Genomic DNA, 111530 nt, shown 5'->3' with positions numbered 1-111530 from the left:
AAAAGTGCAGAGGCAGAGCTGAAGTGCCGAATGTTGTCTGATGGCCTCAGAGAATTAACCCGATTGAAATACAGATATAATACTATTTCGTCACGGAAGGTAGGGTTTTGGCTATTCAGGGAAAGACAGTCATACTTTGAGTCAGGGGATAAAGCATGGAAGCTTTTGGCTAGATATATAAAGCAGAGAGAGTCTTTTTCTGCCATTCTCTCAGTGAAATCTGCTGGTCGTGAAAAGTTTACCTCAGCCATAGATGTTAATAATGCTTTTAAAGAATTCTATCTTGATCTCTATAGTTCCACATCTTCTTCTACCGATGAAGATATTAGTAACTTTGTGGAATCATGAGAACTCCCTAAAATGATGACTAAGCAAAAAAATTATCTTGATTCTGAGATAAACTTGGAGGAGCTTGACGAGTTAATAAAGGCCTTGCTTACTGGCAAGGCTCATTTGCTGCTGAATTTTTTAGATCTTATGCTTCAGAACTGGCCCTACTTTTGTTAGAAGTTTATACAGAATCATTAAAGAATGGAAAGCTTCCACCTACCATGACACAAGCCCGGATAAGTCTGATTCTTAAAAAGAACAAAGATGCAAGTGAGTGTAAGGGTTACTGTCCAGTTTCCCTGATCCTAGACATAAAAATATTGTCAAAATTTCTGGCTAACAGATTAAGTAAAGTTATGACAACTCTATATATGGTAGAATGGGATTATCTTTTTGTTTGGGATTCGTTTATTGGATGGATTAAGTTGTAGACACCCGGAAGCGGAGTTACAAGCAAATGGATTAATTTCAGATTATTTTACTCTGGATAGGGGCACCCGGCTGGGTTGCCCTCTTTCCCCATTATTTTTCTGTCTTGCCCTGGAACCAGTAGCAGCCTTGATAAGTATGGAGGATGATTTTCCAGGGTGGGAGGTGTGGCGCATAAGCTTCTGTTTTATGATACGTCTCTGACCCTACTAGATCTATGCCTTGCCTCCACAGAATTATTAATTCATTTTCTAAATTCTTAGGAAACAGAGATAATTGGTCTAAATCTGAAGCTTTGCCTCTGTCAGCGTACTGCCCGATAATGACTTTTCAGCATGGCTTATTCCAGTGCCCATAGGCCAATTGTGATGAGCTCGCTGTACCGCACACAACAATAAGCCCAGTGCGAGAGAGTCGTAAACAAAAGACTCTTTTGAACTGGGTCTTTTTATGAATCACCCGAAAAGAACTGAGGGTTTGAACTCAGGAGCTCAGGAGCTCAGGTTAGCAGTTTGAATCAGACTCACATTCTCAGCGTATCAGCTGTCAGTGTCCTCACATCTGGGAGTGCAGATATTTCAAAATAAGAGTCCCAAGTGTATTTTGGGCTTCTTTATAATTAAAAGTCCTGTATTGTGTACTACTTTTTTTCTTCTGGTAATTATTGATTGGGATTGGAGTAGCACAATAAACTGCATCAGGGATTTCATTCAATTTGCACTTAGTTTCTGTGTCTGGGCCATCCGGTAACAGTAAAAAAAAGACTAAGGCAATATTTAAAACAAATACAAAAAATATGTAAATCTAGCAAACTTTTTTTATATGATTTTTTTAAATATTGAGTGTCAGTTTATAACATTATGCTTACTGTTATATTACCCTGGAATTAGTTTTAAAAAATGAATTACCACAGCTGCAAGTGGGTTTCTATGACAGCTGCTGAGAGAGTGACAGTAAATGTGTCATTTCCTCCCATCTGACTGTCTTAATCCACCGCTCTCTATTTTTTTTTCTTCTTCTTCTTCTGGAAAGTCATTCAAATGTAATAGTGGATTTTTTCTTTTGCTCTTGGAGCAAATTATTAAGTTAAATAATATTTGCTGTGATCTCCATTCACTCCCATTCACCGCTGTCGAAGTTTATCCAGCAACCGTTTACTTCAACTTTCCAAAACCTGAAGTGTGAAAAAAGTCTATCGAGGGACTCATACACAACTATTACACAAGGTGCAAATATTCATTGATGCTATGTAAATATCTGTAATGTAGATTCTGAAGAGCTTTACTAAATAAATGTTTTTTTTTGTCTCTATATTTATATAAATTATGAAAGGGTCATGAACATTTATTAGGCAAAAGGGAATGCAAATTATATATTGCAAAACTATATATGCAAAACTATATATACTGTTTATTAAACCTTGGATGAATGTGTTCTCAGCTGACTTCCTTTCCTTTTGTTTTTTTTTTTGTTTCCTTTATGCCCCAGACCCGGCATCTTAGGCGCTTTTTGATTTATTTTTATTTATTAAATTTTTCTCCCCTTTTTCTCCCAATTTGGAATGCCCAGTTCCCAATGTGCTCTAAGTCCTTATTGTGGCATAGTGACTCACCTCAATCCGGGTGGTGGAGGGCGAATCTCAGCTACCTCCGTGTCTGAGACCGTCAACCCGCTCATCTTATCACGTGGCTTGTTGAGCGTGTTACCACACAGATATAGCGCGTGTGGAGGCTTCACGCAATCCACTGCGGCATCCACGCACAACTCACCATGCGCACCACCAAGAGCTAACCACATTATAACGATCATGAGGAGGTTATCCTGTGTGACTCTAACCTCCCTAGCAACAGGACCAATTTGGTTGCTCAGGAGACCTGGCTGGAGTCACCCAGCACGCCCTGGGATTCAAACTAGAGAACTCCAGGGGTGGTAGCCAGCGTCTTTACCACTGAGCAACCCAGGCGCGATGGGACGTTTATTAATATTGGGGATAGTTTCTTAAAAATGTGGGTCCTAGCCGGAGTTCGGGGGGAGGGGTTTAATGGTTATAATTGATTCCATATTTTATGTTTTTTGTCTTGTGAATGGAATCAATAAAAATTGTTAATAAATAATAAATAAAAAAAACACTTTATTCAAGAACTGCACACATTGGTCACTGTGTTGGTGGCGTGTTCCCACCCCACCCACAGCCAGTGATAATTTCAAGCAAGCTGGATGTGTGTGCCCATGCCCACTGATATTTACACACTGCAATAAATACAATATAGCAAAATCTCTACCGGTTGACACTTTATACTGTCACCACGATATATACTGTATAGACATTAGGGGTGTAAATCACATGGTAACTAATGACATTATATCATATTGATATTTATGTCATGATACGATATTATTGCAATTCTTTATTTTTGGTGTACTGAAAATTATGATATTTTGTGATATTTTACCCATTGTTTTTCATTCATCTTCATTGGACAGAACTGTTACCAAATCACCAAATGCATTGTTAAATTAATATAAAAGTGCCAGTTTACAAAACAAGGCCAGTTTATTTCTTAATATCTATGTACATTGCAAAGCCATAAGCATAAACAGTAAGACCATAATGGGCCCTTATTTCTGCAGTTAGGTCAATGAAGCTAGTCTCTCTAAAAATGTTTTATGGTATTTATGAACAATAGTAGCCTAAACACTTTAAAAGCATTATTTATTACAACACAGTTTCAATACACAAAAGTTAAATAGATTTCACCTAAAAGGTTAGTACACTCAAAAATATTTTAGCTTATTTTTAAAATGTATCCATTTCCATCTAATTGAATTGAATAGTCTTGAAGAAAATGTAATTAATAGAACTTGCATTTTGTAAGATTTTTACATTTTATTTGGTTAAAGATTAGGCAATTCAATTAGATGGAAATTTGTTATTCAATTGAAATGGATACATCTTGAAAATAATATGATACTAACATTTTGTCAAAATACCTCAGATAATGTTACTGCTGTAAAATTGTAATACATTTTGATAACAGTGAGTGATTATCTGTAAAGCATGATAACTGTACCTTCTGAGGGACTGTTGTTGATTTCCTAGATCACATTGGCAAAGAGAAAAAACAAAATCCCATCACCATAATGTGAAAAAATGTCAATAATAATATAAATATTGATACAATATCACGATAGATCGATATTTAGAATTTTTTGCCCACCTCTAATCGACATACAACCCAGCACCATTGGGCAACATAGGATGCACGTGTTATGGTTTCACCACCAGGCTTCCTTGTTTGACGGCTTCTTTAGAATTGCCATGCTGACTGACCAGCTTCACCAGCTGGTTTATGTTTTGCCAGTAAACACAGTGTCTATGCTGGTCCACCAACAAGACCAGCACCAAATCAGCACTAAACAGTTTGGATCAGCATGGACATTTTTCAGCAGGGCAGCTGTATGAGTAGATAAAGAAGAAACCTCAGGAGGAACCAAGACTCATCTGGGGAAGCCCTCCTATTTAACCTAGCATATATATATATTTTATGTTATATTTATTTGGCATTTTTCATTAAATTGGAATGTGAAGAGGAAGAAATGAAATTTGATGAGGAATGGAAACCTGAACTCAGGCCAGGCGTGATGTTACTGCATCATATATCAGAACACTGCATACAAGGCAATGGCTCCAAAAGGGTTTGGCACAACTTTAAGCAATTTATAAACTTGACCCAAAGATCCCATGTGAGAGTATTGAATTTCTTGTAGCTCCCCTCAAGACATTCTAACTTTGTTAAATGGTGCATTTTTTCAGTTCTACCATGTCATTTGCCCTTCTCAGTCTGGATGGAAAAGCAAGATGATGCTGGAATATTCGTGGTGAGCAGTGCTTGTATATAGATGATTCAGTCTTTGAGTGGGTTGGAGCTTGGTGCTGTTCTTGTTGAGAAAACAAAGAAAAAAAAGAAAACCCTTTACATCTTTACACCTTTACAAACCCTTTACCTTTTCATAGTTAAATTTTGCACATAAAACATAACCTTTTTTGAAATGCTCGAGCACATGTTAGTTTACTGGTAATAAATGAGCCAAGATTACCTACAGTATAAGCTTACCAAATTGTTTGTGTGTTCCTTTAAAGATCCTATGCTTTGCCACTGCCTCAAGGAGAAGAGCAGGCGCAATCGTTTCTATTTCTTGAGTCAGTGCAGATTTTAGTGTGTAGGAGTGCCCTACATACAGGTTCCCTAGTGTTTCTATCGGATATCTCTCTTTCTAGCAATCCAACCCCATGAGAGCCGAACCCCGCGATTGAATTAACCAATGCGGGGACCGTCAGAGGGCCATACAGCGGAAGTGAGTCTTTCTCTGAGCCTAGAAATAGGGCTTGGCCCAACAAGCCAGCTCACTGGGAATTTATTTAGCTTCAAAATTCCCACCGTGATCCTATTAAGTGCGTCAGTTAGGTAGTGCTGGACCATTTCTCCATCACTGCATACGCACAACCCACATTAAAGTTTACTATAGACAACCGTAGGTTTGAGTTGGCCGCAGGCAAAATATCCCAGGTAATCACAGCAGTTCTGATTTTCATTCTAACAACACAATTGCAAGTGTGATATTGATTTTATACTGCAGTTCTATAAACAAGAAGTTCATATTGAGAAATTTATGTTTATGTTTTTTCTCCACCAAAATAGTTTTAACAGAAGCCAAAGCATAATGCTTAGTAACAGACTTAAAGACTGGAACAGAGTGAAATAGAGGAGTGTACTGTCAGCAATGTCCCCTAACCCTTCAAAGTACAGTATTCTATAATCACTCTGCTTAAGCTCCACTCCCACTTTTATATTTCTTGCTCTCTTCTCTGGAGAATAAAGATAATCTGAGTTTTCTTGTAGCGAGAGATAATGGAGAAGCTCTGACTTTCAATGTCATATTCAATGTCCCAGTACTGTTTTACTAAATGTTCTACTAAATATCAATACTCTTGGAATGCTCCTTATAGCCAATCAAATTAGAGGACCAGAACTAACTGTTGTTCAATGTAAAGTGGACAAACTCTTTTTAGTATGAATAGATGATGGATTATAGACCTGTATAATGCATCTTTCAACTTTTCATATGGATTTATCAACAAGCCCTAATAAGTATTCAGACTAATTCCAAGGTAATCTGGATATAAAATAGTGCGGTTAATAGTGAGGACCAAAAAGCTAATGCGGTTAAAGTTGAAATATGAAAAATTTAATAAAATAAAATGTTCAAATAGTAGGCTGACTATTAAAGTGTCAGACCTTCTGTAACATTTTCTTGTACAAATGTATTTAATCACACTGACTGAAATATACTACACTTACACCAGTATACTGTACTATTACAATGTTTGATTAACCATTTAATCATGTTCTATTTGACAGTCCACAACTTTGTTTACCATAAACACAATCACACATTAGCCGTTGTTAATGCAGTTAGTGTACTCCGTATATAGGAAGTGTACTTCTCTGCTTAAGGTCCTCGCAGAAGGTGCGGAGTGAGGGAGATGTGGGAAATGAGATCAAGGGAGGGGTACAGTATTACATTTACTGCCTTGTTTATTTAGGCCTACGGTCCCATCTAGAACTGCTAACTGCTGTGAGTAAAACTAAATATACTCAAACACCCACACACAGTATAATGACACCAGACTATTAGAGGTCCTAAACTGAGACCCTCTCTAGTGAATTCAAATTAGAGGAGTGGTGGTGTGCTTAACTTTTCCACAGTCCCATCCAAGGCTGTGCTCTCAGGGGCAGTGGAAACACATTACTCTTTAGCCATAAACAAATCATTTGAGGAAGGAAAATCTTTTGAATATGCATTTAGTTAATTTTAACAGCCGGTTTTGTTAGGTATTTTGCTTATTAACATATCACTGACTATATCCATTTGTAATAGTTAGAATTGTTAACATGGTAAGAAGTGGAATAGTGTGAGAATTCCAGTCTAGTCAACTAATTTGTATTTGAATGGTTATTTAATCGGATAGTTGTAAATATTTTCAGTAATGAAATTATGAATATTATTTACTTACTCTCATGTTGTTACAGACCCGTATGACTTTCTTTCTTCTGTGGAATATAGAACAAGATGTTATCCAGAATGACAGCCTCTGTCACCTTTGAACAGTTGCTTTTGTGTTTCACTAAAGAAAGTCTTGTATGTTTGAAACAACGTGAGGTTGAGAAAATAATGAGATCATTTTCATTTTGAAGTGTTTTCTCCCTTTAAGAAGTTAAAAATACAGATCATCCAAGATTTCTCATATACCCAAGCTTTATTATCTGAAGATGTTTTATCTCACAGTAAGAATAGAGTGTTTTTATTTTAATGGAACTTATGTGACTTTAATCGAAAGAAAAGTGGAGAGAGACGGAAAAGCAATGGGAGAAAAAGGGGAAAGGGTTCAGGTAATAAAGCAGGCCGGATTTATACCTGCATCCCTGGGGACACTGCAGCTTCAACATGTCTAAATGCATGCATTAACCTCTGCACTGTGGCTCTGACATAAACAGAGTCTGAACAAAAATATATAAAAAGAAGTCCATCAAAAGATTTGTTGCACATGTACTGTGAACCAGGGACTTTGAAATGTTTTTAATTTAATCTTGATTAGACATGCATGAATACAGTATGTAGTAATTATTCATAGTTATAAAAAAAAGTCTTTTGTGACATCCAGAACTAGCAATTAGGCAAAGAATTGTGTGATGCAGCCGTTTCCTTCAGGATCAATGCACATTTGTTTTATTTTTTTCAGGCAACATGAAGTGGTGTAATTTCTAAAATGTACTGACCCTTTGGCCTTTCATTTCGTTATTATTATCGGAATGAAATTAAACGGATATAATGATTACCAGCATTTCAAAATAAAGTTTTCACTTCGGAACAATTGAAAATCGCATTGATCCCATTTTCTGTTATTTCCTTCAAAAAACAAAATTCTGTTTTTAGTCCCTACTGTGAACATAGTTCATAAGACCATTTAAAGGGATGATTTCCTCATCATCATGTTGTTCCAATCTCATATAGGTTTCTTTCTTCTGTTGAACATAAAGTGAAATGTGGATCCAAATGTTAGTTTCAGTCATCACTCACCTTCGATTTCATCTTTATATATATATATATATATATATATATATATATATATATATATATATATATATATATTGTAGAGAATGTACTGAAAGAGAATGGTGACTGAGGATATCAACTCCTTTTGTGTTACATGGAAGAAATAAATGTATGGGTTTGGAGCAACATTAGAGTGAGAAAATTATGTCAGAAATTTCAGTTTTGGGTGAACTATCGCTGGTTGCAAAAGCCCCCCTTTTTGTTTGCAAGACTACTAGTTATTTACATTAAAAAGCAGTGTCTTCAAAGGCATGTCGTAGCCAGCGTTACTTGTTTTTTGTTGAGGTAAATAGAGCATTTATGTCTCTGCTGATAGTGCTGCACTGCTGTATCAGACTTACTTGCACTGAACCACATCACTCTGTTATGAGGTCATAGCCTCTTGTGAACTCAGACCTATAGGGTAACTTTTAAACACGTCTGCACGTGTGGAAAGTCACAATGTCTTCTGTAATGATGACTCCCGATGAGCAACAATGATTACGGGAGTGACCCAAACTAAAACAACATTCCTGATGCAGAGCGATGGCACAGAATAGCGACGTGCCCATCTGCCCCTCTCCTATGCCTACGTGCTGTTTGCCAAGGAATGCTCTGTAGAAGACAGACAAGGGTTGTCTTTCACACACCCTCATCAACTCACTTCCTGCCCTTCTTGCTGTACAAAAGGAGTTTAGGCTTTTAGAGCATATCATATAATCTCATACCAGCAACATATTCTGAATATCAAATCTAAAGAAAAGGGTCATATGAGATTGGATTATGCTGAGAAACTTAAACTATAACTTTAATACTTTTAAAAGTTGTCAGATTATTTAATATAATTGAGTGACCTACAAATGTATTTTCTTTAGTAGTTCTAACTTTGTCATTATGGATCCAAATGTTTGGAGACGAAAAGTATTTTCAGTATTCCTTTTTTTCTTTGCTTTTGTGCAAATGTGTCCATTGGTTATGCTGTAATGAGTTGTGGAAAATGTAGTCTGATGTAACCATCTCAGCAGTATTGTAAAGCCTGGTGCACATTGTCAAATTTTTGGCTACAAATTTCAGGAATTGTAGAAGAATTCTTTCATCGTAGAGCAAAATTAGCAGTCTTAGTGTCATAAGATCACAGGCGGTTGATTAATTGATTTGCCTCTGTAGAGGTTCTAAAATTTAGCATTCCGTTAAAGTTTATATCTTGTGATTTTGCATTCCCTTCATGTTACGATAATGTACAATGATCTCACCATTTGCACAGGGCTTGCTTGTATTTGTATGGTACCATTTACATTTATTGTGTCATTGAGGGTATCAGAACATGAAATGATTGATTGTTTAGTCAGTGCTGTCAATTGCAGGGTCAGATATGCTGTAGGGGGGGCTCAAGGCAAAAATGCCACTTAAAATGACAAAAATGCTTCTTTAAAATGTTATATAATTCTTAATATTTTATCATGATCCTATTTAAATGTATGGTATAAATATGAGTTGATGTTGATTTAATTATTTAGGGTAAGAGGTCATTAATTCTTCAGAATTTGTATAAATAAACAGATTAAATTAACGGACTTGACATAAACGGATGAGACACAGTTTGTTTTAAATGATTAGAAAACAATTTGCCCTCATAAAAGTAAAAAAGAAAAAAGAAATGCCCCTGAAAATCAAATCCAGGCGCTTCCTTAATGTAAAACTTAATTTCTGACACTGGTCAGTTGTGACCAGTTTTTTGGTTAAGACGGATTAAGACTTTTGCATGCAGGTAGTCTGCCTTTACTTTTATGTTTTCTCTCACCAGGCTCATCTCATAACATCACAAGCAGCAATCATGACAACTAATTTTTCATGAACATTTCAGATTTTTTTGGTATTATTATCTTTTGTTGTCATAATGTGGTTGTTTAAAGTTAGGTTTTGCAATTTCACAATTAGTCTTTTCTAGAGGTGGATTTCTTCATAAAGAAGAATCGTACTCAGTGAAATGGGCGACTGTTGGCAGTTTTTGCCTCAACAGCACTTTTGGGCCCATTATTCGCTCATGCAGCATGACAGAATTGCACGTTTACATGTAGAGCACACCCACCAAAGATCCCCAGATAAGCTGGTATTTACTAGACAATTATGGCAGATCCAGCATACCCAGCACACAGACTCGCCCATTTCTAAATTTGTGTTTGTGGCTGCCAGTGTATGATGTTGTATGTGAGGACTAATGATCCAGATGCCCAGAGCATTTCTGCCATCTATTGAAGACTGAAATATCATTGGAGGAGAAAGTAGGTCAGCAAACATGGAAGAGATATGTTGCTATATGTTGTTTTGTTTTTATCAGTCTCTTTCTTTTGCCTTCTTTATTTTTCCCTCTGCTCTCTCATTTCTATTATGTGGTAGAAAACCCTGTTATGAGAAAATAGTGTCAGCATTACATGAGCCTCTCATGAAAAATTGAGAGATATTCTTCAAAGGATGTGGCTCTCAATAAAAGCTGGGCCTCATCTGACTACAAAAAGCACTTAAAAAAAACGAATTTATATCTGAATAAAACAGCTTTTTAGATCGACATTTGAATCAATACAATAAAAATAATACCAGTTAGTTCCCATATGTCCTAGAATCGTATGTTTCCAAAGGGCAAGTATGGGCATGCAACCGCAGTGTTGTATCTTCAGCATTAAAGGTAACTATCTCCACAGCCACTTATATCCACAGCCACTTATATCATTTACATCTAGACTATATTACAACAGTTTTATGCTTTATAATCTTTTTGCAGTAAATTAAAGATGTATTCGTCCCTGTTTGTGGTGCACAAATTTGTTAATTTTATTGTTAATCCATTGTGAATTAAAATCAGTTAAATTACTGTTAATCCTTCAGGTATAATGTCTGTTCATATATGCATTTCATAGGTATTTCAGGAACAGAATACATTTATTGAACTTTTTCTGGAAACCCAATAGCTGATGCCGCATTTTAACATTCTTTCCAAACAGAAGCAAAAGAATTCCAGGAACAGATACATTTATTTTGATTTAATGTAATTATATGTTCTCAGTTTGGTCTATTTTTAAAGAGAATGTCTCTGTTTTTAATGACAGGCTATCTCCATAATTAAAATATAGCGACACTTAAATGTGCATAATATATTGACGGGCACACGAGGGCAGTATTGCACTTTATTGCTCAAAACTTGTTACATAAACTCTTACAAGACAAGGACTAAGATTGGAATGCAATACTAGTGTACTGTTTACGGTATGCTATTGTCAACCTTAAACGTTTCAGACAGTAGTAGGGCTATGTTACACTGTTGTCTCTAGACCTCATTACATTGGATGTTTAATTCACCAAGTGCTCTCCAGTTATCATCTTGTTATAAATATGGATTTTTAGCATTTTTAATCCAGTTTGTGTTGAAATGTCAATCCAGTCCTATCAAAAAATTAGCCAAGAAATATATTTCTTTATGTGCACCGAGTAATATTTGTGTTTATGCTTAACGGACACTTGGCGCCATAGATGCATCATAATGCAAAAATAGAAATTTTCTTTTACCAATATTATAAAAATGCACTGTTCCCCGTCTGTCGCTCACTTCGACGTTGTGTCGAAGAAGCGACACTAGGGGTCTCACTTGAGCACCAAATATACTATGAAAAAAGGCCAATGAGGAGTTGGCAGACATAATTTGCATGTCCCGCCCCCGGACATACGGTTATAAAGGCGGGGAAATGCATCTGTTTCATTCAGAAATTTTCTTCGGAGCCGATGGTCATGTATGCAGCGAGCTGCGAGTCACACACCTGTTCCTCTACCTCTGAGCGATACTGCTGTTGGATCTACGGCACACTTCAGCAGCTTTCTCCTTCTCTGCACAGTCTGAGTTTGCCCCTGGGCGCTTCGACAGCGCAAAACTAAAAGAGTGTTTTGTTAAAAGAGTGATTTTCTCTAAAAGAGTATGTTCCTCTAAAAGAGCAATACACAGCGGCGTTGATTGTCCTTTTCAGGACGCGTCTTTATAAAGATGCCTTTCCGCTCCTGTGTAGTTCCTGGATGTGGTAGAGTGCTATCCACTTCAGACGGCCACAGGCGCTGTCTCGTGTGTCTGGGCTGCGATCACACCAAGGCAGGGTTTGTGGATGATTCATGTTCTCACTGTGAGAGCATGACCATGGCAACGTTGCGATCGCGGCTTTCCTTCAACCGAAGGAACGCCACTCCAGCCACCCCCCGCATCGCTCATTCTTCCCACGGGATTGTGGATGACGCGGCTTGCGACAAATGCGATCTGGGGATGGCAGTGGGCTAGGTTTCGCCGGGTACACCCCCGCGAACCACCCGGCCCCTGGCATGCTCATTGACTCCCGTCCGGGCTCAAGGCAACAGTGGCTTGCCTCACGGCCAGCCTGCCAATCCTCTGGAGCCCCCCGAGCTGGATGAGCTCGCCGCTGCATCAGAGATCGGTCCAGCATCTGACGCGGGTGACTCGTCTGGGCTGCCGCCTTTGGGCCAGCACGCCCAGGCTGAGGCCGACGCCCAGATGTCCGACATGCTTGCGATCCACCTATGCCCCGAGAATGCAGCCGTCTGGAAGGGTTGCCCTGTGCTCCCCTCCAAGGCCTGTAGGACGATGTCGTCATTGGCCGCCAAAGTGACGACATCGTCACTCCCTAGCACGGAGTTTGAATGCATGGCTTTCACGTCCCAACCCGTCACCATCCGACTTGGTTATGCAATTCAGATTGCCAGCCCCCTTCGGTGGCGTCTGCTTTACCACAGTACACGCCAAACATGCCAAATCCCTGCACGGGGAAATCGCGACCCTATTACTCAAAGATGCGATACAGCCTGTCCCTCCAACCTAGATGAAGAAGGGTTTCTACAGCCCTTACTGCATCGTACCCAAAAAAAGCGGTGGCCTACGACTGATCTTGGACTTGCGAGTTTTCAACCGGGCTTTGCACAAACTCCTGTTCAAAATATTCACGCAAAAACACATCTTAACTTGCGTCTGACAACTAGATTGGTTCAGAGCCTCTCTTTTCTCGGCATGGAGTTAGACTCAGTCTCAATGTCAGCGCACCTCACCAACGAAGTCAGTGCTGGAATGTCTCGCCGCCTTCAGGCCAAAAACTTTTTCAGAGGCTCCAGGGGCATATGGCGTCCTCCGCAGCGGTCGCACCACTGGGGTTGATGCATATGAGACCACTTCAGCACTGGCTCCAGACTTGAGTCCCGAGACGAGCATGGAGCCATGGCACACACCGTGTGATGGTCACCCCCGCCTGCCGCCAAACATTCAAACCCTGGACAGACTTCTGCTTTCTGCGGGCAGGAGTCCCCTTGCAGCAGGTGTCCCGATGCGTCCTGGTCACGACCGCCACCTCCAAATTGGTTTGGGGCGCCGTGTGCAACGGGCACGCAGCCGCAGGCCTTTGGAAAGGGGCCCCGCTGCGCTGGCACATCAACTGCCTAGAGTTGTTGACTGTATTCTTTGCCCTGCGCCACCGCGGAAGCGTGCATAAATCGCCATGGCGGCGAACACTCCCCACCACATGTCACAACTCGCCCGTCGTCTCCTCCTTTGGAGCCAGTGCAACCTCAATGTGCGGACGTGCTATCAAGACAACGCTTGCCCAGTGGAGAGTGGTGGCTTCACCCCCAGTCGGTCCAGCTGATTTGGGAACGGTCCAGCAAGGCTCAGGTAGATCTGTTCGCCTCCCAAGAGAACTCCCACTGCCCATTCTCTTATGCCCGAACAGAGGCTCCCCTCGGGGCAGACGCACTGACACACAGCTGGCCCACGGGGCTGCCCAAGTACGCATTTCCCCCAGTGAGCCTTCTTGCACAGGTGCTGTGCATGGTCAGGGAGGACGAGGAACAAGTTACTTTAGTGGTTCCCTATTGGCCCACCCGGGCTTGGTTCTAGGACCTCGTATTCCTCGCAACAGCCCCACCCTGGAAAATTCCCCTTAGGAAAGACCTTCTTTCTAAGGGATGGGGCACGCTCTGGCATCCGCACCCAGACCTCTGGAACCTCCACGTCTGGCCCCTGGATGGAACGCGGAAGATCTAGCTGATCTACCACCTGCCATCGTAGATACGATCAACCAAGCAAGAGCCCCTTCTACCAGGCAACTTTACGCCCTAATGGGGGTTTGGTCCGGCAGACACACATGTGATCCTAAGACCGCGGCCGGGCTACGTACCCAAGGTTCCTACCACGCCCTTCAGAGACCAGGTAGTGAACCTGCAACCGCTGCCCCGGGAGGAGGCAGACCCAGCCCCTTCGTTGCTGTGTCCGGTACGTGCTTTGCGTACCTATTTGGACCACACACAGAGCTTTGGACGTTCTGAGCAGCTCTTTGTCTGCTTCGGTGGACAGCGGAAAGGGAACGCTGTCTCCAAACAGAGGCTCTCCCACTGGTTTTGGACGCCTTTTCATATGCCTATCGCACCCAGGCTGCCCGAGCACACTCAACAAGGAGTGTTGCGTCCTCATGGGCACTGGCCAGAGGCACCTCCCTGGCAGACATATGCAGAGCAGCTGGTTGGGCAACACCTAATACCTTTGCGAGAATTTACAATCTCAGGGTAGAGTCCCGTGTTTTCTCAGGTCCGAGCCAATAGAACTCGGCAACACGCTGACGGACTGATTGGGTGGATCGCTTGCACCTAGCGCCCTTTCCCTCGGTTGAGGTAAAACCGTGCGCTTTTTCTCCCAGGTGATCCCACTCACTCGGCTCCCTGGATGACTCCTCCTTAACCCTCTGGGTCTGCGATTCATCTGAAGAATTCGCCACCCCAATCCACTGCGGGTACTCAAAGCCAATAAATGTTTTTTCTTCGCAATGAAATAGCAGTAAATAAAAACTTAAGAACTGTCATGTTGTAGATTTTGTTGAAGTTATTTTGTGTATTTTAATACATATTATTTTGTTGAATTTCATTACTATTAAAATAGCAATTAATGCTTATTTTATATTTAATTAATTAAGAAGTTTATTAAATGATACTCGTTTATTTTATTAAACGTATAATTAATAATTAAACTTATTAACTATGATGCATTACTAGGAAGTACATCTTTAAATTAATGATAATCTTTCGAGTTTATCAAACTGGGGATTATCTCACTGTAATGTCAGTGGAAAGTTGTTAGTGCCCCTGGGGTGTCCAGAGAACTATATTACATAACAGAGGTCTTTAATAGACACATCATGAATCTGCCAAAACAGGCCCAGAAGCAAAATTATCTCAGCTGGCTTGCCCTGCTTTCATATGGGATGCAGTGACAATTAGCTTACAGCAGAGGACAGCACCTTTCTCTATTTGCTTATTTAGAAACCAATGTGTTGTAGTATTTCTACCTATCAAAACTTAACAGCTGATTCTGGATTTGCATCATATATTTTTTTTTAACAAGATGTGTTTATGTTGATTCAAATGATTCATTCTCTGTGTTTGTGCTTTATATACTGTATGTGGTTGTAAGTGTATTTGGTTCCTGCTGACAGTGTGTGCTAGTGTTAGTTTTCTACAGAGATAATTGGACTGTTCTCTCCTCCCTGTTCTTTCATATTTCAGATTGCTATCTACTTCCAGGTTCTTTGGCGCTCTCCATCTCAGATCATCACGAGCCATCGCTTTCATCTCTTTATTTAGCACCTAGAGAAGCTGCTGCCTGATTGATACGGAAGACTAAGGAGCCTCTTACTGGATAGTTATCTCAGTTGCATTGGTGAGATAGTTCTCCCAAAAATGAAATTCTAATTTTTTGATTAAGGGTGTCAATTGATTACTGAACAAATAACAGCAGATTAATTGGTCTGCTTTGCCTGTTGCTATCCTTGATACTTTTTAAAATATTATGAACTCATCTTTGCAACAATCTTTTGTATCAAGCCATTAATAATTATTAAAGAGTAGTCAGAGTAGCTTGATATTTAATTTCATCTAGCCCCCCCCCACCCCCTTTTCAAACATTTTAGCTATTTATGTGTGTGTGTGAGTGTGTGTGTGCGTGCGTGCGTGCGTGCGTGCGTGCGTGTGTGTGCGCGTATGTGTGCGTGTGTAATTTCCCCCACAGTTTTATGACTTCACACAAATATTCCCATACAAATATTTTGTTCCCCAGATGGGTTTGGGAGGATGTTGACAGAATTTGGTGGTTTGTAGATGCTTTTTGATTTGGTATGCATTACAGAGATGATTTTAGAAGAGCTTCAGTCCCATTTCCCTTGGCCCCTCCTCTGCTCTCACACATTCACAGTTTAGTACTCAGTGGCCTCTTTATTAAACATGTAGAATTGTGGAGTGACCACATTGAATTCATTTCTGTACCATTTATTTACATTGTCATGTATTTAGCATAGATGGATGGATGAATGGATAGATAGATAGATAGATAGATAGATAGATAGATAGATAGATAGATAGATAGATAGATAGATAGATAGATAGATAGATAGATAGATAGATAGATAGATAGATAGATTTTATTTATTTGATCTCTGCTTATAAATAGCGTATTTGTCCATGTAACTTGTTTTCCTGCACTGTTTTGTCAAAGTGAGTTAAAGAAGAATTAACCAACTGTGCTTTTACAATTTAGTGCTTTAACAAGAGGGTTAGACCTTCAGACTTTATTTAACTCCCTTTCCACTACTACACACAAACACATACAGTAAACACATATAAGCATGCATGCAAGCATGCACATGTTTAAACACACAGACTCATATGCACCTGCACACTGGCAAAGTCAGGCCCTTGTTGGAGGTGAAGGAGGTTATAGATGTGGGGTAACATGGACAGTGTGGGGGATGGGAGGAATCCTCAGACAGCATCTGTTGTGATAGGGTGGGTTGTGTTTGTTTTGTTGTAGGGCAGACTGTGTTGGTCAGCCAGTAATACCAAGGATATATAGTGTTAGGGGGATCATATGTAAGAATTTAAGAATCAGCTATTGAAAAACCCATACTAGTCCACCACCATTGTTGGGGAGTAACGGAATACATGTGTAAATTATTAAGTATTTAAAATACAAAATATAAGTAACTATTCCACTACAGTTACAATTTAAATAATTGGTAATTAGAATACAGTTAAATTCAAAAGTACTTTGATTACTGAAGAGATTACTTTGCATTTTAGTGTCATTTGTTTCATTTAATATTTAGTCCTTTCAGATTAAAAAAATGTATTCATATTAATGATGCAATCCAATTTGCATCAAGACCTTTAAAATTAGGGCAAAAGTCATATTCTTGATAATAATTTTTGTATTGTTTTCCTGTAAAAATATCTAAAAATCCTTAAAAAAAAGATCAGTTTAATTTATGTTGTTTTAGAAAGTAAGATATTTAGGTTTTTCAGAGAATGTATTTTTAACATGTGTATTTTGTCTTAATGTGCAGGCAGATATTTTATAGTCAAAACAAGTGAAAAACTACCAGTGCTGAAGAAGTAATCCAAAGTATTTAGAATATGTTACTGACATTGAGTAATCTTACAGAATACATTACAAATGACATTTTCCAGGATGTATTCTGTAATCTGTAGTGTAATACATTTCAAAAGTAACCCTCCCAACCACTAATCTGAATATTGGGAGGAGAAATGTCTGCATCCATGCTTATGGATAGTAGTAATGCTCTGAGACAAACTCGTTTTGTGTGAATGTTGAGTGTTAATGATTAGACATTTATGGCAGGTGGCTGACGACAGACAGAGGGTGCTAGAAACATAGGTAGAGAGATAGAGATAAGGGGGAAAGATTCTCACATGGACTAGAGCATGACTGAGGTGAACACAGACTCGATGATGAAACGTCGCGTGGCTTAGGTGTAACCATGACTGACATTGAGAAAAGAGGTATCGAGGGGCACACAAGGCCATTAAATGCATAAACAGTGTTATAGTCCTTATGTGGACAATATTACTCTTTAAATGCGCAGTTGATGCGTTTGTGAAAGAAAAAGCACACGCACACACACACACATATGTCTGCTCCCCTCCCCTATCACTAGTCTGTATTGAGAGTTGGCTCCTCCCTCCGTGGAGCAACTACTGTGTCTGTCAGCTGTAACGCCAGGTTGATTGATTTGTCAGAGAAAGAGAGAAACAGAGCATTGGCTGCAAGCTGAGCTTCAGAAACAGGAAGAGAGGACAGATTTTGTAATTATAGACTGACTCTAGTGGCAGTGTATTTACAAATGTTTCAGCTTCACTGCTTGTGCGTTCTCAACATGGACAGTTTCCCTTACTTGGCTGTGTCGCTACTTGGACAACCAACACACCATTAATCCAGTTTCTGTCTGTTCTGGCAGGATCTGCATGCAACATAACAAGGTAAGCTGTGTGCTTGTGTGCGAGTGCGTGGCGCGCATGTGTGTGTGCGCGCATATATGAATTCCCAGCGAGGACGCTGACAGAAGCGATGAACCGCTTGCATGTGACATGCAGCAGTGCCCGCGGGATTGGCTGAGACGAACGATGAGCTCAGCTAGCCTCCCTCCCTCCCTCGCTCTCTTTCTCTCTCTGTCTCTCTCAACTCTGCTTTTCTCCTTGCCCCCTTTTGAGCATCCTTTGGTGATATTGTAGACTTCAGCCGCAGAGGCTAGCAGCAGCATCCATGGCCTAAACAAGGACCCCTAACCATCCGACGGCCCGTCGTTACAGGGACACGGGGACTTCAAAACTGAGGGTTTTGGAGGCTGGAAGAGTGATCTGTCTTGTTTTATTACATCTCTCCATCTGGTAACCAGGGGCTTCTCTTCTCCCCTCCTCCCGTTTCAGGCTCCTTGGAGATAGAGGAATGCTAATCTGCAGTCATGATGGAAGGTATGGGCTTGGTCTATTTTTATCACATTAGTCTTTGTACCTCCTGATTGCTTCTCATTGTGTGTGTGGCCCTGTTTACTGGCTTTACATGCTATAAGCTTTCCAGCTATTTTGAGTGGCTTGTCATTCCAGTAACTTGCGTATCATTCTTTGTATAGAATTTAAGCTACTGGAGATTTTAGACACATGCACACAGATATAAATTCATCACACACACACACACACAAACACATATATGTACTCTAATTTTCAATAGCGGGCATACAGTATTTGCTGTTTTTTCCATTGTGCTTTTGTTTCACCCCGCTTTAGATGGCTTGTCTTTGTAAAGGATTATTTGGATTTTGCAGTTATGGCTTATGTGCCCAGCTGGCCGCCTCAAAATTCTCTTTACATATAGAGTTAACACACGCACGCACGCACGCACACATGCACATCATACTATAAACAAGTTGGTTTTAATTATTTGTCTGCTCAAGGCCATTAGATCCCTTTTTAAAGGGAGGTGTTCATATGTGTGATTCAGTGTGTGTCAGTGTTGTGGATGGAGAAACAGGGGATGGATTCACATGTGTGACTTTTTTTAAGGTGTTTATGTAACTGTCAGCCTGACGAGAACTGATAATTTATTTATACTGCTGGATCAAATAAACTCAGTGGTATGTCACCGGCTCCCGAGTCCCTAGCACCGTTTTCTATGCTTCTCCATGAGCAGTTGGTGTCATTTCTACCAATCTAATTGCAGAAATCTAAAAGAAAAATTATTTTGACAAATATTTGTCTTTCACCATTTCTTGTACTGGTTGCAAACATTTCATGCTGTGTATTGTGCAATTTATTGAAATGTATTTCTTTAAAGTTGAAAATACTGTAGATATTTTATTGCACAATATGATAAAGCACTTGAGTCTGTAGGTGTGTCTGAAATTCATTGTGTGTTTTACAACTGAGGTCAAGTTTGTCGTGTTTGTTCCTGTGTGTGTGTTTGTGTGAGTGACAGAGCTTAGGTGGTAAGGTGTTAGGTAACAACGCAGCAGCAAAAACTGATTGCAGCAGACACTGTAGCTCCAAATAGCTGTGGAATAGATGTGAATGTGGTGAGCACAGGCTTAGCTTGTTTAGCCAGGTGTGGACTAAAGAAAGAAGTGTAAAAAAAGAAGTAATCTACTTCACATGTTGCTTTCCAATTGATGTTTCCACTCTACAAGGCACAACAAAACTCCCAAGCTTTGAGGCTGCTTTGCCTCAAATTGTAACTGCCTGGCTGGTTGAAGTTGCAAAGTCAACTAGAAGAATTGTGGAAAACAGCTTGAATTTTTTAGGAGAATATATAGGCATTCTAGATGCACTACTTTTATGTAATGAGTCCATATCTCCATCCATCTTTTGACCGCTTATCTGGGACCATGTCACAGTGGCAGTAGACTTAGCAAAGTAGCCCATACATTCTTTTCCCCGGCCACATCCTCCAGCTCATCCTGGGGGATCCCGAGTAGTTTCCAGGCAAGTCGAGAAGAATCTTTTGAAGAAGCCTTTATTTGTATCACATATTATGCATTTGTACATATATAGTGAAATATTTTTTTTCTGCATATCCCAGCTAAGCTGTGGTCAGAGTACAGGGAGAGATACAATCCCTCCAGCATGTTCTGGGTCTTCCCCTGGGCCTTCTTCCAGTTGGACATGCCCGAAACACCTCCACAGGAAGGCATCCAGGAGGCATCCTAATCAGATGCCCAAACCACCCCAACTAGCTCCTTTCATCACGGAGGAGCAGCAGTTCTACCCGAGCCCCTCTTGGATGTTAGAGCTTCGCACCATATCCCTTAGGGTGAACCCTGACACCCTATGTAGAAAGCTCATTTCGATCACTTGTATTTGCAAGCTTATTCTTTCAGTTACTACCCAAAGCTCATGACCAAGGTGAGGGTTGAAACGTACACCAAGTGGTAAATTGAGAGCGTTGCCTTCAGACTCAGCTCCTTCTTCACCACTGATACAGCGACCTCATTACTGCAGATGCTGCACTGATCTGCCTGTCGATCTCCCGCTCCAAATTTCCTTAATTCGTGAACAAGATCCCAAGATACTTGAACTCCTCCACGTGGGTCAGCTGCTCTCTTCCTACCTGAAGAGAGCAATCCACCCTTTTCTGGTAGCAGCATGTGAAGAGTCAAAAAGCTCAAATGGTCTCAGTCAAAGGCCCCATTAGTTATATGTTTAGAATCATTTTTCAGCTTGAGCTGAATTTGTTATATTGTAAAAAAAAAAAGAAAAGCAAAAAAGAAATGGGGTTGAATTACATTTTTCTGTAATGTCTTAAATTTTAATCTGTTCTGTTCTATTCTTTCAAATTATTTACATTTGCATTTAGCATACATTTTACCCAAAGCGACCATTGTGGAATATAGAAAGCAATATGTCATAAAGTCAACAATATCTGCATTATTGCACTGCCAAATTCTCAAAGTGGCTAATTATTTTATTGATTAATTTTACCTTAACAAATGTTTGACAACAAAAAATGTATTCTATGTATTCTCTGTAACATTGAAACCATTTTTCCCACAAATAATCGCTAGATTATGTCCTAAACATGTGAAACTTTCATTCCATGTTTTGTTTTTTTTGCTTTTTGCTTTACAGCTTGAACAGAGAGGGAGACAGGAGCCATCTAACGTTGTGTATATGGCGTTATAGGGTTAATAATTGTCACCCATATTGAAGTTAAACAACAGCTTTTCCATGCCATTACACTGGATATGGCTGTTCTGCTTGGCTGACATGAAAGGTAGTGACCAATGACTGGTTGGATCAGACTCTGCTTTTAAATAGAAGGGTGCTATTCAGACTGCTTTAAATGGTGCTAGTGGTAGATAGTATTTCCTGTGTGCAGTGGGGTGGAAGCTTGTCCCACCCAATCCCATTCAGGAATGAGGAAACGTACAAATAATTTCTCCATGAAGAAGAAATTGGCCTTAAAAGCGTTTAAGTACATTGTAAAGAGCTGCAAATGTCTGACCTAATATCAATATTATTAGAGAATAACTAGTGTAGAAGGTTTTTGCCTATTGATGTGTATTAGCCATCTTAACATTACATTTTATGTCTTTTTTTTATCATTGTTACCTGTTGCTTAATTGTTGATATTCTATATTGCCACAGACAATTGGTAAGAAATGCAGTATCACAAGTGAAATCATTTTCTGCAGTCTATTAAATTAGTTATTAGTTCTGTCTGTGTGCCATGTGGGAGTCACAAAAGAAAGAATAATTCCATTATGTCTTGCTCACCTTTTAATGAATATATTACATTGAATTAAGACTAGCATGTGTACTTATTTGTTACTTTGTGCAGGAGGCTAACAGAATTACCATTGAGGGTGGAAGAAATGTACATACAGTAGGCTTTCTTCGAGTAATTGGAAATAGTTCTGCTTCTGTGATATATTAAACAATATGATGTTTCAAGATTTATTTGTCATACATAATAATACACAGTATGACATGTAGTGAAATTCTTGATATGACTTTTCTCCCCACAGTTTACAATAAAGAGTGTATATATATATATATATATATATATATATATATATATATATATATATATATATATATATATATATATATATATATATAGGTTGGTAGATAGGTAGATAAGGAGTAGAAATAGAAGTAAAACCACAATAAAATAGGGGAAAAAGAAATATACTATATGTACAAATTATGCATATGAACATAAAATAGTGCATTGTGACTGGCAATATATATATTGTGCAGGGTAAAGTGAAATTGTGCAGTAATGTTATGAAGTAATGTAGAATATTGCTTCAAGTGTGTGGTGTTGAATAGTTAACCTAGTCCTGGTGTTGTCCTTGTTTCAGGACACGGATGGCCTCGTGAAAAAAGCTCCTCCTCATTCTCTCCATTTTGGCAATCAGGGAGCAGAAGCATTTTCCTGACTGCAACAAAGAGAAGAGTCCATTATTAGGATGGCTTGGCTGAGGTCTTTCATGCTTGGCTTTGGTCCAGCATCGTTTGCTGTAGATGGACTGCAGGTCAGGGAGTTTGATGTGGTTGATGCGCTCAGCTGATCACACTACTCTTTGTAGAGCCAGTCTATACTGTTTTGTCCAGTTTCCAAACCAGGCTGTGATGTTTTCTGTCATGATGCTCTCAGTGGGGAAGGTGTACATTTATTTTTAGTACCATAGAGGGCAGTTTAAAGTCCTTTTAAGTGCCTGAGGTGGTAAAGGCCTTCTTCACTTACAGGCCTTCTTCACTACGGTGTTAATGTGTCAGGACCATGACAGATCATGTGAGATGTTTATACCAAGGTAACGGAAATGGTCCACTCTCTCCACTGTGGCCCCGTTGATCATAATGGGATGGTTGTTCCTCGCCTGCTTTGTGCTGAAGTCCACTATCATCTCCTTTGTCTTGCTGGCATTCAAAAGGAGGTTGTTCTCCTGGCACCATCTACTCCTGTAGATAGGCCGTCTTGTCATTATTAGAGATCAGGCCCACCACAACAGTGTCAGCAGGGGACTTAGACATGTCTGCCCATCCTTACTGCTTGAGGTCTGTCATTCAGGAAGTTGGAGATCCACTGACACAGAGGTGGGCTAAATCCTAGGTCCTCCATCATGGTGGTAAGTTTTGAGGGAATTATAGTATTAAAAGTGGACCACATTTTAACATAATTTCCCTTCCTCTTGTCCAGGTGTTCTAGGACTGTGTGGAGGAGATGTGATGCATCAGTCAGTAAGCAAACTGTAAGGGATCCAGCGTGTCAGGTAGTGAGGAAGTCTCTGACCAGTCTTTCAAAGCACTTGATCACAGTTGATGTCAGTGCTACAGGACGATTGACATTAAGGCAGGTCGGTTGGGGTTTCTTCAGGACGGGAACAATAATGGACTGTTTAAAGCAGGTTGGAATTACTGACTGTTCCAGGGAGAGGTTGAATATCTCTGTGAACACCAGTGCTAGCTGGTCAGCGCAGGCTGAGGATCCAACCTGAGATTCCATCTGTTCCTGCTGCATTCCTGATGTTCACACTCCGGAAAGTCTTTCTGACGTCGCACTCTATGACGGTTAATGTGTTAATGCTCTCTGCAAACAAGCAGCTGTTTTCACTATTGCCGCTGTCAGCACCATTAGCGCAGTAAACTGCAGCCTCGAAGCGGGCGTATAAAGGGTTCAGCTCGTTTGAGAGGCATCAGCATTCACGATTTTGGGGGATGGTGTTTTATAGTCCGCTATTCTTCTCAGTCCCTGCCACATGCTTCTGGAGACACCCTGAAAGAAATTGACTCCAGTTTCTTCCCGTTGCACCGTTTTGCCTCCCTTACCACTCTGCGTGTGTTGTAAGACGCAATTTTGTAGTTGTCCATGTTTTATGCACATGAACGGCTTCAATTTATCCACCCACGTCTTCTGGTTGGGAAACAGACTGTATCATCTACCAGTTTCCCAATCAGTCCCATGACTGCTTCCAAAAGCACGTTGATGTCATCAGAGCTGCACCGAAACATGTCCCAATCTATGTCATCCAGAGCGTCTTGCAGAGTGGCCACTGATTGGTCCGTCCAGCACTTGACCTCCCTCTGAACCGGAGCTTCTCGTTTCAGCCTTAGTTTGTATTTAGGCATGAGGAAGATGGCAACATAGTCCAATTTTCCAAATGGTGGTTGAGTCCTTCTGATTGTCTTCCTGTGTGTGCTTTGTATGTAATTTCAATGTATGGATTCTAAGGCCTTTTTACTGTTACTACCCTGATTGTGTATGTATGTGCACAGCTGAGCTGCATATAAGACTTCTTCCACACTCTGATCCGGGTTACTCCTTAACAGCAATGTCCTCCATCATCCAATCACAGGGCATGGCTCGACATTTTGTTCAATGCAGGGTGGATTACCCTCACAAGGTAGAATTTATCCAACACAAAAAACAATCTACATAAAACAACAACACAATTACACTTCAAATATCACATTATCCTGGCTTATAAAATATCTTCCTTTTTAAATAAATTTTTGCACAACATTAGAATCTTATTTGCAAAAGCACATGGTGATTACATCACTCACGTGTTCATGCACATGTTAATCACACACATCTCTAAGTAATAAATCCACATTTAACTTTTAGAAAAGTTATTTAAACTCGCATATATAATTAGTTTCCCTCCTACTATAGACATGTTAAATAAAATTAAAAGAAACACCCTTTTCCCAATTTAAATCTTAGCAGAAATGAAAATACAAATAAAACACTTTTTTTCTCTCTTATATATATGAATATCTTGAACAATAATCAATTAAACCACATAAATTGAAATTTTCTTTCTTTTGTCAATCTCACCAGAGCTTCTAAGAAAATATCTGTTCCAATACGAACATCAAAAATAATCCATCTCCCAAAGAACAATGATTACTCCAACAATCCACAATAATACTGATTTTCTGACGTAGACAGCCCTGTCTCCTCCTCCCCCGTCAGCGCATTGCACACCCCATACCGTACCACTGTATTACAGGACCTATCCACACACAACCCCTTTAACAATTTGGCAAAAGCTGGCCAATTAATACCCAAAATTAGTAGATGGGTGAGGTGGGAACAAACCACAGCCACAGTGTTATGCTTTTGACCCTGAAATAGAATCGTGACAATCACTGCAGGATAATCATAAATATCCCCATGCACGCACCTCACATTCACCCGATTATTTGCTTCCAATGTCCCATTTTGAACCAAGCATTGAAGAATGGATGTTTGGTTACAACCTGAATCCACCTAGGCTTGGTATGTACCCCCCCATACTCACAGGTATTTGGTACGTACCGGCTCGATCGGGGGTGGCCTGAGGTGTGTCGGAGACCCCGATCAACATCCCACCTCCAACACCGGACACTGTTTGCGGTCATGTCCCGGCTCCCCACAATGCCAACAGACCGGCCTAAACCTCATGCCCACACCAGTGGCGGCAGCTTCCCCCACCTGAGAGGAAGAGTTGGTAGACCCAGAGAAGAGGGAGACAAGAGTGTTGCGACACCCCATAGACCAGGGCACCAAGCTCCACAACGCCCGTCTGTCCTCTTCTTGGCCTCGAAGGAGTGTCTTGAAGCACTGTTGCTGCTCCGCCCGCAGATCTGGCGAGGGATCGGAAACACTTCCTCCAGTGGCGAAGATGACTCCATAGCAGCGTACCTTCCTCCTTATCCCGAGTTTCGGCACCAGTGTCACAGATGTTCGTATTTGGGTCAAAAGGAGGAAGTGGGACACAGCAATTCCAACTCAAGAATGTCACTTCATTAACAGAAAATAAACATGTTTGCTTAAAGCCCAAAGGTGAAGCTTCAATTCAAACACACAAACAGCTTTTACGTTAGCATTTACTATTACATTTTGTCAATTATCAGATGCTTTTATCCAAAACGACATACAAATGAGGAACATAACAAGCAGTTTGCCACACAAAAAGCAACAATATCTGCAGTACCAAACTACAAAGTTCTCAGAGTAGCAGGAGTAGCAGAAAGAGATTATAATAGGTGCGATCCAATATTCCAGATCTTTAGGCTTAGGAAATAATTGTGAGCATCTAAACTACTATACAGTTTAATCGCCTCTGTCGAGTAGATGCTCAGCATCAACAACATATCTGGATAAGTCACTTCACATTTCCTTTTGTTCTTTGAGAAAACTTAAAGCTTTATTTAAAAGATCTGGTAATGCTACTGGAAGTGCTCCAAGGCCTGTAGCGTTCTAATTCCTTTGTTATTGTTTACATCCTTGAAATGGTCTATAACCAATGGAATGTTTTCTGAGATCTGTGATTTACCAGTGATTATTTTCGCTTTTCCGTTTGGCGACACTAGTGGCGTAGTAAGTAAAACATTTCAGCTTTAAGGACATAACTGCACAAGCCATCCTGAGAAGGAGCAAGAGAGAAATAAGGAATAGCGGCATAAATAACCCCAAGCAACTATAAAAATGACATTTCAGTATGTTTGACAGTGCAGTAGAGGAAGTGGGCATAGGCAGCTTGTGAAAGGGCTCCCACTGTACTGCGGTGAGGCCTGGTGTGGTTGTTTTGGCACTAGCTGGAGCCAATGCTGGAGCAGGATTTCCTAGCAAGCTTAAGCAAACAGTGGCTGGGCGTCTGTCTGAAGTGGGTGAAGAAAATGTTTTCACTGTCCCACAAAGTTGGGTGCATCCCTGTGCTATCAAACAGTACTTCAGTAACACGCATGATGACATACATGTTAAGCAGAGGCTGGCCTCCACACATCGAGTGTTTTCCATGGACAACAATATACTTGCAACTGGAAAAAAATAGCTAATTCTAAAAAACAGGCAATGCAAGAAAACCATGTTTACATGAGATTTTAGATATTTTTTTCTTTTCCCAGTTTTAACATCAAAACAAGATGTACACAATGCATGCACACATTGAATAAGCCACTAGATCCCCAGTAAAGGTGTTTACCTGCAGAGTGAAATTGCCAGAATGGGTGACTATATACAGTATCTCACAAAAGTGAGTACACCTCTCACATTTTTGTAAATATTTGATTATATCTTTTCATGTGACAACACTGAAGAAATGACACTTTGCACAGCCATTAATGTCTAAACCGCTGGCAACAAAAGTGAGTACACTCCTAAATGAAAATGTCCAAATACTGTAGATACTGTATGTGTTCTGACCTAGTTTTGCTTTATCTATGAACTTTCCCATAAATTAACCCAGTTTAAGGAATTTACATAACCTTACACTTTGTCAGGTTATTAAACAGAATCAGTTTAAGATCATACATGCAAAGGCAGTAGGAAGGATATATGCATGCATATACTGTATATTGTGGTGTGCCTTAAGAACACATTTTTGTGTGCAATGCTGTGTTTGTTTGAACACAGTGTCTGTGCATCCCTGCAGATCAAAAGTGTTCGTTCAGTTGGCTGTGAAAACAGTCTCCTGCCCCCTACAATAGAAACACTCCATGCTCTAAAGAATGGGTGCCTTTGTTCAACAGGCAACAATAGAATGGTCAAAGAGCTATTATGAGCTTGGCAAAATAAGGAAAAAATCTGGACCTGCATGAATGAGGGTTTTTGAAAGGTTAGAACAAATTATTTGTGCCTGTGTTGAGAAGACCGGTATTAAATGTGGTGGTTGCTAAGACAAGCATCACTATTACTACTGCTCATTCTTGGGCTTGTTGAGCACAAATAGGTTATTACTTTTTAAGAAATTGGACTTTATAACAGGTGAAAAATTCGATAGACTTAGCTCGAGACCAGAATATCATAGAGACTTGTTATGGTTGGCCTTTTTTAATTTGGGCCAGAAAGCATTAATTTAGCAATTCCCTACCAACAACCCCTATCACTATGCTAGGATACACTCAGATCTCCTTAAGCTATGCAATGCCCTGGTATTTAATAGAGGTTCGACCGATGTATGATTTTGGCGATAACGAAATTGGGAAGACAAGCCGATAACCGGCTGATAATTTAAAAAATGTATACTGAATGAAAAAACAACTTTTAAGTTAAAATAATGCTGAACTTTATTACAAAATTAAACAGTACTGACTGAACCAAGAAAATGTTTTGTACTTTTTAAAATAGAATAAAACAAATTTAAATTCTCTGTGAGAAACTCTTCTCACACACACACACACACACACACACACACACACACACACACACACACACACACACACACACACACACACACACACACACACACACACACACACACACAATCAAAATTACAAAAATACATATTACTGTGAGAATATTTTTTTTTAATCAGATGCTTTTCTGATTTATTTATACGTTTCTCTTGACTGGATTAAGATATTTTTCTCATCTCTCACTACCTTTAATTATACAATTTAGCTGGCTAAAGCATAAACTTAGCTGGATATAAACTAATGCAAATATATAGTAATAAATGTTATTTAAACATTTGGGTAGGATTTGGGTGTTGTTCTAACCGCTTGAGGATAACCCTCTGGGGTCTGAGGGTGTTTTGGGCCCTGGAGAAGTTTGACATGCCTTGACATTTGTGCTTTTTTCAGTTGCTTAAAAACACATTAATGGCACATTAAACACATTAATGGCTAAAGTCTGATAACACTGTATTCAGCACAAACTGGGCTACAATAATATGTGAGCAACATGTGTGTACATGTTTGTATTTTTGAGAAAATAATGTTTATGCATGGTTTTTGATAAAACTAAATTTATAAGTCATTGAAATATTGTAGCCTAGAGTTTTTGCTACATAATTATGTGAAAACCATCCTGATCACTTATTCATACAAAACAATATAGTACTTTTAGTGTTGAAATTTCATATGCGAAGAGGTGTGAACTATAATTAATATTGAGGTAATTCATCTGAGGACCCCTCCCCTCAGACTTAATGATCAAAATCAAGTTTTAAGTTAAAAGAAGTTACCTAAAAGTTAAATCTTTACATAAAAAAGACTTTACTTAATTTTATACCTACCATTTAAATGTTTTAGAAGAAGTCTCTTCTGCTCACCAAAACCTGAATTTATTTGATCCAAAATATAGTAAAAACATTGTGTGAACTCATTTTACAATTTAATAGAACAGTTTTCTATTTGAATATATTGTAAATTGCAATTTGTGATCAAAGCTGAATTTTCAGCATCATTACAGCCATTACAGTCTTCAGTGTCACATGATCCTTCAGAAATCATTATAATATGCTGATTTTCTAATATGGGCATATTTAAAGTGTATTTTACTCATTTAACCTGAACACATATTTGCAAGCAGAAACATTGATGATAATGAGGCAGCATAAACACTAGATCAAATATATTCTAAACTTTTATATCATATTACATATCATATTTATTTCATACAGCATACAATTTAAATACCTGCTTTAGCCAAAACAACATTTACATGTAACTAAAACTTGCTTATTAGGACATATTTCAAATGTCAATGTACTCTGAATCCTGGCTGGCAAGTCTGGAAACTGTCCCACTAGTAAAATATGTATATGTTTATATAAAATAGCATGTCAACTAATGAAAACTAAATGGCTTAATCGTCCGAAATTGTATCCTCGGCTGGATCAAGTCTCTCTTCAAAATACAAACGTTCATTGGAGTCCCGCTCTTCTTCTGAGGAAAATGGTAACTCTTCAACACTATCCAGGAGTTTCATCGCCTGTGTACAAATGCGCAGTAAAATGAATGAATTGTTTACATCAAACCTCTGAACACTGTCGGGGGCGTTTACCATTTCCCTTGATCGTCTCAGTACATTAGCGTATGAATGGCGCGCTCTGCTGGTGGGTGGGATCACATTACATTTAATGAGCTAAGCCAGTAAAAACTGTACATCGCTTTGTTTCATACAGATTACATTGCAAGAGAATATTTGTTTTAAATTTTAATTGTTTTATTTAAAAGTAGAAATCTTAAGCTTTCTTTAGACATATGTTTCATGTTTTTGTGATAAGTATTCACAGAGTTTCAGTTCATTTTTGTGATGTGTTTCCGAAATATGCTCGTGAACACAGACTGAGTATTTTAAGTTGTTTCTGCTGTAATGACGAAAATATCCAGCAGGACGCGCCGTCGACCCCAAAGAGTTAATGTTGGCGTCCTCTCAGCCTTGTCTGCAAACATACTGCTGTTCTCTATTAATGCAGCATCTATTCAAGAAACAAATTACTTTATAATGATATGACATTGTGTACTGTATACATACCTTTTAGTTGTTGGTGTTTTAAATCTACATTGTTCAGCTCTGTGCAGTGTTCCGCTGCTTTCACCGTGCAGTCTCTCGTGTCAAAACAACCACCACTAGGCATTAGTGAGTTTTTATTTCACCTCTAGAGGCTGCTCTCATACTATATAACGACAGCGCATCCTTCCCAGCCGCTCCAGCACCGGACACAATGGGGGACAATTATTGGTGTGAATTTTTGCAGATAAACGATAGTTCCGATTAATCGGCAAAACCGATATTATTTACCTCTAGTATTTACCTAGTCAATCTATGTTACACTTTTTGTTTTTACCAGTTTTAACACTTGCCTGGTTGCATTCTGGTGTTTGCAGAGGCAGTTTTATTTATTTGTGTGTGTGTAGGTGTGTTTGTGTCTGCGGTTCTGGAGGCCCCAGATTAAAGAGGTTTGCCTAATATGACCTTGGATTAACAGATCCCTGTTTCCTCATTTGCCACCACAGTCACAGCAAAGCAACATTGGCTAAACAGTTGGAAGAGGAGAAGATGGGAGATATACATGCATTTCATACAGGGAAAGCAAAAAGGAAATCACTGTTGTTTGACAGTGTGGGAAGAAGTACAAAGGGAATGATGGTACACTGTATGAAAAGGATGAGCTAGTTATTCAAAAAAGAGAGAACTTTAGAACACTAAAATGATGAAAGTGCAGAACATCGCTTGAAGTGTGTGAATGTGAATGCATGACCGTTTGTGTGTTTTTATGGTCATGTCCCAGTGTATACTTCCCAAATCTGGAGGCTTTATAAAAAGCAAATCCAAATAAAAAAAGGATTGTTGTGTTACCATTGTAGGATACAGATGATAAAGCTTTGATATATATTTATATACTACTATGGGACAGAATGATTGCTATATATTTATCTACCATGGTATTTAAATAGAAGGTACTTGCAAGAATTCCATTATACTACCATGTTACGTGTCCAAAAACATGGTAGTACTATAAAGTGGAATTTGCTGGTTGGTGTTTATTTGGCTACATGTTTGGTTTCATGATGTTATATTTAGATATGTGTACAATGGCAAACACGTTTTTGTGTTTTTAATACAGCGCTGCTGTTGTGTTGTCATCGTTTTACTTTTCAGTAATGCTGCCAGCATGAGTTACTTGCTAATTTGAGACAAGTTTTGTGCTTCAAATAACTTTAATAAATGTTGGAGTTGGCTAGGGAGATGCTGGTCCAGAGCAGAGAAATACTTTACAAATAATTTCCTGTTTACAGTGTTAGAGTACATTATCTCTTTATTTCCTTCCTCTCTTTCTGCTGGTTTTGCACTTTGAAAAAGTTTCAGCAATTGCATGGACGGGTTGTTCCACACTACATTAAAATCCTGTTTACAAATGAAACACAAGATTGTTTTATATGTCGAATGCTATATAAGGAAGAAGTAGTCATTAAACAAATGTTCCTAACTTGCACTGATTTTTTCATACACCGGCAGGAAGACGATGGCCCCAAAGGAGTTGTGATTTATTTTTATTTATTTACTTTTATTGCTTATTTATTCATATTGAACCATCACCTAGGCTTATTTATAAGAGACTTTTCCTGTTTCCTCCCCAAACAGTCAGTTCAAAGGCATGTGTGAATATTTGATATTCATATTACGATCATGCCATAATATTAAATACTGGGATTCACAGTCATTCTGTTCTTGAGTGTCTTGAGCTCTTTTTTTTTATTATTTTTTTTTTTTAATGATGGTTTTATGAATGTCTGTGTGTATTTCTGTATATAAATCTTCTGGGCCCCATTATGCAAACAGTAGCCTTGCCTTTAAGGTAAAATTATTTAATGCCTTGCCACTGTGCTCTTTGTTGACTGATGATCGAAAGCATTTGTATGGCAGGATGGATAGATTAATTTATCTCTCAACGAAACTTTGCTATGATGTAACAGGAAAGAGCATCTGTCATCAAGATGTGTTTATGACGCATTAGTGTGGAGGGATCTTCTGCCTTCAGTGTGTATTGAGAATTACTGTGACAGGTGTTAGTTTCTCAAATTTGTATCTCTTTTTAAAATGTGATATATTTCACAATATAGTAATATTGGAACTGTCTATAGTTAGAACTAATTAAGTATCTCCTTTAGATGCATGGACTAATGGTGATTAAAGAAGAAAGATTCAAGCTTATCACAGGACAATCAAAGCTCTGTTTTATTTTACCTTATACTATGTTGTTGGTTTTCCCTCTGTTGTTATATTGTTTTCCAACATATTCTGCATATTCTGTTTTGACAGCCTTATACAGTTTGATAGAGATGGGGGTGCCAAAGGGGATGGGGGACTTTTGGAGAGTGTGGGGTGTATGGGGAGCAGTATTTCTTTGGAAACGGTTCTGATTCAGTAATAAACAGTACCATGTTATTGGACATGGTGGCATGAGAATATAATACCATGTTTTTTGGTTGTGTGCATGGGCAATACCTTGGTTTTATTTTAAATAAACCTTTAGATATCATGTAAGTACCATGGTATATAAATATAATAATCAATAACCATCTGATACCATACCAGTGTAGTGCCAGTACTTTATTGAAAGGGTTAATTCTAATTTTTGTTGTAAATTGTGTCTGCTACTGTTGCAGAAACATCATTATGTCTTTTAAATGTAACTTAATACAATTGTGCTTATGTTTCTCTAGCAATATATCACCAATATTTCTGCAAATTAAACTTATGTCAACTGGAGTGACATTCCATATGGAGACCCTTCCTTATGTAATTGGGCTTCCATTGAGTTACAAACTGACAGTGGCTGTGGAACACATGCTGCTCTGTCCCTGTACCATAGATGAGTCATCCTGATTAGGTTTCATTACCTCCCTACTCTAGACAATAGCTGCTCCATTGATTTTATCATCAGCAGGAGTGTGAAAAGAGAAGGGATTTTAGCATCAGCAGAATGTGATCAGAAGGCATTGTGTAGCTGCCTTAAATTGTGTGCTGGAACCAGTTGCTACTGCAGTTTATGTGAGCCCCTCCGATGCTGTAAAAGACAGCACAGTATTAGAGACTGAAAACCAAGAGTTACATCATCCACACATTGTGAGGGGCAAAGAACAATATCATATCCTAAAGTATTGTGAAGGTAAATCCATGGCACTTTAATGTATATAATATGATTACCAAATTTGTGTCCCATGATATTTACATTGTATTACAAGGTATTTCAAAGAATTCCATGATATCGTCATCAAATTACATCATGTGATCTTAAATATACATATATGCATTTGGCAGATGCTTTTTTCCAAAGGGACTTACAGTGAACTTATTAAATAGACTACCCCCCGGAGCAACCTGGAGTTTAGTGCCTTGCTCAAGGACACAATGCTGGTGGCCTTGCGGATCGAACCAGCGACCTTCTGATTACCAGTTATGTGCTTTTAGCCCACTACGCCACCACCACACTTGCTTAATTTTGTACATTACATTATACGTTATATTAGAGTACATTATCTCCCTTTATTTCTGCTGGTTTTGCACTTTGAAAATGTTTAAGCCATTGCATGACACGTTGTTCCACACTACATTAAAATCCTGTTTACAAATGAAACACAAGTTCGTTTTATATGTCGAATGCTATATAAGGAAGAAGTAGTCATTAAACAAATGTTCCTAACTTGCACTGATTTTTTCATACACCGGCAGGAAGACGATGGCCCCAAAGGATTTGTGATTGCAAGTATCTGTCAGGAACGCTTGCATCACTTGATCCGTATCTACCAATCATGCAGTGTGCGATAAGAAATGTGCTTGATTTTGCTTCTTTTAGGCATTTTTTTCACTTTATCTGTGACTGTGTGTGTTTTTATTACCCTAATGGCAAAGAACACTCTGAGCTGATTTTCTCCAGAGTGCCCTTTTGTGCTGAGGACATAAAGAATATTAGTTGGTAAGGCCTGAGGCTAAATCAGCCTTTTAAGAAACCGCACTGCTGCTCTCTCCTGCCTCTACAGACATGTGAATTCTTCATGTGTGCACAACTCGGCCCATATTTCAGCATCAGTAACTCTCTCTTTCAAGGGCACCATTTTTTTTATTTATTATTTAATGTCCTTTTTTGTAGACAGTATTCCATGGAACTGAATGTTTACCACATTCATGTTCCATAATAGTTACATGGCACACCAAGGTCTTCAAAGAATAGCACCATATTACAAAGTCCAAATATCAGTGCTATTACCATGTGCAAGTTATTATGCTAGATCTTTTGGTTAGTGCACACTCACTTTTCAGATCTTCAGTTGTAAATAAGTACTGTCTGTACTGTAACAGTCCATACTGAATTCTTAAATACTCCATGCTTAATCTTGATCCAGGGAAAGCAAGTCTAGAGCAGGGAGGATGTTTTTAGTGAAGTTCCAAACACATTTTCGGGAGGAGCTTGTTCATCTAGGCCTGCCAATCATATCTCAAGGATATATATAAGTGCCTGCTTCCCTCTCTCCTGGGACGATTCTTCCAGCATTCATCCATGCCCACTTGCATGCGTCATGCTTCCATGACTGTCTACACTACATGCAAAGTGTTCCTCATTCGACAAGTTGTTCCTTATCTCAAGTAACATTGCTGTTGAAAAGGAGCTGGTGCAGCAGCTCACAATCCTAATCCTTTCCATTGTAGCCACAGCAATTTTTTACATTTCTATCTTCCTCATCCTCAGCATGAGGCCACCTCACGTACCAACTGCCCTGGGCTTTCTACCTTTGCTATAATTACCTTTCTCTGTTCAGCCCTTCTCCTCATAACTTTTCAAAGAGCAAACTTGAGCGTTGAGGCGGCCTCGATGACGGTATTTGTTCCGGATTGACTCCACGCAAACCGTTTCCTAACACAAGGACATCAATAATTCAGGAATTCTAATTTAGATTTGATTAATTACAAAACCTTATGTTCCTGAGTCTGAACCGGTCCCAATCAAATGCCACTGAGATCTCTATGCAGCTAATTCAACCATACATTGGCACTCTTCCTCCCAACTACTTAATTTCCTCTAAAGATACGAATTAACCTCTCACATCGCAGCTCTGTACAAACCCTTCAAGCACAAGTAGGTGAATCCATTTAAATTCTCTTAATAATTGTTCTTGTACTTATATATAGCTAAATAATATTGGCTTATTGCATACTGTGTTGCCAGAGGAGGACGCGCTCCCCAGCAGATTTATTATCGGCTGACATTTCTGAAAGACGCATTTCTGTTGTAAGTGATATCTAATCAGGACATAACCGTTCTCTCTAATTAAACTCCAATATCTACCTCCGAGCGGCCCGGCCTCGAGCTTGCGCTTCATTCACAGAAACATTTCTTATAATCAAAAGAATGTTGCTGCTGTTGTTCCTCCTTTGCATAAACTTTTTTCCTTGCACAGTTAAATTAATAACTTCACAAACTCACATTTATGTTCTCCATTGCTTCTCGTGTTCCCAGATGTTCCACAATTGCCATTCTTATCTCTTAAGAACTCAGCACTTTATTGTACGTAGATGTTAAACAGCTTTTTTCTCATCTCTTAAACGATTCTAGCCTAACATCCTTCTGCAGTCCTGGAATATGCTATTTTCTTAAGTGCATATAAACTGGGCCAAAGGCTCATCCTGTTGAACACCAATCCGTGTTCAGGTGAGAGAATCTATTATGGCATAAAAAATTTAATGTCCAAACTTTCACACAAAAAATGCATTTAACACTCAAGTGTGTCTATATAAATGTTATTAATATAATTTAGTCACCATACTCTACATGACAGAGGTGATTCAGTATTTCATGAAGATGATTTGGTTTATTCAGTGTCTTCCAAGTTTCCCAGTCTTTTGGATCTGAGTGGGGATTCAGCCCAATCCATCAATCCATCCCCTAAGCAGCGCAAACGTGCTGTACTGGGGCAGCGACTGTGGCGTGACTTAGGCCTCACGACTAAGCGTCCCATGCCGCAGGACTATATGTACCTGCGATCTCGTGAAATTAAGTTCCAAATGTAAGTTCTGGAGGAGCTTGTTCATCTAGGCTTGCCAATCATATCCCAAGGATAAATAAGTGCATGCTCCCATCGGTCCGGCCATGATTCTTCCAGCATCCCTCCACCTCCCTATCTTTACTTTATATTTCATAATGCCCATACCAAGTATTTCAAATTGTCTTTCCATTTCTAGCTTTAGTCTGGTCTAATACATTTACCTTAATATGCTGTAGGACAACATGTACCTGTGAACTTGTGAATTAAAGATGGTTTGGAAGAAAATGTAAAAGAATTGTCTGCACTCTGCAATCTCTATGTGGGTGGTGGTGGAAAAGAGCAGTTTGGACCAAGATGGACCAAACCCATCACAAAAAATAGTTGTGGCCATTCTAAAATCAAGTACAACAAAACTCCCATGTGTCAAGTCAAAATTTAAGATAGTGGTTTCTGTAAGAAACCCACAGACACTCCTTTAGAAGGCCACTTCCAAATGGAGAAAGTCATGAGGAATATGCACAACATCATTTTGTTTCCTTATATTATGATAAATGCCCCAACACATACTATTCAACAGTTGGTTCTAGTGCTCTAATTTGATTGGACAAGTGTCATTACATGAGTACGGAAGTTCATATTGGTCTCGTTTTCTCGTGATCTCGACATAACAAAGGTTGTTTTCTCGTGATCATGACTTAATTTTCTCGTGATCTCAGCATAACAAAGTAGTTTTCTCGTGATCATGACTTCATTTTCTCGTGATCTCGACATAACAAAAAGTTGTTTTCAGTAAGGCTATCTGTTGGTAACAGCTAAACGCACTGTATGAAGGACAATGAGAGATCCTTGGCAGAAAAATAAAATGTATTATATGTAATATGTAAATGTATTGTTATGTTAATTCATTACACTTTTGTTATAAAATATTCACCTGCCCTATCCTAGAGTCTTCTAAACAGTCACCTTTCACATAGGCTAAATCAAACACATTAATAAACACCAGCACGTCACAAACACTTAATAAACACTTTTTTTATCAATATAGTAAGACTCGCTTTCTTCTGCACTCAACAGGGGTCAAGAAGCATGTCTGTCTGTGCTTTCCGCAAAGTACCATCATTACTGCAATATGCGTGCACTCAGATCTAAATCGCGTCTGGTTGACCGGAGTCATGCAGACGTCCCGGTCCCTCAAGTTGGCTGGCAGTGAAATTGACCAAAAGTTCAGGGTCACTGTATTGTCTACGACAAAGTTGTAGACGTGATAGTCTTCTTCTAAAGTGTCTGACACTAATCTGGAAGTTGTCAATGACTGGTGAGACAGACAGCTATTTCAGCTTGAGTGAGTCCTTGATCAAAGTAATGACGTAGCTATTCGGTCATCCATTATGCAACAGTGCGTTTAGCTGTTGCCACCAGATAGACTTATTGAAAACAACTTTTTGTTATGCCGAGATCACGAGAAAATTAAGTCATGATCACAAGAAAACAACCTTTGTTTTGTCGAGATCATGAGAAAACGAGACAAAAAAATTATAATAACGCAAGGCCTTTAAAAATACAAGGAAATAAAAATAGGCAAGAAACAAACAAGGTTGCACTCTCCAACTGAAAGTTGGCATTATCAGTGATCCCATGGAAACAATCAGGGTTCCCATGGAAACGCCAACACGCTTGGAACAAAACATGGAGCATGAGTGTCCAGACCCCGACACAGACCAAAACCAAACCAGACAGGAAGTCAGGACCCAGACACTATGCCGCGGACACGAACAAGACAGCCTGAAGAGCACGTGGCGTTAACTTGCAATCGGACCCATGCATTCACACAAAGATCGTAAACTAAACACAAGACAGAATTTGGGGTGATGATGTCATGGTCCCATCAGAAAAAAAAACCCAACCTGACAAGGTGACAGGTCTGTGACAGAGAATCTGCAATAGGATTATAGAAAACTGACTATATGCTAGGGGTGGGAAGCGCAACCTCCCAATTCGATCTGATTCTGGGAGTCACAATCAGATTCCAAAACGATTCCTGATACCTCACATTTTTTTCTTATTGATTATACTGCTGTACAAAGGCAGAACTTTGCATTTGGACCAATATAGGGTTTCTTAGACTGCAAGTTGTCCTGTGACAGACAGTCCAGATTTTTTGAAAATTGCAGTAAATATAAAATCCACACTAACTGGTAACTGTTCCTGTTCATGTTGTTAAAGTCTTTGTATGGCAGTATTGTCATTTAAAAAAATTCTAAACCATGACTTATTTTAGGTTCTCCATCAAAACATTCAGTTTGGTAGAGTATCACAATTATTCGGTTTCTTTATTTAGAAAATGTTATCAAAGACATACCTTTTTAAAGCACAAGAAAATAAATAGCAAACAATCATTAATCAAATATCAATTAATCAAAACACTCAATACTATTAAATGTAATACTTCAACTGATTATATACAAATTATTTGTGTATGTCTAAATCATCATTATTCATTTTTATTTTTAATTTAATTGAACCATAATCAGATGTTGCTGGTCCAGGATGGCTACGTCTGCTTTTGTGAGAGTGCAGATGTCGGCTTCTCCTTTCCTCACCACAGGTAAAATTAAAGTGGCACAAATAGCGAGATTATGGTTTAAGAAATCTATGAATCTGTTTGTTCCGCGACTATCTTACCTGCTTGAAATTTGTCTGATGAATCATCAATTATGTGCACTCGTCCTGACGAGTAAGAGACTGGCTGAGGAACAGCCAATGAAATATAGGTAGAGTGCAAGAGAAGAGAGAGGCATTGGAAAGCAGGAGAAAAAATATATATAAGAAAATAAAAAAAAGCTCCCACATATCCCGAATCGCTGTCCGGTCATTATATTCAAGTGTTTTTTCCCACTCTGTGCAAATCAGTGCAACAACATGTGCGTGCTCATCCTTCCTTTTTTTTTTTTGTTGACCTGTTATCATGGATAAACTTTGTGAATATATTGGTCATGTAGTTGATTTCCAAAATCCACAACATATGCTGTCCACACATTGAGTAAAGAACAGAACAAGAAGGTCTATCAAAAATCTTTTTTTTTATTTTAGACTTTGTAACCGGTAAAGGATGGGCAAGGAGGAGGCTGGAACAGGCTGAACAATCAACATAATCTTTTAATGCATACATTAACTTTTATTAATAAACAATTAACTTCAACAAACATAAACAGACACACATGCAACGTGGCCGCCTCTCTCTCTCTCGAACAGGTGTCTCCAGCTGCCCCTTATCTCACTCTCCCGCTGATTCAACACTGGCCATGCCACGCCCTCCTCCTTGTTACAATTCTAGCAACCGCAACAATTCTCTCTACCTCACGTGTAGTTGTTAAACACAGTCTGCATTCAGTCATGTAGTGTACGCTTGGCTTCAGTACGCACGCATGTTTCTACCATCTCATTCTGTGCTGCCCTTGTTTAAATTTAACTTTGGAATCAACTCTGAATTTTTGAGAATTGATCCAGAATTGTTGGAGAAAGAATCGATGCAATGGTGAATATTTTTTTCTCCCACCCCTGCTATATATATGTCTTATCAATTGAAACAAAATTTACCTCTAAAAGACAGTTGCAAAATAAGTTGGGGGTTTTTTTGGCATCATAGTAACCAGAGCAGCTGATCTTTTAATGTTCAATGTGTAAGCTTCACTGTGCTTTGACTCTCTCTCCATCTGCTTCTGTGTCTCATGATGCTCCATCTGCTTCTCTAACAAAGAATCTCCATTCACTGCAGTATATTCAATCAGTTCAGTGTGAGATTGTCTTCAATAAACAGTTTTCCCATGTAGCAGAGCTGATGAGAAGAATGTTAAATGTTCAGAGTGTCTGGCAGGAGAAACAGCCAGCTAAAAGATCAAATGTTCCAAGCATGGTTTTGAAAGGCTAGTGTTTAATCAGTTAATCACTGTCATGTTCAATGCTATTATGACTGTCCTTGACTGTGGAAAACAAAAGGAGACTGTTAGGGACAAGGGTAACTTTCTGCATAACATCTCCATCTGGCTAACATGCCTTGTTTGTTCCACAGAAGAAGGAACAACATGAGGGTGAGTAAATGAGGATAGAATTTTCATTTTGGGGAGAATCCCTTTAAATCCTAGTTGGATGACTGTTCAAAATTCAAGTCAAGATGTATTTCTGTTTGATGTATACTATCACCTGCTATGTTTTTATTGCCAAATCTTTTGAATAATTGGCATCAGCACTGACTTGATTGGTTGTTTTGCTAGCAGGCAGCTCAAGGACTTGGTATATGTCAAATATTCTAGCACAAGAGCTCTGCATCACACTTCAATTTTACACAGTGTGCCTAGACGTTGATGTTGTGATTCAACATAATTACTGTAGAGCACTGCAGTCTGGTTTTTATCACTTGTAATTTAAAGAGTTCACTGTAATAGGCAATGATCCATAGTGCTTTTTTGTTGTTGTTTTTTTAAAGCTGCTGTTCTTCAATTTCAGACTGGATTCCCAGACTTCACCTCTAGAAATAGCTCAGATCAATCCAAATATTATTAAGTGCATTCAAGCTGTGCCTTTGTAAACCCATTTAGATTGTAAGGGGTAAATTAGCAAACACTTTTATTCAAAGTGACTTAAAAGACACTTATTTTTAAGACAGTCCCCATGCAGCAAGCTGGGGTAAAGTGTTTTTCTGGAGCAAATGGTGCTAACTCAAGGTTCGCATCTAATTGGCTTAAACCAGCAAACTATCAGATACAGTATTTGCCTTGTCAATAACAAGCCACTACTGTTCCTCTTAAATGACCAAGAGTAGTGTGATGTGGTTTCATTTTGTTATTTGGGATGAATAATAGGATTATCCATAGTCATGGAAAACCTGGAAATATCAGCTGATTTTACATTTGCGATTTCCAGGCCTGGAAAAATCATGGAAATAACATAAGTAAAAAAACTAAGAAAAGTCATGGAGAAATACTATGAGTACATACCTAAAGCTTTTATACAATTATTATTACATATTGAAAAATGCTGAGGACAAACATTTTAATTTAAATGTTAAATAATTCATTTTGTACAATCCTTCCATTAGAAGATATACACATGCACCGTAGCTAGGTGAACAGGTGTTGCATAATTGTTACTGTAGTGTATGTTTTAGCATGGTTGGAATGCTGTATTTACCAATCAGCATCCAGGACTGGAAGTATCCATTTTATTCTAAGAAATATACCAACATCACAGTTTGATTCTATTCTAATTAAAATACAAATCTTCAAAAAGCTCTTGTTAAAACTGTTAAAGTGAGCTCGTGAAATTAAATTTAACAGCTATTTTCTCTGTTGGAGTAAGACTTAATTTAACATTGATATTTACCCCCTGAGTTTCAGTTTGGAAGATTGTCTAAACATTGCCAGAGCAATGCCATTTAACCCATTATATTTCAAGATAAATGTACAAGTGAGATGCCATGGCCTTCTGCTTTCCTCAGAGTGTAGGAACTAATCTTTGGCAACATTTGTGGATGTTCTTTTGTTATTTTACGTGCAGGTGCAGTAAGTGTTTAACGTTAGTTTAGTAAACACTCAATTATTTTGCGTGACTGCGTGATGTAAGCTATTTCCATAAGAATGGAAAGGCCTGCTCCAGAATCTTTTTAACTAAATGAATTAGTCAGGTTTGAGAGTTTGTTAGTCATGGCGCATCCATGCAACGTAACTGGGCACCATGCTTAACTGCAAGTGGAGGAACTCCGCAAAAGCATAATCATTACAACATCTTAGTAAAGGGGGTCGCACACCGAACGAGAAGCGCAGCGCAGCGCCGCGCCGCGCCACGTCTAGAACAACTCACAGGTATCGCACACCGGACGCGCACATTCTATTCGCGCGAGCTCAATTTTGAATCAACTCCTGGTAGAAGTCTAGAAGAGCTGCACGATGGGTGAGTTTTAACTTGATGTATTATTTATTTTTTATGTTAATTTAATAGCTGATGTTTGATCGTTAATCGAGTAAAAGTGTCTATCACGTTGTTAAGTCTGTTATTTTGTTGTAACGTTATCCGTTGTCTTGGCAACTATGTTACATACAATAGTATTTATTTAGCTAGCGTTTAGCTAACCCGAGTGACAACGTTAACCAAACAAGTTATTTGATATATTCTTTTTTATTATATACGTAACTGACGATATGTTATGTAAGAGTGTATGGTTAGTATGGTAGAGTATTGAAAAATGGCACAACAGGGGAAAATGAAAGATTTAAAAGGGCTATGTTTGTTATATATTTTTTCCAATATGACTTTATTCAAGCTGTTAAATTAGAAATGTTAAACTAAATGTATATTGCAGCACTGGGTGAAGTCAGTATGTATATTAACGACGATTTGAGACAAATAAATGTACATTTAATATACAACTATGTAAATGGCGCTCTGTGGCGCGGCAGGGTTTTGAACAAGGTCCTGAGCCGTAACTGGGCGCCGCGGACAGATGCCGAATGGCGCCGCCGTTGTGTGTACACTCATAGAATGTGTTAGAATTTTAAAGACATGGCGCTGCGCGGCGCGGCGCTGCGCTGCGCGTTCGGTGTGCGACCCCCTTAAGCCTCTTTGAGAAACAGCCAAACCAAAGTGGATTTCAAAGAGGAATTCAGATAGCATGAGATTTACATTCCACTGTTGAGTGCTTCATTGGTCTTCTCCAGGGAAATCTCAGCTTCACTTTCCCTGTGCTTCTATGCTGTTTTCATTGTTTAGATGTTGTGATTTTAAAATTGCATTATGTTTAATTGAATGATGACCTGTGTTATAGTTCTGACATGACTGCGCATGGTTGTGTGAGTGATACTGGCTTAAAGTAACATTTAATTTTCTGTTTAGCAATGATCATTCATTTCCTCTTGGCCAGAGATATAGATAAAGATAAACCAGTCCTATCGTGATAAAATAACAAGGAATAAAAGCTACATTATCTCTTCTGTGTAAATCCAAAGTTTTGTTCTAACCAGCCTTGACCAAACATGCATTAGGTTTCTTTCTGTCTAGACGTCGTGCTAAGTAGCCCTGCCTACATTGAAGTCTATTTGTTCCAATATCCCGATCCTCATAATGGTTTATTAAACATCAAATATTCTGATTGGCTGTGACTGTGTCATGTTGCACAGCAGTTTTGCATTCAGTATTGGCAACCAAGTTGCTTGTCCCTGAAGATATTAAAATCCAATTTTATTTATAGAGCACAGTTTAAAACAACAGACGTTGACCAATGTGCTGTACATTCCATACGAAGAAGAACCTATTCATACAGAAAACACACAAAAAAAATACAAAATACAGGTTGGTTAAAAGCCAGGGCTAATATGTTTTTGACAAGATAGGGTCCTATACTGTGAAATAGCAATGGATACCCCTAATTTATAAATTTACAATTTAAAATTCCCAATAATATCAAAGATGTGGCTTGGCGGCTATGTGGGCATTGCGAGTTTGAGTCCGGCTTATGTAATTTCTTGATCTTTTCCATATTGTTTCCTTGAATTTGGATGGCAAAAATTCCCAATAATATAAGAAGGCCGCTCTAATTTTTCTTACAAGATACATCCAGGTAATAAATTATGCCAACAACTTGTCCTCTCTGAAATTAAAATTCGTAATTGTCTAGCCAAAGATTTATATGAGTAGCAGTGATATACTTGTGATCAATTTGATTTAACTTTTTGTTAGAAAATATTTCAAATACTTTATCCATCCTTCATGAAGTGTTGATTAAGTACCTTTCATGAATAACTGAGCACAGACATATCAGTGATGTATGTATGTTTGCAGAGTGATTTATTATTATTTTTTAATACATATCATGAAATTGAGTCTAGAGCCAGGCTTGGCAACCTGATTCTTGCTTGTTAAACAGCTTAATGGGAAGAGCCTTTGGGTAATGGTTTCTCTGGTACCCTGCATTGGCCAAGCTTGGTTTGCTACAAGCTATTATTGGAATATGAGCCAACAGTTTATCTGCCATTTTTTATGTTTTGTACTTTTACTTTATAATAGATACTTTCAGGAGTAGTGTTGTTGAAATATAATAATCAAACGCTGTTTTTAGCATCAGATGTTTGTTTAGAGTAATGCAAAATCAAATACAATTGGCAAACGAAACAATTTACTTTGAGGGCTAAATTTTTTTCTGAATTTCCTGATGTGGACAGAATAATATGTTTTGAAGAATTTGTATTTCTTCAGACTTACATTTGTGTTGGTACACTGAAAAAACAACACTGTAAACCATTAAGTTGTCATTACTGTAAAAATCATATCTTAATTATTACTTGAAATGTCAAGTTTTGGACTCCTAACTCATATTGAAGTTCATTGAACTTATTTTTCTTAAAAATCCACAGACTTGTGGATTTGTGTCTCTTTGGTCAAGTTGGACCTGGTCACATGATTTTATGTAGTTCTCTTTGTGCTTGTGCAGTTGAAGTGGTGGTGGTGTAGTGGGCTAAAGCACATAACTGGTAATCAGAATGTCACTGGTTCGATCCCCCACAACCACCATCATTGTGTCCTTGAGCAAGGCACTTAACTCCAGGTTGCTCCGGGGGGATTGTCCCTGTAATAAGTGCACTGTAAGTCGCTTTGGATTAAAAAATTCAATTAAAATGTACAACAGTAGAAACTACAATATTTAAATTCTTCATGCCTACATGCTTGTAGTTAACTAAAATAGTTAAGTTCACTCTACTTAAAAAAAACTAATTAATTGAACTTAAATACTTGGGAGACCCCATTACGCAATGGAATTGAGGGAATGAGTTTACTTAACCAAATGAGTGCAATTAACTTATTAGGGTTTTCAGTGAATGATTTGTTGGCTCAATAACATAACATATATAAACACATTTTTTAATCAGAAATGCATATTTATAAATTTTTTAGCTTTACTTAGTTTTAATTAATTTTGTATAACACAAAATATAAATTTTAAAGTGAACTCCGTGAGTTACACAGCAAATGAATAATTATGAGTTCCTTGAACTTCTTTGGCTTACAAAAAGATTTTGAGTACTACTAACTCAATCAAATACAGAACTCAGGTTGTGGGGAATACCCATAAACCCTTTCACTTGAATAATTTAAGCATGTTTGTTTGATCAAAAGGAAGTTACATGGGCATTTAATTAGTTGTTATTAAGAATTAATTGAGATTTGATCTATATTTTGTATTATTATTTTACATTTTTCCTGTAAATAGCTGTTTAGTGTAAAGTCATGAGTAAAGTAATGTTTAAAGCCAAGTAAATTTTTTATGTTTTAATTTTAAACCTGCTATTAGTTGCTAAATCTTATTCTTGTGACATACATTTTTAAGAAAATACATTTGAATGAACTGATACATTTGTGCATATCTTACAATAGTTTTTTTTTAGTTCTGCTGACATAAAATAACCAGTTGAATTTACTTAAAATATATACATAGCATTTTTGCATCACATGTTTTAAGTAAATCCAACACATAATTATTAATAAATATAAATATTCAGAATATTCAGTGTTTTACTTGCTGCTTTAAGACCCAAGTCATAGAGGATAACTGCATTTATCTTGATATTGATGATCATGTCCGGATTCCTTGATGTTATTTCCATTTTGTATTGTTTATAAGTTATTCCCAGGAAACTCAAGATGTGATTGGCTATACATTTGGCCATCTGTCTTTGCACAGCAATGTTAATGAATATTCAGAGATTAAGATCAACCCTTGTAACCCCTTACAAGTCCTTGTAACCATGTGGATTGTTATTATAAAGAGACAGTAAGATTATTGCTTGTATTACTCTGATCTCTTCTCCCAGTGTGATGGCTCAACTTGCTCCAGATGAACTAATTGTCACGCTTTAAGTAAATATGTCATGCCAACTCTGGCAGTGATGTATTTGAATTAAGTAACTAAAGATAGGGATGTCCCGATCAGCTTTTTTGGCCCCCGATCCTGATCCTATATTTAAATATTAAATATCTGCCGATACGGAGTCACGATCCGATACTTGTATTTGCTTGGATAATAGAGCTCCAGACTGTTTTTTGTTTGTTTACAAAAATAACAAAGTAACTAAAAGATGTCTTCATCTTAATGCATTTAACTTAAAGCTCACATTTAAGCATTTTTATAAAGCTCACATATAAAATCAACTTCGACTTAGAATGGTGTAATAGCTTATTTTAACTTTAATATTCAGGTACAAAAATAAATCGCAAACCCACAGAGGTCTTTATGGATGAATATAAATCTTACATACACTTACAAATGGTGTAAACAGCTTGACTTAAATAGTCACTACAAAACATTTATTCTATAAAAAAACGTATTAAAAATGTCACAATTCCACTTAAAAGTGGCGTAAACAATTACACTTGAACAGGCCCAAGTTCAACAATAATGAAACAGTTATTAATAGTTCTGTTGTCAATAGCAAAATGCCATTGTGACATAATGACAACCAGTAAAAACCATGAAAGCATCACATACCGATTGATCTGGAAATCTCTAACTATAGATATTTATCTTTGTTTCACTTGTTAGTTTGTTTATACTGTTTATCCTCTGTTGCATACCAGTGAGAATTGAGCCCTGCCCCACCTAATGGTCTTACCTTTGTAGTTTCAGCTGTTTATGAGTTACACTTCTGCTGAAATGTTCTTGTTTGTGATAGTTGCTGTGATAAACCAGCCATTGGAGGCTGATTTAGGCCTAGACAAAGCTCCAAAGCTCTCCGTTATATCAGTGGTTTTCAATGTGCTGTACTTGTTAATGGCATTAAAATCAAAGCTTTTCTGTATGGCATTTTTTGTGTGTGTTTCTATTCAGACAGAATTCACTTATTAACCTGCTCCCTGACTTTTGTGTGAAAACATCGGTCCTCAACATTTAGACTTTACCATAAAGTTGTCTTTTTTGGTGGTACACGTTTGTCCGAGGTTTTTTGTAATATAAAGATAGAAAAGCCTCAGATGAACCTGTTAACTGAAGCCATAAATAATCACTGACAGGGAGAAGTAAATTATTTACGGTGGCCCCAGAATACACTGATATGAAATTTTGTGGCTGTTACGATACCGATTTTAACGAAAAACTATTGGCCGATACTGATATTTTGCCACCTTATTTTGTCAACAGATCACTGTTTTACGTAGGAAATATTCTTTAAAAATGTACAAAGAGGTAGAAAATATTTTTTTTTTACAATTGTTTTTTTTTTGTATGCTATTAAACTTCATTGGATTTCTTGAACACGTGTCAAGTCATAATTTTTAAGAGCGCCAACATTGAAAGATAAATAGAAGATACAGTTTTTTAAAAGATACAAAAAATTATTAAATATAATAACATGATGATTGATTAGAAAAAAAGCATATTTTTTACTTTTATTTTTCTTTATACATGTACTTTATATACAATCCACTTAAAAAATTATGAACTAACAACTTTTCTGAATCATTTTTGCAATTTCTTTTAACCAGTTGTCTCACTGTGATTTTTAGTGGATGTATAAAGTCAGTTATGGCTACGTTTACACTGTTGTTCAGTAGGAGTAACCACAGGTGTAGTTCATTACATTAACTATGAACATGTTTCACCAAGTTTTATAACCATGAAGTGTAACAAGTAATTAAGTTTTTAATGAGTTATTAAATTAATGTGAAAATATACTAAAATACTCAAACCAGCCCATCTGGGCCCAACAATAATGCCACGTCCAAGCCATTGAGATAAAAAAAAAAAATTGCCATTCTGATGGTTGATGTGACCATTAACTGAAGCTCCTGACCCATATCTGCATGATTTTATGCACTGCACTGCTGCCACATGATTGGCTGATTAGATAATTGCATGGATGATTGTTGGTGCCAGATGCGCTGATTTGAGTATTTCTGTAACTGCTAATCTCCTGGGATTTTCACACACAACAGTCTCTAGAATTTACTCCGAATGGTGCCAGAAACAAAAAACATCCAGTGAGGGGCAGTTCTGTGGTCGGAAATGCCTTGTTGATGAGAGAGGGCAACAGAGCATGGCCAGACTGGTTTGAAATTACAAAAGTCTACGGTAACTCGTATAACCGCTCTGTACAATTTTGGTGAGAAGAATAACATCTCAGAATGCTATTCTGAGATGCGGGTTGGCACTGTTTTGGCACGAGGGTGACCAACACAATATTATGGTTTTGATGTTGTCGATTTATGTTGGAGAAGTAAAGAAACTGTTAAATCAGGATATTTTGATAAGAATACATAGGAAGATGATCAAGTATTTGTGATGGCGAGACTCCTCTAAACCGGAAACCAGAAAGCATATTATCAAGTCAAGTAAGTTTACACACTTCTAACTGATAAGAATATAAATGTTCTTCACTCTAAATCACAAGGTCTTAGTATTATCTGCTAGTCTGGTTTCCCAAAATGCCTTGGTCTCACAAAACTTTGAATTGCTTGCTTTCTTTGTCTTAGTGATGAGCACAGGCCGTTCTTTTTCTGACCCAGTTTCACCTGTGGTGAATGATATTCTCAAGGGGGGTGGGGAGTGTGTCTTTTGAATATGTGCAGTCATCTAGCTGGTTCTGTGTGTTTGTGTGTGTGTAAGACCAAATGTCCCCATAAGTATAGTAAAACCTGAAATGTTTTACTTTGTGGGGACATTTTGTCGGTCCCCATGAGAAAAACAGCTTATAAATCACACTAAATTATGCTTTTTGAAAAATTAAAAAATGCAGAAAGTTTTCTGGGGGGTTAGGGGATAGAATATATAGTTTGTACAGTATAAAAACCATTATGTCTATGGAATGTCCCCATAAAACATGGTGTGTGTGTGTGTGTGTGTGTGTGTGTGTGTGTGTGTCTGTCTGTCTGTCTCTCTGTCTGGTTGTCTCTCTGTCTGGTTGTGTGTCTGAGTTGGTCTTTTGAGCTCATAGCGTACAGTGAGCCACCTGGACCCAGCAGAGAACGCCAGCTATAATGTAATCAATTTGGTTCACATTCTGCACCAGAATGGCGCATGGTAGACTTCTTTGGTATGCTTTTTCAACAGTGCTGTTTATGTACACAGATACCATCACAAAACAGATAATAGAGAATATTCTTACCATTCCAGTATTCATGCACACTTAAAACTCTGTCAGCCTCTTACCTTTATTTTATTTTCTTTCTCCACTATATCTTTCTATACTTGCCTTTTTCAAATACAAAATGCTAAAAATGGACACATAACGGGACGTCTTATGTACTCTGTAATCTGCATATTAAGTTTTTGTTTTAAGAGTATTATGTTACTGATGTATTTAGCTTTAGTTGAAGGTAATCTTGAATATTAAAGGCTGGAGCTTTTAAAGAAATGTCTTGCAAATTGAGCACAACACTTTTTCAGCTGTCTTTGTTTTGGAAGTATTTTTGCCATTCATTTTTTTTTCCATAGGTATTCATAAAATTCTATACAAAAGTGCTCTTAAAAGTGCACCGACCAGTGGTAAATCATAAACTATTATTTAAGGCAAACAAGTATTTGAAAATATGACAAAAAGACAAAAGGTGCACAACTGTATACTTATTGTCTTTATTGAGAGAATTAACTCCTATGAATATGATAAAGCTTTGCGAATGATGTAATCAAATTAAAAATGATTTAAAAATACAAAACTCTTTTTAGTAATTTGTTGATAAGAGCATAGGTTTTTTTTTTTTTTTTGTCTGGGGTAAAATATATTTCATTATAATTTTTTTATATTTATACAAATATTTAAGTATCTGAGAGTGTAGGGAGACCAACTAAATGATATCATCCACAACTTCATGGGAGTGGGCTGTCAATGCTCTTTTGCTGTGATTTGTTATCCAAGATTCTCTGATTGGTGGATCTTTCTCTTCAAGATCACAAGTAGTGCAGTTCTTCATCAGGAATTCCTCTATTAAACACGATATTTAAAAAAGTTTAAATAACGCAGACTGATGTCATCTAAAGATGCATATATCATTGATGAATAACATTGGAGCTCACCAACGGTCTGTCTAAAAATCAGTTACTATGTAGAGAAAATGAATGGGATTTTTGCCTCAGGAACGAGACTGTTGAGGTCTATAGAGCATGGTTCAAACAGGGTTTATAAATTAGATACTACAGGTGACAGCTGATCGTCTGCTCTGTGGCATTTAATGTACCATCTCACCAACTTTTTGTTTTACAATTTAGCTTTGTTGCTTTTAACTAGTGTTCTACTCTGTAGTCTCTAAATCCCTAAATGCCATTTGTCTTTATTTTCCCATCTCTCCTTATTCTTTTCCTGTTTGCTTAAGTGGCATCCCCACACTGTTAGCGCTGTCATTTTCTCTGGCCATCACTCCATGAGCTAGCTCCTGGTAATCACGTTACAGCTTCTGTCATCATACTTGCCAACGGAAGCTATTATTTCATAGGCAATAAGTAGTGTTATGCTGTGTTTAGAAATACTTGTAAAAAAGCCTGGACACTTGCCATATCATAGGGGTTAGCTCATATAGAACGTGGGGCCATGTTGGGGTTTGTTTGTTAGCAGATACTGTAATGTGCTTTGAGTGACTAGCTCAACTGTAAAAGGAAGCAGCTGTGTTTCTATAATTGCTTTATAGTTGGATTTTGGCATACTGCATAATGGCTGGATTCCAGTTCAAAGCTTGAAACATCGTCATCCATGTAAACAAAGAATGATGCAGAAATGCATATTAAAAGCTGCTCCACCCAATTTAAACCTTTTTGTGACCCTGCACTGCAAAAAATACAAATTTACATCTTAATAATGTCCCTTGTTTTAACAACATCCTTAAGGCAAGATACAATTATTTGAGAAGCAAAATTGTATAAGATATTAAAACTTGTTTGCAGACAGCATATATTAAATTATGGTAAAAAAAAAAAAAAAAAAAAGTTTTTCTCAGTTTAAGCATACATCTAATAGTTTTTTTTTTTTTTTTTAGGTTTATGCTGATACTGATTAAAAAATGATTATTATTATAGTTTTTTTGCTGTGTGAAAATATTAATTTTTATCATTGACAGATTGAACAACCTACCATCACCGTACTCCTAATATACTGTACAATATACAGCATTATGTCCTTAAGGTGCGGTCACATTAACCTTTGAACAGAAAAGGTCAGCGGGCAAAATACAATCATCTCAGTGGGAATCTGTGTGATGGTTAATTACGGAGAAGTCTAAGTTTGGTGATTTAACTTTGACAGGGAAATTTGCTGCATTGACCAAAAGGAAGTTGCTTGGTTTAGCAATGACCACTCTGGGGCGGTGCTTTGTACACAGCTACTCTGAATAGTCAAAATGGACAAGGATCTAATTTAAGCGGTGAGTTTAGTTTTAAAGGGTTAGTTCACCCAAAATAGAAGGAAAAAATGTCACCCTCGTGCAATCCCAGATGTTTATGACTTTCTTCTGCAGAACACAATTGAAGATTTTTAGAAGATTATTTCAGCTCTGTTGGTCCTCAAAAGTGAATGGTGATCAGAGCTCAGAAGGTCCATAAAGCACATAAAGGTAGCATAATAGTAATCCATATGAATTCATTGGTTAAATCCATATCTTCTGAAGAGATATGGGTGAGAAACAGATCAATATTTAAGTCATTTTTTTACTGAATCTCCATGTTTTACCAGCCCCGACCAATACGTTGCAGAATGTGAAAGTCACTTCCACATTAGAATGTGTAAGTGAAAGTGAAGATTTTCAGTAAAAGGACATGATTATTGATCCGTTTCTCACCTACACCTATTTTATCGCTTCAGAAGATGTGGATTTTAACACTGGTGTCTTATAGATTACTTTTATACTGCCTTTGGACCTTGAAAGTTCTGGCCACCATTAACTTGCATTGTGAGGACCAACAGGGCTGAAATATAGCATAAAAAACTATTACTAATTACATTAAATACATTCAATAGCTCAGTGAATAGAAACAAAAAATTTCCACCCAGAAAGGCAGAACTCCATGATTGCCACTCCAGTATTGCCCTGATCATGCAATTGCAGCCATATAACCCTGTTTATACTGTACATCATCCATGTGGATGCTGCACACTGGTGGTATTTTAGAAGAGTCCCCTGTTCAATGTGTACTTTGAGTGTATTGTCATGTCCTAAAAGCTGTTCCTGTTGCTGCTGGCACCTAGCTCAAATCTGTGTTTGTAGCCTGCTATGTTTTTTATCATTGCTTATCTTTCTGGTTTCAGCATTTAATCTTTAATCTCTGCCATTTTTCAGCACAAATAGTTTTTTCTGCATTATTCTCATATTGGGATTCAACTATGTGCATTTTTCCACATGCATCCGCTTTCTATTTTTATCTTGATTAAACTGCATGCATTTTACTGTACATGGATTATTGCATTGATTTCAAAGCACTGCTTATCAAGAACAACCATAACAACAAATTGCGTGAGGGATTCACATCGATCTCAAACCATCGCCACTCAAGAACAACCATAACAACAACAACAACAACAAACATTTGTGGTAAGTCATGGCATCCACTTATGTTATTGCTTCCTGCATTACATGCCACATGTTTACTATAGCTTCTTCCATCAGCAGTGAGGGATTTACTTGTGATAAATGTAAGGAATTAATCAGGCTGACGGAGAAGGTTAATGAGTTAGAGACACACATCCAAACGCTGGTGGAGGTCAGTGAGAAAGAGAAGCCAGTAGATACTCTTTCAGATGCAGGTAATACAGACACACTTTGGATCCAGCTGTAGAGCCCCCGTAGCAGGGCGTTTGCGTGACGTCTCAGCGGAATACTCGCTCAGCATAGCGACACCACTCTCCCATTCCTGTTAGGGATTCCAATCGATTCTCCCTACTCAGTGAAGCACCCACTGAGTATCTTGTTGAAAGCACCCTTGTTATAGAAGATTCTATTGTTAGAAACGTGGAAATAGAGACTCCAGCCACTATTGTTAAATTCATTTCAGGGACTCTGGTGTCTGACATCAGATACAATTGACAAGTGCTGGCTAATTCTAAATGTAGATTTTCTAAAATTGTTATTCATGTTGGCACTAACGGTGTCGGTGCTTTGCCAGTCGGAGATCACTAGAAATAATCTTAAAGAGGTGTGTGAACTTGCAAAAATTATGTTAGACAGTGTAATATGCTCTGGCCCCCTACCTGTTCATCGTGGTGATAAGGTTTATAGAGCATTAGTGTCACTGAATGGCTAGAAGTTTGAGTGGTGTCCTGAGAATAGCATAGTATTTTTAGACAATTGGAAGAGTTTTTGGGGCAGACCTGACCTGCTAAAGAGAGACAGAGTCCATCCCTCCAGGGAAGGTGCCACTCATCTCTCTAGTAATCTGGCTCATAGTCTTAATAGTGATAGCATTTGACTAACTGCAGTCCAGGTCAGGAAGCAGACACACTGGCTAAACTGAACATCTGCTTGCTGCCTTGAGACATCTCACAGGTCACATAAACTACAACACATAGAGACTGTATCTCCTAGATATCATATAGAGACTGTGTGTGTTTCCTGAACTACCAATCAAAACTTTAACTAAATTATTTCTGAAAAATTTGATTAAGGTAAAACTTGAAAATATATATATTTTTTGAAGATAAACATCATATAAATGTAGGCCTACTAAACATTAGATCTCTTTCAACCGAAGCACTAATTGTAAATGAAATTATTACAGATCATGTATTAGATATGCTCTGTTTGACTGAAACCTGTCTTAAACTGGATTAATATATAAATTAAAATGAATATACTCCCCCAGGTTATTGTTAAACAAATGAGCCTCATTTGAAGGGTCGAGGAGGAGGTGTTGCTGCAATTTACTGAAGTTGGAGTGAAGTTTTTGTTGTTACTCAGAGGACAGGATATAAATTTAAGTCTTTTGAACTAATAATGCTTAATGTGACACTATCAGATACACATAAAAAATCTCTGTCGTCTTTTGCTACAGTATATAGATCACCCGGTCCGTGTTCCGATTTCCTTGGTGAATTTGCCAATTTCCTATCTGATCTAGTAGTTACTGTGGATAGAGCTTTAATTGTTGGTGGCTTCAACATTCACATAGATACATTGGGATTAGTATTTATCGATATTCTCAACTCTTTTGGAGTTTCACAAAATGTGTCAGGACCAACTCATCACCATAATAATACGCTAGATTTAAATCTGTCATATGGAGTTGATGTTGATACTATAGAAAATCTGCCACCTGAGAGATGAGATCTCAGATCATTACCTTGTCTCTTGTATGCTGCGATCAGCTAATGTTACTCAATCTACACCACATTATCGTTCAGGTAGAACTATTCTTTTAACCACTAAAGATAGCCTCAATAATAATCTTCCAGATTAATCTCATATACTCAAAGTCTAGAAGAACTTGTAATGTTATAACAGAAAATATATATTCAGTCTTCTCTAGGGCTCTTTATAGTGTCGACCCCTTCAATTAAAGAAACAATGCCCACACCATGGTGCAATAATCACACCCATTCTCTCAAGAAAGCAGCTCGAAAAATGGAGCACAAGTGGAGGAATACAAAATTAGAGGTATTTCACGGTGCATGGAAGTATAGTATCTCTAGCTACCAACAGGCACTAAAAGCTGCCAGGTCAGCATATTTTAGCAAACTCGTAGAAAACCACAACAATCCTAGGTTTTTATTGAGTACTGTGGCTAAACTGGTTCGGAATAAAGCCTCTACTGAACCAGATATTCTGTCGCAGAGCAATAGTTATGTCTTCATGAATTTATTTACTGATAAAATTGAAATCATCAGAAATAAAATTATGGAATTATGCAATTGTCTGTCACAGTACTTCAGAAAACAGTGTCTCATCATTTTCCTCATGAGCAACTTCAATCCTTCACTGTCATAGGTCAAGAACAGCTAACAAAACTTATCGAAACATCAAAAGCCACAACTTGTATATTAGATCCAATACCAACTAAGCTCTTAAAAGAGGTATTCCCTGTAATCTCAGAACCTCTTATTAATATTATTAACTCTTCACTATCCCAAGAAATGTCCCAAGAAACTTTAAAATGGCAGTTGTCAAACTGCTTATTAAGAAGCCACAGCTTGATCCTGGCTAATTATTGACAGATTTCAAATCTCCCCATTTATGTCAAAAATACTAGAAAAGGTAGTGTCCACTCAACTATGTTCATTTCTACAGAGAAATAGTGTGTGTGTATATATATATATATATGTGAACAATTTCAGTCAGGATTTAGGCCCAATAAAAATACAGGACAGAGACTACACTTATCAGAGTAACAAATAACTTGCTCTTATCATGACTGCATTTCTCTTCTAGTGCTCTTAGTTCTTAGTGCTGCCTTCGACACCATAGATCATGACATTTTCTTGGATATGTTTGAGAATTATGTTGGTATTTGTGGACTTATATTAGCATGGTTTTGATCCTATTTAGCAGACCGCTACCAATGTCTATATAAACAAGGAATTGTCAAATTAAACAAAAGTTAAGTATGAAGTGCAACAGGGACTTATACTTCCCCTGGGAGATATTATTAGGAATCGTGGAATAAGTTTCCACTGTTATGCCGACAATATCCAGCTTTATATTTCTTTGAAACCTGATGAAATTGTACAATTCAGAAAATTGGAGTATATCAATGGATGGCCAGAAATTTCCTTTACTCAATTCTGAAAAATCAGAGGTGCTAATTATTGGACCAAAAACCTCAAAAAAATAAGCCTCTATAATTGGACTCTCGATGGATGTACTGTTACAATTTCTTCTACAGCGAAGAACTTAGGTGTTATATTTGAGACCAATCTATCCTTTGAAAATCAAATTTCCATTCTTCCAGCTCAGAAATATTGCTAAATTATGACACATGCTCTTTGTTGCTGATGCCGAAAAACTAATTAATGCATTCATGACCTCAAGGCTAGAATATTTTCATGTTTTACTGGGAGGATGTCCAACAATTTCAGTAAATAAACATAGATTGGTTCAAAATGCAGCTGCCAGAGTGCTGACTAGAACAAATAAATATGTCACATTAGTCCCTTTTTCTCTTCATTACATTGGCTACCTGTTAAATTTCTTATTAATTTAACAATTTTGTTAACTATGTACAAAGCTTTGAATGGTGTAGCCCCGCAATAATTAAGTGACATTCTACTATGCTATATTCCATCACATTCATTACGATCGCAAAATTCTGGCCTGTTAATAGTTCCTAGAATGTCAAAATCCACAAAAGGAGGTAGATCCTTTCCCTCTTTGCCTCCTAAACTATGAAATAGTCTCTCTAGCATTGTTCAGGTCGCAGACACTCACTGAGTTTAAGTCTAGACTAAAAACTCAACTATTTAGCCAGGCATACTCCTAATTTATCTATCAACTCACAGTAAGGCTGCATTAGTTTGGTCTGCCGGAACCACAAACATTTATCATGATCTATAACTTTATAAAAAATCTAATGGTATCTATGCTAATATTATTGTATTTGTTTCCCTGTCTCAACCTCTGGATTCATATCCTGAGGTTACCAGATCCACCAAGATCCAGCTCTGTTCCTGCCTGGTGTCGGACTCAACTGCTACGTGTCTTTGAGTGATGATGACTAAATGCAGCTGGTGCCAGCCTGACATCACTTCAGTCTATTATGATGGACTTCAGTTGATGAACTGATGACAACTCCAACCATAAGACATAGGATACTTCATTTGCCACTGCCCGAACCTTGGACTTAGGATAGACCTCACGGAAATTACTTGCCGGTTGAACTGCTATACACCTCACTGATTTCTGCGTGCATCACCTTGGTCTAAAGATGGACCTCACTCTTAAAATGGAATACATAGACTATCAATTAATTGTCAACAAAAGCCTTCATCAGCCAACTAAAAAAGGACAATGCATCTAAATGAACTTCTGCAGTTAATCCAGGATGAATTTAAGAGGCATTTGTCATTAATCTTACAGTTTATGCAAAATCTTTGTTTAAACACTAGCCCTTAATACTTAGTTTACTAATTTTAAACCATTATATGCACTGCACATAAATAACTAATAACATTTTATTCATGCTGTTTAGCCTGAGGTGGAACTGGCCCTCACAGTGAGCCTAGTTTCTCCCAAGTTTCTTTTTCTCCATTAACCAACACGTTATGGAGTTTTTGCGTTCCGTGCCACAGTCACAAAATTACTTGACTTGTCAGAAAAGTGCTATATAAATGTTAAGTTAATTAATTCATTAATTCATTCCTTAATGCATTCATACAACCTAAAACCCACATCTAAGCCTGATTAATTTAAAAGCTTATAGGCCTGTTCTGCAAAAGTAGATAATAAATGCAAAATTATACTGGTTCTAGGTAGATAAGGAGATGCATGCTGCCAAAACCCAGGCACAAGTAAGCAGTTCTCATCCAAAGACTTTGCTACTTTTTTAGTAATATGGAAAAAGTGGCAGAAGACTTACTGCTGCCAATCAAGACTGCAAGATTTTACTGCAGTTATAGCTGTCTGTCCAAAAGGCACCCTTTTCAAATGTCTAAAAGGCCTAGCCTTGTAGCACAACTTCAGTCAACCAACATTAATTTAGAGTTTCACAAGACATCTTTGACTTGTCCTGCCTCAACCTTTTGCTTTCACATTAAAGAGACGGCAGATCTGTTAATCTGTTAATAAGCTTCAGGTTGGGTGTTCACATCTTTCTCCAACATCTTTGACATTTAGTGTATTTAATATTATCCTAGGACTACTCCAGCACAAACTTTTTAGCATATCCAGCCTAATCTGTTTCTGGATCAGTGATGAAGGGTAGGTTAGTCATCTCATAGCACTGATTTGCTTGCACACACATTTACACACTAATATAAAAAAAATCCATAACATTGTTTGCAATACTGTACAATTCAAATGCTTCAGAACATCAATAAAACAGACCAAGTCCTTGGATACCAAATCCCCTGTCAGGCTTTTGAGTCATCACTCTATGGGTGATGCATTGATGTGCATGGTGGAACATCTAGTTTCCTACAGTTACTTTCACTTCTCTTCCTTCTGTTGATTTGTTCTAAACCTAGTCAGCTGCCTATGGGATATTTCACCCAAACATGAACACTCTCTCATCATTTACTCACCCTAATAACATCCCAGGTGTGTATGACTTTCTTTCTGTTGCAGAACACATTTAAAGAAAAATTGAAAAATATCTTAGCTCAGTAGGCACTTAAAATGCAAGTGAATGGTGATCAGACATTTGAAGCTCCAGAAATCACAGACCGTCAGCATAAATGTCATCCATTTTTGACTCCAGCAGTTAAACTAATGTTTTTTAAAGCAATTACTTTTGATGTGAAAAAGATAAATATTTAACTACTTTTTAAACAATCACTTCCGGTAAGCTTCACGAGATCGCTGAGTTCACGTGGTCCTCTTGTGAAGTGTTCGCTTTGGCATGAAGACATTTTAAGAGAGGATGTGATACAATTTTATTTGAACATGACTTGATGCCTTTATTCCTACTTCCACAGCCTGCGAAGGCAGCATTTTCCAGCTTTCAGATGCAAGTCTTGAAAGAAATGCAGCTTTTTGAGCTCAATGAAGCAATAAATCCCTTTCAGATGCAACTCTTGAATGCAATGCAGCTTTTTGAGCTCAATGAAACAATAAATCCAAGATGGTGAATGAGAGAAATGTCAATTGTAAATGTATTTAATTAAATTCTGAAAAGTATAGATTATTTTACTCAAAATATGTGTTCAGTGTATTTTTGTGCTTATTACAGTATCACCCATAGCTAATGTCAAACTCTATTAAGTTGAGTCTCTAATGCAGAGTGCAATGTGTGCATTATGTGGTGTTTCTGCCTATGTAAAGCGTTGCACAATTTTCACATTTGAGGTTCCTTGATGGTTAGGATGCTGCCTTAAAAGGCATCTGCCTATGTAGGTTTGGGAACAGAGTCTTTTTCCCTCTCATTGTTTGCCGTCACCATACTTCACCAAACTGTCTTCTACTCTGTGGAGGGATAATTTGCCACTTCTTAGTTATTTTGCCTTTCCATGATCAGACATGGAAAGGCAAGTAAGGCAGTTTCTGAGCCTGTGGGTATGTTAGGAAATATTTAGTAAAGATCAATAAAGCCATCTGCCATGTTGGAGCTCTCTGTCACTGCAGAGGCTTTACTGGATCGATGCCTGACTCACTTCATGCCCAATAGCTGTGGTGCCAACAAGCCCCTGCTGCACAGTCTTGTCCATATGACTTTCTGGGTATATAAATTGGGTGCTAGGTTGTTTTGACTGTTTAAATTATATGGGAGTCTGGTGCTCGTTGTAATACGTTTTACTTCAGTGAATGTTTTTCCGGAGTGGGGTTATTTTTCAAAGTCAATTTCTGTATAGACAAATGCCTTTTAAATCTTAGCTACAAAAAAACAAACAAAAAACTTTTAATATTTTCACTGTTAAGGAAAAATAAACAGTTTATTAGACACCTTTTGTGTTTTAAAGGAATATTCCAGATTCAATGAAAGTTAAGCTTAATTGACAACATTTGTGGCATATTGTTGATTACCACAAGAAAGAACTTGTCCCTCCTTCTAAAAGAAATGTATAATAAAACATTTACAGTAAGTGTCAGAGTCTGTCTTCCTCATGTTTCAATAAGGACTCTTATTTTGAAGTGTTTTCCCAGACTAAAGAAGAACTGACCCAACATAGATCTTGCGGCTGTCCGTATCCTGCTTCTCTAGCAAGGGGACCATCCAGTTGAGGATCACGCCTGTGAGTTCTTAGAACTAGCGAATTTAGTGCATTATCAAGACTGCTCTCTGGTGGTTTTCTTCCAGACCAGTCTGAATAGTGCACTGAAGGAACTGATGCCTCCGGCTGATCTTCACTGGATGCTCAGTAAATATGTTGAGAAGGGTCTGGAACTTTGCGGTTCCCCTTTCACAGTGGATTATGGCTGGAACCCTGGGCCAAAACCTGCATTCACGGCTCCTTGCTTCGAGCCTTCCACGGCCAATGAGCCAGCACTGATGCCTGTAGCCTCAACCGTCCCAGAGCAATGCCTGTGGCCTCACCTGCTCCCGTAACTATGCTCCCAGCTCTCCGGAAAAGGACACCTTCTCTCCAGTCTCTGCCCGTGCTCACGGCCACAGATATCATAACCCAGTCGCTGACAGCTCTCGTCGGGCCTCCTACGGCTCCACCCCTCAAGCCTCTCCACGCTCTGCCTGCCTTCGTCGAGCCTCTCGTGGCTCCGCCCTCAGTCTTCCATGGCTCTGCCTGCTCCCCCAGAGACTCCTCTTCCAGCGGTTCTGCCTGCTCCCCCAGAGACTCCTCTCCCAGCGGTTCCGCCTGCTCCCCCAGAGACTCCTCTTCCAGCGGTTCCGCCTGCTCCCCCAGAGACTCCTCTTCCAGCGGTTCCGCCTGCTCCCCCAGAGACTCCTCTTCCAGCGGTTCCGCCTGCTCCCCCAGAGACTCCTCTTCCAGCGGTTCCGCCTGCTCCCCCAGAGACTCCTCTTCCAGCGGTTCTGCCCGCTCCTCCAGTAGGGCTGCAGCTAACAATTATTTTTGATTATTCATTAATCTAATGATTATTGGAATGATTATTCGACTATTCATAGATTATTGCAGCGATTTATCATTAGCTCTTAACCCATTATTCAGCCTGACTTTAAAGGTTGTATTAAGTGTTCTTACTAACAATAAAGTGGACAAAATCATCTTTTAAAAATACCTCAATGACAGTCACTGTATTAAAGAGATCTTTTTAATTAAATTGAATTCAGTAAAGAAATTCACTTCAAAAAACCTATTGTTATCAAGTGTTTTTGTCTTGTTTTCCATTTTAAATTATCTAAAAATCCATAAAACATGCATCTACTTGAAAAGCAACATAAAAGATATTTAGGCTTGCTTTAAGAGAATGTATCATAAATAGAAGTGTATTTAAGTGTATTTTTTTTCCCTTGGATATACTTTTGCGAGCGCAGTAAAGACAAAATATACTTATATTCAAGATCGATTCTCTAAAAGCAAGTCTAAATTTATATTGGAAAAAAGCCAAAACAAAAACTAATCAAAAACATATTTTGTTGCAGTTTATAATGGGGCTTTCTGTTCACTTCAATCCATCTTTAACTCACAAAAAAACAAACTCTCTTATTAATAAAACTGCGTATTGTCAATTTTCTTCACAATAAAAAATGCACAGTTAAACATATTATGATTGAATAAGTCGTGAGCCTTTAAGTTATGAAAAATCCGTCTCCACGCCAGAATGTGCATCAGCCGGGTAAAGTTTCAATCTCTCCCCCTTTCACATTCGTGCAAATCATAGAAGAGACTTTGACCACACAGAGAAATGCCAATTTCGGAGTTTGTAGTTATTTATACGATCTGCTTCCATATTATTTGCACTTTTATAAAGCTAACGCAATAATTCTAACTGCGTTTAAGATTTAACGCTGGGGTGTTTCCCTTAAAGAGCTCCGGCTCCACTTAATCCACAACGAGAGTACTTCTGTATTTACTTATTTTGTATTTTTGCATTATAATTCCCTCATACTTTGGAATCTACATCACCTGAGGCTGTTTGGAATGTTTTGAGGGCATCTGGACTGTGAGCTGTGTAATTCTTCCTCTCCTCAGTCAGGCGTTAACTGCTGTGCTGCTCTCACACGTCATCATTAGAGTTTAATGTGATCTCATGTTACATTTAAATGAGATGAAATGACTATTCGTCAGCAACATTTTTTGTTGACAATTTTTTATTGTCGATGTTGTCGATTAATCGTTTCAGCCCTATCCCCCAGAGACTTCTCCTCCAGTGGTTTCGGCCGCCCTCCCAGTGACTCCTCTTACAGCTGCTCTGCCCCTCCTCCAGCGGCTCCGCCTCATGAACCAGTCCATGCCCTGTGGCCACCTCCCAGGCCTCTTGACCTTCTTTTAAAAAAAAAAATTAAAAAAAAGCAACCTTGTTTGGAAATATACTATCAACAACATATCTGTAAATCACTGTAAATGTATTTTATAATATTTAATTGCTTTTAGTTAAATCTATGCAATACAACAATTTTGATTCATTTCATTTTAAAAACAAGAATTTATACAATTAGACTCAACTGAAAACCCTATATGGTTGTTACTGGAATATTACTGTTGTGAAACAATCTGACACCTTATGCAGCATTTGTGCAACAAATATTCAATTGGCACTGCCATTCTTTTGTGGATTCAGCCCGAGCCCCCAAATCATTTGGGCATATTTTTTGGGTATTAACCATGATGAACATTCTCACTTTCCAAACATCCACCTACACATACAAACACACACACACACACACACACACACACTGTACATGCACACAAACAGTTTGTAGATTCAACAGATGGTCTCTGAGTCTATGTTGCATGTTTTTGTGACAGTATGTGTGAGCTATATCAAGTCAAACCACTAACAATCTCTCCCCACACCACAGGATTGAAAAAACGCACCAGGAAGGCCTTTGGTATACGAAAGAAAGAGAAGGACACTGACTCGACGTAAGTTTAATCTAACTATTTCATATACAGTACCAGTAATTAACAAAATAGTCATGTGTTTCTACACACATCTATCAAATTATGTCCATCAGATTCCACAGATCTTTAAAAATACCTACCAAAAAGTCCTTTAGTTATATCTTACCATGCAGTTCTCCCTTTACAAAGAAAACATAAACTTAATATCACATCATACTTATTCTGATTGTTCATTTGATTTATTTCTTCTGTAATCTGCTCAACCCTGCTTTTTCTCTGTTGTCCAGAGGCAGGCCAATCTTACTGAGTTCTTGCACTGCAAAACATTTTTAAATAAATTATTATTCTGTATTTTAGTATTTTGTTTTCAGTAAGAATATCTTAACATCCTTAAAACAAGATACATATAATTTAGAAGCAAAATTGTGTATAATTTGTGTGTATAAAATGTATAAAATTGTGGATAAAATGATAAAAAGATTTGTTTTCAATTAATACATCTTAAAATTAGTTTTTTTTTTTTTTTACCCCATTAGTAAAATAAATGTTTATTTTTCAAGTTCAAATCTTACAGAATTTAGTGGCAGTTGTATCTAAAACAAGAAATATAAATTTGCCATTGGAGTAAGAAAAATAATCCTAAATCTCTGTTTATTCCTTCAGGATATGAAGAGAATTGCACAGATGAATATAGTATGCCTATTTTGAGAGCATGTGACTGTTTAGGGCTCAACACACCTGTGTTTTGGTGCCTCAGAGTGAAGTTTGTCTAATTGCTTCTGTACTTGAGTTGAGAGAAAGAGAGGCTTGCATGTTAAGTGGATTTTAAAGACCTCTCTGTCTCTTTTTTTTCCCCCTATCTTTTAGGGGGTCACCAGACAGAGATGGTGGAGTAAGTACACACATTCAATCACACATTCAATCAATATTGAGGTAAATAAGCTTTTTTTTTCCATGGGAAGCCTTGAACAGGGTTCCCACTGTCTTGGAAAAATACGGGAATTTTAAATGAGTGATTTCTAGGCCTGGAAAAGTCATGGAAATCAACATTTACGCACCTATAGCAAATGTTGATTTTTCTGTTTATCAGTTACCCTAAAAGTTTAATCAGTTAGAAACTGCTAATTGTGAGTGCAATCTCTATAAAGTGATTTAAAAAAGAAATGCTTTCCAGTCACAAACGACTGGAAAAGTCATGGAAATTAATCAATCAAAATGTGTGGGAACCCTGCTAGGAGCTTTTTTTTTTTTTTTTTATCTAATGGTGGAAAGCTGCAATAATTTATGTCTTTATTTTCTGTTTGATGGATGACCATGTCACAGGAACTTCAAGAGACTGAATCGGTACTGATCGTAGAGACAGCATAGTCATGTAGCTGGAAGTCTAACACTAGACCTGTGATACTGATTTTTAAGCACCTGTAGATTCTCCCAGTGGCACCTCTAAATAGGCCATACTCATCTAATCTGAATATCACTGAATGATGTTACTAAAGCTCTGTTTTGATTTGCTCAGCCACAGAAAAAGTCCAATGGGGCTCCAAATGGCTTCTATGGGGAGATTGATTGGGATAGATATGTAAGTACATGTTTTGAGAGCCTGATCATACTCATGTGACAGCTAAAACCACCAATGTGTGCAATTTGTTGTGCATTCCCTCTGGAATTTCCAAAATTGGTTTTGAGAATAGATGTTTTCGATTTAATAATCCTAAAACCCAGAAAAGAATCAGCATTTTCAAGTCATGGGCTGCCTTGGGAATTTCTTAGGAACATGGACGTCTCTTCAAGTAATGTTTACCTTGGATCTTATTTTACACAGACATCAAAAACCACTATTTTAACAGCCCATTAGAAATTCCTAAGGAAGCCCATGACTCGAAAATGCTGATTCTCTTCTGGGTTTTAGGACTACTAACTGTTTATTTTGCATTGAAATTGAAGCATACCAGCCATTGCATTATAATAAAGATTGACAACAGTACTTATCTTTTGCAGACTTCTCCTGAGGTAGATGACGAAGGCTATAGCATGAGGCCAGATGAAGAAGAAGGAGATATCCTTCAACTTAGAAATTAAAGACATTTTTTTGTACAATTAAGCTCCTGTTTGTTGTTACGTTTATTAATCATTGCTATTGTCTATGTCAGAATTACTGTATGGTGTAGTGATAATTTCATTTCCTTTCTAATTGTTTGTTTTCTTTCAATTAGCTAATTATTCTTTTATTAAAACAATGCACTGGCAACATTATTTAGTGAGTGTTACAACTATGACAACTGACTCTTTAACAGCCCTCCACCAGCCCAAAAAGAGAAGACTCGCTTTTTTTCCTCTAGTGAGTCCGAAGAAGAGGAGGACCACCGCAAAAAGTTTAAGATCAAGATCAAACCCCTGCCGGCAGACGCTAGCATTGCAGCTCCCTCGGTAGATGAATTAAAAGCCTCTGTAGGCAACATAGCTCTGTCTCCCTCTCTTCTGGTGAGTCCAGCCAATGTTACTCATGCATCCCTAGCTCATGATGTCATTTCCTCTCAACTTTCACTCTTTAATGTGACATTACGCAAATATGCACTATGTGTTAATAGTATTTGTACTATCTATGGATGTTCAAAAGGTACTATGACTGTACCATTGATTATATCAGTAAAACCACAGTACTTTCATATATACATTGATACCTAATTATTATTATTACCATATTCATACGACATGGTATTTACATGGGTACTCATGGTACCATGTCCAACTATGAACAATACTGTGGCTGTCACATAGTTTTAAGCATTTTTATGTTAGGACAAGATCATGTGCGCTTTTGTCTGGTTTATGTATGACTGTCGCATTCACTAACTGCATAAAGTGGTCTGAGAGACATTTTCTCCCAATCATGAACACTTAATGTCTCTGGCAGTTATGAGAGGAAACAGCCTGTTGCTCCGATGGAGATACTATAAAGGAGGCTCATGTAATGGAGAAAGTATTTTGGGTTCATTTTTAACTTCCTTGTCAACTCAATTATAAAGCAACATGGTGACAAAAGCCACAAGCCGGGACTTAGCCAGTAGTCACAAATGGCTTGTTTTTCATGGAGCCTTGCTTGTAGGACTTCAGACCTCCTACATTATTATTCTGACTTGTTCTGTGGTTGATAGTTCTCAGGCTATTACTCTGTGGAGGTTGCTTCTGGAGAGAGCAGCGTGAGCCGTTCAAATCAAGCTGCCTAATATTTTTACTGCCCTACCTCCTGTTTCACTAAACAACCCTTTTATTTTTTAGATCTGACAGCCTATACATATGTTACCTTATTACTTAGAGCTATTTTAGTGTGCTTAAGATTAATCCTTATGGTGTGCCTCATACACGTGGAAAAAAATGTGTTAGTGTATATGTATTTGAAGAAAAATGCATGGTCAACATACAGCACTCAGGAGATATTGTGGAAAGCACCTGGTTATTTTTATCATGCCATTCTCTGCTGGGTTATCAACACAGACCCTACTAAAAAAAATTAAATACAATTATGTTGTACCATGGTACTGTGATGGTATTAAATGGTAATAACAGTTGTTTGCTAAATAACATGGTACTTAATGATTGTGTTAATAATGTTCAATGGTATGTACATAATACTTCAATGTACATCAATGTCCCTAACAAGAAAGTACTATGATGGTACTATCGGACAGTGATTGTATCAGATGTAGTGCCTTGGAACTTTGATATATACTATGGTACTGCAGTTCATACACTGTACAATGGTATTTACTTGGTACTCCAAGGTATGTCCAAGAAGAGTAGCATTCTCTTTATATATTCCAATGGGGAATACCATTGTACAAGTCCTAAAAACCAAGGTAATACCCTGTTACTTTTTGGTGTCTGTTAATTCGATTTACAATTTGCAGTTTTCTAAAGCCTCTACAACCTTGATTAGAATATGGTTATAGAACATTGCCAATGATGCTTTTTTTAATAACCTTTTCCAAAACAATCCTCAAATTTTACAAAATAATCTGATATAAATTTTCCCACAACAGAGAATATCTTGAGAACTTCTGGTCTCCATTGAAGGGCCCCTTGATAATGTTCACCGGTAAAATTCTGCAAACAGTCTCTCTCAGAACTGAATTATTCAATTTGGAGAATTTGTCTAAAAGAGGTCGTTCAGATGAGGTATGTAGTAGATAAGGCCTCTCTCAGTCAGAGTTTCAGGTACATACTTGCTCTGAAACATCAATCAGCTCTCTCCTTAATAATTTAGCTTGGAAACTGGGCACAATAGCTTGACTGCACTGTGAGGTACGTACAGAGCACAGGTATCCAGGCCAGAGTGTGTCACATGAAGAAGTTGCACTCTAAATTATTCACACACACACACAAATAACTGTCAATGTGCCTTCGAAACCTTTTAAATGTGCCTTGTCAATCAATCTTACTTCAAGAACTATAACTTAGGACCACTTACCTAAGCTACTGTAGCAGAGTTTATCATGTGCTGCCTTATTCTTGAAATTATTCAGCACTCAAATTAATATTTAGCTTACACAAAGTAATAATCTTTCCTGGGGTTTTCATTAGCTCGTATTCCCGAAGTAGAGTTTAAATCTGCACAACCATTCTATGAATTGCTCTCTCGAAATGTTCAATAAATGCTAAATCACATCAGAGAAATTATAATAGAAAGAGATGGATCACTTGTATATATTTGCTTTGGAGAAATTGTAGAACTAATATTGTGACTGTTGTCCTGCCTTACAGTTAAAAGAGCCTAACAACTTTTTCATAGAGGCATTACAATGCTCAATACAGCCACAGTTTTGAAGAGCCAATAGCCTGTATGTGTACATACTCTAGAATGTGCTTGTGTGCTTGCTTGACCAGCCTTAAAAGTCTCACAATACAATTTAGTTGTGTTATTTTGAGCTAAAGAAGCACAATTTACAATACCATTAATGTCATCTTCTATTCTGGATTTGAAATGTTATTGGAACGTAATCTTGACCAACACTTTTGGAGATTTTGGTCTTTCCCCATTCAAGTATTGGAGCTATACATGCATGTCAGGAAAGGAAGCATTATGAACATGGCCGCCAAGTGAACTGAATTGCCTTAAAGGAATCACCCCAAGTATTCAAACTTTGACCCGTCTTACCCTTTAAACTGTGCTTGCATATTGTGCTTGCATATTGATTGGAAACTGCATGTTGTGGAATCTGCAATGAAAACTTCACAGATTAAGCTTTCCTGCTAATGTTAAGCAGTCTCATTATAACCTCAGTGACTGAAATACACTTTGTCCAGTGTGCTGGAATGCCTGGCATTCCTTACTCATGAATTAAACATCAGTCACATGCATAACCTGTAGCATGGCAACCTGTGCATACGTGTGTAACCATGGTGATGGATTGCCTATGAATACTCTTCAGAACGAAAGTGAGAGCAAAGGTTGAATGACAGAAACTACAGATTTTGCTCTCTCTCTCTCTCTCTCTCTCTCTCTCTCTCTCTCATTGTATAAGAGGATAGTGATAATTTGTACAGCTTGTTGTTTTATTTCTTGTACTTGTCTAATGCAGTCAGAGCTGAGATATTACCAGTATCACCAGTCAGGTGCATGCATCCTGCCAGAACACAGTGAGAGTTAAATGTAATGGTATTACTGTGGAGTGCAAGCAGAACACGGTAGCATGTGGGATCTTATTAGCACACTTCTCAGCCAGGTGCTGGATTCCAGCTGATGTTCATGTTTTATTGAAAAGGCTTGCTTCTTTATTAAGCCTCATGTATATGGGCAGTCATCCAACAAGAGTTAAAAAATCTGCCATGTGCTCAGGGCCTGTTTGACAATTCTATGGTCTTAATTTCATGCTGTGTGACAGTTCCTATAGCTGCACGAGCGTGTGTTGTTGTTGCTTTTAGTTTGAAAAAGCTAGTTTTATTTATTAAAGTGTTAGTTAGGACCCTAATGGACAAAGATCAACCACACATTTCTTCTAATGCATTAGTGAAGAAATATTTTAAAATAACTTTTTTTTTCTCTAAATTATTTACTAGCCCGCATGTCATTCCAAACCTGTTATACTTTCTAAAACCTTACTGCAGATATACAATTTCCAGAGTGCTTATTGGGGACTAGGGCTGTCAAGCTTCAAAAAAGCATATCAAAGTAATCTATAATACTTGTGCTCTATATTCCAAGTCTTCTGAAACCAAATGATCGATTTGTGTGAGGAAAATACCTAAATTTAACCCTCTGGGGTCGGCAAACGCGGCGGCGCGTTTTGCTGTTTTTTTTCCACATAGCAGCAACATAGACTTAAAATACTCCGTCATTTATGATCATATAAATAAAATCAGTACATGATTATAAACTATAGAGGGTCTTCTTTTTTTGTGTACACTCATATTAACATCAAAACCTTGTGTTTTTTTTTAAATAAATAAAATAAAAAGGTTGAGCTTTCAGCAGTCTCTGTGTTCACGATCATATTTAAGAAACACGTCACTAAAATTAACTTAAACTCCGCGAATTCTTCTCACACAAACATGGAACATATGTCTAAAGAAAGCTTAAAATGTCTACTTTTAAATAAAACAATTCAAATTTAAAACAAATATTCTCCTGCAATGTAATCTGTATGAAACAAAGCGATGTACGTTTTTCCTGGCTCAGCCTCATTATCTGTAATGTGATCCCACCCACCAGCAGAGCGCGCCATTCATACGCTAATGTGCTGAGGCGATCAAGGGAAAAGTACACGCCCCCGACTGCGAGATTTGATGTAAACAAACACAACTAAACTTTTCTGCATGCTTGTAAACTCCTGGATGTAAAGATGAGTTAACAAGAAGAGCGGGACTCCAATGAACATTTGTATTTTGAAGAGAGATTTGATCCAGGGCAGAGGATACAATTTCAGACGAGTAAGTCAATTAGTTTTCATTAGCTGACATTCTATTTTATATACAGATTTTACTAGCGGGACTGTTTCCAGACAGGACTCAAAGTATTGACATTTGAAATATGTCCTAATAGGCAAGTTTTAGTTACATGTAAATGTTGTTATTTACATTGTATGCTGTATGATATAAATATGATATGTAATATGATATAAAAATAATATGAATGTTAGATTATATTTTAACGTGTTTATGCTGCCTCGTTATCATCAACAAAGCTTGTGCTTGCAAATATGTCTTCAGGTGTAAATGAGTAAAATGCACTTTAAATATGCCCATATTAGAAATTCAGCATATTATAATGATTTCTGAAGTAAAATGAGTTAACACAATGTTTTTAACTGTATTTTGGATCAAATAAATCCAGTCGTTGTGAGCAGAAGTGACTTCTGTTAACGGTAGTGTAGGTCTAAAATTAAGTAAAGTTTTATGTAAAGAAAATATATAGTCAGATTACTTCTTTTAACTTAAAACTTGATTTTGATCATTAAGTCTCCTCACATTAATTCTCTCTCTGTCACATTCCTCATTGATGGGCCCAGAGGAGTGGTCTTTGTGTCACATCAATGTGAATCACATCAATGTTCATGATAGTTCACGCCTCCACGCATATTGCCATTCAACACTAAAATTGTCATACAAAAGTTAAATGACTATATTGTTTTGTATGAATGAGTGATCAGGATGATTTTCACATCATTTTGTAGCAAAAACTCTAGGCTACAAGATCCAGTTCTCAAAAGTCTTGTGGACAAATGTTTAGTATGTGTTATATGGCCTTATTTCAGTGACTTAAAATTTTTGTTTTTTCAAAAACCACGCATAAACATTATTTTCTCAAAAATACAAACATGTACACACATGTTGCTCACATATTATTGTAGCCCAGTTTGTGCTGAATATAGTGTTATCAGACTTTAGCCATGAATATGTCAAGGCATGTCAAAACTTCTCCAGGGCCCAAAATACCCCCAGACCCCAGAGGGATAAGTGCAGGGTCATAGAAAACATGGGAATATAACAGATTTATAAAAATTATGGAATTTAATAAAACCTCAATGTTATGTGAAATTCATAGGCATTTCCATGTCATTAGCATTTTTTAGTTACGCTCTCCTTAAAAATCAGCTAGAAAAAGCTCTTTGTGAGTATGTTAAATGATTTATTAAAAAATCCTTATCTGTTATCACAAACTACTGGCAAAGTCATTGAAAATAATTGGTCAAAAGATGTGGGAAACCAGCAAGTCGTTATTTGCTGAAAACTTCCCCTTTCGCTGTACTGTATCTCTCAAGTCACACTTCAAGGTCAAGTTACACCATTCCCCATTTATTTGCATTGTTTGGAAAAGAGCACTCTGGATGTTCTGCAGTATATATTATTTTGTGTTACATGGAAGAAGCAAAGTATACAGGTTTTGATATTGGAATGATATGACTGAGTAAATGATGAAAAGATGTTTTTGTTTTTAGTTTTTTTGACTATCCATTATGGGAATGTGTGGTTGATCGTTCGCTGATTTTTGAGATAAGGGACATAAAATCTGAGTTTTTAATTGTAATTTTATTTATGCTAAATTAATGTGAAATGGATACATTTGTAGACAAAGGTCTCAGCTAACGAACCATGTAAGGGAACAGGTTTTTATAAAAACGCTTTTTTACTTTTTACTGAAAACTGGCATTTATTCACTTCATAATTTACATCTTACTATCATTTGTGTCAACTCTGTCAGACACACTAAGATGCATACTATTTTATTTTGATCCATCCAACATGAGTGTAATGTCTTTAATAATCTAATCATATATATATATATATATATATATATATATATATATATATATATAGTGTTCAGTAAAGGAGTTAAGTGATAAAATACATTCTATGCATTTTTTTTTTTTTTTACTGTTTTCACACTATTCTGAAAATTCTGACGGAGTTAACAAAACTGAATATTTTTCCATTTTACCATATCTTAACCATGTGTAGTACACTGGAGCCATTTAGTTTTTTTGTCCTCAGACTCTATTACCCAAGCTAAAATGCCAAAATGTATCCCACGATTCTAACAGAAATGATCATAATGGGAATTACGGAGTTGACAAGTTGAAGCTGTGACCGCAGAGATTTAAACATAGTTTTTTTAAATATGAAAAAAATATAAAACGTACCAGACTACATGTCCCGCTGTTGCATCCACCATGAGCAGGAAGTGGAAAAGGGGTACTCAGACTTATAGCTGACCATGACATTATCTGATTTACTCAGCATTTTACTGGTCCCTTATCTCAAGAATCAGTGCTTTGATATTTAGTAACCTGTGGAAGCACTCACTCGAATGACAAGGATTCAATGACGAGCCAATAATTTGGGTTTCTCATAGAAATTTGATTTGACATTTGACAAAGCAGATTAGTTCAGTGTTGCATCACACTGTGGTCTGGGTTTGTAGAAGTCCTCATCATATCATTCCTCTGTAATTCACTGTCGTCCTGCAATTGTGCATGCTTACCAGACCTATACTAATGTAGATCATGCTTCCTCTTCCTCTGTCTCTCTCTTTGTATCCTCACTCTGATGCTGGATGTTTATAGAGGAATAGTCCGGTAAGCTATTTATATTGGTCTTCCTATTTTAAGTGCTGTTCTCTCACATTTCTATTTTGGCATGGTGTAGGTAGCATGCCTGGTGTTTAATATACCATTTAAGAGTTGATTTAGGGTTAGTTTGGTGTATGGAGATAGCCTGATGGAAACTGAGACAGGCCCACCATGAGCTGAGCTCTCATCAGCTTATTTACAGTAACAGCATGCATCTCTGTAAATTTGGACGCTCCAATAGACACTGTATGTTATGCTGTTCATGTGTGGTCTTTACATCAGGTGAACCACGGAGATTGATCATGTCCTGTTGCATCCAGAGTTTATGCATGTTTCTTGCATGTTTCAATTTGAACAGTATTGTTTATTATTTGAATGAGTGTCCTATTTTAGTCATCTGTCCAGCTCTTCTATTAAAGAGTCAATGAAATCACAATTTTATGGTGTATGTCTATTATAGCTATTAGGCGATTTATATGCTAGCGCACTCCTAATAGTAGACAAAATTAAGTTTAGGAAGAAATGTGCATTTCAAATATATAGATTTATCTTGCACTTACAGGTGTATACAGATTTATGTCCAATAAAATATTCTCTTGAATGAAAATGTACCCTTTGTTGAGCAATAGCAAATCATTGTTCACGGCCATAATGTAAACTAAAGGCTATTGGCTGTTAAAAAAAGGGATAAGACCATTGATATGTTCCAGCCCAACTTCCTGTTTCAATAAGAAAAAAACGTCAACACGGGAAGGAAAACTGTGCTTGTCAAGTGATTTCATGGGGTCTTTAAAGCTTTTGGGTGCATGTCACTCTTCCTGCTTATCTACACTTGATTCTGATTGGTTGGTGACACCATTGCCAAGAGCCTATAGGATTAGACTTTGTTGCTGGTGCATCATCCTAATCACTCATATCTCACAAGCCCTACTCATTACTCAGACTGAACTCCTGGACTTAATCCAGCTATGTGGAAAAGAATAACAGAATAAAAGAGGGATATAATAACGTTGAATTGAAGTGAGCAGGAATGGATGTCCAAGAATGGAGTCCTTGTCAACAGAAAATGAACTTTGTTGTCCTTGCTGTTCCATTCTAAATCTGAATTTGGTTCAGAAGTGTAATGTTTGACTACACAATCCAGCTGTTCTCCAACATGCATATATGACCAATGGCTTTGACCATCCTCAAATATTATATGTTGATAATTGACAATTACTTCAGTTCATTTGGGTGTATAACTTAATATGTCATCTTTTAAATCCCTTTATAGTACACAGTACTCAAGGCCTATTTATACTTCTGCGTCGAATCTACGGCGTAGGCAACACGTAGCTACGGTGGTTATGGTGTAGCCTGACGTGTACCTCTTCAAAAATGTAACTGTGCGTCGGCGCAGACCACAGCAGCTGTGATTGGTCCAATTTAACCAGAGACCGCCCCAGGATGATAACAAGGATATCTGAGGTAGCGTTGCATTTTATCCAAGATTATTTTATTATCTATCCATCATTTCACATTGTATTTGGACTCGTTACCATTAAAGCAATTGTCTCAATCGGGAGCATCTTCTGTTTTTATTATTCTGTTTGTTTTTCATGAAGCGAAATGCAACAAAAGATGTCTGTTTACAGCATATAAACTCTAAAATCTTTTTTCTCGAGGCCTTTACTTGATATTAATTTGATATGTGAGTGAAATAATGTTTTGTACTCTACTCGCTAACTTTCCGATCAGCACAATGATTTGATGGTATATTTGGCAGAATGTATTCAGTTAATAATCATATTTCATAAGTTATGGAAACGGAACACTTCTAATTTGACAACAAATTAAAAAAGCACCTTGCAAGAGTTGCTTAAATGCATTCAAATTTTTTTTTAAAATGACACACATTTTCTGTTATTTAGGCGAGTAGTCATTCATTAATTTCACGATTTCTATTTCAGCACGGAACGTCAAAAGTATGCCGAAATATTTATATATTATTATGCAACATAATAAATAATATAACAGACATTTTTGACGCTACAATAATTTAATAAATGCTTTTGAATCCAGAAATTACTTTTCTTCCATTGCTTTTGTTTATTTATGAAACATATAGTTAGCATTTTATCTGTGTACTTACAGAACACACCACCGCAGAACTATAAATGCAAACCAAAGTGTTGGCCACTACGCGGAGCCTACGCCGTAGGTTCGACGCAGAAGTATAAATCAGCCTTTACTTTCTGTGATTTTAACTCCTCTGAAGACTAAACATTGCTGAGATAAGCAGCATTACATAGGTGCAGAGTTGACAAAACGTGTGTAAACATCATTTTAAAGAATTTTTAAAGAAAAAAGGCCCTTTGAAACCAAATTACTACTCAAGACAAATAGTCTTTTCCATATAATTTTATGTATAATGGCGCTTTTCAGACATAAGCAAGAACAACCCTCACAGTAACTTGTTAAGCCAACACTTTATTGCTTTTTCTAAGTTTCTCTCTGCTTTGTTTCTGGTACATCTGTGCTATATTTACTTGTTAACCTTGATACTGCCTTCCTTGGGTCTTAAAAAATGACTTAAAGATTAAAGTGAAAATCATCTTGAAGGCACAATATGAAGATTAATCTGGGGTCTTATGAACTAATATGATGCATGCCCTGCAGGAACAAAGCTTTCTTTTGATCAAAGTCTTTATTACTGATTTGTCACTCTCTGACCAGGTGTCTGTTCTCTCTTCCTTTTTGCTGGTCACAGAGACGTAGCCCGGTAAGTCAGTTATGTTTCTGTTCCCCAGTGCTTTAACAAGTCTCAGTTACACAGATAAGCAGGACTTTTGAATTTCGAAGATACCAAATAATCTTAACGAATAAGTCAAATATAAGATCTTTTAAGTGACTGCTTCTTGTTGTTGCTATTTCCATATTTAATGGTTCAAATATGAGGTGTCATTTTGTTGCAAGTTTAATAATCACTACCCTTTATTGAGGTCTTTTTTATATATAAAGCTCAAATTATTGCTTTCTTATTTTATCTGTCTCACTCTGCCTCTCTCTTTCCATTATTTAGTCTTTCCTACCTAAATAAAGGCCCCACCTGAATTGAAAATTTGCTTTCTTATGAGCTATAGACCCATATTTGAAAAAAAAAATGCTTACACTTGAGATCAAGGAGTGTAAGGGAGTTGTCCGTCGATAATTCACTATGGGATTTAATCACCAATTCATATCCTCTCAAATTTTAGTACAAGGAAGATCATTTTACATTTATATTCTGTAAAATTATTCACAGAAATCACTGTCTCTGTCCAAATTTGAGTCACCATTCCCTTGATTAAATCCTCCTCACAATGCACTTCTCTCAGCTGATGACTGAAACAGTGCTATTAGCTTTTAGACTTATGAATGTTTTGGCCTTCTGTTTCAGGGTCTGGCAAAGAGAAATACACCTGGTAGGTGCACATGACGTACAATTGAACATAGTACAATATATTCTATGATTTAGAGGTTTCCTGTGTACTTTGAATATCTATTCAAATATTATAATTTATACTATATAGTTGAAGAAAGTTTTTGAAGTATGCTTACAGTGATGATTGTGTGCATCATGTATACTTCAATATGAATGCATATGTGATGTTTATTCGTGTTCACATGAACTCTCAGGTGAAGAAATTGCACGGCCGAGACGTGCTATTCCAAAGCCTGTACCAGCTCCCTCCCCTTCCCCAACACCTGCACCTGAACTCACTCCTGAGCCCAATAGGTATCTCCACACACATACATACTTACTATAGCATTTGCTAGGCAGCACTGCATTAATATTCTTCATAAAGGGTTTTTACTTAAGTATCTTAAGGTTTTATCCTAAGTATTAAACTTCTGTAATTAATTAATCAATCCTGAACTGCAAAATGTACAGTCTCTATTCAAACTTTAGAAAAATAACTTTTTATAGATCATTTCAGTCTTAGGTGTGCTATTTTTGTCCTTTTATACTTTTTAAGTATTTTATATGATTTTATTATATTTTACATACTTTTGTATAAAAAAATGTAAGGAGTTCAGTATTTAAATTGTAACCTTCAGTGATCCTGTAATTTTAACATTTACACAGTGAATTGTAATTGATCTTGTCTAATAATTTTAGCTGCCTTTGAACTGCACATTGCCCTACACATTGCATTTCGTTTATAGTACACAGCCAAAGCATAATCTTGCCTACAACTGTAGCACTATTCATTTGTTAAAATTCACAATGGTATTTGTATCTGAAAGTGCAAATCCAGTTCAAACTGTAATTTTGTAAGCTTTAATGTTGCATTTTGGTCTTTGTAATATTTGTAGATTTTTAAGGGAATCTAACTGGATTGTATGGGAAACTGTTAGAGTTGCAGCCTTGTTATGACGGACTGTGTATGTGGATGAGTCATGCAAATTTAACTTTTTACACATCAATTTCAGTAATAAGAAATCTCCCGTGCCAGATGACGCAACAGCTTTGTTTGGTCCTCCGCTAGACACAGCCTTTGATGAGCAGAAGACCAGTGAAGGTAGATCACCACATTCTGTTCTCTAATTGTTGTTTATGGATGTTGTGTCATGTATGCAGGGTTTAATAGCATTACTGAATTGAAAAGTCAGTCTCCACCCAATCTGACAGAACCTAATCAAAGCATGAATTATTTGTGTGCCTATTTGTGAATTCAATCACTTAAATCCATTTACAAATATAACATTAACTATGTGATACATGTCTTCAATGGACTCACAGATGGTATAAAGATGACACTTATAGCTGAAGTGTGTATTTTTTTTAAATAATGATTGTTTAGTCTTTCATTGGTCAAACAAAGAGATAGTCCCGCCTCCTAACACAACAAAACTCACACAATTGGTTGACCCAATGTTGCTGTTTCGGGGCTGGTCTAGATGCTCGGACTGTTTCTTTAAGGAACAGTATGTTAATTTATGCTGTTTATTTTGCTCCCCATCGGCTGTGGATCTTGTCCTCTTCTATAAATAATATAGAATATGTGGTGATAGAGGAACCTGAGGTTTGGGGTGCACCCCTACCTGAGCAACACCTAGACTCCTCTCTGGCAAGACCTTTTCCTACAGGAAGTAAGTCATTGCTTGTGTGGCATGATGTACCATCATCTTGGTATCATAAACCCATGAGTTCCAAATCAGTGAATGCTCATCTGAGTGGAAAAATCATGAATGCCTCCAGACATTTATTTTATTATCTTTCCCTTTGGAAGTTTCCATTAACCTACTAATTTCTCAAGTCATTTGCCAGGAAAATAATCAAAGCCCTAAGAGTCATTCAATTCATCTTGATGGCATTTGATGGCGGTTTACTCGATGTGGCCTATTTATATGTCTGTCTAAAACTTTAAAATACAAAATGACATTGAGCTTGATGTGTGGGCTTGGGTTAAGCTTAACCCTTGTGTGAACTTCTGGACATTTTTGTCTTTCATTTTTTTTTTTATTTTTTTTTTTTTATAATTTTGGCTGTTAATGCCAAAGGTGTGTATTTGTTGGGGAATTTTGTTATTTCCACCTCAGTTCCTATTATACATCTATAATACACTGTGTACACAAAATAGTTGCACTCAGGACCTTCAGGACATAAATGTCCCCATTGAAACCCATTAAAACTTCAATATTTGATCCCAGTGCCATTAAAGCATAAAATCATGAATTCTATGATATTATGCTTTCATTCTGGAGCCCTGGCTTCAACATTAAAAATGTTAATATTTTCAACCAGATGGCGACATTTTTCATGTTTAGCCTTTGGAGCAAATTTCCTATTTTCTGTTGGCTGTATTATAAAGCACTGCAGGCCATTTGAATAAACGATGCAGCTAAAAGTGTGTGTGTGTGTGTGTGTGTGTGTGTGTGTGTGTGTGTGTGTGTGTGTGTGTGTGTGTGTGTGTGTGTGTGTGTGTGTGTGTGTGTGTGTTTGGTATTTATGATCAGGACTGATGTTGGTTAAAAAAATTTACTAATTAAAAGTGGAAAATATTATTAATATATAATATTATTATGGCAGTTTTTTGACATACATTTTGTCCTCTAAGGACCTCAGAGTAATTTTATTTTATTGATGATGCACAAGGGTTATGGCTGTCTATAAAATTAAAGTCTGGCCTACTAAAATTGACAAATCTCCGAATGCATATTTACATTTGTATATATTAGGGCTTGCTCGACTACTTATTGTTACTAGTTGGCTAATCATGCCATACTCGTGGCCTTGAAAGGTACAAAAAAGATGTCTCATTGAATTATAGGATCTTGGCCGACACTTACATTAATTTGATGGATTTTAAAATGGTTCGCAAGAACTTCAGTTTGTTTATAAATCCTCCAAACAAACTCGGACTCATCTTATGACTCTGCGTTGCAGTAAATGCAAAGTCCAAGTTCAATTTATTTCAATTCAAAATATATGTTATTACATATATACAAATATACCATTCAAAATTACTGACACACAGTTACACTGTGACCCATTTTGTGGACAGAGATTTTTTTTCTCATCCTGTCACCATGAACTGTTGAACAAGAGCATCTGAAGTCATGTCATTCACATCTAGTTAACACAGGCCCAAAGTATCAATTAGTGGTATAATTAATGGCTTCTAGTTGACCATGCTGTGCAAACCCTAGTATATACAAACTAAATAAAATAACAACAAAATAGTGTGAAAATTTAGAAGTATATTTATTTCATGTTAAGTAATAGGTCACAGAGAGTGAAGTGTTGTCAGAGTCTAAGCTAGTCATCCCATGCCACAGTCCTTCTATGTTTGTCCCTGATTACCTGAATGTCACTTTGGCTATGCATGGTGCTTTTGGGCATGGAGGCGTGGACTAAAGAAGGTGGGTGGGGGGGTGAAAGTGAGAGCTTTTCTCAGCTGCACTAATGTCATTGCAGCACTGCCTCCGCTTCCGCCTAAGAATGTGCTGAGCTCCCCCCCTTCAAGTGAATCTCCTGCTACTGAACCTACCGGTAAGATCCCTCCATCACCCCAATGCTCAGTCTGTACCAATATCTGACCTCATCCGATGTTCTTCTGGTTTGTTTACCCTGTTGAAAAGACCAGTGGGATTCTGGTGTGCTGGTGTCCCCATCAGGTTTCTAATCTAGTTTAACAAGCCAACAAGTCTTTCTTGGTCAAATAGCCTCACCTGAAAGATTATGCTGGTTGACCAGCATAAACCAGCCTTAACCAGCATGGAAATTCATGCTGGTCAAATCAGGTCTTTTCAGCAGGTTTGTGCCTGTAATCTCTTTTGACACTCTGTTTTGTAAGTAATTGCTTTTTTAGGGAAGATCTTTGCTTAGTATCTCTTTGTCTCAGTGCTTATCTCTTGTCTTTGTATTTGTCTTCCCTTCTGTTTGTGGCTTATAATTTCTCTGTTTTTCTATGATATCTGTATGGTGCCTGATGCAGACGTGCAGAATGAAGATGAGGGTCCAAGGCAGGCCTCACAGAGGCCTTCCTTAGGCGATCTGGACAACATCTTTGGCCCAGCGGACTCTCCAAAACCTGGTCAGGATGCTGAAGACAAGTGGGTCTGCTTCAGTGACAAGTCGCCTGAAAGACCTCTGCCTTCAGAGGACAAGACTCCACTTCCACTCCCCTCGTCTCCACCTCCCTCAGCAGAACCAGCACCTAGATTACCTAAATCCCCTCCTCCACAAGAGGAGCCTAGCCTTCCTTTACCAAAATCTCCACCTCCTCCAGCAGAGCATGCACCTTCTCCTCCAACCATTGAACTGCCAAGAGATAGTCCCCCACCTCTGCCGACAGCCACTCCTCATCCCAAAGACACCATTCCTTTTCCCCCAGCTGTCCTGCCTTGTCCAGTTGAAGAGGCCCTGTCCCCACCTACACCAGATGATGCTTCACACCATACTACAGACTTGTCGACATGTGCTCCTCCGATGGAGACACGATCAGACTCAACCGGCCCACCAACTACTCTAGAGGCAAGTGCACACACAATCCACCCCTGCTTCTGAACCAGGAGGAGAAGAAGAGCCCTGAGGAGATCCCATTAAAAGAGGACCAGAGTGAGGGCAGCGATTCACCCAAAGAGATAGGTCAAGGACCACGCTCAACACCACCTCCTCCTCCTCCTCCCACATACAGGGCAGTAGTGACATCCCCAGGGCCCATCCCTCCAACTGGTACAGGTGGAAATGAAAGTGGTGAGTCTGATGAACAAAACCTGTCAAATTGAGCACCAGTCACAGAACATTAAGCGATGAAAACATTTACACTTATATTTATGCATTTGGCAGGCACTATTCAAAGGGTCTCATGGTATACATTTTACCAGTATATGTGCTTCTTGGGAATCGAATCCATGACATTGCCATTGGTAGTTCCATGCTAGCAACCACCAGTAAAAAAGCACATTATTGGAAGCAGCAAGCTAACGAAAGTAGACATTATTGCTTCCTAGAATATGTCAGAAGATAATAAGCACATACTTTAAGAAAAATGTTCAGCATATTGGAAATACAAATAAAAAAATGGTGTCTGATTTTCTAGTCATTCTGCTCCAGTCATCATGTTAGGTGGGTTTTCACAGGAGGGTGCTTAGTCAGAGGTATGAAGAGTGTATGACAACTTTTTCCCTCATTATTTTCTATTTATAGACATACAGCCTCACCACGCTTGCACATAATGTTAATAAATAATCTGTGGTGGTTTATTGTACTTTAGTACTACTTTATAAGTTATACTGTGTAATTGATTTGACTGGTGTTTAAAGTTCTGCAAGTACTGTACATCATTCTTTCACAAGGTTGTATAGGATTTGCTGTCAACCTCTTCAAACTATGGTATAAATTGTGAGCTGTTCTCTTTACGAATACAGATTTCCTGAATACATGAAAACAATGGGGTGATAAGTGACAACATTGATATTTCTATTTACATGTGCCAATCAACAATTTAATTTAAAGACAAACATAGTTGGTAGGGCAGTAGTAACAGAGATTTTCCTGCATGGAAAATAGACCGCCACCACAAACAATGTGCTGGATAGCATAGTATCACATATAAATCCCCACTAATTGTCCATATCAGAAAATACATCTATGAAATACTTTGCTTTCTGCTATCTGCAGGGGGACAGATACAAGGAGAGTCCTGTTTTGTTTTTAAAGTTTACATGAAAGCATTTTTCATTGGAGCAAGCTGACTTTGTATAGGTTATATGTGAGGCGATTCTGGTAAGTATCAGACCTATTTGAATGTACGTTTTGATGGCCATTTTATCTGTTTCCAGAAGAACTCTTGAATGGGCTTGATGCATGTTACTCTTTTAATGGCTTTGCTTTAACAGATTGCTCTTGCTCCACAGGTTTTTCCTCCCCTGCTCGTTCCTCTACGCCATTGGCCACCAGCAGCTCTCCCCCTCCCCCACCCCCACCTCGGCCACCCTCACGACCTAAACTGCCTCCTGGGAAACCCAGTGTAGGGGATGTGGTACGTGGTGACACAAAAAAATTACAATATTTTACTATTATTGTCCCTCCTAGATCACTACAAACGTATGTCATTGACCTTTTGCATTATCTATACAATTAAAAAATATTCAAAGGGCCGTTCACACAGACAGCGATTATAACACTGGAGGTTGCGGAGTCTTTGTGCTGTTGTTTGCTAGTAGGTGTTCCTACTTGACCAACTGTACCAAGCAGGCAGACATGTGCAGTTACAACTGAGCTACAGCGGGTTTTTGCATAAAATAAAGGGTAAACTTCCACATTGGAATATAGAGGAAAACCGAAGGCCACAGCAAATACTTCTTTTTTTGGTTCCCATTTGTTCCAACAGCAAAAGAAAAAATCCATCATCGTGTCTCCATGACTTTCTAAAAGAGGAGAAAAATAGAGAGATGGATTCTCTCTGTAGTCAGAAATGAGATGGATGCCAAAATTACTGTCACTCAATTTCCCAATTGATAGACTGACTTACTACAAGTGAGATTTTTACAGGAAGTCCAATTATATGAATTCAGTATTCATTTAATTTTGGGGGGAAAATCACCAAATTAATATTTTCACACTCCAAAGGTTGTAGTAACTTCCCAGTAAATAGACTGACTTACTACAGGTGAGAATTTACAGTAATTTTGAATAATATGAATACAGTTACAAAAAATAATAAATTCACCAAAATTTACCAAGATTCTTTTTGACACATTCCAACAGCTGTAGTAAGTTCCCAGTGGATAGACTGACTTCTTGGTCATGTGTTTTTTTTTCTAAAGTAATTGAATACCGTACTATATTATTAAACTTACTGTAAAAATCTGTAGAAAGTTAATCTATCCACTGGGAAATTGCTACAACTTTTCGATTGTGAAAATATCATTTTGGTAAATTTTATTGATTTTGTTCTAAAATAACTAAATACTGTACTCATATAATTTGACATACTGTAAAAAATCTCTCATGTAGTGAATCAGACAGTCCACTGGGAACCCACTATAACCTTTTGGAATGTGAAAATAAGCTTTTCCTGATTTTATTGAATTTATTTAAATAAAATAATAAAATACAATTCACAAATTATTGGATATACTGTTAAAAAAATAATAATAAAAAAAAAACTCACTTGTAATAGGTCAATCTGTCCACTGGCAACTTACTACAACCTTTGGAATGTGAAAAAAGCATTTTGGTGATTTTTATTTCTATTTATTTATTTATTTATTTTTCTAAACTAATCGATTACTGTACACATATTATTAGAGTTACTACAGGTGAGATTTTTACAGTAAGTTAATCTATCCACTGTGAATTTACTACAAACATTATAATGGGAAAAATACATTTTGTTGAATTTTTTTTTTCTCACCAATACTTGAATACGGTACACACAATTAAAGTTACTGTAAAATGATCACCTCTAGTAAGTCAATCTGTCCACTGGGAACATACTACAGCCATTGGAATGTGTATTGAAATTGAATGAATGATTGGGGCGGCTTCCGTTTCCAGTGAAATAAACTCTCGTCAACTACTGAAATCATCTCTCATTAACGTGTGAAACTGGCTCTAACAGTTCTTAATGAAAGGATGTGAGACAACGTGACAGAATATCATCTCAACAGCTTGTTGACATTTTTATGAGTCTTCAATTTTCACAAGTGTATGATTGTAAGATACTTTCAGCTGCAAATTTGAAAATTTTCAGTCATTAACATAAGAGTATGAATATTTAGTATGTAATGAATATGTTTTATATATGTATAAAACACTCAACCATTTTTTAAATGAACCATAACATACTGCTAAATTTAACATTATTTCATGTCGTTGACCAATATTACTATAATAAACTTTCCTCAGAAAACTTAAAATCAGTAAATAATACACAAGTAAAAAATAGCCAATGAAAATAAACACTTAATTATTTAAATCATCTCTATAGAGAATATATGAATATTATCTGAAAGCAAACGTAGCCGTTTGTTTTACTAATATATCTTTCGAACAGAATTTTAGTAAAAGTGATAATGTTTAGTTTACAAACTCTATATTTTGTCAATGTTATAGCTGTTTTCCTCATTAGTGGAGACTGTTGGCCTGTCTAACTGTTTGATTTCCTTCATAGCGCTTTTTTAAAAAACGTCACTCACATGAAACACAGATGCGCGTATCAAACAAGAAGCAATTTTAGCACTTAAGAAGCTGTAAATTTGAAAAGTGTCTGTTGGTTGTAGTCACCGCATTGCATCACCAACCGTCGGAAAATCTGTAAAATTACAACGGTCAAACTGATGTAATTTTACATGATTGACTGCAAATTGCTGGCAGTGTGAACTCCCCTAAATTTTCGGATCTCCTGACCAGAATGACAAACCCCTACTTATTTTTTGACCTAACCTCTATCTGCTATTCCTTTCCCTGCTTTCCCTGTCAGAATCGGCCATTCAGCCCCCCTGTACATTCATCAAGCCCACCACCTTTGGCTCCACTGGCCCGGGCGGAAAGCACCTCTTCTATCTCCTCCACCAACTCTCTGAGCGCTGCCACCACACCCACCGTCGGTAAAGAGCTTGCAGTGTCTGTGTCAGGTGTGACTCCATTTTCAATCATTCTCTCTGTTTTGCCATAATGTGTGTTATGCTCTTTGTGTGTCTGCTCTGGAAATCTGCCTTTCTAACATTAATTCAGATTAGGTCATCTGTTTCATCCCAGGAGCTGTTGAACAATATTCAGCATTGTTCTGAATGTTCTGTAGTAATATTTTTACAGCTTTGCTTGATTTGTTTAGTTTGGTGGTAATGCAGTGTAGTTATAAAACATCTATGAAGTAAAATCTCAAGCCTTCTGCCGTCATGTATGAAAATGAAAGGGTTAACGATTCATTGGTTTGAAGTGCTAAAAATACAGATTCACTTGTGTGCTGATAGTCTGAATATGTTGGTTTTGTGCACGTTAGATTGGGAATGTTGTCAGGATTGACTGGATAAGGCTGGTGATCTGCATGCAAGAACAGATTAAGGATGACATTGTACAGACTAAAGGTTTTTTAAGTTACATATGAGAAAATAACCATAGACCAAAAAAAGGAGATGTTTTACAATTTAGGGGAAGTGACTTTCTGGACTTGTACTGTATATGTGAAACATATGAAACATGTGGACCTAATAAGTCATTCGTATGTTTGTGATGGACGTTTTGATACCATACTGTTGGAATATTTAAAAAAAAAATTTTTTTTTATTAAATTCTAAACATAAGATCAGGAGGAGCTTGTTTATCTAGACCTGACAATTATATTCCAAGGATATATACAGTAAGCAGTTGCTTCCCTTGCTCCAGCGACGATCCTTCCGGCCCACCTCCACATTTATATTTCATAAATGTCTATACCAATTATTTCAAATTGTCTTTCCATTTCCTGCTTTAGTCTGATAGTCCAGGTGCAGATCTTAGAGCACAAGCCCAGTCCTGCGCTCGAGCCCCTCCGCTTTGGACAGCACGCCAAATTTGTTTACCTTAATACACACTAGGATTAGATGTATACAAGCGAACTTGTGTGTAGTACATTTACAACAGCATCATTTTCCTGAGGCTTGCAAACTACTTTAAGTCTGAATTTCAAGGGTTTCTGTTTTTATGGATTAAGGGCTATACGTTTCTTATGCTATTCCATGCATTTCAGCCTTTTTTTAACATTCCATTTATTTGTGTTTCTTCATTTATCATCTTTTTCTAAAATGTTCATTGTTTGCAGTGCATCTATTGTGACGTCTGAGTTTTATGACTGTGACTTTTTACTTTTTCTTTACAATTATTTGTCATTTTATTTGAATTGTTTATTTTTGCTTGTTTTGTCATCTTTCTTGTCCTGTCTTTTTGGGCTGACGTAATTGTCTGATGTCAGAAGATGACGCTTTTGTAGACAAACTACCCAGCTTTGAGAGATGGTCAGACATGCCGGCAGGTACAGTACGCTATGAACCCTTCCTGATTTAGTGGATGGGATGGAGGCCACTGACTCAACATTGTAATGGTTACATTACACATACTGTCAGTTTTCAAAGTAAAGCTCATACATGGTGACCTTTTTCATTTTCAGCTGTGACTAAACTAATAAGCCAGATGGCAGTAGTTTCATGTTAGCAGTTGATTTTTACACAAGGAGTCTTTAAAGGGATTTTCTCCGTTATTTAAGACTTATTGTTTATGGACAATATCTGTGGCAGGCTGTTATTTATTGCAAGACCTTTAAAATAGAAGCCTAGCTGGCAAGCTAACAGCCCTGCTAATAAACATTTCAAACTCACACAGTATAAACCATAACAACCTTAACAAAATTATAACCATAATACTACAACTGTAACGGTATAACCATAATGAATGATTCTTAGCATAGGTCTGGAGTGATAAAAGTGCTTGGCCTTCTCGGTGCAAAGTGATGTCCAATCTTTTAGCTAATGTCCAGACAAGTTAAAAAGTATACCCAGTTACTTGCTCTTGTTATCTAAGGGACATGGAAGAGATATGATGCACTGTAACTATTCCATATACACTCTTTAAATACTGTAGAGTTCTCCAAACACCCACAGGAATTACTTTAGAAATGCATAACCAAGTTCCTCCACTTAGAAAAATAGTCTCGCCTCAAATAAAACATTTAGACAACTTTGAGAAATTCTGATATCAAAACAGACATTTTTCTAAAGAAGTCAATGCAAATGCTTTTTTACTACTTAAAACTCCCTGGCTCCCTTGCCTGTTAGGCTTTGAGTGTAAGTGTATTTTTTGACAATGTGTTTTGCGTTCATTACTTATTACGAATGAGTCCATATTAGAGATGTGCCACGGTGGTCGAATAATCGACTAGTTGTCCAACAACTGTCTAGTCAGTTAGTGGTGTCGACCACTAACATAAATATTTTTAGGGGGTTTAATGGGAGATGCAATTCTCAAATTAAAAGAGATGCAACTTCTTTGAGAGCGTTGGGTTTTTTTTGTGTGTGGGGGTTAAAAGTCAATGTTAGTCAGCACAGTAAAACCTTCTGCAAGGAGTTTTGTCTCTTTAATGCTTTAAGTTTAGTCCATTTATACACTGCTGCTGTTTCAGCCATCAAAGTGCTGCTTCAACTATACATTACAAGATGATCACTGTCAGGCGTTAAATCCTCTGCTGCTGATTCTGTCTGACAATGTTTAAATTAATAGTTGCCGTTAAAAAGGTTAAACTACTGGATGTCATGAACTAGATGTGTACCTGCATCATGATCTTGTAGTTCTGCACTTTTGAGTGAGTAGCAAGGATCACCCTGAGACTCCCAAGTTATCTGGATGCGATGAAGTGCGTCACTCTGCATTCAGGATGTGCATAAGTGGTTTTGTAGTGCTTTGTTTTGGAGCCTTTCTTACTTCTCTTACTTTGATAGTTTTGTGCATTATGATTGTTATTGATAGTTATTTAGCCTATAGTTTTGTTGAGTAGTTATCATGTTGAAGTGCTGCTCTTAGCATCTGTATATCCCTCTGAAATGTGTCTGATTGGGGTCATGTGAACAGAATGGAACCTAGTTATACATAATTATCCTTAACACCGACTAGTCATTCAAACAACCAACTGACTAGTCGATTATGAAAGTTGGTAATTTGGCACATCCCTATTCTATATTATTTTTTATGTTATCGACAGCATTTCACAGATGCGGTTTTCAGACAGGTTTAAATAACCCATTATATTCCTTTAACTCACCTTAATGGTGTTTGTTTTTCTCTATTTTTCTCTTGTTGATTACACCCAAACAGTTTTACCATAGTATTTTCTTCATCCAATTTAAATTTTTTCTTAATCATCCTTTATTCTTCAGGTCTGTAAAAGACATGCCAATTGCTCCATCTGTACCACAAACCCAACATCCCTCATCTTGCACAGACATAAAGAACCAAGAACAAGTCTTTTAGAGCCTGAAAAGCTGCTGTCAGGCTGTGGACTCTTTAGAGAACTGAAAGAGTGCAACCAATCTCTTTGAAAACATGCAACACACACACTGAGCCTCTCAGCGTCTGGAATTTGGCCTAAGTGGCTGCAGAACTGATCAGTATGCTCAGCAGCTCACTCATTTGAGTCAAGAGCTCTCAGACATTGCACATGGATAGAAGCATGTCTAACAACATCATGCTGCCACATCATTTTAGGCCTCAAATGTGGAAAAACATTCATTCAAATTGTATCCTCAATATTCACACCACCTAGAACACACAGAGGTTTTGTTTACACATGGTGGATGCATTACTGTGTTTACACGCATGCATATACGGTTTCAAATAGCTCACTCGTTCACCATTCGTTACATTGTGGTCGTCGCATGTGAGTGTAGATGAGTGTAGACACTGTTACAAAAAAATCTGTTCTGACCATTTTAGACTTAAGCTCGTTTCCAAAAATCTGGAATCTTAAATTGATTTCAAAACACATGTGGTATGGATAGTGTTTGTAAAAATGTAATGTGGTTTTCTGCTGTTCAGACTACAAACAACTAAACCGATTAAAGGCAGTCACACCCCATTTAGTGGTTTAAACTTTTTTATATGCCCCCGAGTGCAATATGATGTCATCAGAGAAGGACTGTGTATCTGCTAAACAATCATTTTGTCAGCTTTTAGAGGTACATTAGCATATGAATGACCTCAAAGCTAATAGACAAGGACTAAAAGCCACAAAGCTTTTTTATTTCATGGGCTCTTTAATTCTTAAATGTCTCAGATCTTATCTAGCTTTCATCTGTCTTGCTCTTACATGCAGATTAGCCAGAATGGTATAATATTTGCCATCGTTTTAAAAACGTCCTTAGTTTTAAGTCAAAATGTATTTCTAAACTGCACAATAGTCCAACAAATTTGTTACTTCTTCATATAGTCTTTGTGATGCTACACAGTGCATTGTGGTGTGGTGTTACACATTAAAATACACATGCACTTGCATCCTTATCATTAATAATCTATTACAAATGCAAACATAACCATAAAACTGAAGCTAGCAGAAGCCTTCATTTTTGTCACTATTTTATACTTTCAATCTTGTTGCAAAAAAAAGGGCCAATATGAATATTGTTTTCAATTATTATTATTATTGATCTGATTATTACTTGATTTGTCCCATGTGCTGTGCAACATTTATGAATGTTTCACACATTATAGCCAACTCCATCTAGTGAATTGTGACCACCCTCATCGCCCTTTGACCTATACGCCTGCCACCCCATCACTGTGCCGTTTGATGGACCTGTGTGTGATTCACGCTACTGTCCTTCTCTCCCCCTTTTCCTTCCCCCCATCTCTCCTCACTTCCCCAATCTTATACCCCCCTTCACTCCCTCCCTCCAACACAGAGACCGACCAGCCCTCCCTCGTATGGTTTGACAGAGGCAAGTTTTATTTAACCTTTGAAGGTAAGTTGGGGTTTTATCTAAGGACGTAGCGCGTGCACACTCAAGTCTCATCTGACTTCCCCTCTTCTCATGTTTTCATTACTTCATTAAACCACTGTGACTTTTAATTTTCCTCCACAACATCTGCTTTGTTCTGTATATCTTCTTTGGCATTCAGCTGTTCATCTTCTGTGCAGTGAAATCTTCTCTTTTCTTTCAAGATCTTCATATTTTCACCTACATCACTAATATGGCTTCTCATTCTTGTTGTTTTGTGGCTCATCTGCTTTGATCTCTTCATTTTGACTTTGGTCTGGAATATTAACACAATATTTCAGCTTCAAACATTCCATTGACGCTGCATGCTCTCTGTCACAACTTGCTTTCATTTTATCTTTCATCTTTTAAAGTTGTTATTTTATACTTGATCTAATCATTTAAATCTAATAGAATTGCATTTAAAATTCAGACCAGAATACAGATTGGATTTGACCTGTTAATGTTTGAAATGCATTCTCTTATTGAACTTTCTGCCCATTGTGGATTTTGTTATTTGTGCCTTTAGAAGGTGAAATTTAATCATGATTTGCCAATAGAATGTTGAAAATAAGCTAAGATCTAGAATATAAAAGTAGACTTTTATTGACTCCAACAACATAGCTAAAAATAATCCAGCTCAATACCCACCTAAACTGGTTTGCTGGACTTAGATGGTTTAAGGTGGTCTATCTAGTCTCATAGTCTGGCCAATCTGGCCAGCTGATGTTCCAGCTGACAAGGGGCCAAAACTCCTCTAAAACCAACAATCAGACCAGCCTGATCAGACTTTTACCCAGCAAGATAAGACCAGCAAAAAATTTAGCAGGAATGGTGTTCATTTGAAAAAGCAGTTGTGGTAGATTTTAGGTCTTGGTTTAAGTTCTAAAGGAATTTAACACTGTCAGCTGCTGATTGTCTCCTCTTACACATTTACACTGATCAGCCACAACATTACAACCACTGACAGGTGAAGTGAATAACATTTATAATCTCGTTACAATGACATCTGTAAATGGGTGGGATATATTACGCAGCAAGTGAACAGTCAGTTCTTGAATTTCATGTGTTGGAAGCTGGAAATATGGGCTAGACAACTGGGTCAGAGCATCTCCAAATCAGCTGGTCTTGTGGGGTGTTCCAGGTATACAGTGGTTAGTACCTACCAAAAGTGGTGAAGCGAAGGCTCACCCATCTGGTGTGATTCCACAGAAGAGCTACTGTAGCACAAATTGCTGAAAAATGTAATGCTGGCCATGATATAAAGGTGACAGAACACACAGTGCATTGCAGCTTGCTGGGGTTGTGTGGCCGCAGACAGTTCAGAGTGCCCATGCTGACCCCTGTCCACTAACGAAAGCGCCTAAAATGGGCATGTGAGTGTCAGAACTGGACCATGAAGCAATGGAAGATAGTGGCCTGGTCTGATGAATCATGTTTTCTTTTAGATCTTGTGGATGGCCTGGTGTTTGTTTGTTATTTTCCTGGGGAACAGATGGCAGCAGGATGCAATATGGGAAGAAGGCAGGCCAGCGGAGGCAGTGTGATGCTCTGGGTAATGTTCTGCTGGGAAACCTTGGGTCGTGGCATTCATGTGGATGTTACTTTGACATGTACCACCTAAAGATTGTTGCGGACCACGTACACCCCTTCATGTCAACGGTATTCACTGATGGCAATGGCCTCTTTCAGCAGGACAATGCGCCCTGCCACACTGCAAAAATGGTTCAGGAATGGTTTGAGGAAAATGACAAAGAGTTCAAGGTGTTGACTTGGCCTTCAAATTCCCCAGATCTCAATCTGATTGAGTATTTATGGGATGTGCTGTACCAACAAGTCCGATCCATGGAGGCCCCACCTCACAACTTACAGGACTTAAAGGATCTGCTGCTAACGCCTTAGTGCCAGATACCACAGGACACCTTCAGAGGTCTTGTGGAGTCCATGCCTCGATGGGTCAGAGCTATTTTGGCAGCACAAGGGGGGACCTACATGATATTAGACAGACGGTTGTAATGTTTTGGCTGATCGGTATACATCTCATAATCTATGAGGCGTTTTCTTTGTTTGTATGTTTCCATCTCTCTCATTCTTTATCACAGCTACCTTATATATGCTATGTTTTGCCTCTATTTAATCTCTCTCACTGAGTGTTTGAAATTGTATTATGTCAATAAACATGTTTTTCACTGGTTTCATTGGTGCACATGTTTGTGTTCTCTCAGGCTGTTCTCGAGGGCCCAGTCCCCTCACCATGGGGGCCCAGGACACACTGCCTGTTGCTGCAGCTTTCACTGAGACAGTCAGTGCCTTCTTCAAAGGAGCTGACCCTAACAAGTACGTGACCCTATCTTAATATCTCACAACCACATCAGCATTGTAGTCCTAATTTGTAGTCTTTCATATATATATATATATATATATATATATATATATATATATATATATATATGTGTGTGTCTGTATATGTTAATGTGTGTGTGTGTATATATGTGTGTATGTACTGGTAATATTTGTTTATTGAAACTCATTTGTGAGAAAATGTTTTAAGGCTTTTAATACCATGGCAAACTTACACAGCTAGAGTAATTTGTACTGTTTGCGAATATTAGGTATGATCATTTTGGGTTGCTACTGTCTATATTTAAAGAGGAAGATTTAAAACATTTTGAGCCACAGTCTTAATATGCTGTGTTTAAGTCAGTATTGAAGCCAAATTTTCCCATCATCTCTCTCTCTCTCACCATTGTCTTATTGGCAAATTTGAGATGTTATGATGGTCACTCTGTTTCTAACACTGTTTCACACTTACCAAACCTGTGTACTCATGTACATGTCTAATAATGTTGCTTTCTAAGGTGTGTGGTGAAGATCACTGGAGAGATGGTGTTGTCCTTCCCAGCAGGGATCACAAGGCATTTTGCAAATAACCCCTCGCCTGCTGTGCTAACCTTCAGCATAACCAACTACAGTCGCCTGGAACACGTTCTGCCTAACCCCCAGTTACTGTGCTGGTAACAACATTCATCTAATGTCACCTTCAACAGAACCTTCACAGATCATAATCTTCATCAAATGTATTGATTTGAAATGTGTTTCGTATGTTCTTTGTGGGGTCAGTGTTAATTTAAAGCAGGGTTCGGGAACCTTTTTTCACTAAGGAGCCAATTAAAACATTTTTGGTTGATGCATTTTTTCAAAAGAGCCATACCACAAACAAATAATTTACTATTTTCAAAAACAACATTTTTTAATAAAATAAAATGTTTATATTGCCCATAGATGACTCAAAAACACACAAATATGCAAAAAATAAATAGGTAATATGTTGCAATATGTAATTGAGTACACGTGTTTGTGCGGGTCTCCATAAAATTACTTACGTTTGCAATTGTTCATTAAAAATTTAACTTCCCTTTTGGGCTGGGTGATGTGTAAAAAAAATATTTTTATGATTATCGCCTTTAAAATATCCCAATTTCCGATTATATGGTCAACCCCCAAGGTCGGTGAATATTTTTGCATTTGTTTTTATTTTGCTTTAAAAATTAAATTAATTTATTGAAAAACGAAAAACTTAAAAGACATTTCTAAATAAAAATTCCACTTTAAATTAAACGAAAAAAGCTATTAAAATAATGAAGTGATTAAAAAATCTTCTATATAACCACCTCCCCAAATCCAAACATTCGGCCCCATTTTCCATCACGCAAGTATCTGTACGCAGCAACAGGTGAAAAATTACTAGCATACAAATTAAGAACTAAAGACAATTATAAATGTAAATATAATCATAATAAACATCATATTAAATACGCCAAATATATTCCCTTGTGTTCCCAAAAATGCTGCCAAATGTGTGTTCTTATCGAATGTGTTTGTATTGCATTTTGGTAATACCGTTTATGCTGCCTAAAGAAAAGAAAATAGAACTCAATTTAACCTCTTAACCGCTAAGATCAATAGTTATTGGGAAATGAGGCCAGAACTCCATGAATGCACGTGTCTTGGAGAAGTGCTTTCATTGCACTCGTAAACAGTGGAGCTCACCGTGTACATATATCAAATCCGACATGCATCGGTGGCATTTCTTTCATCTGTTCTGCAAAATATAATCACATTTCATCAAACACCTTTGCATCTAATTTCTTGTAATATATCTCTCCGAGAAGTCTTACTGGTTGCCTTCGACAGTTGCTGGAACGGGTGTTCATTTCAAACCTTGTTCACCAGGAGTAGGCTGTACGACAAATTCGGAAGAAAGGAAATCAAAACAGTGTAATTGACTTCAAGCTTTGCAATCGCACCCGCACTTTCTGTTGGAAAATTGTCACTAGAAAGTTTTAAACGATCATGTGTTGGTGAAGTCTGCGAGCCACTTGATTTTTAACAAAGAGCCACAGGTTCCCGACGCCTGCTTTAAAACAACATATTTGACCTCTGGCAACCAATATCCTACACTGTGGTACTTTCCTCTCACGTAGCACTCTTTGGTATGATAAAATCGTTTAAACTCATCAATATTTCATATCTGGTCAGCATCAGGCTTTATTTTGCGATATTGACCGGCTGACTGGACCTTACTTATTTACTTTGGTAATTGGTAATGGAGGTAATTGAAGGAGAGTTTGTAACTCCAGTCAGCGAACCTCATGATTCATAAAGGTGTGTTGGCTACAGTCAGCTGAGGGTGACTCACGTATGACTAATGAGAGGGGTAGTGTGGCGTAATCAGTCTGAGGGGATGTGATCTTGTCCAGTCTTACTGTGTATGGGTTATTTTATGTGGCTAAACATGTTGGATAAATGTTGATTAAAGCAATAAGCCTCTCATTCCAGTGATTTAACAGGGGTAAGCAGTGTTCTTAAGCATAACTTAAAACCCTTTAACCACGGTAAATTACTGAAATATATGGCCTTTAGTGGCTTATTGCTTTTATAACAGTAATATTTTAAGAGACACAATGTTCAATACATAGTTGCATTTATGAATATTAATTGGAATAAACAATTCCTTCAAGTTAACGTACAGTTTGTTAGCTTAACTGTAGCTACTGTATGTAAGATTGCCAAGCAGTTTAGCATTTTGGCATATTAATATACAATCATAATTCCAGAAAAGTTTGGAAATTATGGAAAATGCTAATAAAAATAAAATGGAGTGATTTCTATATTCTATTCACCCTGTGCTATATTGAAAGCACTACAACAACACATTATTTGATGTTTTACCTTTTTTTTTTTTTAAATTGGATGATTGCAACATGCTCCAAAAAAGTTGGGACAGTCAAGTGTTTACCACTGTGAAACATCACCATTTCTTCTAATAAAACATATTAACTGTTTGGGCACTAAATACAGAAGTTTGTTAAGTTTAGCATGCAGAATTTTTTTCCCTTTCATCCATTATTTTGCAATTAAACAGAGCCTTGTTGCAGTATTTTGTGCTTCATAATGCACCACACATTCACAATTGGATACAGTTCAGGACTGCAGGCAGACCAATCTAGCACCTGCACTCTCTGCTTACACAGCCATGCACTTTTAATCTGGGCAGGATGTGGTTTAGGGTTGTCCTGCTGGAAAACACTTCTGAATGTGTGTGATCTCCGATCCCTTAGAAGTACCTGTCTTAACCCTATGACGCTGTGTGTAGCAAATGTGATACACAATGTTTGAGGTCTTCTCTGTTTCATTGTCTGTTCAAGAAAATAAGCCAAACCCCCATGGTATGCAAGTTTCACATTTGTATGGAATTTTTTTATTTTTATTTTACATTAAAACCACTGACAGGTGAATTGAATAACATGAGTTACAGTGGCACCTGTCAAGGGGTGGGATATATTAGGCACCAAGTGAACAGTCAGATCTTGAATTTCATGTGTTGGAAGCAGGAAAAATGGGAAAGGAGGTGGCGGCCGTTCTTATTGCCGACCGCCAGGAGGCGGTGGCCATTCCCACTGCCGACCGCCAGGAGGCACGGACCGTTCCCGCTGCCGACCGCAAGGAGGCCACCACTCCAATCTATCACACCAAATCAAGCTACCGTGGCAAGTCAAACCACCACGCCAAGTCAAGTCATCTCACCAATTCAAACTGTCAAGCCGCCAAGACAAGCCATTACACCAAGCCCAACCATCATATCAAATCAAGCCACCATGCCAAGTCAAACCAACACGTCAAGTCATGCCATCAATCAAGCCATTACTTTAAGTCAAGTTGTCTCTGTCATGCCCAGTCAAGTCTTCTTACCTAGTCAAACCATCACACTTAATCAAGCCGCCAAGACCGGTGAAGCCACCAAGCCAAGCCATTACACCAAGCCAAACCATCACAGCTAATCAAGTCACCACTCCAAGTCAAACTGCCATGCCATGCCAAGTCAAGTCTTCTCATCAATTCAAAGTGTTAAGTCAAGTCAAGCAGCCAATTCTAGCCAAGCCATCATGCCTAGGTGAACTGACACACCTAGTCAAGTTGCAATGTCAAGTCAAGCCACCATGTCAATTCAAGCTGCTACACTTAGTCAAGCAGCTACACTTAGTCAAGCAGCTACATCAAATCAAACTACCACACCTAGTCAAGCTGTCATACCAACCCAAGTCATCACGCCTAGTCGTACTGATACACCCAGTCAAGATATACACAGCAACGACACTGCAATATCTGAAACTAAAGCATTGAGTATAAAATAGCAAAGTCTTCCTCGTATCCCATGTTAGTCATTTGTACATTTACACAGGGAAATTATGTTGCTGTGAAGAAAGCTGCTTACTGACTGAGCCGGGAGTAAAGAGTACGACGCTTATACAGTACATGTAAACTGGAATGCTGTTTTCTCGCAATAACCTGCTTTTACGCAATAAGATACTTTCTGGTATCCATGTAAACGCAGTCACTATCTGTCATAGTATGTGGTTGTGTGAGTGCCCAAGGCAGGGGTAGTTTGCACATCTGTTAGGGCACCATTAATGCTGAAAGATATGTCTTCTCCAGGGATGTCTCTGCCTTTTCCAGCAGGACAACACCAAGCCACATACTGCCTGGATTGCAAGTGCATAGCTGTGTAAGCATAGAATGTGGGTGCTTAATTGGCCTGCCTGCAGTCCTGAAATGTCTCCAATTGAGAATGTGTCGTGCATTATGAAGCACAAAATATGGCAAAGAAGGCCCTGTGCAATTGCGCAGCTGAAAACCTTCATAATGGATGATTGTGGGGAAATTCCACTTGCTAAACTTAACAAACTTGTGTCTTCAGTGTCCAAATGCTTAATAAGTGTTATTAGAAGAAATGATGTTACACAGCTGTAAACACTCGACTGTCCCAACTTATTTGGAGCGTGTTGCAATCATCTGATTTGAAATTTGTGATATTTAAAAAAAAGAACAATTAAAATCACAAGGTGAAACGTCAAATAATGTGTCGTGGTATTGCTTTTAATGAAGCACAGGGAGAATAGAATTGACAAATCACTGCTTTTTGTTTTTGTTAACATTTTTCATACTGTCTAAACTTTTTCAGAATTGGGGTTGTAGAATGTTTGGTCACAGTTGTGTGTTAATCTGCAATTTAAGCACATTTTAAAAGCCTCTTTGAAAGTGCCTCATCCAATCAGAATGTATTGTCAGAACTATTGGTTTTAAACATTTATATGAACCAGATGTTAAAATCTGATTTTTGTAGGATTACATCTGAGCATGAATTGAATAGTGAAGGCATTTTCAAATTTCTGACAGTGACACCACACAGTCCAATCCGAACTCAAAGGAGTTTTGGGTGAATATGCCAAACCTGATGACCCATTTAAAGAAGGTGGCAGAGCAGAAACCACAGGCAACATACTACAATGTGGACATGTTGAAATATCAGGTGAGAACCTCTAACCAACATTTACCTGACACATAAAGGCACAAGTGCAGTAGACATATACTGTACGGTTTTAGAATCCCCAGATCTAGAATAGGCCTTTACTGATTTCTTACATTAGTGGTTCTCAAAGCATAGTTTTCTTTGTTTTTGACATTTTTAAGGATAAGGGCATGACACACAACCTTTCCATGTTGGCACCTGTCTAATTTAGCTAGTTTCTACTAGGGATGCACCGAAATTTCGGCCGGCGAAAATTTTCGGCCAAAAATGGCACTTTCGGTTTTCGGCCGAAAGAGAAAAAAGGCTGAAAATATGAGCCGAAAATATATACCTCCTCGCCCCGCCCCTCAGTGCTCTGATTTCACTCTGGATCGATCTAGCCCTTATCACGGCGCTACCAAACAAAGGCCGATCATGTCAGCGGTGTGGAAATTCTTCAAAGTTTCTGATAAGGACATCAAATTTGCGATCTGCAGTGTTTGTTCAGCAGAACTTTCAAGATATATATATATATATATATATATACACACACACACAGAGTACAGCAAGAGATTCTACAGGAAAGCGCCCCGATCCACAGCAGTGCCACAACTAGCGCAGCTACACCACAACTTGAGACGTATCTAACTGAACTATACCAGATGCGACAATCCCTTTGACTACGGTCGCATAAACAAAGACCGCTTTCCTTTGCTTGCGCGGATTGCGCACAGGTATTTATCTGCCCAAGCACCAGCACAGAGAGTGAGAGACTGTTCAGTGCAGCATCTCATGTTCTTGATGAGCTTTCTGACAGGAGAGACTGTCTTTTTTTCTTTTCTTAAATAGGTAAAAAAAAAAAATAAAAAAAAAAGTACGTTTCGGTTTCGGTTTTCGGCCAAGTGCATCCTGGATTTTCGGTTTCGGCCCAGAATTTTAATTTCGGTGCATCCCTAGTTTCTACCAAGTGACATGAATTTGTGCCAAAATACAGTGCAAATACAGAGTTTGATTGGACACACAGCCTTTGACGTCAACAACAAATGAAATGGGAAGTGCTTTCTCTTCCTTATTACAAGTTGATAAGTCACTATCTATAAGAGCCACTACAGTATCTAACATAATACCATAGTCCTTGTGCTGTTTATAACTATACAAATTTCAGTTGTGTCTTATATCTTTATTTCTGTGTGTGTATCAGGTGTTACCGAAGGGTCCACAGTCCACTCCTCTAAATCTGGCCATGAGCTGGAGGTGTGAGCCAACCAGTACCGATCTTAGGATAGACTACAAATACAATGGTGGGGCCATGACCACTCCCGTCGCCCTCAACAATGTTCAGTTCCTAATCCCAGTGGATGGAGGGGTCAACAAACTGCAGGCTGTGCTTCCCCCAGCTGCCTGGTGAGAAATCAAGGGCTAGACTCCTCTGTTTATGGGCTTATGTTTAATTATTTAATATTCAAATCATTGTGAAAATGAGACATTATGATTAAACTTTAGTTTCAGAGTGTGAAAAGGGGCTAGTATTAGATTGTGTTTCAAGTTTTTACACAGAAAACCCAGATTTCAATGCTTGTTTGATGATTTGATGATTTAAAGAAAAAGGTAACATTTTAAGAATTGGTATTTGAAAAATCCATATTGGTCAACCACTAATCTGAATATTGGTGGCATTCAGTGTCTATAGTGGCTATGACCCTGTTTAAAAAGATGTAATTTTGAGAATTTTGACTATTTGATCTTTAAAGGAATGCAGAGCAGCAGAGAATCTTATGGAAGATTCCAGATATTTCACAGAAGTCAGAGAATGGAGGTGAGATTCATGATTTACAAAAGAATGTTGTATATCTATCACTATTTCTATAATAATCCAGATGTACTCCTCTCTTATCCACTTATACATAAGCTTACCCTTTTCCGCCTGTCTGTTTTCCCTTTTTATTGTTCAGAACAAGTTGAGAACCACTTATACATACGGTTACCATTTTCCACCTGTCTGTTTTCCCTTCTTATTGTTCATCTACTCTTTTCTTCCTCTGTCCAGGTGTGGGATCTCTGCTGGCCCGTTTCCAGCTGTCAGAGGGTCCCAGTAAGCCTGCTCCAGTGGCAGTGCAGTTCACCAGTGAGGGCAGCACAATGTCAGGCTGTGACATTGAGCTGGTTGGCCTTGGATATCGTTTCTCCCTCATCAAGAAGAGATTCGCAGCAGGTGAGAATATATACTGTTTTATCAGTAATGATGTAGGAAAAATCTATATTATTTAACTATTGAACAATTGTACAGATTGGTTATCTGAGTTATTCTAGACTTTGTCTGTTCGAACCAGTCTCGCCATTCTTTGTTGTCCTCTCTCATCAATAAGGCGTTTCCATCTGTAGAACTGCCCCTCACTGTATGTTTTTTTTGTTTTTGACACATTCTAAATAAATTCTAGAGACTGTTGTGTGTAAAAACTCCCAGGAGATTTGCAGTTACAGAAATACTCAAATCAGCCCATTTGCCAACAACAATCATGCCATGGTCCAAAACACTGAGATCACATTTTTCCCCATTCTGATGGTTGATGTGAACATTAGCTGAAGCTCCTGACTGTATCTGCATGATTTTATGCACTACACTGCTGCCACACGTTTGACTGATTAGATAATCACTTGGATGATTGTTGGTTCCAGATGGGCTGGTTTGAGTATTTCTGTAACTGCTAATCTCCTGGGATTTTCACACACAACAGTCTCTAGAATTTACTCCGAATGGTCCCAAAAACAAAAAACATCCAGTGAGGGGCAGTTCTGCAGATGGAAATGCCTTGTTGATGAGAGAGGTCAGCAGAGAATGGCCAGACTGGTTCGAACTGACAAAGTCTACGGTAACTCAGATAACCGCTCTGTACAATTGTGGTGAAAAGAATATCATCTCAGAATGCTATTCTGAGATGCGGGTTGGCGCTCTTTTGGCGGCATGAGGGGGACATATTAAGCAGGTGGTTTTAATGTTGTGGCTGATTGGTATACAGTGCATCCGGAAAGTATTCACAGCGCTTCAATTTTTCCACGTTTTGTTATGTTACAGCCTTATTCCAAAATTGATAAAATTCATTATGTTCCTAAAAATTCTACAAACAATGCTCCATAATGACAATGTGAAAGAAGTTTGTGTGAAATCTTTGCAAATTTATTAAAAATAAAAACGAAAAAAATCACATGTACATAAGTATTCACAGCCTTTGCCCAATACTTTGTTGAAGCACCTTTCGCACCAATTACAGCCTTAAGTCTTTTTGGTATGATGCTACAAGCTTGGCATGCCGCCATTGGTGTGTGTGAATGTGAGTGTGGATGGGTGATTGGGACACAGTGTAAAGCACTTTGTAACCTATAAGGTTAATGAAAAAGTGCTATATAAGTGCAGACCATTGACCATTTACCATTCACCTATTTTTGAGCAGTTTCTCCCATTCTTCTTTGCTGGACCTCTCAAGCCATTTTCAGATCTCTCCAGAGATGTTCAGTCGGGTTCAAGTCTGGGCTCTGGCTGGGCAACTAAAGGACATTCACAGAGTTGTCCCATAGCCACTTCTTTGTTATCATGTCTGTGTGCTTAGGGTCGTTGTCCTGTTGGAAGATGAACCTTTACCCCAGTCTGAGGTCCAGAGCGCTCTGAAGCAGGTTTTCATCAAGGATGTCTCTGTACATTGCGGCATTCATCTTTCCCTCGATCCTGACTAGTCTCCCAGTTCCTGCCGCTGAAAAAAATCCCCACAGCATGATGCTGCCACCACCATGCTTCACTGTAGGGATGTATTGGCCAGGTGATGAGCGGTGCCTGGTTTCCTCCAGACATGACGCTGGCCATTCAGGCCAAAGAGATCAGTCTTTTGTTTCTCATGGTCTGAGAGACTTCAGGTGCCTTTAGGCAAACTCCTGGCATGCTGTCATGTGCCTTTTACTGAGGAGTGGCTTAATTCTGGCCACTCTACCATACAGGCCTGATTGGTGGAGTGCTGCAGAGATGGTTGTTCTTCTGGAAGGTTCACCTATCTCCACAGAGAAATGCTGGCGCTCTGTCAGAGTGACCATCGGGTTCTTGGTCACCTCCCTGACTAAGGCCCTTCTCCCCCGATCACTCAGTTTGGCCAGGTAGCCAGCTCTAGGAAGTGTCCTGGTGGTTCCAAACTTCTTCCATTTATTGATGATGGAGGCCACTGTGCTCATTGGGACCGTCAATGCTGCAGAAATCTTTCTTTACTCTTCTCCAGATCTGTGCCTTGTTACAATCCTGTCTTGGAGGTCTACAGACAGTTCCTTGGACTTCATGGCTTGGTTTGTGCTCTGACATGCACTGTTACTGTGGGACCTTATATAGACAGGTGTGTGCTTTTCCAAATCATGTCCAATCAACTGAATTTACCACAGGTGGACTCCAATCAAGTTGTAGAAACATCTCAAGGATGATCAGTGGAAACAGGATGCACCTGAGCTAAATTTTGTGTGTCATGGCAAAGGCAGTGAATACTTATGTACATGTGATTTATTTTTTTTATTTTTTTCATTTTGTATTTTTAATACATTTGCAAAGATTTCTAACAAATGTCTTTCACGTTGTCATTATGGGGTATTGTTTTTAGAATTTTGTGGAAAATAATGAATTTAATCCATTTTGGAATAAGGCTGTAACATAACTAAATGTGGAAAAAGTGAAGCGCTGTGAATACTTTCCAGATGCACTGTATGTATATACAGGTGCATCTAAAAAAGAATATATATTGTGAAAAAGTTAATTTTTTTTTCCACAATGTAATTCAAAAAGTGGAACTTTCATATATTCTAGATTCATTGCACATAAAGTGAAATATTTCAAGCCTTTTTTTGTTGTAATCTTGATGATTACGGCTTACAACTCATCAAAAATCCAGTATCTAGTAACAGAAATTTCGACCTTCTGAAAAGTATAATTTATGCACTCAATACTTGATCGGTGCTCTTTTTGCACAAATTACTGCATCAATGTGGCGTGGCACTGAGGCAATCAGCCTGTGGCACTGCTGAGATGTTATGGAAGATCAGGTTGCTTTGATAGCAGCCTTCAGCTCATCTGTATCGTTGAGTCTGGTGTCTCTCATTTTCCTCTTGACAATACCTTGACAATGACAGGTTAGGCGAGTTGGCTGGCCAATCAAGCACAAAAAAACATGTTCAGTAAACCTGTTACTAGTAGTAGTTTTGGCACTGTGGGCAGGTGCCAAGTCCTGCTGGAAAAGGAAATCAGCTTCGCCATAAAGCTTGTCAGCAGGTTGAAGCATGAAGTGCTCTAAAATCTCCTGGTAGACGGCTGCATTGACTCTTGACTTGAGAAAACACAGCGGACCAACACCAGCAGATGACATGGCACCCCAAATCACTGACTGTGGTAACTTCACACTGGACTTCAAGCCACCTGGATTCTGTGTCTCTACACTCTTCCTCCAGACTCTGGGACCTTGATTTCCAAATGAAATGCAAAATGTACATTCATCTGAAAAGAGGACTTGGAACATTTCTGTATTATAAATTCTTTATTCTAATATTTTGAGAAACTGGATTTTTGATGAGATGTAAGCTGTAATCATAAAGATTACTACAAAATAAGGCCTGAAATATTTCACTTTATGTGCAATGAATCTAGAATATATGAAAGTTCCACTTTTTTAATAAAATTACGGAAAAAGACTTTCCACGATATTCAAATTTTTTGAGATGCGTCTCTGTGTGTCTCTGTGTGTGTGTGTGTGTGTGTGTGTGTGTGTGTGTGTGTGTGTATACTATGTATAAAAACTCAGTGACCACTTTATTAGGTACGCCTGTACATCTACTTATTCATGCGATTATCTAATCAGCCAATCGTGTGGCAGCAGTGCAATGCATAAAATCATGCAGATAAGGTCAGGAGCTTCAGTTAAGCTTCACATCAACTATCAGAATGGGGATAAAATGTGATCTCTGTGATTTCGACCATGGCATGATTTTTGGTGCCAGAGAAGCTGGTTTGAGTATTTCTTTAAATGCTGATCTCCTGGGCACAACTCTCTAGAGGTTAATCAGAATGGTGCCCAAAAAAATCTAGCAAGCAACAGTTCTGCGACAAAAAAACACCTTGTTGAAGAGAGAGGTCAACAGAGAATGGCCAGACTGGTTAGAGCTGACAGAAAGGCTACGGTAACTCAGATAACTCTGTACAATTGTAGTGAACAGAATAGCATCTCAGAATGCACAACATGTCAAACCTTGAGGCGAATGGGCTACAACAGCATAAGACCATGTCAGGTGGTTCCACTTCTGTCAGCCAAGAACAGAAAGCTGATGCTGCAGTGGACCTACCATCTGTGTACTTCTGTAGAAACAGAGATTCATCAGAGCAGGCTATGTTTTTTCCAGACTTTAAATGTTCAGTTTTGGTGAGCTTGTGCCCACTGCAGCCTTAGCTTTCTGTTCTTGGATGACAGAAGTTGAACACGACATGGCCTATAATTCACGCAAACGTGTTTGTGTCCTGTCTCTGCTGCAGCATTTTGTACATTCTAAGATGCTATTCTGTTCACTACAATTGGACAGAGTGGTTATCTGAGGGGGCTTTCACACTGGGCACATTTGCTGCGGTCTGATTCCGAGTGCGATTGTTCCCGGTGCCCTCCACAGCATTGGTGAACACAAGGCTACTCATTATACTTTCTGGTTTTTTTTTTTGTTTTGGTGCCATTATGCACAGCAGAGTGAATAACAACTGCGTATGTGCGCTTCATGGCGTAACTCATCAGATGTCCAGAGAAAGGCGGCTTGCTGCTGCTCGCAAATTCCGTTTTTTTTTTTTTTGAGGAGACCGCTGATTGCAAGGAATTAATTTGCATTTTTGTTTACGCTGCACGCTTACGCTCGCGTCCAAGAGGAAGTTATCGTCACTGTCAACTCCTATTATACCCTATATTTATAACCTATAATAGTATTTATATGTAGTGTTTATAAGGTGTACAGATAGACAGTATTTATAGTGTTGATTGTACTTGTATGTCATTGTGGTGTCATTACTTTTTTGGGACTTTCAAGAATGTGTGGATCCTCGTGTGTTGTCTAAACTAAATGCCGTCATCGGCTAAAACGCATGCGCAGGTTACTTTACTTCCTGAACGAGTGTGCACCCGAGTCCGAGTTGCTTTCACATTCACGCAAATCGCGCTACAGTTCCATTGCAACCGAACTCAGACCACCTCCTTCAGGTAGTCTCTGGTTCGGTACCACAGTGCGCACCCCGATCCTCATAACAGCTTTCACATTACCAATTTTTCATGCAAACCATGCTCTGTTTCGAACTAAACTGCCAGTGTGAAAGCACCCTGAGTTACCGTAGCCTTTCTGTCAGCTCAAACCAGTCTGGACATTCTCCGTTGACCTTTCTCAACAACAAGGCGTTTCCATTCACAGAATTGCTGCTCGCTGGATTTTATAAAAAAAATTTGCACCGTTCTCTATACACTCTAGAGACTGTTGTGCATGAAAATCCCAGGAGATCAGCAGTTACAGAAATACTCAAACTAGCTTGTCTGGCACCAACAATCATGCCATGGTCGAAATCAGAGATCAATTTTTTTCCCCATTCTGATGGTTGATGTGAACATTATCTGAAGCTCCTGACCCGTATCTGCATTATTTTTTACATTGAACTGCAGCCACATGATTGGCTGATTAGATCACATGAATAAGTAGAAGTACAGGTGTTCCTAATAAAGTGGTCACTAAGTGTTTATATAATAGATGCAGTCACATTTAGGCTTTGTGAATTCAGCACACAATCTAATGTGACTGCACCTTAATTGAGGAGAAGTGCTTGAGACCTTTCAATTAATAATTGAGATTACCAATATATGATGAAAATAATAATAATAAGGTTAAGTGAATTTGTTTAAAAGTGTAAATTTTTTGTGATTTATTTATTTTTTGTAGGAAAATACATGGCAGATATCTAAACGACATCTCTGATCCATACAAGTCTGTGTATTTTGGACCAGTTATGAATATTTAAAACACAGGACAGATCGAGACCCTGACCCCTACCTGACCTTTTGGATAAACCTTTGTAGAAGTACAATGCAGGTGGACATCACACACTCCAGCAGTATTACACAAGCTGCATTATAAAAATGTGGACCGTTTTAGGATGTATTTCTTATATTTTTGAACTGTATTTACTTAACAACATCTGTATTACAGCAGTGGGTTTGTTTGTAAGGTTTAGCCTCTATTTCTGTCCAATGTGTTGTTGGCTGTGCCTACCTGAACCTGAATATCTCTGTATCCCTCTCTAAAAGGGATACTAAAAATGTAATGTTTTTATTACTCTATGCATTCAGTTTGTCAGAGGTATCAAGCTTTCAGAAAAGGTAGTAAATTATCTAAAGTTCTTAGTATGGTACTGACTCTAAAACATACTGTAAAAGGAATGAGCCTCTCTGCCACTAGATGGCGCTATACCGTTGCATGTAGTATGAGGTCCGTACAGGATTTAGTATTGTTAAAGCTTAATTAGTCTTGAAAAGGAATTCAGGAATATCTCATTTTAATTTACTCAATACAGTCAGGTTAAAGTCATTAATTGGAAATCAGAAGAAATCATATATTTATTTATTTTTATTTTGTTTTTCAGAATTTTTAGACAGTCACAGCTTTAAAAGTATCCTGCTTGCAACACACACACACACAAACAATGTTCCTCCAAAAAAAAAAAAAAAAAAAAGGATAATATATATCTTGAAGGCCGTTTGGTGTTTTCTTGTATTGTTAAATAGCCTTTCTGTTGTTCCCGTGGGAACAGTGTTAGAAATCAGAGTACATGACATAATTCTATTTTTATTTATTCATGGTAAACTGTATATGAATAGACTTTGAATGGAATCACTATTTAAGATCCTTAAAGTTAAACATTTGGACTTTTTGTTATCTGTGTAGTTGGGTAAGCTGTGTACAGTATGATGCTAAGGTATAATTTGTACATTTATTTCAGATATAATTTTTTTTAACTTAAGTGCAACAGAAGATTTATGCTATATATGGGACAGGGGTAATGTTTAGGGGGGCAAAAACAGGATACTGTATCTACCTAGTTGCATCATGCTTAATGTTATTTCAGTGTTATGTGTAGCAGCACTATTAGTTGAAAGCTTTTGGACATTGTACATTCTTTTATAATTCACGCAAATGTGTTTGTGTCCAGCCTCTCTTCCCACAGCACATATTATTCAGTGTCCTGAGCATGAACCCCTATCTGAACCACCTCTGCGCTTGAGAACTTCTTTATTTTGCAAATGATAATGGTCTCTGTGAGATGACAAGGTTCTTGAGTGGTTAAATTACCAAATCTGTTTTTTGTTTTTTTTGTTTGTATGTGTATCTCCAAAATTGTCCTTTAAGAGAAAATAATCTGCATATTTTTAAAATGTTTAAACCTATGAATAAAGTGAAAATATTGTTTCTTGTGGAAAAAAATATGAAAAGGAAAAAACAATGTTAACTATTTAACTTTCCAGATGCTCTGATGTTCAATGTCAAGAACAAACATATTGGTTGTATGGATCTTTGAGTGTCTGATGTAGACGTTGTGACGGTTTGAAGAGAATACTGGTGCTTAGTGACTCACAGGTTTGTTTCCATCTACATGGTGTGTTGTCCATTTAAAGGGATAGTTCTTACAAAAATACAAACTGTGTCTTCATTTACCCTCATCTTGTTTCTAGCCACTATGACTTTCTTTCTTCCATGGAAGACAATAAGGAAACGATAGACAGAATGTCTGAAAAAAGATGCAGAGAGAATGAATGGTGACTGAGGCTGTCAGCTTTTAACATTGTGCCTAACAACTCAATTTTGTGTTCCACGGAAAGAAAGTCAGTCACAGTGATTTGGAACAAGATGAGGGTGAGTAAATGAGAGAACTTTACATTTTGTGTGAACTATCCCTTTAACACTGCATTGCATAATTTCTGATCACTGTAACTAACAGGTTTTCATTGCACAGAGTTAAATGGTAGAACAATTTGGAGCCTAAATCCTTTGAATTAAATTCTGTGTAGTGCTTAATCAGTATATCTACATGGTCCAACGTGAAATGTCATTCAGATGCACAAAAGAGGTGAGAAAACTCATGTCTTTTAAAGTAAATCTTTGTGTGAATGTTGAATTGTGTGTGACATTGTCGGAGAGTTTGAATGTGCGTGCGCTGTCTGGTTACTAGAGACATATCACCATTTATTTCCAGCAACGTGCAAGCTGTGTTTGTACAACCATGTCAACAAAGATCAGAGGCACTGAGATTATGTTGCTCTTTCCAAAACAATAAAAAATATAAGCCTGATAAGTGGATGCAATGTGTGATGTGTTTCATAGTTTTGACATAAATATTTGAATCGCTTTGGTCTGAAATGTTTGGCTGTATTTAACAACTGAAACTCATAAAATATTGAAAAAATTGGGGATTTACAGAGGTCGGTATTTATCGGCTTTGACAAACATGCCACCTGACTCCTTATTTAAAAAGATTCAATTTAAAAGTAATAAAGGAAACGGTTGACATTGCACATGCAATAGCATTTATTGACAAACTAAAAATGACAATTAAAAACAAAAAAACACTTTACAAAGCCATGATTACTGTTTTCCACCTCAACATGCAGTGTCACTGGTGTTGGTATTAAACCACTCTTCTAGTGCAAGTTAAAAAACAAGTGTAATCCAGATTGGGTTCTTTGTAAATAAGATTAATATATTGGCAGATAAATGTAATTATAACTGACTGTACACTCAATTCAATGAGAAGCCTTCATTTTCATCTTGAGAAAGAGAGAACTGAACATGGAAAAAAATACAGACATCGAAAAGTGAAGATTCAGTCCTCAGCAGAGAAACGTGATCCTCTTCTTACAGCCAACCTGACGACAAATGTTTGTCAGCACGTGATTCATGTCTCGCCTGGTGAGATCGGACACCATACTCTCATTAAAATCGTCGGCACTGCTCGGATCTCCGTTAAAAAGCTCTGTAGAATGTCAGACACAAAATACATAAAACTGTAACAACTTAAAAGACATATACAAGAAAAAAAGGATCTGAAATGGCAGGTTAAAGGGATAGTTCACCCAAAAATTCAAGTTCTCTTATTTACTCGCCCTCATACCATCCCAGATGTGTATGACTTTATTTTGCTGAACACAAAGATTTTTGTGAAAAATATTTCAGCTCTGTAGGTCCATACAATGCAAGTGAATGGTGGCCAAAACTGTGAAGCCCCAAAAAGCATATAATGGAGGCATAAAATTCATCCATACGACTCCCGTGGTTAAATCCATATTTTTCAAATTGATACGGGTGTGGGTGAGAAACAGATCTATATATCTCCACTTTCACTTTCATTTCAACATCTTTTGCTTTTGCATGGTCATTCACAATCATCGTGTATATTGCACGCGTATACCTATAGGGCAGGGAGGAGAATCTATATATATATAAAAAAGGACTTAAATATTGATCTGTTTCTCACCTACATCTATAATATTGCTTCTGTAGACATGGATTTAACCAATGGAGTCATATGGATTACTTTTATGTTCACTTACATTGAATGGACCAACAGAGCAAATCTTTGAGCTCAACAGATGAAAGTTATACACATCTGGGATTTAATGAGGGTAAATAGAGTAAATATTGAGAGTATTTTTGTTTTTGGGTGAACTATCCCTTTAACATCATTAATCTGGCACTGTCAACATTGCGACCTTGAGCAAAGGGTTACATTACACTTATTGTATTAATATATTGATTATTAATAATTATTTTATTTTCTCATTTGCCACATCTAATGCTCTGTAAAAATTATTGAAGGATGTTACTTCGTAGATTTTTTTATTGTGTCAGTATCTAAATTTTACATCTGATTTTACATCTAAAATTATTCATCTTAAGTTTTACCATTTGGAATATTAAATTAAATTACATAACATAGGATATGATGACAGGGAAAACATTTTCTCAGACATGAGTGCATGTTTCCTTCACATTGAAAATGCCACAGGAGTTCCCTGCTTTAACTCCGCTTGTGTTCGAGTCTAATAGGAATGTAACATCACCAGACCTTTTTTTTTCTGTTGATTGGAGGGGACTTGACCTCATTGAGTACACCGTGTAATATGATTAAACCAGTGTTCTTTTAAATGTCATCAGGCTTGAGGTTTAAGAGAGGAAGAAATGCTATAGCTCTTAAATCATACCATCAGCGGTAATCATGCAAAAAATCATGCATGAAATCTATCAGATCTTGTTTTCTGCATTAAATCAAAAGTTTAATTAACAAATTTGCAGAGGGGGGCAAGGCTGTAGGCTCGTATCTTCAAAATCCTATCTTCAAAAACAAATTTGTAACAGACAGTAGGTTTCAAAAAGTGTCCCCAAAAGTATTTGGACAGTGAATGCAGTTGCAATAGATAACAAAATATAAAACCAAATGTCTTTTGTTTTAAAGAATATAGCATTTAAACAGACTTTTCAAGGAAAGCATTTTAGAGACAATATGTTTGTAGGGTTCCAAATTTTAAAACAATAGATACGTTGCAAAAATGTGTGGAACATGGCCATAGTTATGTGGTGAATGACACCTGGGACAACAGTTTTTTTTTTTTAAATTCCATTAAAATCACCTTGACATCAGTTGTGGTTCTAAGAAAAGGTCTAACTATACTTGTTTGCAGATGCCATTTGGTTATATATCATTTTTAAGTGTGACTTAAGTGTTATAAATTGTCCAAACACTTTTGGGGCCTGTATTTAAAAAAATAAAAAATGTGTAATATCCCATTACAACTGGATTTATATGATTTAAACAGACAAATAACAATATTTTTGGATAAAATCAATGGACAAGATTTACTTAAATAAAATCATAATCACTTAAAAAAAAAATTCTAAAGCCCAACACTGAAATGAACATTTAAGATGCAAATAATTATTTATTTTTCTGAATCAACATTGATCTAAGTTTACTCAGTCAATTACTGTTACCTGATGACAAAAGCACAACATACACTGACTCACCTTACATATCTTGCAGACTGCTCAACCCCACAGGTGTAGACGACAGCACGGATGAACTCTCTGCCACACAGTTTCACAGTCTTTAAATCAGCCTGAATCTCAGAAACACCACACAGCCCACAGCAGCAGAACTGGCAGCAATAGCGTAGGAGAATGTAATGCTCTCATTGTGGCTTCTGCAACCTCACTCCTTTTCTGCCCTTGTGTTATCCTTCTATCACTCTTTCAAGTCCTCTGAATCTTCTCTATCATAAACCTCTCTCAAGTCTAGTAATTGTCTGATTATATAATGAGATGTCAGGTTGGGTGGGGGTTTGGCCATCCTGTCCAAACCCCCACCCAACACATTTGTCGTGGTCCCCTCAAGACAAACAAATTTATCGAACTTTTTCGATTCTTCCCAGAGATCAGCACGTGATCTGCAAGCAAAGGGCAACAGGTATTTATGTGCTTTACTGCCCCAATCAGGAATTAAATTACATCCTTAGGGACAAGCTGTTGTCTCTTAACATCTTCAGTTTAATGGTCTCATTGCAGTGATATTCTCCTTAATGAATGGACCAGCAGTGCTCCCCGAGCAAAACAGATGTCCACTATCTGCTGATTTGACTATCAAATTCTGTCCCTTAAACCTAATGGGTCTATGAGGAAAAGGAGTGCAAATGGGCATAATATGAGCAATTCTGGTTTTATGACCTGATCGACATGTCCTTTGAAATGGCATGATGTCCTCCAACAAAATGAGATATAAAAGCTGAGTACATTTTGTGGGACATCACATCAAGTTCTACTGATGTTTTAAAACATGAACAAAAACAAAAGCGCTGTTGTGTGTCTGATGTTGAAGAGTGCTGCCCGGAGGAAGAGAGAGAGAAAGGGCATCGGAACTCGACAAAGTCT

General features: G+C 37.8%; 1 protein-coding gene across 1 annotated transcript; it reads left to right on the top strand.

Annotated features, from left to right (window-relative positions):
• Window positions 1-18383: 18383 nt before the first annotated feature.
• Window positions 18384-106621, top strand: LOC127653841 (SH3-containing GRB2-like protein 3-interacting protein 1). The gene is given in 26 exon segments (XM_052140621.1): window positions 18384-18765; window positions 63089-63152; window positions 63999-64023; window positions 64648-64710; window positions 65130-65187; window positions 65434-65612; window positions 72692-72703; window positions 75447-75458; window positions 76116-76140; window positions 76355-76454; window positions 77153-77241; window positions 77720-77812; window positions 79641-79715; window positions 80161-80715; window positions 80718-80921; window positions 82085-82209; window positions 84655-84808; window positions 86125-86184; window positions 89600-89659; window positions 91900-92011; window positions 92533-92688; window positions 97412-97544; window positions 98725-98927; window positions 99275-99339; window positions 99571-99735; window positions 105498-106621. Coding segments are annotated over 26 exon segments (2820 nt in total). The 5' UTR covers window positions 18384-18755; the 3' UTR covers window positions 105521-106621.
• The last annotated feature ends 4909 nt before the right edge of the window (window positions 106622-111530 follow it).

This window comes from Xyrauchen texanus, chromosome 13 (genome assembly GCF_025860055.1).
Source record: "Xyrauchen texanus isolate HMW12.3.18 chromosome 13, RBS_HiC_50CHRs, whole genome shotgun sequence".
Classification (NCBI taxonomy): domain Eukaryota; kingdom Metazoa; phylum Chordata; class Actinopteri; order Cypriniformes; family Catostomidae; genus Xyrauchen; species Xyrauchen texanus.
Note: the sequence above shows the minus strand (reverse complement) of the source record. Positions and strands in the feature narration are given on the sequence as shown.